This window comes from Pelecanus crispus, chromosome 5, assembly GCF_030463565.1.
Source record: "Pelecanus crispus isolate bPelCri1 chromosome 5, bPelCri1.pri, whole genome shotgun sequence".
NCBI lineage: Eukaryota > Metazoa > Chordata > Aves > Pelecaniformes > Pelecanidae > Pelecanus > Pelecanus crispus.
Window position 1 is genome coordinate 11,917,200 of NC_134647.1, and position 110,992 is coordinate 12,028,191.

The 110,992-nt window shown below is 47.8% G+C and overlaps 2 protein-coding genes across 2 annotated transcripts; both read left to right on the forward strand.

The window, feature by feature from the left end:
- The first annotated feature begins 25,461 nt into the window (after positions 1 to 25,461).
- On the forward strand, positions 25,462 to 56,343 carry HEG1 (heart development protein with EGF like domains 1). Its single transcript, XM_075710379.1, has 23 exons — positions 25,462 to 25,609; positions 26,572 to 26,847; positions 27,883 to 28,149; positions 28,487 to 28,741; positions 29,407 to 29,604; positions 30,122 to 30,430; positions 30,840 to 31,154; positions 32,192 to 32,524; positions 33,653 to 33,961; positions 34,691 to 35,014; positions 35,717 to 36,016; positions 36,554 to 36,892; positions 37,882 to 39,249; positions 41,490 to 41,609; positions 43,244 to 43,338; positions 44,629 to 44,687; positions 45,176 to 45,336; positions 47,083 to 47,217; positions 52,387 to 52,429; positions 52,541 to 52,578; positions 53,124 to 53,211; positions 54,901 to 55,075; positions 56,194 to 56,343. Exons 1-23 carry the CDS (start codon positions 25,462 to 25,464, stop codon positions 56,341 to 56,343), a joined length of 5,805 nt encoding a protein of 1,934 aa, XP_075566494.1.
- A 5,252-nt stretch (positions 56,344 to 61,595) lies between these two features.
- On the forward strand, positions 61,596 to 96,201 carry MUC13 (mucin 13, cell surface associated). Its single transcript, XM_075710380.1, has 20 exons — positions 61,596 to 61,633; positions 64,017 to 64,071; positions 64,153 to 64,276; positions 67,192 to 67,278; positions 74,919 to 74,981; positions 76,133 to 76,195; positions 77,347 to 77,409; positions 78,561 to 78,623; positions 79,775 to 79,837; positions 81,552 to 81,587; positions 82,252 to 82,374; positions 83,313 to 83,419; positions 85,025 to 85,083; positions 86,518 to 86,663; positions 87,980 to 88,105; positions 89,233 to 89,344; positions 91,387 to 91,424; positions 93,551 to 93,638; positions 94,679 to 94,886; positions 96,151 to 96,201. Exons 1-20 carry the CDS (start codon positions 61,596 to 61,598, stop codon positions 96,199 to 96,201), a joined length of 1,713 nt encoding a protein of 570 aa, XP_075566495.1.
- Positions 96,202 to 110,992: the final 14,791 nt, after the last annotated feature.

Genomic DNA, 110,992 nt, shown 5'->3' on the forward strand with positions numbered 1-110,992 from the left:
TCTGCCCCTTGTGGCTTTTCTCACATGACTTTCATGCACGTTCCCCGCACCTGCCTGAGCCTGTGCCTCCTGATACCTGGGATTTGCCCCCCTTGTGCAAAAGCAAGTGGAAGCATGGGTGTGCTCCCAGAAACGCAGCGGTCAAGGAGCGCACCTGTAACTTTATTGGATCCGAATGTTGCTCGTAAATTTTGGCAGGGGCTTGTTTTTGGATTTTAAGGGCACTGCTGTGCAGTGTTTTGCTCAGCTCCGAAATGGCCAGGTTTTTGACGCACTCCAAACCAGAGCTGGCTGAAGAAGGTCCTAAAAAAAATAAATCAGAAATTTAGAATTGATTCTTCCCAGCAAGATTCAAATGACTGATTTTTTTGTTTTTCCCCAGAAAATATGGGATTTATTTCCAGTGACAGGTTTCAAAATGCAATGTCATTTTAATTTGTTGTGCATTTTTCCGCAAGGGATGAGAAGAGTTCACAAGACCCGTATATGTCAAGTATCTGGAACAAGCAGCTTCCAAGGGAGGTACAAGGCAAGCAGTTCTTGTAAAAATAAATCAATAAAATACCACCCCCCCCCTAAAATTTCAAGAAAAATGGTCAGGTACTAAGTGCCTTTTGGATGATTGGGATCCATTAATGGATGGCTTACGGCATTGAGAGGAGATGGGAAAGGTAATTAATTACTCAGTTAGGAACTATCTGTCCACTTCGGAAACTCAGGACTTTTAATAACAAATTCCAGGAGTAGAAAAATATTCACTTTGTACCTTAATTCATCATCAGCTTAAAACTTGTCTGAGGTTTATGAGCCTCATCCAAGTTTTGGACAGATCTGGGCTTAGTTTCAAGGGAGCTGCAGGAGTTCCATGACATTGGCTGGGGCTGCGGAAGGCTCCTATAGAACTGGAGAGAAGGGACCAGTCAATGTGATCCTGACGAAGTGCTACAGAGATGCCTCTTCTGTAGAGACCCCGGGGGGGTTTGGTGATTTCAGACTGAAAAAATGTAGAACTGGGCAAATTCAGTCGTGTGTCTCCGGCTCATCGGACTGGAAAGTGGAAATCAAGGTGAAATAAAAACAAATTACAGCTTTTCTCCCCCAAAACAAGGCGATGGGTGGGATTCAATTAATCAACGTATGATATCAACCATGTTTTATATAGTTATGTTTAAAGGCTTCCTGTGTTGCTGGTTTTTTATTTGTTTGTATTTAGCTCCTTCGTGTATGGAACGTCCTGGTTGCTTTCAGATGGAAGCATTAAATGCATTTTATACATAATTTGGGGAGACGTTTGAGGTCACAGCCTCTTTCAGGGGAATGCCATGGCATTATTTTACATCAAGGTTTGCCTGGTCCGGCCAACTCCTCGGGCATGATTTCATGCATTTAAATCTCCTATTAGTTCTGTGCTCTGAAGGACGGAGGGGAGCAGCCCTCAGCCCGGAGCTGCCCCGTAACCATTATTAGCGGGATGCAGCAGCAGAGTGTGCAGTCATACCACGGGGATAAAGAACTCCAGGACCATGTGGGGAAAAGCCAAGTGCCGTGGCCTTCACTGAGCGCTCGTGCTCCACGCAGCCACCTTCATCCTGCTGCCGCGCATCCTCCTCCCGCCACCGAGGCCTCTTCCCTGGCCTCCCGCTCCCAGGATGGTGTTGGTGTCTAACATAGCACGTGGGTAGCAGGGGTGGTATCCCCACCACGCTACCCTCTGCAGCCCCAATGGATAAAAAAATATCCCCCTTTTTAATTAAAAACAAAAAAGATTTTTTTTCTCCATGTTTTCATGTGGCTGTTGGAGCTGGAGCTCAAAAATATCGGTCATAAATTGATTTCTTTGGTGCAGGGATATTCCTTATGAAGCGGTGAAGGTAGGAATAAAATAACATGGCAGAAAAACACAGTAGCTTTACATTTACAGCCACTAAACCTTGGCAGAGTAAGCACGTGGCGGGGGGAGGGATTGCATTTGGGAAGTCCAAAACTGCCTAAATATCGGCGTTTCCTTTCCAGATGTTTGTGAATAATGTGCTTCTCATGACTGGAACTGAGATGGAGAGAGGAGAGAGATTATTTTCTGATGGTAAATACTGGTGTAAAGGCACGGGTTCACACTGCGTGGCTTTTGCCCCAGCTGGGGCCGGCAACAGCAGCAGCCCCACTGCTGCCATGTGCGTCGGAGGCTGCAAGGGGCAAACCCCAGCCCCGCTGGCCGTCCCGGCGGTGTGTTTTCCCACCTATGTTAAGCTCTGCCAGGATGCGGCCAGTTCAAGGGCAGTGCAGGGCCCTTCGGCTGGTGTTTCCTGGTGCTGGCCACACATACAGGTGTACGGTCCTCGTGGTCACCCCCCTCACAGTCACAAATGCCCCGTTTGGTTCAGAAATGCAGCGTTACGGCAGCTCGGGCAGGTTTAATGGCAATTTGGGAGAGGGCATTAACTCCCTCCCTGCCCAGAGGGGGTTAATCCAGGTCTTCACCGCTCACAGCTCCATGGGTCATGCTACGGATACACCACAGGGGCACGGGGAGATTCAGCCATTCGATACAGACACCGGTTGTTCTTTTCAGCAATGTTGGTTTTGCATTTGCCTGCTTCTGCTATTGCTCTCGATGCGCCTGTTGAGTAAAACAGCAGGAAGAATTTATTGAGATTTTTTTGGAAAAGCATTTGATATTGTGCTTCCTGCTGGTTGGATTTACAGCTTGGGAGGATGCAGTAGGAGCGGGGAGCTGCTACATGGCTTAGACGTTGGGGAAGTCTCTTGGGAAAGGGATGAGAGTTCTAGGCTTGGTGTTAGGACCCTCAAGCTTGAGAGTGAGTGGACGTGAGAGCATCCATTTCATGTCAGGGCTGGGTTTAGCTTTGATTTGCCCCACACAGCCCTGATGGCATATCGTTGACCTCGGAGGGGTTTCTCTGTCCCTGCTGCCTCACCTGTACCGCACAGTTAAAGGATGTAGGAAAGTGTCAGATTTGATTGTTGGCAAGACTTTCGTTCCAGGGACTAACAAAACTTTCTGAAGAATCATAACTATTGCTGATATTATCTGAGGAATTGGTAATGTGGAGTCCTGCATTTCATGTATAAAGATATCCCCAAGTATTTGAGCTGCTGTGCCATCTCCCAAAGTATCAAAATATTTCACAGCTCCTCACCTGAGCTTTAACACAATCCCATGATGGCCCGTTACTTGGTTGCATATTGGTATCTCCATCTTGTCAATGAGGAAGCTTTTTTTTTGCACAACCTATTCCATAAAGAACGTATAAGTACATTGACAGGCTGAAGGAGCCTAAAGATGTCCTGTGTAGATCTCGCGCCTTGGTGGTAACTGCCTGTGGTTTCTGGGTCACTCAGATATCTCCCTTTGCCAGGACTGGGATGTTTACTTGAATAATTAAACTGTCGTCGTGATCTGTTTGTGCTTCGTTTCCTAACGTGTAGTACTTCCCAAACTGACGCTAGCTTGACTTCTTCCTTGAGTTTAAGCAAATTTGAAGCAAGAAGATGCCAAAAGTTGTAGGGAATAGAACAGAGGTGCCTCAAAGGGCTGCCCTTTCCAGTGGTTTCATCTATGATTATGCAAGCATCAGAGTGAAGATTTGCAAGTGTGCTTCATTGCAAAGCTGCATGGGAAGGTGTGGAAAGCACCCGCACTTCGAGAGAAAAGCATAGGAGCAGGGGAGCCCAAGTCCTGCGTCTGGGTAAACCCCAGGACGTTACCATGCTGGTGTGGGCTCATCAGTGCCACCTTTTGGGTGGAAAGAGGCTTTCAGGAGAGTTTGTGTTTATCAGCCATCGACTCCTGCTTTTGGTGAAGGGAGAAACGGGGAGTGGGGGGCTGTGGACCAGATCCGGGTTTTGTCTGAGGCTGCAGCTATCTGGATGTGGTGTGTTGCCACTTGTCACCCCCCTTTCAAAGGTCGGATTCTGCTTGGCTTGTGGAAATTAAGCCTGATACTGAAACAACTCGAGGGAAAAGCCAAGGGCCCGGGAGCGGCTGAGAGGGGAGAGGCTGCCCAGGCCGGGTTTATCTTCCCTGGGGAGGGAGAGTTCGGCAGGGTGACCGAATCCGGCGCATGGGGATGCCAGCAGCCTCGGCAAAGCCCGACCATGCTGCTCCGTGGCGTGCTCTCTCGCAGAACCAGGAGCATGAAGTTATGAAAGGGAATTTCAGAACAATAAAGGGAAATCCTTTGCCTCCCGTACAGCCCAGCCTGGGAAATTCACCCCGCAAAGAAGCTGCAGCCTCCAACGCTGCTGCTGGCATTTAAAAGAGAGCGGTTCAGCTTTATAACCAATAAAAGAGTTGAAGTTATTTGGCAAGGACTTGATCTCGATGGGAATTAAGTGTGGGGCTATCTAATGCTCGCCACGCTCATCTGGAAAGAAACTTTTCAGTCTCGCAGAGCAGCGCACAACCAGCCAGGTTTTCATCTGCTTCAGAAGCTGTATCAGTCGCAGCCAGAGACCTGATCCTGGACTCGATCGATCGATAGCTGGCTTTGTTTCCCCGTAGCACAAAAACAAGCGTGGGAGCGTAACGGAGCTGACTTTCCTCTAGCCGTGTGCGGGACCCTGGCAGGGCAGGGCGAGGCGGCGTGCGGGGCACCCTTGTTGCAGCCGGGTTGTTTTGGCCCACTCCCCTGACCTCCATTGCGCGTGGGGCCTGGAAAATGGAACAGGGTGGTGCTGCCCAACGCCTTGGTGCGGCAGCTGGTGCTGCGGGGCGATGCGGGGGGGTGGCCGTGCCGGGGGGTGGCTGTCCCAGGAGCCTCAAGGTGGCTGTCCCAGGAGCCTGGGGGTGGCCGTGCTGGGAGCTTAGGGGGGGAGGTGGCTGTCCCGGGAGCCTGGGGGTGGCTGTCCTGGGAGCCTGGGGGTGGCTGTCCCAGGAGCCTGGGGGTGGCTGTCCCAGGATCGGGGGGTGGCTGTCCTGGGAGCCTGGGGGTGGCTGTCCCGGGATCGGGGGGTGGCTGTCCCGGGAATCTTGGGGTGGCTGTCCCAGGATCGGGGGGTGGCTGTCCCGGGAATCTTGGGGTGGCTGTCCCAGGAGCCTGGGGGTGGCTGTCCCAGGATTGGGGGGTGGCTGTCCCGGGATCGGGGTGTGGCTGTCCTGGGAGCCTGGGGGTGGCTGTCCCGGGAGCCTGGGGGTGGCTGTCCCGGGATCGGGGGGTGGGTGTCCCAGGAGCCTGGGGGTGACCGTGCTGGGAGCTTGGGGGGCGGGGGGGGGGAGATGGCTGTCCCAGGAGCCTGGGGGTGGCTGTCCCGGGATCGGGGGGTGGCTGTCCCGGGAGCCTGGGGGTGGCTGTCCCGGGAATCTGGGGGTGGCTGTCCCGGGAGCCTGGGGGTGGCTGTCCCGGGATCGGGGGGTGGCTGTCCCGGGAGCCTGGGGGTGGCTGTCCCGGGAGCCTGGGGGTGGCTGTCCCGGGATCGGGGGGCGGCTGTCCCGGGAGTGCCGGGGGCTGCTGCGCGGATCGCGGAACTTGCGCGCTGTGTGCATTTAGGCGCGGTAGCGATAACCCTGCGGCAGCAGGGCAGCTCCTCAGCGGCTGGGGGTGGTGGGCAAGGGGGGGTTTCCTGCTCGCCCGGTGCAGCTGAGAGACGCATCAGGAAAAATTAAAAGTAAAAATAATTAAAGAATGACTAATGATGCTGCAGGCAGCCGGCTGAGGGAGCGGGCGGCCCGACGGCTGCGCGGGGCGGGAGGGGGCGGCCGCTGGGGGCCGGGCCGGGCCGGGGGGGGCCGTGCGGAGCCGGGCCGTGCCGAGCCGAGCCGAGCCGCGGCTGGGTGATGTCAGGCCCGAGGAGGAGCCTCCGCCGCTGCCCTTTTACTTTCGAGCGCCGGCACTTGGCCGCAGGCTGCTGCCGCTGCTGGCCGACCCCCCCCCCCCCCCCCCGCCCCTTTCACCCCCCTCCCCCGTCCTTTCGCCCCCCCCCCCCCCCCCGCTATGGGCACCCCGCACTTTTAAGACCGGGGCGGCCGCCCTCTGCGCCGCCCCCCCGGGGGGGGGGCACGGTGAATTAATTAAAAAAATCGCTATTTACGTGGTTATTCATTGCCCCGCTGCGGGCATGTGAACAACCACCCCCCCCACCACCGCTCCCCCCCCCTTCCCCCCCAAAATCCACCCCCAGCGCCATGCCGGCAGCCTGCACCCTCCTGCTGCTGCTGCTGGGGCTGCTCCCGCCGGCCGGGTCGTTGCCCCTCGCTTCCCCACGGCGTCTTCCTCCTCCTCCTCCTCCTTCTTCTTCTTCTTCTTCTCCGTCCCGAAGCTGTCTCGGCCGCCCTTGCTCGCCTCCCGCCGCGGGACACGCCGGCAGCCCGGGTGAGTGCCCCGCTCTGCTGTGGGGATGGGGATGGGGATGGGATTTGGTCCCGACAGCGGTCGCGATAGCGGCGGAGAGCGCGCGGGGTCCCACGCCGCGCGGGTCCCCGCGCGGCGTGGGACCCCGCGCGCTCTCCGCCGCTATCGCGACCGAGGGTTGCTGAGCATCCCGGCATCACCCAGAGCCGCACCGGCTGCAAACTGCAACCCCCAAACACTTTTAACCTTGCCCAGCCCACCGTGGTACAGGCCAAACTCTTCAGTGGGGGAAGGTTTGGGATGGGAACCCATGGGTGGGAAACTGTAAACACGTCGTAGCTGCGGGGACTGACTCGAAGGCGAGCGGTGGAAACTTCGCAGAGGAACTTGAAGAAGGCTCTGGTGGGTACCAGGGGCACGGCCGACATGCGTCCACCCACCAGAATTCTTCCCAGGTGGGAAATTGGTGGCTCCCGTAGGTGGTCTTTAGGGTCTGAGTTACCTACTGCTCATCTTCAGATGTGGCCTGATTTCACCACATCCAGGTGTGGGGACAGATGCCGTCAGCTCTCCATAAATACCCTCTCTGCATCACCTACAGACTGTCAGATTAGTCATGTATAAAGCTGCATTTTTCCTTGCATGCCACATCTACGGCGGCGTTACCAGGAGCAATGACTAGTTTGCTGCTTTGCAGATGATGCTGAATTTGGTTTCAGCATAAGATAAACCATATATTTTCCTAGAACAAGCAGGGCTCATTTCAAGTGTCACCCACTAAACCAGTTCACTTACTCGCCGAAGAAGGCACATAGCTCTAAGGATGACTAATTCTCGATGAGTTTGGAAAGCATTGGGTGTCTGCAGGTGGTATAAGGAAACCCAATATGTCAAAATAGTCCTCTGTAGGTTTGAAGTAGGTTTTAAGATTGATCGCCTGCCTGAGCTGGACCATCAAATTTCATCTTTTAATTCCTGATGTGAAGAGAATATCATGCTTTGGTACTCGGGGTTAAGTTTATTTTCATGGAGCTATACAATTTCAGGAAGTGTGACAAAACTACCTTTGTAACATTTAAGTTTGCTTCGCAAACCCAAAGTGTGCCTTTGTAAGATGTATCCACGCTAAACCAAATGTATAGCTGGGGAGAGCAACTTGGATGCACCCCGCAGCGGATTAGAAAGCTCCTAACTAACAGCACTTGTGTGAGAGCAGCCTGGTGACTAGGATACTGAACCGAAATGAAGGAGATTTGGGTCTGTTCCCAGCACAGCCACTTCTTTGTGCCACTCCAAGTGTCAGTTTGCCCTCCATACCGGGAGAGAAGAACACTGTCTTACCTGCTATCAACCTTGTGAAGATAAAATCTGCAACTTGCCAGCAAAGTGCTCGCCTATTATTTGACGAGAACTGCACAAATTCCTCGGTGGATAGAAAAAAAACTATTTAATTTCATCTCAGCTTTCGATCTGGCATCTTTTCCTGTGACCTTGATGACTCCTGAGAGTCAGCAGAGGAATGCGTTTCCTTTGTTAAGAGTCTGAAAAGCTCGAACTATCTGTCCGCATGCTGGAAAAGCCATTTGTCTGGCTACCAGCGTCTGGCCGCCCAGCTCAGCGGCGGAGGCTTTGCTCCATGCTGCCCGTGCTCAGCAGCTACAGGTGCTCGTGAATCACGTCAACCCCATCCAGAAGTAGCCGGGGACGCATCATGAAGGAGTGATAAATAGCCCGGCAGTAGCTCGCTCCCTAGCAAACGGCATCATGAATTACACTGGCTCCTGACAGCCGCGATTCACTCGCTGTTAGCTACAGCTCTATGCTTGTCAGTCAAGGGAATTGTTTGGTGTTACAGGAGCGGGCTGATGGGAGCTCCTGAATCGCTCTCAGGTTGAGCTGTAGGCACTTGAGAAATCCTTGTTCTCTGTCTCACCACTGCTCCTGCCCCGCTGAGATGTTTTTCACCTTTGAAAACGCTTACTTGAAGCAGGGCGGGGAGTTTTTCTTGTGAACCCATCACCCCAGCGCTACGTGGAAATGAAGATTACATCTCTGTTTGAAACGAGTCTGAGGTTAGGCGGCAAAAGCCCTTTCTCAGGCAGGGCTTAGTGAGCAGATTGTGAGGCAGTGGGTGTAGAAATGGGGCTTTTGAGTCTCTCACAAAGCGTGGGGCGAGGGAGCAGGGCAGGCTCCGGGCTGCCCTGCGGAGCCTCGCTGCCTTCCCCGGCCTGCCTGCGCCTCGGACCGCATCTGCCGCCCCTCCCTGCCAAACCCACCGTGGGCTTGTCTGGTGAAGAAATGAGGACAGATGGCTTTCGCGTGTTGTTTAAAGTACAGGCTGAATGCGGGGAGAGGAACATAGGAAAAAAATAGATGAACTAGGAAGTGAGAAAGCTGGTGACAGTAGAGTTAAAGCACAAACCCCTCTGTGAAATTCCTCCTGGCAGCTGTTTTACATGGGCGCCGGGTGAGCCGAAGGGCACTGTCTGCAGCCAGCCTGGGTCGGGCAGGGGTTTGGTTACAAGCTCTGTCCTCCTGCAAGTCTCCTTATTTCAGGTTTCCCATCTGTAAAATAGGAATAATTCCAGTGTCCATGGGGACAGCGGAGGTGGCACCGAGCCCCCAGCAAAGTCACTATGGCTGGGGTCTCCCCCTGTTGCTGCAAAGTCCCTTTTCCCTTTACATCTGGCATGGGGCCGCCAGCAATGGGCTTGCCCTGAGAAATCGATCTGCTTTTCTGCCATCTGTGTCCGTCCTTCCGTCCTTTTTCCCTCTCCCGTGCCAGCTGCCGCCTTTCTTTGCAGCTTTCCCGGTGGGAGCCCTGGAAATAAGGTGTGAAATCACCCGAGAAGGAATCAGCTTAGCTTGCAGCAGAGATTTAGGCTGGCTGCTAGAAGAAACTTTCCAACCCTCTTAGAGGGGCAGAACAGCCTGCATTTATTTATGTATTTTTTTATTTTTCTATCTCTGAAACTTTCTGTGTGTGGAAGAAGCAAATTTAGGAGCGAGGGAAGAAGGTGATGAAGATGTCTGTTTGCACAAAAGTATTGTATTGTCTCCAAACCTGCCTCAGATTTCACAGTACGTATTTTGTGGCTCCTGGGGGGCAGAAGCCTGGCTCTCCGTGCAGAGAAGTGTAAGATGCTGCTGTTTAGCTTTGATAGGAATTCAGGTGACTGTGGGTGGTACAGGAAGGCTGCTTCCTCCCCTGCACCACGGGGACAAGGAAGGGTCACCTCCTGCGCCTCCGCGTTGCTATCAAAAGACCCGTAGGCTGCAGGGTTTTCTTTTCTTGGGCATCTCCGCTGCTCCTCTCTGTGAGCTGTAAGTGGATTTTATTGGTGTGCTGCAAACATGAAGTCCCTTGAGTTGTATAGATTTAGCTCTGCTCCTTTGGGAGTACGTAATTAAAAGCAAAAAAGAGAAGGAAAAAAAAAAGTGGTTCAGAAAAGGAGGGAGATCAGAGATCAGCTTCCCTGCCCATTCCCCATCTCGAGCCCCTGAGGGTCGTGCACTACTGGCTGGGTTTGCATCAGTCTGTAAAAGCACTTCACGTAATATTTAAGTGGTAAATGAATACGGTCCAAGAGATAATTGTGTAACCCGACTGGCAGGGAGCACACAGTGATGTGTATTGATTTACACCTCCGTATGCAGTGAATGCGAGCGCTAAGCTGTGACCAGGGCACAGCGGGTACGGGGAGAGCTGTAGCTAAAGCCCGTTACTGGGCTCTCCGCAAAGTTTAATTTCCAGTAGCAAACCACCACAGCCAGCCTGCGCCCATTCAGCAGGCGTGTGCAGCGTGCTCTGCTCCAGCAGCCATCACCACTTCAGAGGGATAATTTAATTTGCTTTAATTTTCTCTCATGGCTGGGAGGATGAGGGAGACGGGCGGTTGCTGTTATGTCTGTGGGGGCTGATGCCAGGTGTGCCTTCCTCAGCGAATATTATTTTCAGTATCGAAAGTTGCAGAATCTGAGTTTAGAGGAGCGTAGCGTTTCTGGGACAACTTGCTTCCTTCACCTGCTCTTACAGATCCCAATTTTTGGGCCGGCAGTCTGAAACCCTCCGTGATTGAGCTCCCAAGGTGTTCTGCATGCTGCCTCCATCCTCCCCATCCCGTTCATCTACAGGGGGCATGTCACAGTGGCTGAGTGCGGTGCAGAGGCTAATGGCTCCATCACCATCACATCTCCAGGAGGTGGCAGAGGATTATGCTCATTTAGTGCAGGGGGTGTAGTACCAAGCTAGAAAGGCAGTTGGTCTTGGTGTGGTTGCAGTGCAAAACTCAAATGGGTGCTGCCGTGGCTGGGACAGTGCCTGTGTGTCTGAAATGTAAAGCCGCTTCTTCAAACCCACAGCGTTTCAGGCAATCCTGCAAAAGGGATTTCAGGAGGTGTCTGGGCAATAGGAGCAGGGGATTGCTCTGCCTCTGAGCTACCAAACCAGGTGCTAAGCCCTCCCGGGGGTGAAAGCAGAGACCAAAACCTGGCGACTGTAGGTGCATGCTGGCTGCCTGCGTGGGTGCTGCTGCCGGCCAGCCGGGGCTGCGGGGCCGTGCGTGGCTTCTGCGGGGGCTGCTGCTGGCCCCGCTCACTGCTCTTACGGCTGTACAGAAGTGGACTGAGGCCTTAGTAGCATCAGTCTGGTCGTGATGGTTTTATTTATGAAGCATTCATCCAAGCTAATAAAAAAAAGCACAGAATAAAGAACTATATCAGTTAACAATCATCCCTGGAAGTGTTCAAAAAACGGGTAGATGTGGCACTTCAGGACATGGTTTAGTCTAGTCTACCCTTGATTGGTTTAGAGTGGACTTGGTAGTGTAGGTTAATGGTTGGACTGGACAATCTTAAAGGTCTTTTCCAACCTAAACGATTCTATGATTCTATGATTCTATAACAAGTGAATCAAGCCAATAAAATCTGTCAGTTTAGCAATAGTGTTTCAGTGCTGTGGTGTAGAGACTAAGGCACCACCAAAGTCTGCTGCTCTTCTGGAGTCGCTGCTGGAGGGACCCATTGGCTGGTGCTGTGGGTTCCCCACCAACGGTAGCTGCGTACCATTTCCAAAATAAGGATAGGTACAGAGTGGTAGGGCTCAGCTATGGCTGAGCCTCCTGCCTTTTTGCAGCACAGAAATGCTTTTTGCCTGTATCTCTGCTGCTGCAAGGAGGCAAGAGGGAGCACGGCATGCTGCGCCCAGTCCGGCTGCCCCTGCCATGCATGGGGTGCTCAGGGCAGGGCTGCAGCCTCCTAAATACCCTGGGGAAATGATCTGGAGCTGGATGGATCATAGATAGCTAGTGTAAACCCTCTGGATTCTGGCTTTGCTTCCGCACATAGTTTCAAGAAAGCTTCTCAGGTAGGAGGGCTGAGGAGGGTCTGGGTGGGTCAGGGTGTCTTGCGGAGACTAATGGCACTGCTCGTGCTTGGGCTGATCCGCTTGGACACGCACAGAGCTCCTCGGGAAGGAGGCACGGCCAGATCCTGGCGCCTGTTATCGTGTCTTTCTGCTGTTGCAATGGTGCAAAGAAGCTTTCGTGGCAGTTTGACCAGCCCAAGGGTCAGAAGGTGCTCCAAGCGAATTAAAGGTTGGTCGTTTGTAATATTCCCCTGATAATATCCGATACAAAATCCATAGTCTGTAGCTCATGAGCAAGCTCGTCATGAGGCCTTAATACCCCAACTACAGCCCCTGTTATTTACATTCGATTGAAGATGTAGGTCATACAATACGTTTTTTCTCTTTCCTGATCAGCTGAGCATAAAAGGCAGAATCGAATTTTCAGTGGCAGTAGACCTGATTACAAATTCAAATTTTTATTTCTCTGAGCAGTTTTGCAACATTTGCATTGTAATTTGCTGTTTCCATAAATATTAGAGGTTCATTTGCTGGGATATTCATCCAGAGCAGATGCAGGAGGGCTAAAAGCACAGGCTCAGTGAAAGAATGAAGTCTGTGGATGCCTATCATGAGAAAATGGTTTTGTCACATCTGGCCACCCTTCCCTCTCCCCCTGCTCTGCATACATACAGCTGATGTGTGTACACCCATCGCTATGTATTTTTAGTGCCCAGGTGTTACACCATAATGTCCCGCTGCTTCAGCAAGGGGCACGGTTCACTTACAGCTCTTTGATTATGCAGAGAGTTCGCGTTCATCCTTTCAGGCTGAAATCATTTGCGTCCAAGGACAAGGAGAGAACTTTCCCACCCAAAAGGGAAATGATGTTGTATTACTGAGCGACCAGCCCAAGAAATAATATAATCTTAGAAAAATGCAGTTCCCTTGAGTAAAGGAAGCTCTGTAAACTTCAGCTCCTCCAAGCTGTTAGCGTAGCTGTTGCCTGCATTACAGTAACGCTGCTGTCAGACCCAGTCTACTGAAGTGCTCAGGAGAGCACCAGGGAAATAGGGAATAAGATCCAGTTCCTGCTTAAAATGAGGACCTCTTGTAGGATCTGAAAACTGTGAGGTTTATAATGCAGATTTTAGGATCTTGGGTCACATTCTGTCTTTGCTGTTAATTTTTTTTTATCTCAGCTGGGTGATGGACGTGGTGGCAGTCATCCTTGGTCCTGAAGAGCTTGGAGAAGGGGCAGGCAGAGCCAGGGTGAGCATAGGGATCAGCTGGAGGAAGGGAAGACAACTGCAATGTTTCCACTGACTGGGGTGCTGGGGTCAAAAGTCTGGTTGTGTAAAACCAGGGGAGAAAGAGGTTCATTTTTAGAGCTGTCAGTATTTGGGCAAACCCATGCAAGGGAGGCACATCTGATAAAGTTACTCTGTGAGCAGTACCCGTGGTTTGCTCTCTTCTGCTTGCCACGGGGTGGGCAGTGTTAGCGAGTGCTGTGGTTTATTTTGGGCTCTGTGGGTGCTGAGTGTGTACAGGTCCCATGGCCAGGGTGTGAACCGAAGCACAGGGACCCTCCTTGGTCTGGGTGCAGCAGCTCCCCAAGCTGGACCCTTACTGGAGTCATCTCTAGCAAAGTGCCTGTCTTCATGAGACCTGTAGGAACTTGCTGTCTTAGAATCATAGACTCATAGAATGCTTTGGGTTGGAAGGGACCTTTAGAGGTCATCTACCTCAACCCCCCTGCAGTGAGCAGGGACAGCTTTAACTTGATCAGGTTGCTCAGAGCCCCGTCCAACCTGACCTTGAATGTTTCTAGGGATGGGGCCTCCACTGCCTCTCTGGGCAACCTGTGCCAGTGCTTGACCACCCTCATTGTAAAAAATTTCTTCCTCATATCCAGTGTAAATCTACCCTCCTTTAGTTTAAAACCATTACTCTTTGTCCTGTCAAAACAGGCCTTGCTAAAAAGATTGTCCCCATCCTTCCTGTAGGCCCCCTTTAAGTACTGAAAGGCCGCACTAAGGTCTCCCCTCAGCCTTCTCTTCTCCAGGCTGAACAACCCCAACTCTCTCAGCCTGGCCTCATAGGAGAGGTGCTCCAGCCCTCGGGTCATTTTTGTGGCCCTCCTCTGAACCCACTCCAACAGGTCCATGTCCTTCTTGTGCTGAGGGCCCCAGAGCTGGATGCAGTGCTCCAGGTGAGGTCTCACCAGAGCAGAGCAGAGGGGCAGAATCCCCTCCCTCGACCTGCTGGCCACGCTGCTTTTGATGCAGCCCAGGATACGGTTGGCTTTCTGGGCTGCAAGCGCTCATTGTTGGCTCATGTCCAGCTTTTCATCCACCAGTACCCCCAAGTCCTTCTCCGCAGGGCTGCTCTCAATCCCTTCATCCCCCAGCCTGTATTGATATTGGGGGCTGCCCCGTCCCAGGTGCAGGACCTTGCACTTGGACTTGTTGAACCTCAAAAGGTTCACATAGACCCACCTCTCCAGCTTGTCCAGGAGGTCTCTGCCTTCCAAGCTAATTTGCTTCAATGTAGGAGAACAGAAAAACCTGTCTCAGGAGCTTCATCTCTTCAGAAACCAGTATCAAATGCATGAGAGATAAAAATATAATTTAAAAAGTGCTTGAAAGGCAAACCCCAACTTATTTCCTATAAGCAGGGCGCTTTAGGAAATATCCTACAAGCTGTTGCTGCTCCCATGCTGCCACCCCCAGTCCCTCCCATGGCTTCGGATGAACATATTCCCCGTTGCCTGTCCTCTACGCAGGCAGGGCTGTTGAGGAGGGTTCTATCTGCTTCTGCATCCACTGTGCCCTTGACTTGGAGTAATTTGATAAATAGTTTTGCAGTTGGTTACTTAAGCATCTCTGGAGCTGCAGTCAGCATCTCAGCTGTGGGTGAGGGAGCGCTGCTGCCAGAAGTCAGGATCTGTGTTGAGAGCCTCCTAAGATTTGGCTGTCTCTCCTTAAAACCCCAACTCCTGGAGTTTTCGTTACAGGAGAATCACTTAGAGGGGGAGAAAAAGAGCTTCTGGCTGTCGAGGTGGTAGATAAAAACCCCCTGAAAACGTGAGCTGCAAATCCAGGAGACACACAAGAAGTCCAGGTTGGCTGTATTTAAAAATACCACTAGTTCAAAGCTGATCTCCAGAGGATTTTGAGTCCAGACAGAGGGGCCGTTTCAGACACTCCTGCTTGGCAGGGCTCTGCCTGTGTGTCTGCAGGAGAAGTGCAACCATCTTAATAGTCTTGCTTTGCTAGGAAAAGAGAGAGTGTGCAAAGAAACGCAGGGCAATGCAGCAGGGAAATTGGGTGTAAACCCAGTTGTTTTCTGTCCAGCTGTCCGAATACCTGTGCAAGCGCCTTGACCTTGGCAGATTGACAGTCCTCTGGGAGAAGCAAGATCCATCTGTCTTTTCATTCTTTGCAAGGACATGAAGCTAGGATGACTTTTAAAACTACTTTCGCAGCAGCCCAACTGTGGTATGGCCAGTTTAAGCTGTTTGAGGGTGACCGTGTGACTTGCAGTGCAACCAGATGCTGCAGGTCCTTCCCTTGGCCCTTCTGCATGAGCACCCCATCTTGGGCTCCCAAGTCAGTGCTTGCAAAAAGTCCTCTGGAAATGCTGTGACCTTTGTGGTTCTTTTGCCGAGGCAAACATGGAGATGTTTGAGGGACCTTTTGCACAGTGGTTAGATGGCAACGAGGCTCTTGCAGTTGAGGTCTGGGAGAAAATACCCTTTCCTTTTTAACCCTGAGCTAATTTATCTCTGGGATGAAATCAGCTAGGAAAGGACTGAGGAGGAATTTTAAGTGGTCTGACAGAAAGGCGTGCAAACTGCATGAAGGGTTCACTTGGCAGGGCTAACGGTTGTCCCAGGGGTGCAGCCCAGGCTGCATCTCCCAGCAGACATCGTGTTGCGCACACACACACATTCAGGGCGTTTTTCTCAGCATTTTTCAGCATGCTGTGATGGCAGAGGTTTTAAAGGCCGTTACAGGAATCAGTCTGACCTCTTGCCTCTATAACGAGGCAGACATGGTTGTCATTTCTGCTACCAGAATGACACTCAGATTCCCTCAGGGATCTCCAGGCCATGGAAGAAACCTCGTGCAGGAGTTTTGGACTGATGGGCAGGCTCCTTTGGGTTGCTGGTAGCAAAGGAGAGCTCTTTTTTTCCTGAAGAGCATGCTAAAAGGCACTTCTGCATCTGGAGTGACAAGAGGAATTTGGATCTATAGACCACAATTATCCACGTCACCGCTTGTTAGGATGCTGGCGTTAACACCCTTCCTCTTGTGGAAAATCTCTTAAGCCCTGAGGACCGGCGTGAAACATCACACTCTGTTGAACTTCGCTGAAGCGGGGATGAATCACACTGTGTGGAAGATTTGCCTTCAATATATTATCGGAAAGATACCTTCAGTGATAGCCTAGCAGGAGGGTACTGCAGCTCACCCAGGGTGCAAGGACCTGTTTTGGGAGAGGACAGCACTTCTTGGAGTTGGGGAGCAGAGGTTGGAGTTTGGATATTTGAGGGGTTTTTCATTTGGTTTTGAGTGCTCTATAAAAGCAAAAGTCTCAAGGCATCTCCCCTTGCAGGATCACCCCCAAAGATGTTTATCTAACACATTTTAAAAAATTTACTCCAGAGAAGGGTTTCACAGCATCTCTGAATAGCTGTCCCACTACATCCATGCCATTATAGGTAAGAAAACACTTTCTTATCAGCGAAACTGTAGCAGCCGGTAGTTAAACCTTCTGCAAAGAAAGATATCCCATACAAGTGGTGGCCAGGTTTGACCCTGCAAAACTTGTAAGATCTCATGAACTGACAAGTTAAGGTAATTTAGCGATCTGGGGAGGTAATGCAAAAGATAAACCTGGTATTGAACTAATTTCTACCCCTGTGATGGGAATGAATTTCCAGGAGTGGAAACATCAGCAAACCAACTGCACGTGATTTGCTTTCCTTGTCAATTGGAATCAAGGCCTGTGATTGTGGAGCATAATACTGCTCTTGTAATTCAGCCTCTATCTTTGTGCAGGAGCGGGGCATAATTGTATCTGTGTCTGGAGGGACAAGGAGAGGGGTTTCAGTAGCTGGTGCTCACAAAGGCATCTTTAGAAAGCTCCTTACCCCTGGTACAAGCTTGGAAGAGCTTAAAGGAAAATAACTCTGCTTTAGGCATTTGAACAGTCATCATTGTTTGATTCGGATTCAGTTACAGGACTAACATCTAAATGTTAATTCTTTTTAGAACATTATCAGCTCTTTCAGCAAATACAGAATGGGGCTGCAGTATTAGACTGGCAGCCAACCCTGCAGATAAAAGCCCTTTGAAAGGATGTTTCTTAGGAGGGAAACTTGATCAGAGAGTGCAGAATAATCATGAAGATGGTCTTTTCTGAGGGATATGGAGAAAATATGGTGCATGAAGAAAGACAAATGAAGGCCAGGAGGCTTCTGACCTGGGGAATGGGAGTACCAGCAATTTCATGGCCTCTGAGAACAGTCTGGACTGTACAGACAGAGATCCTCATAATCCTGTCCTGCAAATTGCTGGTATGCCTGGAGATCGTACGGTGCTGGGTAAGCTGCGTCACATGCTGGGTTAAGACTGAAGTTGATGGCCACTTTATGGCAAGAACATGCCAAGGCAGTTGGTATGACATGGCTCTGTGCTGGTTAATATGGGTCAGTGTGTGGGTAGATAGGGTTTGGGCGCAGATATCTGGCCTCTTGATCCTCTGCGCTGCCTTGCTTAGCACACAGTGCCCGTGTGCATCAAGATAGGCTGTGACCTGACCCTGACTCCCTGTGTGTCCTCAGTGACAGCCCAATCCTGCCCTTTTCCATCACCTGTTTCCACTGCTGGCCACAGGGCTTGGCTGCGGGGCTGCCTGCTGCAGAGCAGAGCCCCGCGCGCAGCCAAAAGAAGGCATCTTGTTTTCAGCCTCCCTGAAACACATGCAGAAAGGCACTGGAAATGGTAAATCCCTTCCCCCCTGATTCTCAGAGAGGAAACGTGTGACCGCAGGGGCAGTGGAGAGCGGCGCGGGGGAGCGGGAGGGACGCCCGCTCCAGCCACCCTGGGGCACGCTGCTCCTCCGTGGTGGCAGTGGTGACCGGCCAGCGGGTGCCGGGGGGAAGGACCTGGCTCGTCCCCTGGCAGAAGGAGGTCTGACGCCATTCTGAGTGCTGCCACCGCCACTTCCGGCGACAGATCAGCGTGGTGTCATCTAGGAAATGCGATTTAGATCATCATCCTTTTGCAGCAGATGGGGGAAGGGAGTTGGGGGCCCTTATCTCTTCTGGGGATTAATTTCTCTGTAAGCTGCTTTACTTTTTTGCCTGTTTGCCTTTTTCTCCATCTCCTGCCAAGTCTCACCATCCCTTGCTGGAAGAGTGGGAGCCACAAGAGGATCCATGGTTCCACTGCCATGACACCATGCCCTGCATCCCACCTTCACCGGGGAGGCAAGACCTGGGTATAAGGCTTGGGCCACCATCAGTATTTCCCTTTGGATGGGTTTGGGTTTTACTAGCCCACATGGAGGGAAGAATCCAGCGAGCCTTGTATCTGTGTTTCACCAAACTGCATCCATGCCTAGGTGGCCTCATGATCCTCCTGCATCCCAGAGGGTCCGTCATCCCTCTCGTCCCCACCATGTCCTTGAGCAGTTACTCAGTTCCCAGGTTGGTCATCATCCCTGGTACGGCTGACGGCCAGCAAAGCTCTTTGGCGTGTGCTTAGCATTAAACACAGAGAATAGTTCCCCGGAGAGCTCTTAAGTGCATTGCTGGAGTGAAGCTCTTATCAAGACACCTGGACCAAAGTCCACCCTGCGGCAGTGGGCAGCATCATGCAGCTCCTGGGACCCTGTGGCAGCCCCCCCTGCTCCTGGCATGGCCTCTCAGCATGGCAGCACCGCTTTAGCTACTCCTTCCTCTGTCTTCCTGATATTTATTGTCCCCTCCTGGCTGTGGGAAGCAGCTCCTGGGCTCAGACCACTTTGGAGCAGAGACCTGTGGTTTTGCTTCTAGAGTCTGACATGAAAATACCACCTTGTTTTCTACTGGGTCTGCCAAAAGGCCAGAGTCCTCGGCTCCTGAGGTGGACGGCTCCTGCTGCACGTATGCTTCACACTGCTGGGCATCGCTTATTGACACGCCTTGAAGTTTTGTGCAGAAAAACCTGTGCTTTGGCCAGTAGTTCTGGTGCTTTTAAGCACAATCCCAAATAATCACAAATACCAATAGTTGGGTTTTCAAACCTTCAAGATCTGTTTAAGTTAAATACAAACCACTGAGCTTCTGGTGGGAGTAAATAAGCTACATGGAGTGACTTTGGTTATACATGAGGTCAGATGGAATGAGCTAATGCTCCCTTCTGGCCTTGAAATTAAACTTTTCAGAAACCAAAATTTCATCCTGCAGCTTCTAAGCTGCTAGTACCTTTCTTTACGGAGGAGCCCAAGCCCTGAGGCTGCACAGCGCTCTGCACCTTGTGAGGCTGCTCATCCCTTTATTGCTGAAATATAGCCCTGCTTGGAGGCAGTTTTCTTATATTACCCAGTTTAAATGAACGTGGGCAGCTGCTGGGTGCGTGTGATGGTGCACGAGATCTATACGATGGAGTGTGATGCCCTAGTTAACATGAAAAGGGTAATTAATTTCTCCATAGCAGCAGCAGGCTAGGTCCCCTGGAAATATTGTTCTAGCAAGTCCCATGTGAGATTTTTTACCAATTGCAAATGTTGCAGACGAATTCCAGGTTTCTGGATTTATTTGTGCGAGCACTCTGGAGAAAGGTCCATGTTAGAAATTAAAGTTGTCTGCTTACAAAAGCCAGCAGCGGCATCATCCTGCTTTCTCCAGCCCCGTTTCTTTCCACTTAACCAGCGCTGTACACACTGCCATGGCTTTTTTTCCTTTTTTTTCCCTTTCTTTTTTGCAGCCAGGATGTTTTTTCTTGCCTTTTTATTGTTCCAGTGACCTAGCAACTCCACTTTGGTGGAGCCCTGCCAGGAGACTTCCTCCCTGAGCCGTCTGACAGTCTCCAGCAGCACTGCCCTCGGATGGGAGCACAAGTTAAAATGACACCGGGCTGGGTCCCTGCACAGCTTTTGCTCTGCCCTCATGAGCAGTGGTGAGCGTACGGCTGCCTTCCCGCCGAGCAAAGCTTCCAGGGGACTTTAAAAACCCTGGAAAGAGGAAGGAGAAGCGCTGTGTGGGTGATATTTTCTGTAACATCTCTGCAAGGTGTTACAGAAAAGCCCTGAGGGTTTAGAAGTGAATTAGTTGTTGCTGGGTTTTAGCATTTGGGATCTGCGGTGCAGGCAGGGTGGTTGGAGACGTTTTGGCATCCCAGGGTGGTGGGAGAAGGGACGGAGAGGAGATGCGAATGCTTAGAGAGCCGTGCCATTTGGGAGATTTCTTCTGGCTTATTTTTATTAATGTTTACTGAAAAGTAAGAAAGAAATCCCTTTGGTAAGCGCTCCTGGGCCCCATCAGCCGGTGCTGGGGCAGAGCTGCCTTCACACCCCCTGGGGCTGCAGGGGCTTTTCTGGCCTTAGCACTGGGAGACAACACCAGAGGGGATACTTTCAAGGTAGAAAATAAATGAGCCAGCAAGCAAGCGAACACAGCTATTTCAGGCTTTTTGCTCAGGAAAGGCATGAAGGGCATGGGTCCCAAGGCCTCGCTGGGGCTGGAGGCTCGGTTCCTCTTCGCTGGCTGGCTGGCTGGCTGGATTGGGATTTTACTAGAGTCTCGGCATGGTTATGGGGTTTTTTGGGAGTATGGGTAGTCATGAGACAGCTTATCCCTGTTGGAAGTGGACTTGTATTTGAACATGTTTTCCGAAGACTTGACAAGAAAACATGATTTTTTTTTTTAAATTCAGTTGCCAAAAGCTATGTAAAAACAAACACCCATGAAAAGAGGTTTAAGGCACTGCTCTGAGTCCTGGACGGTGGTTTTCAGGCAGTGTAGGTCCACGTGGCCCCAGGGATCTGTGGATTGAACCCAAAATGCCCACAAAGATGAATAAGAAACTCAGGGTTTCATAGGTTTGAACGGGTGATCTGGGAGCCTGCACCTCCCCAGGGAGATGTTTAGGACACCAAAATTAAGAGGCTGGAAAGCACTGGATAAGCAGGACAATATCCTGTCCCTGCACTGGGCAGGTTTTATCCCTGCTTGCAGGCAGGCCGTATGCATGCATCCCACGCTTTTGGAAACAACCACAGGTTTCTGTGTGCTCTTTATTTTGGAGTACCTGTTCCTCTGCTTTAGGATACTGCTCTTAAGAGCAATAATTGGGTCCTTTTTTTTCTTATGGCATCTCTGAGCATCAGGCTCTGGGATCATGAAAAAAAGGGTAGGAAGCAAGAATGGCCTTTAGCATCCTCCGTGGTTTTACAGGTCCCGGAGGGGAGGTGGTGTGGAAGTGCAGTGTGTTTTTGTCTCATAAAGCAGCACTGCAAGCAAAGTGCCATGGCCCAGCATAGGAAAGGCTGAGGACAATGCCGATGTCCCCAGCCCCATGGGCATCCATCATCTGTAGCAGCCAGGTAGGCATTAACCACCCCTTGGCACTCAGAGCTTCCAGGGTCTGCTGCTGGCATTAAGCCCCCATCACCTTTCTCAAGCTGACATATTAAGGCTCCAGCCACCTTTTGGTGGCTGCATAAATCCTTCATATTATGGTTAAAATGATTTAACAACCTGCAAATTGCTGTCTTGCACTGTGTGGTACCCGGTGGGGAGAGGAGGAGGAGCATGAGGACCAGAGCAATGCACTGCGGGGGGATGCATCTATAGGGCACCCCATCCAAACCGAGCCCCGCAGCAGGGTGGGAGGTGCCAGCAGGGCTTTCCTGCACCTCTTCTCTTCCCTGTCCACCCTCGCTCACCACCTTTCTTCATCCAGCCTGAATAATTCCTTTTATTATATTATATTATATTGAAAGAATTAGCAAAAAAGGGTTGGCCGCATGTGGTTAAAAACCTCTCGCATTCTTCCCGTGCTTAGTGCACACGAGGGACCTTCCCCAAGCAATATTATCAACGTGTTTATGCTCAACTGACCCGTCTCAAGTATGAAATTTTTTTTTAAGCTCCATTTCAGCCCCCCCCCCCGCCTCGAACTGCTTCTTTCAGGGCAAGAACAAGGAAGGAAATTGAAAATCCCAGAGAGCCCTGGACAGTCCAGATTTAGGGCTGTAGCTTTTGTTCGCACAAACTCACTTGGCTCCTAACAGGCCTCCACCCATGATCCCGACATCCGCAGCAGCCGTTCAAAACACAGCGCAGAGCCTGGCCCCGGCCCCGGCGGGGACCAGCAGCCACCCGTGCCACCCACTGCGGGGCCAGCAGCCCCGGCTTTGCTCCCCGCTTCTCCTCCCTCACAGCCTGCCTTTCTTCCTAACCTTTTCCTACAGCCGGCAAGGAGTTTTCTAAGTTGAGATGAGGTTTGTTTCCCTCTGCGAGCCTCGGATGATGTTAAGATTATGCAACATTAACAGATGTGGGCTTTATAATTATAGCTGCCTGTCCTCGGGAGGAGCCTGCTTTAGCTTCACGCGCGCTCAGCTCAGCATGGGCTGCTTCCAGGGTGGCCATAGCCCTGGCAAAACAGCCACCGCATGGGCGGCCGTACCGGGAATGGTCCCCAGGGAATCACCACCCTCCCGAGGAGGGACAGCTCTGGGGTGATGGGCTGCTCTGGGCAGCCAAGCAACCACTCTTGGTTTTCCTCGTGTGCAAACACAGATTAAATTTGCGTTCCCCAGTCAAGGGAGTATTTTTCTGCCCTTTGAGGAGAAAAATCCCGTCTGCAAGAAAGCAGCGGGGCTGGGATAGCTCGTGGTATGCCTTGACCGGCTGTGATGTTCCTGCCAAATGCTGTCTGCGGGGATCCTGCTCCCCTAGCATTAGCAGGATACATCCCTCCTCACTCCCTGCCCTAAAATGTCCGTGAGAGATCGCAACCACTGCTGAAAACTTACAGGATTGTGCTTTTTGGTGTTATGCTATCCCATGGTTGAGCCTTGAGCATCACCATGAAGTTGACCCGGCTGCAGCCACCTCCTAGCCAGGGCAATGCCTGTGCTGCACCCAGGGATGCAGACAGAAAATCACTAGTCCAAAAGGGATTTTTCAGGAGTCTCACAAGGTAGACATCCAGCCGGGCTGCCAGGGGCAAACCCAAAGCCTCGAGAAATCAGCTGGAACTTGATCTGTTTGTCCTGGCCACGTTCTAACTCAGCTCCCAGCAAGCCACGGAGTTGTTATGCTTGCGAAGAAAAAGTAACTCCGAGCCTCGACCTGTCTGGTGAGCATCACTGCGAGTTTTAACTGGGAAGGAAAACACTGGTCTGGCGGGTGGCAGGAGGGTTTTGTGCTGGAAGTCAAATAATTCTCTTGGTGGCTGTGGCTGTGTGGACTTAAAACACAGAAAGCAGTTGGCAGCTTAGGACGTGATGAAATTGCTAGTGACAAATTGGTACCTGAGCTAAAGGGCTGCTCTGCTTTAAGCCTTTTATGCATCAGGGGAGGCCAGATGGTCCTGCGCTTATTTTTTTGGAAGAAGTTTGCATCTGGTCCATCCACTCCCACGGAGGGTCATCTTTGGAGGCTAATTTCTGCAGGCAAGTCAAAGAGGAGATTGCAGTTGTCTTGCACTCCTGGCAGGCTTGATGACTTTGTGATGAGTTGAGACTTCATGTCTATTTTATTGAGCAGCCTGATTTTTTCAGGTTTCCTTACTACATGCTGTGGGATTTTCCAGCACGGCTTATGCTCTGCACCCACCAAACCAGGGAGCGGAGCCCGTGCTGGCACAAGGTTTTCTTCCCTGCACCGGCGCCTGGCATACCTTGCAGGGCAGAGTTAAAAATGCCAGATGACTCTAAAAAGCCTGTGTAAATAATACCTTCTTATTCAGCCCATCCACTCCCTGGCTGCACTCAAAGCCAGGTTTGCTGGCGCCCATGATAAGGGGAAGGGTTTTGCTTCATTTTGTTCCCAGCAGCTCTGCAGAGCCAGAAGAGGATAGAGAAAACTCCGGGGTGGATTTGCAGGGTGAACAGCAACCAGACAAGCAACCAGCAGCATTTTACTTTCAAACCAGTTGCTGTTCAATCAAGGGTCATAGCTGAAGGTACTGCTTGCTGGCATTTCCAGGGTTATTTTTAAGAAGTGGCAATTAAATGCTTGCTGCAGTGCCCCGCTATATATTTTAGTGTGCCTGGCTGGAGTGCTTGTTGACAAATGACTTGGCAACCTGAGAAAGCAAATTTCCCTCTGTCTATTCTCATCCCCTAAGGGTTTCTTTAAGTAAATGCTGCTTTGCCTTTTTTCTGTGCAGCAAAGCCGGCTGCTGGGGCACCGTAAGCATGGGTTGCACAGCTGAAAGCTTTTAGCGAGAGGGGAACAGAGGGAAATTCAGTGTGCCCGCCCTCCAGCACACCCAAATTTTTCAGCATCAGGGCTGCTATAAATGGACTTGCGGGCTACAATTACAGGCTGGGTATTGGCTTGCAAATGAGCGTAGTGAGCAACCCCTGTGACTTCGCCATCCCTTCATCCAAGGGGCGATAACAAGCAGCTTGTTACATGGGACAGGAGTTGCCTCATGGGGCAGGGCAGGATGCAAACGCCAGCAGCTGCTCGGCAAGGTGGGCATCGCAGCCATGGCTAGGGCTGTCATTAAAGGCACCCGAGGGGCTCTGTTCCACTGCAGCTCTTGTCTCCTTGGGCCTCGTGGTGCGCAGACTCCTGGGATGAAATGCAGACTGTCCTACTTACAGATCTCTTTTTTCTTGCTGAGTTCCCACTGAAGCTATTGCAGAAAGAGGGAGGAGACTGCTCCCAAAATTTCTACCGCTGGCATGGCAAGTACAGCAACCCCAAAGGAGACACACAAGACAAGGAGGAGTAGGTGTCCCATGGGGGTTTCTCCGAGGCACAGATTTCTTACAGAAAGTGCTTGGAGGCCAAGGACAGATGTACAAGGCTTAACCTTGAACATCAGAGCTTTTGGGCAGAGACTGAGCGGTGCCTTTAGCCGCTGCCTGTGTATCATCCACAGCCCTGATTTGAGATGGTATTTGCGTGCCAGGCAGGTTATGTCCTGTAGCCTGGTGGATCTTCGAGCTGCAAAGTGGGAAGAGTTCCTCTTCCTATATGACTTTTTTCAGTTTCTTGAGAGGCTTCAGACCCTGCCACCCTAAATTGCAGTTTCTCTAGCCAGGCTTCTACTCTTCCTGTTCAATGAGTGGAGAATGATATGGGCTATTCCAGCCCAGAGATTTTGATTTGGTTATCAGGAAGATGGGCAAAACTGGGATCTTGCCATTTCAGATGATGCAGCCATGATTTGGAGTCATTTTGACTTGCTGTGGACTTTGAAGAGCATCTGAGGCGGCAGTGCCAGACGAACCTCGGGGATGTAATGTAGGGGAGGGACAGTCGCTGCTGGTTTTCATGTGGCCAGCGTGCAGGGAAATCCTTGCGCAGCCCTGGCTGGTACCGTGGGCTGTAAACCCCAATTCCCCTGGCAAATCTCGCTGGAACAGCTCATGGCAGCTGTCAGTAGATGTTCTGCTCCAGGCGGTATCAGGCTGGATGGCAGACCCAAGACTGAAGTTACAGCTACTGCACCAAGTCCTGCTGCTGCTGCTGGCGGTCAGCGCTGATGATTGAGCCGAGAAGTTGGCTACTGAGTAACACCTTCAGTCCTCGCTTAGGGCCCGATTTGGGAACATGTTTATATTCTAGAGATGCACACAGATCCCATAAAGCACGTGAAGCCTGTTGACCTCCCTGGGAGAAGTCATTTTTGGGTCCATGAGATACAGCAGATGGTAGAAATGCAGAAGAAACTTGGGCAAAGAGGGGATGAGATTGGTGCTGTTACACATCAGCATGGTGAGGAGCAAGCAGAGGGAGGGGAAGAGCTAGCTAAGCTAAAGGATAATGCTAGCTTGGGAACTAACATTTGTTCCATTAGTGTGTTTGTTCATTTTCTAATGAAAGGAGAAAATGATTCTGGATGATTGGAGAGGTGGGAGTTTGGAGCAGCCTTCTAGCAAGAGCAAGAGAGCACACCCAAATGCTTTTAGGATGGAGCAGGGGCTCCAGCCATGTTTGCTCACAGAAAATGGACCTGCAAATGCACAAACTTGTTCTCCATCTTGTTTCTCATGTTCTGGTAGATATTAACGTCAGATATGCCAAAATGTCCATCACCTTGGGGTGCTTCAGCACCTGGATGGCCCGTGTAGTCCACACCATATGTTGATCTCTTCTGTCTTGGTGCCTCGTGGTGGCTGGATGGGTTATGCCAACACTCCTGTTTGCCCTGCAGATAGCTTCATGCTGGCTCTCTGGAGGCAGTGGGATTTGAGGTCAAGCATCCAGCAAGCACTGGCTGGGTGGAGAGAGGGGAAGAGCTGCGGGGCCCCCCCTGCTCCCATCACGCCCTTGGGATGGGGCACATGGGCTGTGCTGGGCTCCAGCTGGCCATCAACTCTGGAGACCTACACACTCCTCCCATGGACTCCATGCTGCACATATCTCCAACAGTTATTTATTTAAGGCTTTTCTTTTTTTTTTCCTCCTTTAAAGATTTATTTCTCCTAATACACAAAAAAAGCGTGGGGGTGCTGAACTGAATGCACACAAAGGTGTGCTTCAGCGTTTGGCCCCACGGACCAATGTAATTTCCACTGGTGTGAATCCAAAAACAAATTTCATGTCTGTGTTTTGATTATGCAAAATTTTCTCTAGTGTAAATGAGATCAGAGCTTGGCCTCGGTGTTACTGCAACGAGCCGAGCCTGCACGTCCAGCACTGATGGGTTTTTAATTTTTTCTTGTTTTTCCTTTCAGTCATCGAAAGCAGCCATCAGGCGAGAAGTTTGGACACGGAGATAAGGACTTCTGGTGCTCTTGTGGACAGCATGGAGCTGGTGACGATGCTGGCCAGGAGCGGGGAGCGGGCATCGCTGCCTGCCAGGCACGGTGCGGTGCCAGCGGCAAGTGAGGTCACGGGGCACATCAGTCCCCGCACCGATGGTGGGGATTTCACCTCACTGGGAACAGGGTCCCCGGACAGCCCGTCTGCTGGGACGGCGACCCACCTGCCCACCCACAGCCATCCTCCTGGTGAGTTTTATCAATGCGAGAATCTCCATTTGCCTTACCCAGCCCACAGGCCAAGTGGAGCTGGTGGGTTAGGAAGGAGTCCTGCTGCTAGAAATTCAGATTTTTGGAAGAAATCCAATCCCAGGAAAGCTGATTTTTTTAAAAAAATATTACAGTGAAGGTGCCTTTTGGGAGCTGCTGCTGTCATTATTCACCACCCAGCAGCACCCCAGAGAGTCTTGCCCACCCATGGACCTCAAAGCAGAGTGGAGACCCCCCTGCATCTCCATGCCTCCTCCCGGGAGGAGCTGAACCCCACTGCGAACTCAACCTAGATTAAGGGTTCCCAAGTTAAAAATATCTGACCAGCTGCATCATGATTTGTAGCTGAGGTCCTCACATGGAGATTGTGCAAGTAAACACTTACCTTTGGGCTTGTTCATAGTCTTCACCACTTTTGGTGGGACTGTGGTCACGAGTAAATTAATGTACTTTCTTAAGCATGCACTAAATCAAAGCTTGTTTCCCACACCAGAAGGACAGGGCTGTGCTGATTGTCCCATCCCCATTTCAGGTTTTTTCTTAATATCCCCAGATGAAATAAATGTCTTGCTGAGATATGAGCATAGAGGTTGTCTTTAATTTTTTAATTCCTCATTTTTTAATTCCTCATTTTTTTTCCTGCTTAGGGACTAAAGTGTGGAGCTGGCATGCCCAGGCTACCAGCTGCTGGCTGTCCTGGCATAAGCTATTTACTGCCTTGTGCATTTTTAATGTTTTTTTAAAAAAAAAAAAATCTGTGTTTCTCTTGCCATGCACAAATAAAGACAAATTTTGAAATACCAATATTTCTTGGTGACAGAAACCCTCTGTTCCCAGCAGTCCCTCTTGCAGCGTGCTCTATGTTAAGTAGAGGAAACACGGGGGATTCTGCCGTGACCCTGTCTATTGCATACGGTAGGGCTGGGTACTACTGCGGGTGATGCTGCTGCCACCCCAGCCGAGTCACGTTAACTTGTCCAGGGGGAACACGACTCTCTCCACGTTGCTTTCCAGCCACTGGAAGCCATCACCATGCTGTGAGCAGCTGGGAGAGAGGCAAGAGGGCTCTGGCTTCTCCCGCCACCCCTGCAGCTGCTGAGAGGACACCACAGGTTTTGGCAGCCATCAGCACCGATTTGGCCGAGGGGACGCTGGGCGGGCGCCGCAGCACCTGGGATGTGGCAGGGTTTGACAATGCGACGAGGACGGTGCTGCTGCCTCCCTCTGCGGAGACTCATCCCCCAGGTGAGCCATCCCAGTTCAGCCTGGGAACGGGGTGGATGCTGTTCCCCAGAGAAACTGGGCATCAGTTAAGCCTGGCTTCCCTGCATTGCTAGAGCTTTGTGCGCTGGATCCGGCCCTCCGTCCTCACCATGTGCTCAGGGCAGTTTTCTAGCTTGCTTCATGCACGAGGGTGAAGAGGAGGATCCACGTGGCTTCTCCTGGCCTCGAACATTAGGAATTACTCAGTGCGGCTCCCAAACACGATGTTGCTGTAGGCAGAGTACAAGCAAGGGGACTGCAGGCTGCGGGGGGAGGCGGGGGGTGACAGCGGAGGGTGCTGGGTGAGCGGCTCAGCCTGTCTCTGTGCTCTCATTTGCTTTCCACCATTGCCTCGCAGGCACCGAGAGCCCCTCTCGACCGGTGGGCACCATGGCCGCTGCACTCAGCCCCTCGGGGAGCAGCAGGGGGACACTGAGGCCCCTCCCCAGCACCCCCCTCCCTGGCTCTCCGGGACAGCCCCAGTCCTCCCCTCGAGCTTCCAGTACCCAGACTGGTGCAAACCACGTGGGACTACACCTCAGGGATGTCACAGAGAACTCCACAAGCCCTTTCCTCACACCATTGCCTGCCACGGACAGCGCTTTTGGAGGTGAGCTTTGCTGGCACACGGGTTTGTTTTAGAGCTTTAAAAAGCCTTTATATAGCTTTTGCTTTCTTGAAACAGAGAAGATGTTGTGTTTTGCACACACTCTGTTATTATTTGGGTGGTTAGCTGAAATTCCCTGCTGAAAGTAGGAAAAAGCAATGGAAAAAATAATTTGGTCAAAACCCCCCAATGTTTTCCACTTAAAAAAAAAGGTCTTTGGACCTTATCACTGTGTTTTCTGCAGGGTGGGCGACTGCAGCTGCAAAATGTCTCGGCTGGTTCAGTGCCAGCCATAGAGCAAAGCTGGGGTCCCAGCCCCACCTGAGCTGTGTGTCCCACCCGAGGGGTGCTGTAGCAGGGTGTGAGGTCGGTAACCCATGCTCACAGCCACGCCGGGTGGGTTTGTTCTCGGCTAGACAGGGTGAGATGCCTGTGCTCCAACAACCTGTGCAGGACCACAAACCCGAGGTCCCTGAGCTCCACATCTTCCCCTCATTTGCTTCACAAGCAGCTATTTCTAGAGCTCTCAAAAGCAGACTTTGCCCCACTCCACAGGAACTTATTGAAAACCTCGGCATTGCCAAGTCCTTATCCTGTGCCCAGGGTTTGTCAGGAGCAAACGCATCCCCAGGGCTCTCACATTAACACATCCCTTCCCTCTTCTGCAGCTGCTCGGAGCAGCAGCACGGCTGCAGAAAACCTGAGGTCCGGTATCCAAGCAGCAGCACCCGGCTCCGCAGCTCAGCCCCCAGCCTCGGCACCCTCCTCGGTGGCCCCGGCGCAGGGACGTTTCCCCGGGCCCTCCACAGAGCACCAGCTCGCCCCTTCTCGCCCAGCTTCGGAAAGCACGGCCATGGGTGAACTTGGTTAGTCTACAAGTTGTTGTTTTACTCTATTTTGTGCTGGATTTTGTACTTCCTTAAGCATTTTTCCCTGTGTCCTGTTAAACCCTGGGTTGTATAGTGAGCTGCAGGCTCATGGGAATGTGGCCATGCTCAGGTTTCCCTTCTTTGCTGTTTGATGCCATATTCAAGCTCAAAAAAAAAAAAAAAAACTAAGAGAGCCTGGGCTGATTTCCACCAGTCTTAGAGTGAAGGTAGGGTTTAAAGGCAAGTCCCCACGGTTCTTGTCCCGTGGGGTTTCCCGCTGGCTGAGCCGCTCCAGCTCTTGTAAAGCTGCACTGCCCTGGCGGCAAGCCCCGGGTTTTGTGCAAGGTCTTCCTGTGGCGAGGGGATTCATGCCTTTCCAAAAGAGCACTTTGTCCAGATTGAAAACTTCCTGTGCTTAATATCCGTATGTGCGCTGTAAGCATCTGGGAAGAAAAATGGATCAATCTGTTTATAATTTCATACATATAAAGCAGGTTTTTTTATTGTACTGTAGCCATTGGAAGCAGCTACCAGCCGTCCAATGTCTCAGCCACGGAGAGAAGAGTTTCGGATTTCCCCACCACCAATACCTCCGTTTCCACAACAGTCACCAAGGGTGGAGGGAGGACGTTAAGGTCTCTGCTAGCCAGCACCAGACTGGCCCAAACAACAGAGATTTCCACCACTGGTACCGAAATCACCAGCTCTTCAGATCGGACCTTGTCTCCTAGGATGTCTTTGGGAGCCCAGGGTGGTGGTGGCAGAGGTGCCACAGACCCGCTGCTCACGGGCTCGCTGTCTGCTTCGGAAAGCGCATCCACGAGTGAGTTTTGATAGCTAGCTGTATAACACAGAACATTATTTAAAGACTCTTTATAAACAAAATACATCCTTTTTATTTTAAAGAAAGGAGGAATAATATTGTATTTGGCACATTCTGTAGGTTTAAAAACATTTCACAGAAATGAAAGTATGGATAAATATTATTCTTGTTGGAAGAGGAGGATAGATTTTCCTTGAAAACTTTCAGATGAATTTTGCAAGCAATAACTTCAGGAGTTCCTATATAAAGATCATTTTTTTCCCTGTCTTAATGATTTCCCAGTATTAAATATTTCCGTATTGAATATTCACACATACATTGTCTACATCTACTGATAGCGGAATGAAACCTACCCAGCTGTTTTCATTTACGTGTATGCAGTTTTATATTTCTGTTTTCCTTTTTGTAGCCTTTAGCAGCAATTACGAACCCAAGAGCATCCCAGCTACGGAAGAGGTGACGCCGCACTTGGATGCCGGTGGTGCTGACATGCTAAGCGTGGCAGCGGGGGCACCAGGGTCCCCCCCAGATGGCCGCACAGCCAGGGTGACAAGGGGCTCTGCCACCAGCACCAACCCCACCAGCTCTTTGGGGGGGACACTATCCTCCTCGGGGGCTGGGATGCACCGTCCTAATGGCTCATGGGAAGCCACTGACCTCCCAGCGCCTCCCGGGGAGCCTTTGCTCACAAGCTCCCTCTCTGCCTCCGAAAGTAATTCCAGAGGTAAATTTGTTGGTCTGAAATTTGGCTGCTTTGGGGTTGGATGGGATTTCACATCCCTGCTCTGTTTTTCTTTAGATATGGCCATCAGTCACTGTTGGGTATATGGGTATTTTTATTACTGGGCAGGCAGTGGGGCTGGGGGGAAGGGTGGGAGTGGATCTCAGCTTTTGGGTGAAAAAATGAAAAACATCAGTATCCTCGTTGCTAATGAAACTCCTGTGCTGGGAAAAGCAGCCATCGTTTAGAAATATGTGCATGCACTTTTTCCTTGCTGGAGACACTTTTGCTGGCGATTTGCAGCCGTTGCCTGGTGCTGTGTCTGCCGTGCAGGCTAGTCTGCGAAAGAGGCAGCATTTTGGCAGTCCCCAGCAGCCACAACAGTGCTGACTTGCCCCGTGCCCTTGGAGTGCTCCCAAGTGAGCTCTGCCCCGCCATTCACCATTAATTCACAATTAAGCCCATCACTTTGCTAGTTGTAGTGCAGCGCCTGCTCCCGGTGAGCTGGTGAAATATCGGCATCCCCAGCACTGCTGTTTGGGAGAGCCCTGGGGCAGCGTGCCTGCTAAACATGGAGTAAATCGGGCTGGGTCGAATGCCAGGCTGGGGCGATGGGCTGTTTCTGAGCATCTTATGGGTGAGGCTGTGTCTGGCCCTGTGTGGTCCTGGGTACCTGGTGCTGCGGGGGGCTCGGTGAGCCTGAACCAGGCCTTTTTTAGCTCATCCTCTAGAGCTGCTTTGAAGTTAAAGCTATAGACTCCTGATTTAAACAGGCTCAAAGGCACCTTCAATACATAAATCAGGTATTGCACACAGCCTGCAGTTAAAAAACATGTGTTTAAGTTGTGATTTTCATGGCTTTTTGTAAGCCACATGTGCCTGAACATAGGGGATTCGCCTCTTCCCAGAGTAGCACCTTTTTGCAGGTTGAGAACTTGGTCTATTCAATATCTCAACAAACAGGATACAAACATAGGCTGTACTGACAGTCCCTCAAATGTATATATGCATAAATCAAACCTGGTTTTATTGTATCTTAGGTGTCAGAAGCAGCCACCAACCAGTTAACAGCTCAACGACAGAGAAAAACTCCCTTGCTTCCTCTCCCACCAGCGCTTTAATTTCAGCCACGGCCACTGGCAGCAGTGGGAGGCCCCCGAGGTCTGCCACAGGCAGCCGCCGATGGGCAGCAGAAGTCTTCACATCCAGTAGTGGCATGTACAGGACCTTAGGCGCAATCAGATCCTTGTCCACGTCTTCTGTGGGAGAGACCAATGGAGTTCGTGGGTCCAGAGAAACCACGGATTTTACAGAGCAGGTGGCAGATCCTTTGCTAACACGTTCTCACTCTCCTTCAGAAGGTCCTTCCTCAGGTGAGCTCAAGTTAGAAGTGAAATACCGTTCTTCTTGTAAGTAGAAGGAGGACGGTTATTGTATCTTACACTTGCTTGACTCTCTTCTGCTGTCAAAAGACGTGACAGCTATGCAGAATATATTGTTTGGAAGGATGCAGTGTAATTTTTGTGATGAAATATTTCAGCTCTTGCTTGACCAAAAAATGTGGTTTGGGTTTTTTACAGAGAGGGCATATGTGTGGAAAGTTTCATTATGCCAAGAAAAACAATTAACTTTCAAATCACAGTTCTTTTTTTACTATCTCCAGTTGCTATCTCCATTTTATAGGCAAGAGAACTAAGCAAGGGAGGATTAGATCATGTCCCTGCAGTCCCAGGGACCGGACTTCAGTTCCTGCCCTCTGTCCTACCCCTTAGACCATGTTGCTTCCCAGAAATTGAACCAGTTCAACAGATTTAAGGCAACTTTGAATGTGGTGTCTGAGGTTCTTCATGCCACTGTTTGGTCCTAGACCGTGCTGTGGTGCTGAAGGAGTCTGATCCCCTGACCCCATTTCTTCAGACTTTAAGACCTTCACACTGCTCAGCGTTGTGCCTTGTCTGAACGGATTTCCAGGCTTTTCTGGGTTGTTAACGGTATTTGTTTGTTCTAGCAGTATGGAATGCACTCAGGCACATAATGGTGAAATCAAGTGCACAGCGTTAGTAGTTCAACAGATTTGCAAGCAATAACTTCAGGAATTCCTATATAAAGACCATTTTTTTCCCTGTCTTAATGATTTCCCAGTATTAAATATTTCCGTATTGAATATTCACACATACATTGTCTACATCTACTGATAGCGGGATGAAACCTACCCAGCTGTTTTCATTTACTTGTATGCAGTTTTATATTTATGTTTTCCTTTTTGTAGCCTTTAGCAGTATAGCACTTTTCTTGGTATCAAACCACGTTTTTTAGAAGAAAAATTTCTGTCAGAAGGATTCACGTCTTTGGAAATTTCCTTTTTTCTCTGGATGACATCTTATATTTTCTACTTGTGCATGTACTTGCTGCCTCTGGGTGTTACTGGAAGAAAACTCTCGGCTGTATGTTTATAGTTTCACATGTGTAAAAATGTAAATTGTTTCTTTATCACGTCTTAGCTACTGGAAGCAGCCATGTGTCATTCAGCATCCTGTCAACAGAGAGAAGAACTGATTTCCCCGCCACCAGTACCTCCATTTCTGCAACAGCCACCAAGGGTGGAGGGAGGACATTAAGGTCTCTGCCAGCCAGCACCAGACTGGCCCAAACAACAGAGATTTCCACCACTGGTACTGAAATCACCAGCTCTCCAGACCATACCCAGTCCTCTTTGGGAGCCCAGGGTGGTGGTGGCAGAGGTGCCACCATGTCGTCCACGGCCCCATTGCTCACAGGCTCACAGTCTGCTTTGGAAAGCACTTCACCAGGTGAGCTCTGACCATCCCCATGGGGCTTCTTCCTGTAGACACCAAACATCCGCTCTGTGTGGAGGAGTGAGGGCGTGCTAGAAGGGGCTGGACAATGGCATTGGGCATTACGCAGGAAAATTTCAACTTCCAGAGAAAAGCGCATTAGCTGGTTTTTGCATTTAGTCACCAGAAAAACCCAGCCTTGCTGCACGAGCAGTCTGGCCCGGAGATTTGGTGTGTTTTCTGAGAGCGCCCAATTTCAAGACTGCCCCACTGGCTGTGTTTATACAAGCAGGAGGCAACACCAGTCACTCCTGACTCCTGCCCTGGGATGCAAATGCAGCATTTACTGACCCCGTACAGTCCTGCCGAGCTTTGTTTTGAGTATCAGGGAGTCAGGGGCCGCTGTAACCCCATCTTGCTCACTGCGGGCGCTGCGGTGGTGGTGCAGGCGCCAGGTGCCCGAGGCTGGAGTGCAGCACCAGGAGCAGCGCCCAAGGGAAGCAAACCCAACAGCGCTCTCAGGACTTGTTCCTAGTGCCCTCTTCAGGGTGTCCTCCTGTGAGCAACACCTCCTTGCACAGGAAAGGGTGGTGTCTTCACAGTTAGTGTTTTCTCCAGGTTTGGGTCTTCCTCCATGTTATATCTGTGCTGTCAGCCTAAGGGTGGTGATGGAAGAGAGCATGCCCGCCTGTTTATAGCATAGGGTGTATAAATCCATTTTGCTTTGTTCTTTCTCAACAGAAGGGACCTCGGCTACAGGAGGACGCCTGCTTGCTGCTCCTCTCACCAGTACACCCAGCTCAGTGATAGCCACCAGCAGTGGGGAGAGGAGCACAGTGCCCATGTCAGACACCCGCCCAGCATCCAGCGCAGCAGGGAGCTCCGCTCCTGCTCCACCGCGCTCCAGCTCCTTGGATGTGGTCCTTCTGCCGTCCTCATCGGCAACAGAGCCTGGGAGGCAGAGCGATGTTTCGCAGAGTGGTGCAGGACTTGGTGAGCTTCCAACGAAGCCGCTACCTGCATTTTCTCCCAGCATTTCAGTGCCTTTGCCTTCACCAAGTGCTTCAGGTGGGACTTGTGGTTTCATGGTTTGCTGTGGAGGACATCTCTCCTCCTTGACCCCCTCCTGAGCTCCCATCGTCCCTTTTCTAGCTTTAAACTAGATTTGCCTTTTTAGTAAACTTTATAGTGAAGGGCATCTGAGCACTGCATGGTTGGTGAGTTATTTGCCTCACAGCACTTGGGGCAGCGCTTCTTGTGTTGGGAACTAGATGGCGAGGCAGCTCTTCTGGGCCACATGCGGAGGCTGCCATGGAGCCTTGACCTCAGTCATCAAACCTGGGGAGTCTGGCACGAGATGTGGCAAAGGGTTTGTAGACTTTTCTCTGTTCCTTATATCCCAGTTATCATGTGTTTCAGCCTCAGCTCTGCTGCCAGGGTCCCACCAGAGATGGTCTGAAACCCACTGGTCTGCCTGAGGGAATTTTCTGCAGGACATTCAAGACCAAGTCCTACCTCCTTGCCACCATTCTCCTTCAGAAATGCTATGCACCCCAATCTGTTTTATTTTCCTGGTGTAAACGGGAAAAGTACAGATTGCCTGGGAACCCCACTTAGCAAAAAAATGATGTTGGTCACCAAGGGCAATCTCTGCTGTGGGGATTGAAATATTCAGATTTTAGTCCCTGTGGAGGCCTCAAAGGTATTATTAATATACAAAATGTATATATTTTATATATATCTATGTATATCTCTGCTTTGCAATTCCAGAGAGAGGAAGAAGAATTTCTGGTGCTCCTACTGAGACCATGTATGTCTCGACCACACTCTCCAGCCACAGGGAGGGGACATCTCAGGCTACAGCTGACCGCAGCATGTGGAGCACAGCAACGGAAAGCCCCATGTCTCACCCGGACACGACTGAGGAGCCCCGCACCGGCCCCCTCCTATCCTCCACGGCATGGCCTGGAATGGGACATGTCTCATCTGGCCGAGCAGGGTACCCAGAGCCCAAGGTCACCCTTTCATCCAGGGTCTCCACCTACTTCTCAGCTGCCGGTGAACATTCCAGTGAGTTTTTCTGAACTCTGGAATGGCATTTGAATTAGGAAAACACCCACTGCCTCTCCCTTCCCTCTTCCGTGGGGTTGATATGACCACCACCAAGTGTCAGCGCTGTTGCGGGTGTTGTGAGCAGGATTTATAAGCGGTGGTGATTCTGCTCCTTGGTGTTGTATATCTGCAGCTGTTGATGCTTAACAAAAAAGTCTCAGGAATGAGACGCATAGCTTCTTGCTGTAGGACACATCTACTACCTGCCTGGGTTGGGGTGATAATTATAAATAACAGAAATATGCCAGTATGACTCTAGTGGTATCAGTTGTCCCTCTGTATTTGGACAGTCCTGTTTCTTTGGAGTAGGCTTTTTTGTGTTAAGCCCACATTTAAGGTGATAGATATGTGAGATCTACTTAATCTGTATTTAATCTGTGTTCATCTGTGCAATTTTATTCATCTGCATTTCCAAACAGAAATATTGTAGTACTCACAAGTGCTCTCTGCTCTGAGATGATAAAATCAGATGCCTGCTTTTCGATCCTATTCCAGCCATGGGCAGCAGCCATCACTCCCTAGGCAGGTCGAGTGCTGAGGAAAGGATGTCCAGCCCCATCACTGATCCTGCATACGGTTCCTCCATGTCTGCTGTCAGTGGAGAGAGGATGCTGCACTCGGTGACAGACAGCGCACTGGCTGGTAGCACAGAGAGCTCCGCTTCCTACGCCGAAACCACCAGCTCTCCAGGGACAGATCAGCCAGCGTCGGTGGAGCAGAGCAGGATGGCCAACACCTCCACCAGCAGTGGGGGCTTCACGGCCTTTGCAACGGAGACACTCTTCGCACGTTCTTCCAAGATACCCACTTCTTTTTTCCAAAATGATCTCACAAGTAAGTTAGTGTCTCCTGGTGTACATTTTTGAGGAGGAAGTTCACATTGTCCTGCATTTATCTATGTTGCATACAAAGTTCTCGTTCATTAGTACATGCAATGCCACCTGTGGATTCACTCAGGGGGATGTTTTCATCAAAGGACTCAAAGCCAGACCCCACCTGGATGGGGAATCATTCCAGAAGTGAAGCCATGAACCTGAGCAGGGAAACTCTCCTGTTTTAATGGCCGCATTTATTTTTTTGCAGCCTAACTGGTTTCTTTTGGGTGATGCTTTCAGAAGTGTTTCATGACCTACGTCAATTGTGGAATTAAACCAAATATTCAATAGCCTATTTTTAGAGATTGCTGAATTTAGCTGTACATCCTGAAATTCATATTGTAAGATTGACTGCACCTTTTATGCTAAATAATCTGAATTTTTTGCAGACTGATGTGCTACTCATTTAGGATTTTCTGACTGCCAAGTTTTCAATCAATGAGTTCATGATAAGCTGCAAATTAACATAATGTAATAATTTCATCCTGCAGAGGCAAGAAGTTCACTGTGTCTAAAAACAAACCGACTGAAGAAGGTGGATATTCTTGAGTTGGGAATGGAGGATAAGAGGGAGATGATATGAATTTATAAATTATGAGTGATAAAGAGAACAGATGGGTTTTCCTGCTTAGCTTGCCACAAAATATCACAGAATGCTAAGTGCTCGATCCCATTAGAAAAACAATACTGGAAGAATAGTGTTTTAGAACCCTACACGTTTCATGGGAGCCTTGTGTCTGTCTGAGGTCACCATTTTAGAATGAATTAAGAAGTGCAGAAGACTCCTAATTCAATAGGCTTGCTTGCATGGTGCTCTAAATTGTTAGAAGAGCATAGGCCAGTTCACAGACAAGAACATTTTATGTATTTAGCAAGTGATTTTAATAAGACATCAAAATATTTTCATATTGCTCTGTCTTTCTAATATATTTTGTCCTTTTACTCCAGGCTTTTCAAGTAGCCATCAGCCAGTCAGTAGCATTGATGCTGAGAAACGGACCTCAGTTTCTCATACAGATGGCACGTACATTTCAACCACATATACCAGAGGAGGAGAAAGGACCCTCCTGTCTATCTCGAATAGCAGCACCTCTGCTGACTCCTCGGAAAGTTCCACCTTTTTTTCTGAAATTTCCAACCCTTCTGATTCATTCAAGTCTTCTGTGGCACAGGACAGGAGTAGCAACGTCTCCAGCAATGACAGTTTTGTTGAACCATCTACAGAGCCGTTGCTGGTACACTCTTCCAAACCATTGACTTCTGCTTCTCCAGGCAGCATACAAAATACAACTCTCTTCAACACTGACTCTGAGTTGTTGACCACTGGCAGATCATCTCTATCTTCATCAGCATTTCCAGCCTCTTCCTCAGTGTCATCGCTGCATCACTCGCTGTCATCAACGCCACCACCAACCTATTTGTTTACATCATCAGAGTCATCTGAACCACTCTCATCCTCTGTGATGGCATCTTCACCCCCTCTGCAAGCTTTGTCATCCTCCTTGCCCACTTCCTCATTGCTTTCCCCATCTTATTCATTAGCATCTTTATTGCCTCTGTTTTCGTCACCATCATCCATCTTGCAGTCCAATGATAGTGGTCAAGCAAGCACCTCTGTAGCTACGACTGTGGTGAGGCGGGTGCCCTCCGCAGCCACCGTGGCCGGGAGCTCCCCCAGAGGGACCAACAAGCACAATGTCACGCACCAGCCCCAACACAGCACCACCTTCACCTCCACTGGGTCTCGTCCTCTCCCCACAGTGACCATGGAGCAGCTTGGTGGACACATCGTGTCCGTGTCTGCTCCCGTGACAGTAACGGAGATCACCTCGCCAAAAGCCACCACCACCCAGGGAGGCAGCTCTGGGAAGACAACATCACTATTCACCACGGTCAGTGATGCCCTATGGGCTGGGCCAACGGATGCACCCCTTAGTCCCTCACCAAGTGCAACAAACCACAGTGTCATTGTCCCTGCTGTGGCACTGACCACGGTGAAACCTCCTGTGCTGACAACACCAGCCAGTCACAGGCCAACCCCAGGTGATGCTAGCACCACGAAAGCCCACAGAGCTCAAACGCCTACTGCCACTAAGCATGTGTATACCACTGGTGAAAGCACAGAAGCTGTGGATCCCACCACTGCAAGGCCTGGTAAAGTCACTGAGGAAAACATCCCTGTTACGAGTCCTTCTGAAGTCCCTCCAACCAGTAAGACCACTGTGAGCATTGCAACTACGTTGGCTGCTACCAAACCAACCACTGTTCCTCCATCGAGTAGCACGACCGGGCTGAGGACATCGTCTCCGGCAACAGGTAACGTGTCTAATGGCACTCATCAGTGGTGGGCGAGGGGGCCCGAAAACACCTGGGTCCCATTTTAAGGGTCTTTGAAGGGTTATGTATGTATGTATGACAAGTCTGTTTTCAGCCGGGTTTGAGGATAAGAAGTCGGTCTCCATGTTGGTATTTTTAAGCTAAGGGTTAAGCAATAAAGCTGAACTGCTGCAGAAGGGTGAGCATTTTGGTGAACATTTCTGATAGAAATGTTAAGCTGAAATTTGAGAATTTTAAGAAAATAATGCTGACTGGTCTTCCAGGTAACTGTAGGATGCATTTTATATTTGTCGATTGGTCGACAATATCAATCGATATCAATAAATATCTATCTTATTCATGAGAAAGGGCAATTGGCCAGCACTTGGTATTGGTGTTGGAGCTTCTTCTGTTATTACCAACCTATGGTCATTTTCTCCCACCTCACTGAATAATGTCCTGCTCAAGGGCCTGTTGCTTCTCTGGGTGGGGTATGTACCGTAGTCTTGCTGAGTGTGGTGTAAAACATCATTTATTACCGCTGCCAGGCTCCTTATCTTCTCATGTAAATACCTTGACTGAAGTTTTATATGAATGGAAATCGATTGTGTGTTTAAAGTTCAGGAGCCTGGCCCTCATGCCACTGTAGGATGTTGTGTGTGCTAACTGCATTAATCTCAGTGAAATACTGGCAATAGTATATATTCCATCCGATAATTAAGTATTTAAAGGTTATTTCTCAGGCTGATTGGTTTTAATTATAGCTAGGGCTTCATGCAAAAAAATTCAGTGTAGGAGAATGGATTTTTTTATCAAAAAATTAAGGTAATATATCCTTTTTACCAACTGATTCACACTTGTGCCAAGTTAGTCTTTCCTTTAAATACCAAGTTTTGCCATTTACCAGAATGCAAAAGATCCTTCTGCTGCCTTGGACATGGTGCTTTGTACGTGGGCACTCACTGCCATAAGAGAAGTTGCCCTGGCCCCCGCTGTACAAAGTGCAAACTGAAGGACGGCAAAGTGAAAGCCAACGTTTTAAAATACACCCACTCATTTCTGGCTGCTTAGATCAGAGACACCAAATCTCCTTCTTGCTGATGCTGAGGTAGCCATGCCAGGCTAGTCAAGACACAGAGATTACGTCAAATGGTGTTGCCCAACACGGAGGTCGGCTTGCGACTGTCTGGTCTGCAGGGCCTGTGTGATGACATGGGGTATTGTGGCACTGTCAGAAACACACACAGAGGTTTGGCTCTTGTGCTTTGTGCTTTAACCACAAAGCCCATCCTTCCTGCCTCTGCTGCCATGCTCAGCAGTAGCCACAAAATAGGTATGAGTGGTGTGTAAACTGTCTTGCTCATCTTGTAGCGCAAGCAAGTCCACAGTCCTGCCTGCAGTCTGCCCTTGCACACGTATGTGATGTGCATTTGTGCTCATGTGAGTCATACGCACAGCAAGAGGAACATTTTTGAGTAGAACATGTCTTTTTTCAAAGGGAAGTATTGGATATCTTCTCCAGAATTTGAAGTTTGAGTTGGCTAATCTATGAAGCATCTGAGACTACAGTCATTAATCCCCTGATACTCCATATTTCACAGCTGGTGTCTGCTCCCCAAGCCCTTGCTCACCCAGAAGGAAGTGCATTAGGAGCAGTGGCACAGGCAGGTATTGCTGCTGTGAACATCCCCAGCCTGGCATGGAGGAGGCTGCAACCCTGGTGAAAGAGGTGACAGTAGCCAGGGATGCCTCCACCATTACTGGGTAATCTACAGACTGCATCAGTGTTCAGGCACTAGCTTTGGATCATGGAAATGGCTTGGATGAAAAGGGCTGGACTTTGGTGAAGGAGCCCATGCTCCCGTCTCTAGCTCTGCCTGTTGAGGTCCCTTCTTCAGTCTCTCCATCCATAACTGTAGGGTTGTTTGTCTTTGAAAGCACCTTGAGATCTGCAGATGAGCAGTGCTGTAGACAAGCTGGGTGTTCATGTTAACATGGATCAACACTGGATCCCGAGGGCTTTTGAATGAATATTCAAGAGAAAGTGGTTTGTGTTTATTCTTGCAGCTCCAACAGAATAATTAAGAACAGGATAAACAGTAAGTGCAAATGATGCAATGAAACCTCTGATAATGCTCAGGGGGTCACACAAGAGGAGCCAAGTTGATCTTTTTTAGCCCAACAGTTGATCATTTGTGTGATTGTATAACTATAGCCTGGGTTTTTTTCTGCTTTTGTAGATGTGGATAAGTGTCTTTCCAACCCTTGTCCTGCGCTGGCTACCTGCAACAACACCCGTGGCTCCTATATCTGTCAGTGTCCTCTTGGATATGAGCTGGAAAAAGGAAAGTGCAATTTAGGTAAGAAAACAACAGTAAAAAACCAGGGGAGAAAAAGATAGAAATAATTATCTGTAATCTTCTAAAATAAATTAACCTAGGCTCAGACTAGTTCAGGAGCTTAATGTTCCTCCTAAACACCACTTCTAACAAGAGCCTTTTGCTGTTTATACAAGTGCAGTGTCTAATGCCTGTTGTGTTGAGGTGCCCCAGAGAGCAGGCGCAGTGATAGCTGAGAGTTTCTTAAAAACACAGCAACAGAGCGGTGGGCTCAGGCTTGTTAGTAAAGACAGATGTGCCCCTTCTGTTCCTAATGTGTTTTACAACCCCCAAAAAGCATTCAGCAGCTTATCATAGCTCCCAGCCCTGCAATCCTGGGCGACGGCGCTTGGCTTGGGAGAAGTGAGTGGGGCTATTGTGTAACCTGGCTTCAGTGGGATCAGCCATGTGCAGAAAATTAAGCAGCCATGAAAGTCTTTGTAAGATCAAGGTCTTGTTTCGTACCTTTAGCATTTTTCATGCAGCACAGTTATTTGTTGGAACTCAGGTTCTGACCCCCTCCTTTCTATTAGAGGACTCTCAGTCTCAAGGACTTACAATGTCCCATTGTAAAGGGGAATTTGTTTTGCTAGAGTTTCTTCTGACCCTTAATCAGCAAGGATTAGAGGCATGGAAATTTTGCTAAGGAAACATGGGTGAGGTGTCCCTGAAGGGTGTTTTGAAACTTTTCTTCGAGTTGGAATGTGTCAGCTTCTAATTTAGAGAGTTGTTTTGATTATGCCTTGAACTGGGATACGGGCAGATTATATAAATACTGTGAAGGTGATTCTCATCTTATTTTTACCCAGAGTTGTTACATTAGAGCTGTCTGATATAAAATTTGTGGTGAAGATAAGCTCTGTGGATGCGAAAAAATGGGAAAGAATTGGAGGCTTTATAATGTTATCTGCAACTGTATTTGTTTTTCTGGTGGAACATAAAACTGGAGCTCTGAGTTCTCATTTCCACTGAGTATCTCATGACACTTAATACAAGATTTAGGGATATTATCTCTCCGAGTCTGGACAACTTGGATTATTGCATTCGGCTGCCATGAATCAAATATGAATCTAAGCATGGAAAAATGCATCTTTTGGACCTCTTTTCAAATGTCATTGTTCATTCTGTCTGACAATTTGAAAAATGAAAATGTCCTTTCTACAGTGCTTTACTTTGACTTGCTGATTTGCTTTCCTTCCATTGCTGGGAGGGGTAAGGGATTTGACACGTTTACCCCAAATTATTATAAATAGGTTTGGTACCTGAAACTGTCTTGTTACTAAATTTACCCAACTCTCTCTGTGTTCAGGGGTCCTTTTAAATTAGTCTGTGTTTCTATATGAAATGTATGAACGCTGCGGTGAAATGGTGGCTGTTAAGCAGCATTGAGCTCTGGAATTTGACTGGGGCTGTGGGATCATCGCAGTAACCCTTGGGAAAAATCCCAAGGCTGGGACTTTGCTTTATTGGGGCAGTGACTCTCAGATGTGAGTTTTCTGTCTGCTGCGTGAAGGGGTTTTCCATGCAGACAGCCTCTCATGTAAGGCGGAAGAAACCGCAGCTACAACATGGCACAGAGACGTGTTCTGACTAACTTGTCTTATTCTCCTTTTTAGTAAGAGTATTTATCGGCCAGGTCCCCCTGAAACTTAATACTACCCATGGGAAGTACACAGAGCTCCTCCACGTCAAGAGTGAAATCCTGGCGATGGTGAGTGTCATTGCTGGGACTCTGGCAATTGCTGACAGGACAGGTCTCCTTTGCTCCTCTTAGGGTTGTCATGGGAAGCCACGAGACTCTGTAGCATGGATTTAGCCTTTTTAATCATTAAACCATCCTGGTCTGGTGTAAGTAGGACTGGTGATGTGTGCACTTTTAAATCCTAGCACGCTTCTCTCCCCTGCCCTGCCCAGGCTGTTAAGACAGCAGTGAAGAGATCTGGCTCCTATGGGGCTTAAGACAGCATATCTGCCCAGAAAATCCTGAAGCCCTTACCATGAAGTGATGTGGGTGGGTTCATGTTTCTGTAGCCTCCATTCTTTCCTAGTGTCTTCTGGCTGCATTGCCTTTTCCAGATCTCAAAAGGGCATTAGTGCTCCTCCAAGGTCAAACATTAAAAGAGTCACTCCGGGCTTCATTGTTCATCAGTAAATCTCTCAGGTGCTGGGGTGGGTTGGACTGCAGCTGGTGCCACCTTGCTCTTAGCCAACCCCCATGCACAGCAAAAGCACCCACCCGAACATACCTTCCTCTTGGTGGAGTTTCCCAGCCGTGCTATCGCAACCATGTGGCCCTGGGTCAGTTGAGAGCAAGCGCTGGGTGAGCTGGTGGCTTCCCCATACTCTGTGCCATCAGTGGCTCCAAAAAGACCCCTGGGCTGGGGATAGGTACATCTCTGTCTGTTTTTTAGCCAGATCACTGCATGCATGAGTTCGTTCTGTTAGCAATTCCTGGGCTAGCTGCAGTAGTCTTTTTGGAATAGGTGATTTGGAGATGCTGCCAAAGAAGGGGGGAGCTGGGGTGAGTCTCCTTCGTGCTGCCTGCATGGCTTGTGCTGGGGAGTGAACACAACCACCCACATGGATCCAGGGAGAGGAAGGCTCCTTGGAAGACGTATAGTCTCTGAGGGTGCCGCTTTGAGCTTGGCCTCATGCGGGGCTCTCTCCCTGCTGGCTTCTGGCTCCTCCTTGGCCTTTGCGGTCATTGCACAGTGGGGCCCCAGGCAGATGCTCATGTCAAAATCCCCAGGTCTTTATTCCTGTCCAAGGCTGCATGATGGTGACTTTAGCCGTCCCTTGCTGGCAACAGGACAGCACATCTTTCTTATCGAGCAGATGAACTGCTGGGAGACTCAGAGCCCCTCAGCCTCAGCAGGCAGCTCTGGTGAATGCAGGGGATGGTGTCAGTGATCCAGGAGGGCCGTCCTGTGCTGCGTCCTACTGGGCTGTCTCACTCCATCATCCCCCGGGGCACTAACAGCTGCTTTCTCCTTCCTTGCAGCTTGATGCATCGCTGTCGGGCTTGCCGGGGTACCACCACTCCACAGTTAAGGTGACCAGGTAAGGCTAAGGCTACCAGGGGAAGAATGAGAAACTTGAATGTTTGGGATGTTCAACCTGAGATCCATGTTCTCCATTTTGAGTTGGTGCTGGGCTTGATGAAATCTGGCCCATGGTAGTGCAGGGCATGGGGAATGCCTGACCAGCTTGCCCGGCTCTCCCAGTACCCTCCTCCTGGCCTGAGCGGCTGGGGATGGGCTTATGAGGTGCCCAGGAGGGATTTGTGGCTGGTTTCAAAGTGAGCTACCAGCACCCCTTCCAGCTTCAAATTTACCCCTCTGTGTGTAATTTTGTCCTGTTTTTAAGGTCTGTTACAATGCATAGCTGTTTCGGTATGTATGCAGTATTGTGTCTGTGATAAGCATCGCTTGTGTTAATAAGAGTCCTATTTATAATGTACGTTAATAAGAGTCCTATGTATAAGGTGCTAATGATGACATCAGACTGACCCATGGTACTCAGGGCTGTTTTGTTTTGTTTTCTGTTAGGGAGGCAAATTTTGTGCATGTTTCAGTGCAATCCACGTTCTCTTTAGCATCCAACGTGACTTTCTACGACGTTGTCAGCAGCGTGAAAAGCTACATTCGAGGCTGCAAATCCCCCACTGAAGCCTGCCAGTTCATCTCCAGCCTGAAACCGCTCCACAGAGGTAAATAGCATCTGGAGGGACTGTGACAGGAGGGGAAAGGGATATTTTACTTGGCTTCTTTTATAACAGGGCGAGAAAGATTTTGGTGTTTGGAAAAACCCCTCTGAATCTTTTTTATCTTATTTAAATGGGAGTCATCTTAAGAGCCTCACAGCACAAAAGGCATGCAGATATCGAGCCTTATCTTCGCCACATGTGTGAGAAATCTGCCTCTCTGTGAAAACATCACACAGCCCAGGATTAGAGGCATTGTAGGGCAGCTTTTCATCTCCAGGATGTGACACCGGGCCCTGGTTAGATCAAAAAAACATGAAAAATGGCATGAAAGCCAAGAGACAAAACCCCCCAGTGAAGCTGATTAGAGCCGCTGCAGGCTATGTGGGGAACTGCGCTCTCCTGCCTGCCCAATTTCAGTGTTGCAGGGTGTGAAAACGGTTCACAATTAAGAGGTTTTGATTTCTGTACTAAATCCTCTACCTGCCAAACGGGAACGTGGGTGCAGCACAGAGAGGCCTGGAGAAGCACAACAGTGTGGTGCAGGACCTTCTCCAGGTGGACCCCACTGGTGGTGGTGGTGGCCCTGTGCCCTGCACCTCCCCATCCTCCATGTCTGAGGGAGCAACAGAGGAGATTTAGCCGTGAGAGTTACTGGCAGGATGCAGGGAGTGAGCACCCTTGAAAGACGGGCTCCTGCAAGGAAACTTCTGCACATGGAGCTCTGTGACTTCAGGGTTCGAGGCTTCAAGGTTTGGCTTTGAGGATGAAGGGTGGCAGTGTTTAGCCTGGGTGTAGTGGGAAACCTCTTGGGTCATTTTGGCAAAGTAAACATGAAGATGAGAAATTTAGCATGTGCTTTTATTTTAACGTGCCATATTTTAAAGTCACACTCCACCATGGATTGATTTACATTATTTTGGTAGACCTGCTCAGATTATATCTAGCTGTTACCTCTGATACAATGCTTCTGGTAAAGTCTACTTCTAACTTGAAATAAGCAGCATAAGAAACAAATTATGTTCTTGTGTAAGTACTTAAAAGAAAAGATGTCAGATCAAAAAAAAAAAAAAGATGATGGATCTATCAGGGAGAGGTTTATAAAAGGCAAGTGCCAAATGAGTGACATGTTTTCCATAAAATCCTATTTCTCTTGAATATTTTTTTCATTTGTTCATTCCATTTAGTCTGACCTCCCAGTAAAAAATGTAAATTCAGTGACACAATTTCCATCATTTACCCACAGTTTTGCTGAATGCTCATTGTAACAAATCTGACTTTCTAAAGTAAAACACTGCTTCAAAGGAATGTAAATGAAAGGACAAATTCTTTGTTTGAAAAATGAAAAAATCCAGTGCTTAGCATTGAAATGGAAAAAAATCGGTTTGGGCTGAGCAAAATGTTTTGCTTGATATAAACATAAAAATTGATTTGTTGAACGATCTCAGGGGGTGATTGTGTTTCAGCTTGAGCCAAACCAAATTTTTCTTTTTCATTTCCCCTTCTGCCTCTGAGCTGAAACATTTATTATTCATCCCCTCTATTTGCCTATACAAATGACAGTAGATATGCAAGAAATGGTGACATAGTGTAATGTTGACTGTCTCCTAATGGAACAAATATTATTAAAAAAAAAAAAAGAAAAGAGATTAAAGCAGCACATGAGCTGAATGCAATGCCTGGGGAAAGCAAATGTGTGTAATGGTGGGTTCAGATAGAACCACGCTGATGTTGGCCACCTCTACCTGACAGTTGGCAGCTTGTGCAAGCAGAAAGACCCCGAATGTGACAAGGAAACTTCTGAATGCACCGACTTTGATGGAGTCGCGCTCTGCCAGTGCAAAAGTGGGTACTTCAAATACAACAAGATGGACCACTCCTGCAGAGGTATTGCTCTTTATGTGGCATATTTTGCCTGAATTGTCTTAAACTTTTTGTTCCAGTGGAAATAAGTGTGTGTGTGTATCACTGTGCGTGCAAGAAGCTCAGTATTACGAACAAATATTAGCAGCTCAAGTTTCTTTTATTTTGTTAGGGTACTTTTCAGCAGACGCCGAAGATACAGTCTCTTTCTAGGAATAATATTATCTCTTTCTGGAGCACGCTGTGAGTCACAGTGATTGAGAAGAGGCAGAAAGGGGCCTGACTGCTTTGGGCTCCAGTTCAGTGGCGCAGAGCAGAGATGACGTGCAGCTCTGCCTGTTTTGATTTTGTCTGAACTCTCAGCGAACTTAGGAGAAGTGCTTTAAACTCACAAGTTTATATTAATAGCTCATCAATATTTTTAAAGTAAGTATCTGAAAAAGATTATGAATTTATTTTTCAGCTGGGTTCCTAATAGAAATTTTAAGCTTAAGGGTTATATTATTTTTTACCTACTCCTCAGATCATGAAATCTGGTTTTGCTACATTTTAAACAAGGTCTTTGTCTGCGTCAAAGTTACTTCTGTAGGATCAGGGTGTCCATTCCCTAGTTCCAGTGGTTGTTGTAGGGCTCCTTAAGAAATGCAGTTTTCTGATGACTTATCAATGAGAATTGCAGTAGTTGTTATATATTGCTTCTGGCAGTGTCTGCTGGGTTGGTGTTGAAATAGGAGGAAATGCTTTGTTGATTCCAAATCTGATCAGAGAGTGGGAAAAATGTGCCTGGAAATTACTGATGTGCTGCAGGCTCTAAGATGGGCATCTCAGAGATGGGCATCTCTGGGTCCCAGGTCACGGTCCTGCCTCTCCTCTGCTCTGCAGCTCCAGGCAAAACCTTTCTCCTTTGTGTTTTCCCTCCCTCCCTTCATCTTGTATGTTGGGGGAAGGATTTCTATTAGGAAATACTGACAATCTCTACTGACCCTTGAGTCAGAGAAGGGCTTATGTAGTAGAGTGGGGAGCGGAGCTGAAATCTAGGAGGCTTTTGCCCAGTTCTTGCTCCATCATTGACAGTGGAGACCCCGGGTGAGTTACACCATTTTTCTTGTCTGTGTCTCTTGCCAAACAGTGTTGGGAAGATAAATACCTGAAAGGTTGTGAGGCACTGAGATGCGATGGTTGCAGAGGGCTAAGAGATCTAACATCTTGTACACGTGTTTACTCCCTACTTATGGGTCTTGTTTGCTGTGCAAAATATAAAAAACCCTACCTGCACACAGTGAGGCCTCAATTCCACCTTCAGCTCGCTGCTGTCAGTAGGAAACAGCTTATTGACCAGCTTGAGAGTGTCTGAGGGACAGGGTTGATGCAGGATTTCGGCTGCAGTGCAGTGGCATGAGGGTAGCACCGACTGCATGGTGCCACGCTCTGGCAAGATACCAGATTTTCAGCATCACTTTGTTCCCATCTGGGTAAGCCAGGTGGTTGGGATTTTTAAAGGCTTTTTCAAAAGCCAAGCTATGGCCCTCATTTGATATTTAGGGCTATTTTCTGTTAAATATAGCACACAATATGCCAGCCTCTTTGAAAATCTCTGCTCTCTTATTGACTAAACAGGAACCGAGGTCTCCTGAGCATCCGACCCTCATTGTGGGTCATGAAAATGTGGCGCGGTAACTCCAATTATAGTATTTGCAAAGAGGGAAATGGCTATTGTGCTGCCCTGTCCGGTCTCCCGCGTGGGAAGGCGGGTGCAGCTGGGAGAGCTGCTGGGGCACAGGCGATCGGCTGCCCTGACCCCCAGGGATTGTTTTGTCCTGCCTTGTGGTGTCTGTCCCCTGGGGCATGCTCAAAAAAGCATCCCCTGGACCAAGGAAGGGTTGGGTCTCTGAGCCACAGCAGTTTCAACATGTTGGCCGTGGTACCTCTTGGTGTGCAGTTCAGTCGTCTCTGGGTCATTGCTGGTTTTCAGCCTTCCCAGTATCTTCAGGGCTGTTTCAGAAACAGGGCGACAAACCCAATGTGCCAGCTTTTCAAGGACATGCTATTTTTAATAGTACAGAGTGTTTCTGGAGCGAAGCAAGGAGCAGCAAAGCAAGTTTCCAAAGAGACCCCTGAGTCTCTTTTGGGAAGGCAAAGGCAAAGGAATCCTGAGTAGAAAAGCACAACTCGATAGCTTTGCTTGGCCCCTGACACTTAAGCCTTTCCTCTATTCCCTGCTCATGTTTGAAAGCCTGCCGAGTGAGTGTGACAGAGCGAGCTCTCCTGGGAGCGTGTTCAAAGGAGCAGGAAAGATGCCAGAGGAGAGAGCAAAGTGGCAGGAAAAGGCAGGGTGAGGAGAGGAAAAGACATAAGCACCGAGTGTTTAAGTAAGACAGAGATGCATGTTCAGGATCTTGCTTTTCCTCTTTACTGCCCCTGTAGCCTCCTGGCCTGAGAGCTGTGTGCCAGTGGGTCCCAGGGCTGCTCCTGCCTAAGGCACAGCTCCAGCTTGGAGGCCACTCAAGGTGTATGTGCCCTACACACGTTACTGGGCTAGGGCTGAGGGGGTGAGGTTAGGCTGGGCTCCAGCATCTGCCTGCAGGCTCCTCCAAGCCTTCCCAAAACGCAAGCGGCACTCTGGGGCTGGGGCTGGGGTACACGGGGCTGCTGCGCTCATTAGAGAAAGCAACTACAGAGAGCTGTCAAGGTGATACCTCCCTCCCCTTCACTGCAGATTTTGTTATTGCCTGATCTTGTGGCTCACTTTGGTAGAACATTTGCTCCATGATGTTTCTGGTCTGTGAAGGTGAAAGGAGTGAAAGGGGCAAGCCATCCAGTCTCATTTTGCTAATACCTCTATGTTATGAATGAGTCAGGCAAGGGTCCTTTGGGATTTACTACCCTTGCCCTGGCTGTTTGTTGACTGAGGATCTTAACTCTTGTCCAGTTACCTCTGGTCTCTTCCTTGACTTCAAAGAAACCATCTTAGAGAGAGAAAAATAAATCCAGTGCAAAAAGCCAGGCATCCAAGAGCAAAGTGCCAGGCACACTGTGGGTTGCGTCTCCTGGAAAGCAGAGGCTTGGGCAGAGCTGCAAAGGCGGCCTGGTGGGTAAAGAAGGGGTCCCCAGCTCTGGCTTGTAAGGCTAATATGGTCCCTGGGTACATTTAGGGGGCACGGGCAGGCAGAAGAGGGGAAGTTTTGTAATCCCTGGGCTTGCAACATCTATTTCTGGGAAACAGAAATCAAAAGGGTGAAAGAGAACCTGTGAGCTTTCAGAGAAAAGCTGCAATAACCAGGAAGACTCAAAGATCTCAGTGCACTTGGCTTTATTAAAGGCAAAGGAGTGATTTGATGGTGAGGAGGAGAAATGCGATCATATAACCTTTTCCAATCTAGCAAGTAAACATCCAAAGGCTGGAATTTGACACTGGGATAATTCAGACCAGAAAGAAGGTGAATGTTTTTAGTGGCTGGGGAAATTAACTTTATGAGCATCTGACTCAGGGTTGTGGTTGGTTGTCCATCACTGAAAATATTAAAATCAATCTTGGATGGTTCTCTAGAATGTAGATCCAGTTCAACTATTTGATTTGAAACTGGAATTAAATTTAGGGAAGTTCTGTGACCTGTATTACAATGGGGAGGTCACAGTCACATTACTCCCTGGTGGCATCAATATTGCTTGTTATTGGTGCCAGAAGAGCCATAAACTTCTGAATCCAGTCAGAAAACTGGTGCTCTCTCTTGGTTTACTATGATATTGCCATCCCATCCTAATGGTTTGTCCTTCTTTTCTTCCTTCCTCCCCTCCTGTGCTAAGTGTTTCTGAAAATACAGTTGCCAGCTGTGCCAGAGTGGAAAAGGCATCTGGCTTGCTGGAGCAGCAGAGGAGGAGGAGGAGAGGAGGCAAGGGCTTTGCTGCGGCTTTGCTGGGACCTCTACTGGGCAGCCCCTCCTCTCCCCGCAGATTTCCCTGTGCTTGCTGGTTAGAGAGCGCAGAGCTTTTGGCTGCAGGTTATCCCTACGGTTAGAGACCAAGGCAGAGGGAAGAGGGCTTGAGGGCTGCTGCCTCACCATTTTTAAGCGTATGGTGTTTGAGGGGGAAAAAAAATCCATGAGCGTTTTGGTTTTCACTTAACAGTCTAGTTTTATTCCCTGTGGCATGTGCTGCAGGGTTTTCCCAGACCCCTGGGTGATGTCTTGCAGACCCTCAAGGGCTGCTGCATGTGCTGGCCCTGGCTTGTTCCTCTGCCCAAAGCGACTCCATCCGTGTCACTCCTACTCAGGTCTTTGAGCGACTGCCGTCACTGCCTCTGCGAAAGCCAGCAGATCTGCAGGAGCTCTGGTGGGACTATTGCTGAGAAAAGTGGTGATCTTAGCAGTAATTTGAAGCTTATAATTGTATGTCCAGTGTGTCATCTCCTTTGCTGTTCATCAGAAGGGTAGTACAATTTTCTCAGGTAATTCAGGTGATGAGCTGGCTGTCCTTTAAGCACAGCAGTTATTTTGAAGTGATGCCTTCAGTTTTTTACCAACATTTTGTACATAGCAGTTTTCTGGGTTATTTAGGGCTAGTAAAAAAATTACTTTCTATTCTATGGTAAAATATGATATTTTAAAATTTGATTTAGCTCCAAATTTGAAATAAATAAAAAAAAAGTGACATTTTTCATGAGGCAGAACGTAACATATCACTTTGGGTTAACCATGACACTGTTTGCGTAACGTTTTGTTGTAATACTAACATTTAAAAGTAATGAATAACATGCATCAATGCTAAAGTAGCACTGTTCAAATGAGGTTTCAAAACAAAAACTGGAGACACTTGCAGATTTTTTACTCTGCTATTTTGTGGGAAGCAATACAAGTGTGCCGTGAGTTTCCATTTGGGCAAGAAGAGGTTCTGCTGGGAATTACATTACCAGCTGCTCACCCTGTGCCAGGCTTTGGGCTAGCTCTGCTGGGAAGCCCTGAAATGGTCCTGTCAAAGCCAGTGGGAGGTGAATTTAAGTGCACGGTGTTTTGCCTGAACCAGAGGAGATATTGCATCACACCAGAGTGCATCGTGTTCCTGCTGTGCCAGCAGCGCAGGCCGGCTTGTGGGTCCCCAGCGTTGTTTGGGGTGAGGCTGCCGTGGGAAGCGGCGATGGGAAATGCCTCCCCTGCACCACTACGCGGTGCTCATGGCCCTTCTATCCTGTCTTTTTAGCCTGCGAAGATGGATATAAGCTGGAAAATGAGACCTGTGTGAGGTACGGTGACTGTTCTGCCCTCCTCCTACCCCACCATCCTTCTTAATATTGCTTTGGTGACCTGTCGGCACAACTAAGCCTCTGAAACTCCCTGTTGTTTTCTGTTACCAGCTGCCCATTTGGCTTGGGTGGATTCAACTGTGGAAACCGTAAGTACTGAGTTTTGTTTCTTTTAATTTCCATGGTGTCAGAAACGGGAAATTTGAAACAAGTAATTGCAAATGACTATGTCTAAACGCAGTAGGTACATACTACTCTTGTCAGTGTTTTTTGTTTCTTCATCTTCTGTTGAAAATTACTTTGTTGCCCTTCTTTGTCAAAAGTTGACTTAATGTTTATCTCCTAAGCAAAGGAGACGTCTTTTCTCTGGATACTCTGTCATGATAGCACATATAGAGGGCACTCTTGAGGCAAGATATTCGGAGGTGAATCCATGAAATATCTTTTGAATTATTCTGATCTATCAGTGAAGACAATCCATCCCCTAGGGAAACAAGAGCTTGTTCTTCCTTCAGCAGGAGATCCCCAGCTCCATCCATTTCACTTGAAAATTTAAGGGAACATTGCTTACAGAGTGAGGGAAAGTAGGAAATAAACAGTTAATGCCTTTGCATGAGGATTGCGGATGTGTTTACTGTAGTATTTACAACCACATTGCTGTTTTTAAGTGAGTCTCTGTCTTTCCCATCTGTAGCATATCAGCTCATCACTGTGGTGATCGCGGCTGCAGGAGGGGGACTTCTGCTTATCATGGGCATAGCACTGATTGTCACTTGCTGTCGGTAGGTACCAGCGCCAGCCCCGGCTCGCATGGCATCCTCTCAGTGGGTTACACCACACTTAGTGCTCCACATGTGAACCCTGAAGGACAAAAACACCAGTGAACACATAGGATAGCTAAGCAAGTGGGGTAATCAGAGGTACTGAAGTATTACATTGTGCTTTCTTTTGGGACAGATTTTTTTTTCCAGCAACCAGGCTAAAAATTTCAACTCAGTGTCTCTCAAGGATGCACCTGGCAGTCATGTCCTCTAAGGATGGCAAAGGAGTCCTTCCCACTCAGGGCTGTAAGGCAGCCAGGGAGCAGTCTCCAAAAATGCAAGCTAAGTAGAAAGGAGAAGTTTAGGCAACAGGAGGAGTTACTGGCCGTTGCTCAGGTGGTGTTTGAATGTATTTAAGGCTATTTTCATTTTCCTTTATGGACAAGTTCTGCATGTGCTCTCACTCCGTGTGTCTCTCCCTTCCAGCCACACACATGCATGTACACACATAGTTCCTGTACCAGCAGGTAGGTTCAGACTAGAGTCAAGATGTGCTTGCCAAGGAAGCTCTGCTTCATGATTTATACATCATGAAAAGGGCTGCCTTGCATTAATACCCTCTCCGCGCCATTCCAGCCCCCAAATCTAGGATTTCAAAGCGCACTGATTAAGGTCAGCAGATGGATTTATCAGTAGCATAGATGAGGCAGTGTTTTGGTTGGCACAGTGGTGTACACTTGTTCCGATGTTTTTTGAGTCAGGGGGATGCCAGGAAGCCCCAGCCAGGAGGTGTGATGGCCAGTACACCTCCTGGCCCCAGAGTGCAGATCTCTGCAGGGATGGACTGATCTTCTCATGAGTCCTGGCCTTTGGCAGATTATGTGACTTCCTGGAGGGTGCTCTGCTTTGAACTGGAGGTGGCACCAAAGTCTGCTCAAACAACGTGGTACTCATGTAGGGGCATATGGTGTCATTCAGACTGGCAGCTTGCAGGCCTTCCTTCTCAGGAATTAACATAGTGCCTACAAGTGCTATAGTTAAGCACTTGGAGACTTGAATAACATGGGGGCTCCCATATGTTTTTCTTTCTTCCTGGATTTCCATGACTTTTTCACTGACTCAGGTGAACACACACATTTTTGAGAGGTAATGGGCATAAGTTGGAACAGGAGAGGTTCGAACTGAATGTAGGGAAAAACTCTTTCACCAAGAGGATGCTAAGGCAGTGGAACAGGTTGCTCAGAGCGGTTACACCATCTCCTTCCCTGGAGATTTCAAATACCTCTAGGTAATATCCTGAGCAGCTTAATCTGACCTTGTACCTGTTTTTGCGTCAGAGCAGAAGATTGGACTATAGCCCTTCTGAGGTGATATTTGTTTCTAGTCAAGGTTCATAGCATGAAGTAAATCTCCTGAGATCACGTCAGAAATGCATACAAGATAGCAGGATAAATTGTATGTTTTCACCTCCCTTCATTCTTTTATAAACAGGAAGAATAAAAATGACATAATATCCTGAGCAGCTTAATCTGACCTTGTACCTGTTTTTGCGTCAGAGCAGAAGATTGGACTATAGCCCTTCTGAGGTGATATTTGTTTCTAGTCAAGGTTCATAGCATGAAGTAAATCTCCTGAGATCACGTCAGAAATGCATACAAGATAGCAGGATAAATTGTATGTTTTCACCTCCCTTCATTCTTTTATAAACAGGAAGAATAAAAATGACATAAGCAAACTCATTTTCAAGAGTGGAGATTTCCAGATGTCACCATATGCTGAATATCCGAAGAACCCCCGGACACAGGAGTGGGGCAGAGAGACCATCGAGATGCAAGAGAACGGAAGCACCAAGAACCTGTTGCAGATGACAGATGTGTATTATTCGGTATCTATCCATAGCTTAGCTATTAACCCCTTGTGCCTGATACAGCAAAGACACGTTCCCTTATGTTTGGAAGGAGAGATCCCTTTCCTGCAAAATAAAAAAGCAAATAATTGGCTTCCGTAGACAGCAAGGCATTGGTAGTCCTGTGGACTCCAGCTTTTACACGTGGTGAATATCACAAAGAGATGTCATTAGGAAGAGTGCTAGAGTGTCTGCCAAAATGTCATTTTGGTAGATGCCTAAAAAGCCCAATCCTAGAGTAGACAAGGAGAGTTAAAGATTTTGGACAGGCTGCTGGGAGTTCCTGTGGGTAGTTTTCTCCCTTCCACCCTCACTGATGATGCTGGAAAGTTGAGACCTCTGCCTGGGGAACTTCACCCCAAGATGGGAAGACGGTGGTCACTGAGGACCCCTCTGTTCTTCCACTCCTCATGCTCTCCAGGGTACAGGACCCTTCCTGCAGCAGGAAGGGTGCATAAGGAGCATCCCTCCAGCTCTGGGGGAACAAGTGGTAGGGAGGAAGTGGGTGAAAGGATTGTATGGTCTTGGTCTTAGACATTAAACTTACTCAACCAAGTGTCCCCAGGCATTTTTCTTAGGTAAGAGAAGGGAAGCGAAAGGAAGGTGAGATCACTTTGCATTTGACATATAATTCAAGTGCCTGTGTTGGGAGAGTAGGTACCTATGGTTAATGGGGAGAGAAGTGCTCCCAGGTAATACTCAAAGGAGGAGACTAACTTTGATTTTTCTAAAAGCATTTCCTTTAAGGATGGCTCTGGGACAACATCCTTTTCATGAGAGTTGTTTCAATGCCTGAGCTCATCAGCACAATTCTCCTGGATTAAAAATTAACTGTGTGCTTAGACTGCACTTGATGGAGTCAGGTAAACTTCAAGTCTGCTAATTGGCAAGATGTCAAAACTAGATTGCATCAGAATATTCCCTTCAGGCAATAATTCCCATAGTAAGAATCATTCTAGGTTATAGAGATCATTAGCGATCACGTTATTCCTTCTAGCTACCGAAATAACTGCTGGGAAGGGTGGTAAGTCTGTGCCTGAAGGAGGATTTGAGTGTGCGAATAAGACCCTTTTTATTTAATTTTTTTGCTAATACAGCCAACTGGACTGAGAAATCCTGAACTGGAAAGAAACGGACTTTATCCTCCCTACACTGGTTTGCCTGGATCTCGACATTCATGCATCTACCCTGGACAATACAATCCATCCTTCATTAGTGACGAAACCAGAAGAAGAGACTATTTTTAGCGGCGAGTGGAGAGGGAGTGGAAGATTGACACAGTTTTGTGACCCTTGATCCCCAGGTACAATCTGTCCCCTGGGCAGTTCAGCCCACATCAATCTTACTCTTCCCATTTAACAGGAAGGACTTTGAACTCCATGCTGAGCGTTGCTGCCCTGAGGAATGGTTACACTTGCTGAGCAGCAGACAGAAGGAGGAGGATGAGGGAATGGCTCAAGGTGCACATCACTAAAAGACCCAGATGGAAGTTAACATATGTATTCTGGATGTGTTCTGTGCTGCTTCTTCACTCTTTACGCTACATGGCAAGCACAGATCAGTATGGGCAGATGAACTGTGCCCAGCACTCTGTGTTGAATACCACTAGGGAATGTTTTGTTTACAGATCCCGCTCACTGTTGACTGTGCTTGTCTTCTTAGCCAACCTTCATGCAAAGACTCACTGGCAACTCCTTTTGGTAGGGCAAGTTTGTCTACTCCCTTTTCCGTTGCTGCATCGCTTTCTGCTTCATACACAACAGGGAAGCTGGCTGGTCCTCTGGCCCTCACATTCTTACTGGTAGAAGTTCTCCAGATGGCTGGGTCCTTGCTGAAGCCTGGTGCCTGGCAATGTTGGCTGAATTCATAGGCTGATGATCTCCAAGGAGTATGGGAAAGTTAGTCATACCACTGCAATTCTAACTGAAAAAAAGACACAGTTGATCCTATGTGCCGCTTTGAAAACTTCCTGTATATAGTGAAGAGTCCTAGTATGTGGTTTTGTCAACCAGCATTGTTCAGAAGTGATGCCACTACATGTCATCGTAGTGCTTCCGTATAGGATCTTATGGGGCTCTGTTTCCCTGCAGGGACTGGAATGCCTGTAGAAACAGCAATATAATGTTAAATAGTTGCTCACAGGGAAGAGAAACATGAGCTGGGAATTCAGCATGCTCCTTACAAGGAAGCTGGGAAGGAGCAATAATGCTATTGTCCTGGTTGGGCAGGTGGAACATGAATTCTGGGCACTGCAGGTGGGACATAGTTTTCAAGCCTTCACAGCCCACCTTGACTTCAGTAGGAGCTGTGGACGCTTTCAGTACATTGGAAAATAAGGCTCACTGCAGTCAGATGCATTTAAGGGAGAGAAAACCGTGAGACTTTCAGCCCTAGCGGAAGAAAGATCATTTGTGTTGAGGTGTTTTGCTTTCTTCCATCCAAGTTTTGAGTGATTCATACCAGGCAGGCTTGCTCACGTAGGTGTGTATTCATATTAATCAATTCGGCAAAAGCTGAAGAATATGTTATTACATTTCTTGCCAAAGACCAGACTGAAAGCTCGTGGACTGTATTCTGACCTCAGCTGGGTGTTGAAAGAGATCATATTAATGAAGTATATTTACTGCTTATCTTTACTGCAGTGTTAACCTGAGTCATCCAAACCTTGTCCAGATACAGGGTCCAGATATGGATGCTTCACCTGAATGTGACTGTGCTTTTAATTAAAGGTGGCTGCTTGTATGAGGATGACAAATAGCACAATTCCTTAGCCATTAATGCACCATCTGTGTAATGCATACATAAGCTAGTTTCACTGAAGGGCATATACCCTCTGATATTTCCTTCTCCCCTGCAGTGCTTGAAAATACACAGTGCCTACAAGAAAGTTCATAAGGTAGCTCAGTTCACTGAAGCACTAAGGACCATGGGATGTGTCCCCCAAAGTGCCTAACCCCAAGTGAGATCAGCAGTTCAGGTGCTGACGTGTTGTGTAGTTGCTCACCGGGGGCAAACCTAAGATGATGAGGAGCCCTCCATCAGGGAGCAGGTAGTAGTGCTTGCCTCCTAAAGATGCTGTGAGTCCCCAGATCCTCTCCCAGCACTTCAAAGGCTGTTGTATTCCCTATCAAAAGTGAGCAACAGCTACCCAGAGGAAGGGCAGCTAGAGCTAGGCAGTCATCAGCTGCGTGGGCTAAGAGGTTTCTGGTCCCTGCTCATGTTTACTTCTATTTTCTCAAAACTGCAAGGTGGGAAAGGCACCACAAATGTGCTTGAGAACACCTGGTTTGGTGCACCAGCTATAGCACACAAACACAGTGTCTTTTTATGCCTCACCCCTTATCTACTATGTAGAAACAGCAGTGTGGGCTTGCAGAAAAAACAGAACTTTATGGATGCCTAGGACAGTATGCTTTGCCCTTACATGATCTTATGGTGATGATGCATGCAACTTCATGTCTGTCTGCTCCATAATCAACCTTGCAAGTGGCAGTACACAGTTTATCTCAACTGTAGGGAGGAAATGAATGGATGGTCATGGGAATTACAGCTGCCTAAGGAGCTATATTTAAGGAAGACTCTAGTTACAGTATCCTGTTCCCTGCCATGCTGATCAGTGTTTCCAGCCCATGAATGATGTTCTTCTCCCTTTCATTAGCAGCCAAAATCTTAATTACACAGGATCCATTGGATGATGTGAACTAAGAGCTTGATTCTGGTGTACTGTGGGATCCCAGAAAGCGAACCGTATCTTGGGCTGCATCAAAAGAAGCATGGCCAGCAGGTCGAGGGAGGTGATTCTGCCTCTCTACTCTCTTCTGGTAAGACCTCATCTGGAGTACTGCGTCCAGCTCTGGAGCCCTCACCACAAGAAGGACATGGACCTGTTGGAGCGGGTCCAGAAGAGGGCCACCAAAATGATCCGAGGGCTGGAGCACCTCTCCTGTGAGGCCAGGCTGAGAGAGTTGGGATTGTTCAGCCTAGAGAAGAGAAGGCTGTGAGGAGACCTTATTGCGACCTTCCAGTACTTAAAGGGGGCCTACAGGAAAGATGGGGAGAATCTTTTTAACAAGGCCTGTTGTGACAGGACAAAGAATAATGGATTTAAACTAAAGAAGAATAGATTTAGACTAGACATAAGGAAGAAATTTTTTACAATGAGGGTGGTCAAGCACTGGCACAGGTTGCCCAGAGAGGTGGTAGAGGCCCCATCCCTGGCAACATTCAAGGTCAGGTTGGACGGGGCTCTGAGCAACCTGGTCGAGTTAAAGCTGTCCCTGCTCACTGCAGGGGGGTTGGGCTAGATGACCTCTAAAGGTCCCTTCCAACCCAAAGCATTCTATGATTCTATGATTCTATGATCCTTCAAAGAGGACATTGGCAGGATCGTTTCTGTATGTGTGAGTTGCCTCTGGTTTTGAGAGTGCCTAGGACAGAAAGGACTGCCTTTCCCATGGTATGGAGAAGGGTTTTGTATGTGTTACAAAAGAAAGGGGGAAGCTGAGATTCATCCTAAATCTAAATCCAAGGCATGTAGACGAGCACTGGGCTCTGCCCCTGTTTACTACAGCAGCTTAGCAAAAAGGAAGTGTCCCCCAGGATTTAACCACATGCCAGTATTTCATTAGATAGGGAAGAGTTTAGGCACATGCTTATAGGCAAACATACTTAATTGCTTTGTTAGTTCAAAGACTGGGAAATGTTCCTGTGTGTGCAAAGTACAAAGAACAAAGTAGGAAATAATCAACTTGCAATTGCAGATCAATCCTTCTATATAAAGAGTAACATGGACTGTATGAACAAAACTCCTGGTCTGTATCTCACAGCAAATTACAAATTGCAAGAGATTTGAATGGAAATGAGATAGGACTGTTCATAGTTGAGATCACACAAAAGTTTACAAGTAATTAATTCTCATTTCTTAATGATCTTCAAATTCTTCTTAATGCTGTACCTGTAGTGAAAGGGTGTCAGTAAACCCAGCAGGATTTTCTGAGTGAGGACTGCAAAACTTGGCCTTTTACAAAAGAGAGAACTTTATTGCACTGAAATTTTCTCTCTGCCAGAGCAAGTAAAGATTGGGAAATTTCTTATGAGAATGTATCCATTGCAGCCTGACCTTCCTTTTAGCTTTGAGGGAGTCATGGATCTAATGCATAGTGCACAGGAGGAGGAAGAGGGTCTCTCCTGACTTGTAGCACCTTCTCTGGGCGTCCTAGGAGGCCTCGCCCAGCAGGCAGGAGAAGATTTAGGCAGGTCTCAGCACTGGGGTGTGTGCAGGTGCTTTTCCACGCAGTGATCCAGGAAGTCTTTGTGGAGCCAGCAGATGCAGCCCGGGGTGAATCAGCCTCTGGGTCTCCACCAGCCCAGCCACTCCCCGTGCTGCGATGCTTCCGTCTTCACCCCAGCCCCACCAGCTCCCAGCTCCACTAGGGCAGAAGGAGTGGGTGCAGTGTGGTGTGTTCTGCCACAATTTATGACAGTTATTTTACTGCAATTACTTACTATCCCATACCAGTAGCAATGGACTTGCCCAGCCATGGCAGGGATGTCGCCTGTTTCAGCTTGCCTCTGTTAAAGCTGCCACCGGGATCCTCTCTGTCTGCTTCCATCTCTGCCATAACCTAAGCACCCTCTGGCAGTGGAGTGGGGTTTGTCGCTCCTCTCAGATGTAAGAGGGGTCTTCACATGCCCTAAAGCCCACTTTCAAATGCGGATGCCTCTCTGTTCAGTACCTAACTCCCTGTAGGAGTCTAAATAAATGCAGCTTATTTCTCAGACTATTTAGATTACCCCAAATTGCAAATTTTGAGCATACTGGATGTTTTTGCCCAGGGGAATTGCTCTTTACTGTCCAAGAGGATAAGATAGAAGTGGCATGTTTCTTGTAAGGAGGATGCAAGTGGTTCAGCCAGATGTGGGGAAAGGAAGAGAAACTACACCAACACTGCACAGAAATCTGCTCTTGCTCGTGGCTACTGTGAAAAGCTAGGGGAGCAGTCAGCAAGGGTCCACGGGCAGTTGTGTGGGTGTATTTTTGATTAACTTTGGAAAAAATGCTAATTCTGTTGCTTGACAGGAAAAGATGTGGGAGGTGCATATTTGCTGCTAAGGTGCTCTGCCAGGTGTGCTGACAAAAGCACCTCACCCACAGAAATACCCCCGGCAGCCAGCCTAGGAGAGGCAGCCCCAGTGAACAGAGCAGCAAAATGCAGATTTGAGGAATCATTCAAAAGGGAGGCTCATACGTGCAGCCTTCCTGTGTCCCTGCTGTGCACCGCTGCTTGGCCTGGCCAGCCCTCCCAGCTTCACTGGAAAAATCAGAGGCCTTTTGCATACTGGTGAAACCTCGCAGCACTGAATTGGGCTATATGAGCAAAAAACAGGACAGGGATGTTTTGATTCCCTTTGCCCTGCACATTTAAAGCAGTAGGTAACCGAGCAGCAATGAATCTCATTGCTGTTGCAGCATTTTTGGTTAAGTCCCACTGTCACGGTCATGTACCGAGTCACCCCTTGTGACCACCCTTCTAAAAGGTATTTGCCTTCACACTGAGCAGTAGTAAAAGACTTTAAAAAACAGCAATAAATTGCAGTTAGAGAGAGGTGTTTGTCATTGTGAAGTTCTTGTGCCAACACTTGTAAATGTTGTTTGCCGGGACATGAGTGAGCAGCAAAGCGGGTTTGGACATTGCTGCAGACATGCTAAGTGCTTCCCCAGGACTTGTCTCTAATGCTGGTCAATGGCCATATCCGTTCCAAATCCAGCTGGACTTCTCATTCCCTCATAGTGATGTTTAATCTTTAGTTTTCTTCCTTAAATTAACAAGAACGGATGCATTTTACTTAAATGCTCTTCCTATGCTGACTAATGTTTTTTCCTTTTTACACACAAAGGACCTAATCCAGCATCTATTATAGTGACTGGGGTAACTCTCCCATGGGCTGTAATGAAGTTTTTTTTAGGCCTGAATTATTCCACCACCAGGGTCACCTGTGTGTAGTACATAGTTTCCTGTGGCTCTGTGTTCTGCCTATTTCTGTGATACTGTTGCTGCCTTTCCATGTTGTATTTATTTTTTAAAAGTATACTTATTACTGTAGCAGGACCTGTATTATGTGAGATTGAACAAACCAGGTTAAAGATCTGAAACACCTACCTGAGAGTAGAATGAATGTGAATTTTGTGAAGTTGTTTTACTGATCAGCTGACCTGTTTCTCATCATGTAAGATCTTCTAGGGACGTCGAGGTGCTTTCTGCAGTCACAGATAAGAACTACTCGTCAGTTCACTCTTACTTGTTCCTTCAGAAATGAAGAAAGATCTCCCAGTTTTGAAAGGGGTATGCACTGTGTGCTTGTAGGATTTTGGGAGCTTTGCAATGTGTATTTAATTCTTTGTTCCCTTGAGCTGCTGAAATTGAAAAGCAGGACAGAAATCCATGAAGGGGTAAGAAATAAAAAAAAAGAAGAAAGGAATATGCTTACTTGTTTTGTAGTAGTAAACATCTAAAGCGAGTGTGGCTTCTGTACTGTAAGGTCGTATGTGGGATGACAACTCTTCTCTGTCTAGTTTGTGTTGCATGAGTGTATTATCCTTGTTGAGGGAAAACCTAGAGAGGGTGCCTGATGTTCTTCAAAAGTGGAATGTAAATGCTAAGTTCCCTGGTCTTTATTCTGGTAAAATGCTAGAAGGGATGGAAGTCTTGCTTGGGTTAATGACTGCAGCAGGCAGCCCCCAGATCTGCAAAATCCTATATGGAAAAGTCCTGTGGAATACAGCAAAAACTGATCACTTCTCTTGAACAATGCCATAGAATTTGCCTGACATAAAAGGTCTCCAATAAAATCTGCTAGGATGAGTTTACTTGAAAGAAAAAAAAAAAAAAAAACCAACAGAATAAATATTTAATAGTTTCCTTTTTTTAAAGAAAATTCAGTTAAAATCAGTCATTTGTTTTAAGCCCTGTTAAATTCTTCAGGACTTTCTCGTAACAGAAGGTCAAACTTGGTGTGTAAAATCATAATGGTTTATTTGACCAGCTTTCAGAATTGCAGTAGTAAAGCTCACCTCTTGTGAGCTCTATTTCAAAAGGTAAATTTTCAGCATTTGTTTGTGCTTCTTTTATCAGCCTGAATGTAAACCTGCTTTATGTTCTTGACATTGCCCTGTTTTCTTCCCTGTATCTCTGAATGTTTGCTTCCAAGTTGCTGGGGTTCTGAGGACATTTTCCAAACCAGTATTATTTAAAGTTGTATCATATTTTCAGCCTCCACTAATTATACAGTACTGTAGTAGCAAAATATAATTTTTAAGGATTGGATTATTTTTATACCTGCATCCAATACTATTAAATCTGGCGTTCTAGTCAGTATTATAAAAGAATACAATAAAACTATGAATATTACTGTGTCTCAGCTTTTTTATTTTCTTTAGCTCTCCCTGTAGAGAGATGCATATGCAATTTTAGATTGTTTTAATAGTAATTAGAAATCTAATCTATAGAATAAGAAATTTTATAGTTCTTTTGTTCTTCTGGTGGTGCTTGGTGATTGAATAACTAAAATGAAAAGCAAACAAAATGTGTATGTTCTGTTAGTTGTGCTAAACGAACTTCTGCTCAGCTGAAATACAACTTCTGTTCTGATGTTTATTTCAGTAGTATTAAGCAGCTCAAAGTTTAATTTTAAAGTTTTCCTCAATTTCATTTTTCATCCTGCTGGAGATGGAAGATAATTGGTGAAGTTGTGTGCTCGTGTGTGTGAGTGCATGTTGGAGGGGAGAAAACCTCAGGAGTGGTTGATGCAGCAGGGCTGTTTGCAAGGGCAAGGGACTGGACCTGACCACAGTGAGATCGGTCCTACCTCAGTAAGTGCCACTGGGGACTGTGAAGAATACACAGCTGAGTGTCTCTCAGAGGAAGAAGGAGGGCACCTTGAAAACAGATGAACACAATGTCCAGCCCAGGCCACTGGTAAGAGGTGTGATGTGGAAGAGCATCTGGAGTAATGGCAGGTATGTTTTTCTGTGACAATCTTTTTCTATATCGCTCCAGAGGAGTACAACACTCAAGTGTGATAGCAATCAGATGGGACTAAAGGTGGGATTCATCTGCTCTTACCAGAAGTTAGGTGGCCAGTTTGAACCCACCATCATCTGCAGGGATAGCTCACCCCATGGTAAGATATCCCTCACCCTTGCCAGCAGTGTCACAAGACCCCACAGTAGACAGCTGCCCTACATGAAGTGAGTGCCACTCGCAGACAAACGGTGAGTCTAGAGCACACTTCTTGCTACATCCTGAAACTTTGGTCTACTTTCTACGGTGATATAGTACAGAATTGTGTTATATGCCTGCTCCTTCTCTAGTAAGACTCCGGTGGGAAAATGAAGGAGAGAGTAACCCAGTTAAATCCCGAGGTTCTGTTCATTTGCAAGAGAAGGACTGTTACAGTGCCTCAGGTTTATTACCAATGCTATTGCAATACCAATACCATCCCATTTTCTGTGTGACGCTGGTATCTTTTAAGGAAATTGGCAGTGCAAAAGGACTAGTCACAACATTGCCATAACACTAGGTAAAAGACCTTTGCAGTTATGGACAAGCACGTGATTTAACAGTCTTGCCCACTTCAGATTTGCATACCAGTGCCTCTGAGATTATCAAATGCATCTGTAGTGTGTGCCCTCAACTGTCTTGGAAACCACCTGAAAAGAAGTCAAAGTGCATCTGCTTCCCTTGATTATGGGTGAATCTGTATGTATAGCACTTTGATTTAGACTTTCTGGAGGTTTTTTTTAACTTTTCACTAATTAAAACATATATTTCTACTTGTGTATGTAATATACAGTGGATGAACCAAATTTACATGAGATAGCAGAATGTATAGGAATCTAGTAAGGAATAGGATTGAAAAAATACACAGGAAGAAGGTATCCATCTGATGCGTGTGAAGAGCTATAAAAGACACTTGCTCCTACTTTAATATGCATCTTCTAGCAGCATGATTGCCCCTTGATTACATGCAGCTTACAGTTAAATAATGAGGCTGCGCAGGACTATGCATCCTCTAATAGATAAACAAGGCCTTTTACCTTTGATACTTCTTTCTCCTGCCATAAACAAAGATCAAGACAAGAGAATAACTACTGCGTTTGTTACTAGATATAGCACACTTTTTGTTCCATAATAATAATTTGTCAGTGTTTACTGCGTTTGTTACTAGATATAGCACACTTTTTGTTCCATAATAATAATTTGTCAGTGTTCTTGATTGCTGTACCTGAGCTTTGACGCACAACAGTTTGGTTTTACAGCTTCTGGAAAGTTACTTAGTTATTTCTGTAAAGAGTGTTTTCTCCTAATTCCTTAAAAGACATCACAACTGCTGTGGCTGTGCGAGTCTGTCTGGACTAATGTCAGCTATCTATTGTCTAAATACTTGCTTACTAACTTCATTAATAATTGCATTTGATCTCCCAATGTTTCACTGACATCAGTTCTCCTGTTTTGGTAATTCTCTGTGTCTGTTCTCCTAAACCATCAAATGTCTATTACTAATTCCCCCACAAACTGGCAAGCAATGGGGCACACACAGCCTGTCACCCCCCTTCTTTCTGGGAAGAGCCTGCTGTGACCACCGGTGTGTCACAAAATGGACAGGGGAGGGCAAGCAGAGACAAAAAGATCTGGTACGTGGATCATAGAATCATTTAGGTTGGAAAAGACCTTTAAGATCATCCAGTCCAACCATTAACCTACACTACCAAGTCTACTCTAAACCAAACAAGGGTAGACTAGACTAAACCATGTCCCAAAGTGCCACATCTACCCATTTTTTGAACACTTCCAGGGATGGTGACTCCACCACCTCTCTGGGCAGCCTGTTCCAATGCTTGACCACCCTTTCCGTAAAGAAATTTTTCCTAATTTCCAACCTAAACCTCCCCTGGCGCAACTTAAGCCCATTTCCTCTCCTCCTATCGCTAACTACATGGGAGAAGAGACCAACACCCACCTCACGACAACCTCCTTTCAGGTATCTGTAGAGAGCGATAAGGTCTCCCCTCAACCTCCTCTTCTCTAGGCTAAACAACCCCAGTTCCCTCAGCCACTCCTCATAAGGCCTGTGCTCCAGACCCTTCACCAGCTTCGTTGCCCTTCTCTGGACACACTCCAGCACCTCAATGTCTTTCTTGTATTGAGGGGCCCAAAACTGGACACAGTATTCCAGGTGCGGCCTCACCAGTGCCGAGTACAGGGGAACAATCACCTCCCTGCTCCTGCTGGCCACACTATTCCTGATACAAGCCAGGATGCTGTTGGCCTTCTTGGCCACCTGGGCACATTGCTGGCTCATGTTCAGCCAGCTGTCGACCAACACCCCCAGGTCCTTTTCCACCAGACAGCTTTCCAGCCACTCCTCCCCAAGCCTGTAGCGCTGCATGGGGTTGTTGCGACCGAAGTGTAGGACCCGACACTTGGCCTTGTTAAACCTCATCCAGTTGGCCTCGGCCCATCGATCCAGCCTGTCCAGGTCCCTCTGCAGGGCCATCCTACCCTCCAGCAGATTGACACTCCCACCCAGTTTGGTGTCATCTGCAAACCTGCTGAGGGTGCACTCAATCCCCTCATCCAGATCATCAATAAAGATATTAAACAAGGCTGGCCCCAAAACTGAGCCCTGGGAACACCGCTCGTGACCAGCCACCAACTGAACTTAACTCCATTTACAACTACTCTCTGGGCTCGGCCACCCAACCAGTTTTTTACCCAGCAAAGAGTACGCCCGTCCAAGCCATGAGCTGCCAGCTTCCCAAGGGGAATATTGTGGGAGACGGTGTCAAAAGCTTTGCTAAAGTCCAGGTAAATGACATCCACAGCCTTTCCATCATCTACCAGGTGGGTCACCAGGTCATAGAATGAGATCAGGTTGGTCAAGCAGGACCTGCCTTTCATGAACCCATGCTGGCTGGGCCCGATCCCCTGGTTGACCTGCACATGCCTGTTGAGTTCACTCAAGATGAGCCGCTCCATATTCTTTCCCGGCACCGAGGTCAGGCTGACAGGCCTGTGAGGTGTATGTCTGTTCAGCGCATTACTTCCTGGATGAACTGGTGCCTTTTGTATTGCAAATGATTCACACCTCAAACTGCGATCATGATAAACAGGAACAAACAGGTAAGAATGGAAGTGAACCCTAAAAATATAGGTAATATGCCAGCTCCTGATGTGCATTCACTGTAGAGAACAGTTTTAATGTGCAGGACTACACACTCAACCAGTAGATACCAGTGTAGCCAGAAAAGCTGCACCATTTATACCTGCTGAAGACCTGACCTGCATTTTCAATAGTGCTCTGGGAAGTTCTCTTGGTCCTACACACTCGCTTCACAGCCAACGGGGAAATTTTAAGGCCTGGATCAGTCTAGTTGCACCTTGAGGCAGCACTGGAAAATCAGGATGCCTTGTGATGACTGAAGAGTCTAGATACGGCAGATGGACGTGGCCAGAGGACTGATGGTATACAGCTCTGCCAAACACCCTCCACAGCCAGGTTTGTCCCCCTCTGCACACTGATTTCCAGCTGAAGCACATGCTGTGGCTCCCCAAATGGCTGGTGTCTGGGGTTGTTGGGTGTCCCTGGGGGCCTATAGCACAGTCTGCTCAGGACTGCTTTATTCTAATGAGACTTTTGGGTTAGTTTTTGGGTGCCCCCTGAGGTGAAGCTGGGAGGGTGGCTGTGGCCTGGGGTGGAGGTCGGATGCTGCCCGAGCAGGAAGTGCTCTGGTGCCAAACACTTCCCAGGCATTCCCTTCCCTATTCCTGTCAGCTCCCCGGGGAGTTTTAAGGAGGGGCCTGGAGGAACCGAATGGGCTGAGCTGGGCAACTGGCATAGGAGCAAGCAGCAGCAGCAGGGGCAGGAGCTGGGTGCAGCATGGCCTGGAGGGGCGGCCGGAGGGAGAGCGGGGCTGCAGCGACCTTGAGCATGGCCCAGGCCTCCCCGGGGCTGGCTCTGACGCTGGCTGCCCCTCGCAGGCCGGCCCCGCTCCCTTGCTGGCAGTGGTGGGACGGGCCCTGGCTGCTCCTGGTCCCCCACGGCCCTCGGCCCCGCAGCTCCCTGTCAGCGAGCGTGGGCTACCTCGAGCCCAGGGCCCCCCACCCAGCACTGGCTCCTGAGGGAACCCCTAGCCTGGCCTGATCCCCCGCGGCGCTGCCGCTGCCCTGGGCAGCCCCACCACCTTGGGCAAGGCTGGGGGCAGCCCCTGCGACCGGGCCCTGGGCCTGGCGCTGAACCCCCTGGTGTGGGGGGGATGCACTGAGCCCCCAAAACCAGCCTTCCCTCACAGCTTGGGGTTCCCCCCACCCCACATAACCTCCCTGGTCACCACGCAGGGTGTCCACCACGGGGCTCCCTCAGGAGCTGTGGGCCCGTCCCAGGCTGTCATGGGGCAAGGCAGGTGCTGCCAGGGGGTCACTGTGGGGACTGGGGGTAGGTGTGGGGACCGGGCTGCACTGGAGGGGCTTTGGGGCCGCGGGGGGCAAAGGAAGATGCAGACAAAACACCCCACAGTTCAGGCTCAGTGCCCTGAGCAGGTCTGCATGGCAGGGTGCAGAGGGACAAGGCTGCTTGTTCCCCGTGCTGGCAGAGACATGCCACACATTTTTGCTGTCTGTAAGCCACCAGTGTTTCCTGGTTTGGTGCAAGTTAAAAGTTTAGGACAACCCTAAGTTTAGGAATGACCTGAGTAATACTTGTGGTCTCTCCCACCCTCTTACATACCAGGAGAGCCACCCTCTGAATATATGAGATTATTACACGAGACTGCATTTCTTGTTCTTAAAACAGCAGACCAAACAAAAGCACATGAAGGAAGAGGAGAGGTGTTTGACACACAGAGTTGTTATTTCGCATTCCGAAATGTGTTCATAACCTGCCAGTGTTGCTGGCAGTGGAGTCTGCCAGAGGAGAACAGCTCCACAGCCATTAGAGGTGGCCTTGTGGGGGATACACTGATGGGTTGCTCATCCTTCTTGTCCATGTCTGATAATGACAGGATAGCCTGTGTTTATTTCACAGAAAGACTTTACCAGCAGTTGTGGCAGGATCCAGGGTCACCCAGACCTTCAAAGTGAGAGAAATGGCACCTTTGCCTGAAAAGGAGGAACTGGAAACTGCCATGGGCAATCAGATTTCTAATGGTCTCAAGCAGTGTGTTTTACTGCAGCACAAAGCAGAACAAACACACTGTTCAGCTAAAGAACTTGGGCAGGTGAGGCAGCTAAACTAAACTAAACTAAAGAAGAATAGATTTAGACTGGATATAAGGAAGAAATTTTTTACAATGAGGGTGGTCAAGCACTGGCACAGGTTGCCCAGAGAGGCAGTGGAGGCCCCATCCTTAGAAACATTCAAGGTCAGGTTGGACGGGGCTCTGAGCAACCTGATCTGGTTAAAGCTGTCCCTGCTCACTGCAGGGGGGTTGGGCTAGATGACCTCTAAAGGTCCCTTCCAACCTAAAGCATTCTATGAGTCTATGATTCTAAAAATAAGAGGGTTTTGGAAAACCAGATCCCGCCCACAGAGACTTTTTTTCCCATCTTGGTCTCTATCAAGCAATTTTGAGATGCTTCCTGGAATGCAATGTCAGAAAGTCTCTGTCTCCCACCAATTTTCCCTGCATCACAGCTGTGTTACCTGCTCCATGGCCTTCTGGGCTATTTCTCATTTCTGGATCTGCTGCGGGCACACTGCTCCAGCCTGACTATCCCTGCTTCCAGATGTCTCCCTAGCACAAACATGTTTCCTCTCAAGAAAGGATGGCTGCACCCAGATAAAGTCAAACACCTGCTGGCTGTCCTGCCTGCTCCCCTTCTCTTGCCACACCACTTCAGTGAGCCCATAACACACATAAGATGGCAGCAAGGCAAATAAAGCAGCCATAATTGCTGCCAGAAGGGCCAAGGCCAGTCCTGTTTCTTTGATGTCAAAGATGCAGGTGTTGTCTGTTGCTTTTTACCCTGTTGAGCAGTAAGAAGTGCTTTGGCATAAAATTTTGCTTTTAAGGAAGGAACAATTGGAGTCTGAGGCATACAGCTTGTCTGTACTGGTAATTTATTGCAAGGGAAGTGATCATGTGGATCCCAGGTACTCTGCTCCAAGTGCATAATTAGCATGCCTTGGGATGGCATAGCTTCTTCCACTTTAAGAACAGATTATACAGCACTCTCCATTTAATTTGCACTGGGGTGTCAGCATGGAGGGCTGGCAGGGGATCGCTGATGTGCTGTCAGTTCTCATGTCAGTTTATTTAGGAGTAACTTCCTTGTGTCAACAGGTCTCAGGCATTTATGACTTCAAAGAAGAACACTGCAGGTCCAGAAATCTCCTCCCAGCCTGGGGAGTAAGAAAAACACAGCTTGGATCTATCATTTGCCAGTTGCCACCATGACGTCAGCTTGGGGCTGAACTCTCTACCTGTGGCTGGGACCTTAAATGAGCTGACGCCAGAAGAGAAAAGCACTTTCTCTTAGGTTTAGCAGCAAGTAGCAGCAGCAACAGAAGCGGCAATGAGACGCCGTGTATTCTTCACTGTGTTACTCAGCCTGGTGTTGAGCCCTTTGCAAGGTAAGAAACACTATCTTCTGGTTTGGGATTTATCAGGGCAGCTATGCTGTGGCAGTGAATGGATTGCTTAGTACTTTCAGCGGCTGCTGAGAGGCTGGAGGTCAGTGGCAATACACAATTCAGCATTTTGATTTTGATTTTTTAGATTTTGATTAATTAACGACCAAAAATGTCACTGCAAGCCAACAGTTTTCGTTGTTCACAGAACAATGCAAAATCACTGGTGCTTGTGATTAACCTAATTTAGCCTATTCCAAGAGCAGTTTTCAGGACCTGCACACTAAACCCAGGTAATTTAAGCTCTGTTACAGTTATAACAAAAGGTGCGACTGTTCCACCCCAGTACCCAGGGAAAGAAGTGCTGCCACTGGCCTTCTGGCCAGATGCTCCTTAAACAATCAATGTGGAAAGCAGAGTCTGGAAAGCGGCTCCACCTGAGCTGGCTCACAAAGCATTCATTCCCTCCTGTTGAAATTAATTAATGGGAACCTCACCACCAACTTGGGCAGCAGAGGGTTGCACCGTGGTCTATTCAAGCTGAAGGGCAGGTGTCATTCCATAAGCCACTTACTACTTTTTCTGGCATTGTGACAAACTTGGTAGTTGTGGGCCAGAGCCTCTGCCCAAAATTGCCTGTCCCTGATATATTCAGTGACGGATATGAGAGCGAAGGTATTAGCAGAAGTAGAGTTAAAGCAACTATGTGAAGAGTTTTGTGGCAACTTGAAGCTGTGAGAGGACAGGAACTCCCAGCTATTATGGAGATAAAGTTACAGAGCTATGAGCCACATTAAGACCTTCACTGATGCTGTTAAGCTTGCAACTGGTGACAGATGGTTGTGGGTCTCTGTTGACTACTGTGAATGAACATACATATTTCCAGCAACATCTACAACATCGTACAGAGAAATTTTTAGCTAGAAGTTACAAGCATAGAAGTCTTCAAGATTGTCAGTTGCTTGGTTTTCTGTTTGGAAGCTTGTGGGTAACAGCAAGATGTGAAAAATCTTGACCCAGGAGCTACTGAAAGCAATGTGGGTCTTTCAGTTACTTGAACAGACTTTGCATCAGGAGGGGCCTGCCCAGAAACCTTTTTCATTCTAACCAAACATTGTAAAAGCTTTGCAGGCTGTGTCTGTTCAAATAGCACTGGCAAATGCCCTGCCCTGCTTGGAAGCCAGATGTCTCTGTTATTCTATAACCTCGGTTGTAACACGCATTTCTTTATCTCTGTAGTAAACACCAAAGTCTTTTAATACATCCTGATTTCTTACACAGAAGGTTGGGTCTAGGCAGACAGAGCCATAAAATTGCCACCTTTGCTCAGGTTACCTTGGACAAACCCATCAGCAAGGTTCACCTGCAGCTCGTGTGCTCTGCTGTCACCACGGACATGATTCTTCCCAAGTCCAAAGGCTACTCCCGGACAACTGTTAGCCAGAGCCTCTACAAGGCTAACAGTTGTTGTAGACTAAGGACTAGCTCTGTAAGAGGGTACTGCCCCAACATCCATTTTAAGAAGGCAGTATAAACCTGTATCAGAATAGTGTGGCCAGCAGGGAAGTGATTGTCCCCCTGTACTCGGCGCTGGTGAGGCCGCACCTGGAATACTGTGTCCAGTTTTGGGCCCCTCAATACAAGAAAGACATTGAGGTGCTGGAGTGTGTCCAGAGAAGGGCAACGAAGCTGGTGAATGGTCTGGAGCACAGGCCTTATGAGGAGCGGCTGAGGGAACTGGGGTTGTTTAGCCTAGAGAAGAGGAGGCTGAGGGGAGACCTTATCGCTCTCTACAGCTACCTGAAAGGAGGTTGTAGCGAGGTGGATGTTGGTCTCTTCTCCCACGTAGTTAGTGATGGGATGAGAGGAAATGGCCTCATGTTGTACCAGGGGCAGTGCAGAGTGGATATTAGGAAAAATTTCTTCACTGAAGGGGTTATCAAACATTGGAACAGGCTGCCCAAGGAAGTGGCGGAGTCCCCATTTAAAAGGGTTATTTAAAAGACGTGCAGATGTGGCACTTAGGGACATGGTTTAGTGGTGGATTTGGCAGTGTTAGGTTTATGGTTGGACTCGATGATCTTAAAGGTCCTTTCCAACCTAAATGATTCTATGATTATAATACTCCATGGCCTGTGGCCAACATGGATAACAAGTGACAGGACAAGAGGAAACAGTCTCAAGTTGCACCAGGGGAGGTTTAGATTGGGTATTAGGAAAAATTTCTTCACCAAAAGGGTTGTCAAGCATTGGAACAGGCTGCCCAGGGAAGTGGTGGAGTCACCATCCCTGGAGGTATTTAAAAGGCATGTAGATGTGGCACTTAGGGATGTGGTTTAGTGGTGGACTTGGTAGTGTTAGGTTAACGGTTGGACTTGATGATCTTAAAGGTCTTTTCCAACCTAAACCATTCTATGATTCTATGATTCTAGATTCATATTATCATGGTTATAGGAAAAATTTCTTCACATTGATGGGAACAAATAATGCTGCCTATAGGACTCAATGACCAGTGGAGACAGAAGCCTTGGCAGAAAACTGGCACAATTGCTCGTTTCCTCTTCACCTGGAGGAGACTAATGGATTATTTCAGGTGTTGTCTTTTTGATATGCCTTTTATACATCTGATTTATTGAGCAGAAGAAAAATGTTTATTTTTGTAAAATTTTCCTCACTTTGGATTTTCAAAGCCCTACAAAGCTCTTGAAAAGTGGGGTCTATTTTTCAAGTGTCTGTTGAGATTTGCAATATATTTTTTTAATATACCAGCTATAAGAGTGTGTTAGTGCCAAGGATTTTAGCCACAAATACATTAGTCTTCCAGCTGCATTCTGTTAATGATTTAGATTAAATTATGATTGCAGCAGCAGTAACTCAGAGTAAATATATTTATTCCTAACTCATATATTAACTAATTCAGATTAAATAATAAAGTTAGATCATATGATCCAAAGTGGCCATTTGTCAGTATCACACATTTATCAGCAAGGCTGTTTTGTTATTTGCTCCCCTTCTATTAAAAAAAAAAAAACAAACCCCAAAACATTCCTTATATCAAGAGTTAAGAGTGACACAGTTTAAATATAAACATCATAAAAATAAATAGGTAAAATGCTTCAGAAGAGTAAACAGAGCAACAGGTAATGCTGAAGCCAAAACGTGAGGAAAATTTTCTTCAACTATTGTCTGTTATCAGCCACGTTTCTCTTTATTCAGAAAGAACTATAATAAGGAAGGAAAAAAGTGACAAAAAAAAAGATGTATACTGTCATAACTGCATGGAAGTGTAGTCCTGGAAAGAGGGTCTTGATACCACTGATGATAATTTAGCATAATATACATTCTTTGAATAAAGATACTATACTTTCACTGTCCACTTGAATTTGTTACAGCATAGGAGAAGGTGTTAACAAAGCCAGTCATTCCTCCACCTCTGCTCAGAAAGAGTTCATATAGAGTTTTAATGATGCTTCTCCTGACAGCATCTTCCATGGTTGCAAAATATCTATATACGTATATCTTGCAGCACATGTGTTTTTTGTGGATTTAGCTGAGATCTAGAGCAGAATCTGAAGAGTCACTGTGAACGTATTAACTGTGGAGTGCAATGTCATGTAAATCTAATTAAAAACTGTGCAACTACTGGAGATGCATGATGGTAGAAAAACCACTGCTTCTTTAAGGGATGAGAAAACAAACTGACATAGCAAGAGAAGGTGGCAATGCTGGCATTAGGTCAGACCAGAGACCTACTAGCTCTCAGGCAGGAGCATATGCTCAACCTAATGGGGTGTCCTTGACCCTGCTCTGGCAGCCAGAACTGGCTGTGTGGGGCTGCCTTGGGAAAGAGGAGGCAGCTTTCCTGCAGGGAGACACGCGTGTGACAGCAGCTAAGCATGCCACAATCGCCTAGAGGAGGAAGGCACGAGGAGTACAAAAACTGCTATTGGTGGGAAGGAGACAAATGCCAGGGTGTGGGAGCAGGGCTACGAAGGAAAACATGACACAATTAGGCATCGGTGTCGGAGAAAGCCCAAAGGCAGGGCCAGGCTGCCCAGGGCTGTGGCTGCTCAGCCCCACGCAGGTCCCCCACTTACCTGCCCAGAGGTTTTCCTGCTCTCACAGAGTTCCCCAGGACTTTGCCTCCACACAACACGAAGCACTGCTCTTATCTCTCTTCTTTTCCCTTCATCAGGAAATGACGCAGCAACATCTATTGCCACAGAAGTTGCAATGACCTCAACCCAAACAACTACAGGTAAGGAGCAAAAAGACCTCAGGCAGCCCCTTGTGAGGACAGATTGGAGTAGCTCATTCCCAGGGAGCTCTGCAGCCCCCACACGCAGGGAGGGATGTGTTCCCCTCCTTGTGTTTCCCCAAGTTCCTCTTCCAGAGGAGACAAAGGTCCCCAGGCGAAGGCTGTGAATCCTCTCCACTCTTCCCTCTTTTTCTGCTGGCCTTTGCTGCAAGGGGAAAGTGTTGGGGAAGATTTGAAGAGGCTGCTCTTTTCCTGCTTGGTTCCTTTTCCTCCTGCGCCAGTCCCGGGTGTGTGCGGATGCCTGCAGACCCAGTGCCCAGGGCAAGTCGGTGTCAGGGCTGTGCAGGGAGTTGTTCCTGTGGCTTCTTGGAGCACAGGCAGGGAGGGAGCCAGGGCACACACCAGCATGAGGCTGAGTGCCACGGGCCATGGCCGGGATTCCGGGGAGCGGACGCTGGCGGGTATCCTGCATGCCCCTGCAAGCCCTGTCCCAGTGGGATGCTGGGGAGCCACATCCAGGTGGGTCACAGCTCCTTCTGGGGTCACCCTGAGGAGGGTAAGCCACCCCCTCAGCTCTTCCTCCATCGTGGGCTTGGATGAGCACATCCTTCCTGCCCGCAAACCATGTTGCCATCACGCCTGCCCACCACCTGGAAAGACTGGCTGCCTCAGGCTTTCTCCCGCATGATGCTGAGGAGAAGGCCACCATGGGGGAGCGTAGGGTGTGCAGGCTGTGTGCAGGCTGATGTCACCCCTCGACCTGCTCTGGCAGCCGGTGCTGGCCGTGTGCTGCTGCCTTGGGCAGGCGCAGGGAGCTTTCCCGCAGGGAGGAACGTGTGTGCCGGTGGCTGAGCTGGCTGTGGCCAGCAAATGCAGCTGAGCTGGAAACAATACACTGCCCGTGTGGGGCACGTGCTCAAGCCCTGGGACCTGGGGGAGAACAGGCCATGGACATGTCAGACTGCAGAGGCATCGTGGCCAGGGGGAGCCCAAAGGCAGGGCCAGGCTGCCCAGGGCTGTGGCTGCTCAGCCCCACGCAGGTCCCCCACTTACCTGCCCAGAGGTTTTCCTGCTCTCACAGAGTTCCCCAGGACTTTGCCTCCACACAACACGAAGCACTGCTCTCATCTCTCTTCTTTTCCCTTCATCAGGAAATGATGCAGCAATAGCTGAACACCCACAGGCCACAATGGCCCCAACAGATACAACTACAGGTAAGGAGGAAAGGTGCCTCAGGCAGCCCCTTATGAGGACAGATTGGAGTAGCTCATTCCCAGGGAGCTCTGCAGCCCCCACACGCAGGGAGGGAAGTGTTCCCCTCCTTGTGTTTCCCCAAGTTCCTGTTCCAGAGGAGACAAAGGTCCCCAGGCGAAGGCTGTGAATCCTCTCCACTCTTCCCTCTTTTTCTGCTGGCCTTTGCTGCAAGGGGAAAGTGTTGGGGAAGATTTGAAGAGGCTGCTCTTTTCCTGCTTGGTTCCTTTTCCTCCTGCGCCAGTCCCGGGTGTGTGCGGATGCCTGCAGACCCGGTGCCCAGGGCAAGTCGGTGTCAGGGCTGTGCAGGGAGTTGTTCCTGTGGCTTCTTGGAGCACAGGCAGGGAGGGAGCCAGGGCACACACCAGCATGAGGCTGAGTGCCACGGGCCATGGCCGGGATTCCGGGGAGCGGACGCTGGCGGGTATCCTGCATGCCCCTGCAAGCCCTGTCCCAGTGGGATGCTGGGGAGCCACATCCAGGTGGGTCACAGCTCCTTCTGGGGTCACCCTGAGGAGGGTAAGCCACCCCCTCAGCTCTTCCTCCATCGTGGGCTTGGATGAGCACATCCTTCCTGCCCGCAAACCATGTTGCCATCACGCCTGCCCACCACCTGGAAAGACTGGCTGCCTCAGGCTTTCTCCCGCATGATGCTGAGGAGAAGGCCACCATGGGGGAGCGTAGGGTGTGCAGGCTGTGTGCAGGCGGATGTCACCCCTCGACCTGCTCTGGCAGCCGGTGCTGGCCGTGTGCTGCTGCCTTGGGCAGGCGCAGGGAGCTTTCCCGCAGGGAGGAACGTGTGTGCCGGTGGCTGAGCTGGCTGTGGCCAGCAAATGCAGCTGAGCTGGGAACAATACACTGCCCGTGTGGGGCACGTGCTCAAGCCCTGGGACCTGGGGGAGAACAGGCCATGGACATGTCAGACTGCAGAGGCATCGTGGCCAGGGGGAGCCCAAAGGCAGGGCCAGGCTGCCCAGGGCTGTGGCTGCTCAGCCCCACGCAGGTCCCCCACTTACCTGCCCAGAGGTTTTCCTGCTCTCACAGAGTTCCCCAGGACTTTGCCTCCACACAACACGAAGCACTGCTCTCATCTCTCTTCTTTTCCCTTCATCAGGAAATGACGCAGCAATAACTGAACACCCACAGGCCACAACGGCCCCAACAGATACAACTACAGGTAAGGAGGAAAGATGCCTCAGGCAGCCCCTTATGAGGACAGATTGGAGTAGCTCATTCCCAGGGAGCTCTGCAGCCCCCACACGCAGGGAGGGATGTGTTCCCCTCCTTGTGTTTCCCCAAGTTCCTCTTCCAGAGGAGACAAAGGTCCCCAGGCGAAGGCTGTGAATCCTCTCCACTCTTCCCTCTTTTTCTGCTGGCCTTTGCTGCAAGGGGAAAGTGTTGGGGAAGATTTGAAGAGGCTGCTCTTTTCCTGCTTGGTTCCTTTTCCTCCTGCGCCAGTCCCGGGTGTGTGCGGATGCCTGCAGACCCAGTGCCCAGGGCAAGCCGGTGTCAGGGCTGTGCAGGGAGTTGTTCCTGTGGCTTCTTGGAGCACAGGCAGGGAGGGAGCCAGGGCACACACCAGCATGAGGCTGAGTGCCACGGGCCATGGCCGGGATTCCGGGGAGCGGACGCTGGCGGGTATCCTGCATGCCCCTGCAAGCCCTGTCCCAGAGGGATGCTGGGGAGCCACATCCAGGTGGGTCACAGCTCCTTCTGGGGTCACCCTGAGGAGGGTAAGCCACCCCCTCAGCTCTTCCTCCATCGTGGGCTTGGATGAGCACATCCTTCCTGCCCGCAAACCATGTTGCCATCACGCCTGCCCACCACCTGGAAAGACTGGCTGCCTCAGGCTTTCTCCCGCATGATGCTGAGGAGAAGGCCACCATGGGGGAGCGTAGGGTGTGCAGGCTGTGTGCAGGCGGATGTCACCCCTCGACCTGCTCTGGCAGCCGGTGCTGGCCGTGTGCCTCTGCCTTGGGCAGGCGCAGGGAGCTTTCCCGCAGGGAGGAACGTGTGTGCCGGTGGCTGAGCTGGCTGTGGCCAGCAAATGCAGCTGAGCTGGGAACAATACACTGCCCGTGTGGGGCACGTGCTCAAGCCCTGGGACCTGGGGGAGAACAGGCCATGGACATGTCAGACTGCAGAGGCATCGTGGCCAGGGGGAGCCCAAAGGCAGGGCCAGGCTGCCCAGGGCTGTGGCTGCTCAGCCCCACGCAGGTCCCCCCCTTACCTGCCCAGAGGTTTTCCTGCTCTCACAGAGTTCCCCAGGACTTTGCCTCCACACAACACGAAGCACTGCTCTCATCTCTCTTCTTTTCCCTTCATCAGGAAATGACGCAGCAATAACTGAACACCCACAGGCCACAACGGCCCCAACAGATACAACTACAGGTAAGGAGGAAAGGTGCCTCAGGCAGCCCCTTGTGAGGACAGATTGGAGTAGCTCATACCCAGGGAGCTCTGCAGCCCCCACACGCAGGGAAGGATGTGTTCCCCTCCTTGTGTTTTCCCAAGTTCCTCTTCCAGAGGAGACAAAGGTCCCCATGCGAAGGCTGTGAATCCTCTCCACTCTTCCCTCTTTCTCTGCTGGCCTTTGCTGCAAGGGGAAAGTGTTGGGGAAGATTTGAAGAGGCTGCTCTTTTCCTGCTTGGTTCCTTTTCCTCCTGCGCCAGTCCCGGGTGTGTACGGATGCCTGCAGACATGGTGCCCAGGGCAAGCCGGTGTCAGGGCTGTGCAGGGAGTTGTTCCTGTGGCTTCTTGGAGCACAGGCAGGGAGGGAGCCAGGGCACACACCAGCATGAGGCTGAGTGCCATGGGCCATGGCCGGGATTCCGGGGAGCGGACGCTGGCGGGTATCCTGCATGCCCCTGCAAGCCCTGTCCCAGTGGGATGCTGGGGAGCCACATCCAGGTGGGTCACAGCTCCTTCTGGGGTCACCCTGAGGAGGGTAAGCCACCCCCTCAGCTCTTCCTCCATCGTGGGCTTGGATGAGCACATCCTTCCTGCCCGCAAACCATGTTGCCATCACGCCTGCCCACCACCTGGAAAGACTGGCTGCCTCAGGCTTTCTCCCGCATGATGCTGAGGAGAAGGCCACCATGGGGGAGCGTAGGGTGTGCAGGCTGTGTGCAGGCGGATGTCACCCCTCGACCTGCTCTGGCAGCCGGTGCTGGCCGTGTGCTGCTGCCTTGGGCAGGCGCAGGGAGCTTTCCCGCAGGGAGGAACGTGTGTGCCGGTGGCTGAGCTGGCTGTGGCCAGCAAATGTAGCTGAGCTGGGAACAATACACTGCCCGTGTGGGGCATGTGCTCAAGCCCTGGGACCTGGGGGAGAACAGGCCATGGACATGTCAGACTGCAGAGGCATCGTGGCCAGGGAGAGCCCAAAGGCAGGGCCAGGCTGCCCAGGGCTGTGGCTGCTCAGCCCCACGCAGGTCCCCCACTTACCTGCCCAGAGGTTTTCCTGCTCTCACAGAGTTCCCCAGGACTTTGCCTCCACACAACACGAAGCACTGCTCTCATCTCTCTTCTTTTCCCTTCATCAGGAAATGACACAGCAATAACTGAACACCCACAGGCCACAACGGCCCCAACAGATACAACTACAGGTAAGGAGGAAAGGTGCCTCAGGCAGCCCCTTGTGAGGACAGATTGGAGTAGCTCATTCCCAGGGAGCTCTGCAGCCCCCACACGCAGGGAGGGATGTGTTCCCCTCCTTGTGTTTCCCCAAGTTCCTTTCCTGGTTTAGTCGCAGAATCCCACGTGAGATCTACGTCTTCTCTCCTGCATTACTTCTTTGGCCATGCAGGTCTTTGCTGTAAGGGGAAAATGTTGGTGGATGTTTCAGCAACCCTGTCCCCTCCTGCTTGGTGCCTTTGACAGGAACGCTCCATGCCTCTGCAAGCCCTATCCCAGCAGGGTGATGGGGAGCCCCATCCCAGTGGGTTGAAGCTCCTTCTGGGGCCACCCTGAGGGGGGTAATCCCATGACTGGGCTGTGCAGAGAGCTGTTCCTGTGGCTCGTTGGAACACGGGCAGGGAGGGAGCCAGGGCACACACCTGCATGGGGCTGAGTGCCAGGGTCTGTTGCCAGGAATCCTCCATGCCCTGCCAAGCCCCCATCCCAGTGGGACATTCCAGGTGAGGCAAAGAGCCCCTAGTCAATGCTCTGTGATCCCTCCACTCTTCCCTGATGGCTTTTGCTGCAATGGCAAAGCATTTGGGATATTTTCACAGACTTTGTTGCTTTCTACTTGGGGTCTTTTCCTCTAGAGGGTGAATTTGGCTTCAGCAGGAATTCTGGAAACGCAATATCTGGAGAAGAGCTGTCTAGCCAATTAAACTTCATTAAGTGTTTTCCTTTCCGCTGTGGGGGCATGAAAGAGAGTTACTGTATTTTTCCCCCTTGCACAGAAAATCTCTACCTCATCTGTGAGAACGTACCTATGGAATTAAGTGAAAGAAACCAGGCAGGGTGAAAAGCAGAATTTGGTGACTTGGAGCAGAACTGTAATTACCATCCTATATATAATATATATTGAAATATAACTTTTAATTACTTAGAAATTAATAAATTATGTATGGATTTTAAATACATACTTTAAAATCCTTACAGAATATATAATTACTCAGAGAAAGTATAACTGTGACCATTTTAGGCAAAGAGTGTACCCTATAAAAATTAAATTTAGGAGATAGTTGAGATTATTCTGATGTCCTATTGCTCCCTAAATTTCTTTGTTCTGGTGGATTTGCTATCACATCTTTCTAAGAGTCTTCTCCTTCTTATGGTGCTGCATGTTTCCAGGCTAGCCGCTCACAGGATGATTTTCAAGGAAGGATTAGCTGGAAGTTTTCCTGTAGCGCTATTAGTCTTCCAGGTGTTTAAACATGTTGGAGTTGAAGAGGACCTGGGTTGGGATAGAGGCATAAGCCACAAGATGCTCCAGATACACTGAAGATGCTATGAGGGCAGAAACAAGAACCTTGCCCTGGCCTTGGGGTAGCAATGACAAGCTCGGCATTGGGGGAGAGGAGGAGATGTGAGGAGCCTGCAGAGCTTTTGGACAGAGAAAATTTGCAGGGAGAGAGCAAATTAAGTGGAGAGAGAGGTTGCCAGAGAAGAGATATCACAGGCAGGCATGCAGGGTAAACCACACTGAGCAACAGGATGCAGGAAACAAGGGCAAGGCACTGGCTAGAGTACAGGGCAAGGTAGAAGCAGGAATGGCAAAGGGTTTGAGGCATCATATCATGCTGCCTTTGATGGCCTCAGCATAACCAAGGTACTAACAGCGCTGAAAAATTGTTTTCCCTTTTCCAGGAATGAACACAACATCATCTTCAACAAGTCCAACAAGTAAGTAGAAGGCAGCAGTCAGCACAAATCCACGAGGTTTTGCTGTTGTAGAAGTATGGTATAGTGGCCAGTTAATACAGTTAGTCATATTATGGTGACAGCTGTAAGCCCTGCAACAAATTCTTTAACAGCATACTCTGATATCTACTGAGGTATGTACACTATGATGATTAACTTGGGAGCCTTCATTTTACTAATGTGTCTGCAATAAAGGACCCTACCATGACACTGTATTATAATAAGGCAAGTACATAGCAGTGCAGTATTAAAGATGCACAGCCTATTGTAGTCTGCCTTTTTCTAATTTAGTCACTGATTTTGGCAACCCTCAATATACTTTTTTTGTTGGTTTTGGTTTTAGTTGTATTAAGTATAGTTAGATTGTGAATGCTCAGTATGACAGATAATGAATTTCAGCCTTGCTCTGTGTCCTCACTGTGATATCCTGCTGGGTTGTGTAGGGAAAACAGTTACTATACAGACATTAAGCAAGCAAGAGATAGCCATGTGCTCTTTAATTGCATCTATACTCTATAAAACATACCTGCTAGTTTCCTTTAGTAGAAGTATATGTGAACTATTTAATATATAAACTACTTTATATATGAACTGGCTACTGCAATTTCATAGAAACCCTGATGTCAATTATCTTTCATCTTTGTAGCAGGGGACTTTTGCAACTCAGACACTTGTGGAACAAATTTGGCTAAATGTGTTGCTTTACATAGCACTTCTATCTGCCTGTGCCAATATGGATTCTACTACGACAACAAGGATTGTCACAAAGGTGAGTTGCAGAAGGGCCATCTATATATTTAGGTACCTCACAGATTACTGCTCAGGTGGATTTTTCTTCCCATATCCCTTGTTCTCATGTTATAACTGAAAACATAATCAAGTCTGGGAAAGTGACTGCTGAACAATGCCTTGCTTTGCAGACAGCCACTGCTACAATGACCTAGACTGTTATCTCACAAAACAGTAACAGCCAAAGGGGTTAATGTGCTAGGAAAAAAGGTGAGTTCTCTGTCAGGGGTGCTGGAGATTAAAGTGAGTGAAAAGCAGGCAAAAATGCAAGTGTAAGCCTGATGTCAATATTAATGGCCAGGATTTAAAAAGGCCCAAACCCATGAAGACCTCTGAACAACTGGCTTGATTTTCCCTGTTGCTAAACACTCATCACAGTCCTGTTGAAGCGCGTCTCTGAGATGCTGCTAACAGTGAAGTGTGTGAGCAAATGGGGCTTCTTATGTAAGTGCCAGCAGGCAGAATTCTCAAATTTACTTGTGAGCTGAAAGAAGCAGGTAGATACTGAATCACTTCCTCAGGTATGGTGAACCACATTAGCTGCTTAGTGGCTGCAACTGCAGATTTGAAGTCCTTAATATAGGTATTTTCTCACTAAATGCTGTAACACGTCAGATGGAGTCTTTTGGTAGCTTCAGGCCATGCTTACACTTTAATGTTATTCAGTTTCATGGTCTGGCCAGTTTGGTTGAGCCCAGTATCCTGCCTGCTTCCCGGGTAGCTAGACTATGTCCCCCATTGTGGCTGAATTGATTGAGTAAACATTTGTCCCCTCCTGATTCCTCCAGTATATGAAAAATAGCACTGATTGATTTCTGCATTGTATTTCCCCATCTCTGAAGGCTGGAGGACTCTAAGGTGATACCTGACTGACTTGAATACTTTCTAATTAATTAATGTTCTCTGTTCTCATTCCAGGGAAAATATTCCCAGGGGTCATTACGGTGAAGGAATCATACACTGATAGTGTTCAAACTGTAAATTCTGTGCCGTATGAAAAGTTGTTCCAAAATGTAACAAAGTTTGTAAGTGACAATTTTTTAAATGTTTTGTGTATATTTAATGCTTTCCTGAATGTCATGCAGACAGAGGGTATACATGCTGCCTTTCATGTGGAGCCTAGGCTGGTTTCACTTGAGAAATCTACTTCTTTCAAAGAACACTTCACACTAGTTTAGACTTAAATTTTGCCCTCAGATGAGTACGTGCATGGCTCTTGCTGAAGCGAAGGGATGAAATAAGTAATATCTGCATTTTTAGTGCCACTTCTATTCAGGGAAGTTATCACAGAAATTGCTCTGTATCTTTCACCATTCCCTTTCCAGAAACCGTGGAGCTGAGTGAGTTTTCCTATCCATTTATTTTCTGATCGCCGCTGTTTGCTGAGCATTCAGTAATGCTCAGCGGTATGAGCAAAAATGAACTTTTTTTTTTTTTTAAAGAAAGCTATCATGTGCACACAGCACAAACTTTTCAGAATGGCTTTCTGGCTGTGTCTAAATACCTAAATAATAAGCCTCTTCCATAAGCATACCAGTATTAGTATTTTAATGCTATTAGTGGAATGGATATTACACATTTTGAGCATTCTAGGATTATACATAAAATCTTGTAATGGATTTCCTGGAGAAATAAGTTGAATGGTTTAATTTATACTGCTATTTTGAAGCAAGTGGATTTGTTTATGTCACTTTCTGGAAGGAAGAAGAGGTATGCAACTCTACGAGACAGCTGATCAAAAAATATTCACCAAATATTAATCAGAATTAATGAAAACTTGTTATCAAATTCTTCATGTTATTATATTGCTTCCTATGAATGTTTTATCGGAAAGTAACCAAAAATTGTCCCTCCAGAATGTTAAAAAATATTTTCCTCAATTCTTTTGTCCAACATTTTTTCATAACATGGCTACAGAAGTGCATGATATGCAGCACTAGAATAAATATGTAATAGTACGCCAAAGTGAAAATAGCATAGAAAATAATTTTTATTTTATTACAAGGAAGGGTAGTTTATCTTTCATTTCATAAGACTTAGACATCTTATCCTTTTCTAATGGTGCCCGCTGCTTGTGTGGCAGTTGGAGGCAGCTGCCTCCACCAGTTGTTCCCTGCTTCGCATGGGATGAGGGAGAGCAGTGACTTTTCTACGGACCCCATCCAACCCCCAGTGCTTTCATCAGAGCTGTGCTTCTCCCCACAAGATCAGCCCCTGACGATCCCACTTCACTGCACCTTAGGGACACATGCCATCTGTAAGGATGCCTACTTCTCTCTCTTTCCTCTACTTGTACGTAGGTTGGTACCGCGGAGATGCCTAAGCGATGAGTCTGCAAGGGAATAGCTGTAGCTGTCCAGCCAGTCAACCCTAATGCACTGCCCGACATTAATTCAACTCGTGTCTCTCTACCCCTCCACTGCTCTCCTGTATTCCCTGTTTTACAGCACCACACCACCGCTCCTCTTCTGCAATACCTTGCACAGTGGATGTGACAGATCAGCTTGCTTTATTTGTGCCTATAATAGCATGTTCTGGATTAAAACTTTACAGCTGAAGCCTCAGTGCTTCATGTGATTTTGGTCTATGTTTCTGCTTGCCTTTAACTCCAATTCATTTCTCTTTTACAGTTTGAGGAAGCCTTCAGCAATTTAACAGGCTTTGCAGAGACTGTCATTGTGGAAATTCAGTAAGTTTGCCAGTTTGGTTTTTGTACTGTGCGTGCTTCCCACACACCCCATTTTAATCTGTTCCCCATGGAGTACTCAGTTCAAAAAAGAATATGGGATGAGCTCAGTTCAGTAAGCTTCCTGTTAAATGAAGCAATTCTTTCTGTATTTTTAAAGTTTCTGGGATGCTGGTCCCATTCTTACACCATGGATTTCCAGTATGTCTGTGAAGTGGGCTGGCTGAGACAGCTCCACAGCGGATCTCCCACTTTTAGCACCATGTAGGAAATAGTACTATATTATAACTAGCAGTCTCTGTGATATCTGACATGCCTCTGAAATTGTAACACTTAACTCTGAGGTTCCTATGAACAGGTCCAACTTGGAGTCCCAGTTTAATTTAAGAAACACCCTCATTGCAGAAGCTCACTGCATCTCATTGTGCATTTGCTGGTCTCTCCTGATGGCAGGCTGGGCAAAGATGTTATTGAATGGGCTGTGGTGACTGTAGCTGTGGGCATAGGTCCTTTGCTGATCTAGGCGGACACTGTAAGATGTCCCTCTCTTCCCATCCCCATCTGTTACAGTTTACTGCCCCCAGAGCTCTGCCAGCTTCTCTGTGAGTGCTCCCTAACCCACATCAAGCAAAACCTGCCATGCTAGCACACACAGCAGTGTAAACCCTTTCAGCAAACCCCATGGATTAAGCAGTTAAGCAGACTGTTGTTTTATCAGAGTTGTGAGGGCAGTAACTTCCAGCAGAGTGGTTGTGACAAATACATGGTGCACAGTAACAACTTAGGGCACCACAGCAATCTACCACTTAAAGATATTTGTGTGCATATCCCAGAAGCACGAAGTTCAGCTGAAGAACAGCATCGTCACTGCTGTTCTCTACCTCACCCCAGGGAGACAGCTGTCCAGCAGAACCCAACCCAGCTAGCATGCAGTTAGCATAGATACCTCTACATTGCAAAGAGACCCTTCTGAATTCATTGCGGTCATACCCTGAATTATCCTCACCACACTCCAAGATGGGTTCTCCAAGTCATCATGCCTGCATGACACCACAGACTGATGCGAGCATGTAAAAGTTAGAGTCTAACAGATGAGGTCCTCCACTCTGCAGCTGGCTTGAGGTTAGCCTGGTAAAAAAAAATATCAGTTGTGTGCCAACAGCACATAGAGGAGTGATGTTGTTAGCATTAAATCCAACAGCCTTTGCTTACCAGCTACCTATTTATATCTGGATCTACTGGAAAGATGGCCATTAATGTATTCCTAAGCAAGACTTGAACTCATTTTCATGTGTCTTAGCAACTACCTACATTGTGGAATGAAAGAAGCTAGGGGAGAGGGGAGGTTTGGTAGAAATCTTATCTTGTCTTTGCATCTAGCTTGCTATCCATATGAATTATATGAGACTTTAAAATGATGTTATCTGTACTTTTCAGACCTCAAAGCCAAGGCAGAGCTTCTCCTCTGATGAGTGTAACGGTGACAAACCTGTTTATGGAGAATTCAACTGAAAACAATGAGACAGTTAGTTCTGCAATAAGGAATGCAATAAATGGTTCGTTCTATGTCTCTCAGTACAGAGGTATGTAATTCCTTACTGTGGAAATAAATGATCAGCAGAAACAGAGGTTCCTATCTTCAAAGCTGGTTAGAACATTTCTGTGTGCAACAAAGCCCATCAGAGCATAAACTTTGTTGACTTTAAGGAGCTGAATGTTCAATCTTCGGTATAACTTTGAAGACTCAACCATTCAGTGCTGGGCTTTTTTGTCTTATTAAGGCTTTCTATTTCCTGTGTAAAGAAGAGAAGGAAAATACTTATTCCCAAGTAAGCAATGGCATATTGATTTTAATCTGCTGGGTGTTAAGTGGCTGGAAAAATCAGGACAAAATATGTACAGACATATATTGTGCTTCTGAGAATAAGCCAGTATTTTACTGGCAAAATAGGATGAAACTCTCTTTAGACTTCTTCTTCCATAATTAACCATGGTAATTGAAATGAGACCTCACTGATTAGCTACTAAGTGATTCATTGGTCTAAACCAGTAAAGTCTGCGTTACTAGAAGTGTAATACTTGGAGAATGTTTTTTGTAAGTAACGTAAGGATTTTTTTCCTCTCTTTTTTTTAATATACTCCTATTTTGAAATCAGCTTTCACAAAAGGCATAGCCAATAATTAAAGGAGTCCATTTCATGGTTTATAGCCTGAGTTTGGTCTCTGAAGGTGACTGTATCCACCTCAACCATGACATTTCCTGTGTGCTAGTCCTAAATGTGAGGGGGAAATAGAAAAAACCTGAGGGCTCACAAAACACCAGTGCAATCACATCCCTCCACTGCATGCCACCCACTGAGGTTTGTAAACCATTCCCACCACTGGGACATGGATCTAACGAGCAACGTGCTGGGCAAACAGCATACTAATATTGCTCATGAAATGAGCTGCATGCCCATAAACATTTATATCTATGTAGAACTGTATGGGATCTGTGCCCCAAAGTTCAGTTGTAGAAAAACCGAAGGGAATAGTGCTGGGGTTTTTCTATAGTTTTTTTAAGGTGAGTCAGAGAGTCAGTGTTCAGAATATGAACTTATGGGTAGGATTTCCCTCTTCATGGACTGGGGGGCAGGAAGGTTTGCAGGCAGTTGCTGGGAGGTGGAGAAACAGAAGGTCAGAAGATGGGATGGAAACAAGACCTTAACTGGGAAAGAGCAAGGGAAAAGAAAGGGCTGGTCCAAAAGTCTGCAGTATCGATGTCCCCAAAAAAAGGACTTACAAGTTTTCTTCAGAATTGCTAAATAATTGGTTTATGATTTCCTGAGCAAGTGCACTGCTTTCTATGAAATAATTTTATTAGTCCTCAGTTTGCTTCCTGACTGTTTCTCTTTTAAAGGTGCAACCTACTGTGCTGTGTATAACTGTGATGCCCGTACCACAGTCTGCGAAGAAAGTATGTTTCCAAAATGCATATGCAGAAGTGGTTTCACAAAGACAGAATGGGATGATCGTTCTTGTTCGGGTAAGAACCTTGCTATTTTATCTATACCTGAAAGATTGACCTGATTATTCCCTGTCTTAGTCCCTTTTTGAAAAGGGCGCTCTGCAAATGTGTCAACCTCTAAAAATCAGGGAATGTGTCTTATTAAGAATGCCATAGAAACACATTCTTACATTTCACTTTAAACACATCCCTAATTCTATTCCAGTAGAATAAACTACTAAAGCCTGAGAAAATTATCACTGAAAACAGTGAGAGGGCAACTCTTTAAATACTCTTGATAAGAATTGAAACCTAAATAGGTAAAGGATGGAACAAGTTGAATCCTATATTCAGAGCCTTTTCTGCTAGGATATAGTCTGGGAATAAATTCTACATGCTATGTGGGGACAGCTATGGGGATGCTGACAGAACTGGAAGTCTCATGATGCACTACAATGATCTGTTAAATGTGTCCCTTGTTGGTAGTTCTACAATTGCATTACCTGTATTTAGACAGGTTTTTGTGGAAAGAATGATTTATATGATTTTTAGGAACTGTTAGTTGTTGGGGTTTTATTTGCTTGGTGGTTTTAAATCTTTTAATGAGTACTCTGTTTGTATTTTTAGCTATCCTCCACAGCCCTGAGATGTACCTTATTTTCTGCTTATGAAAACTAAAATTTTCACACTACAGAAAAAAAGCCTAAGAAATGAGATTTTAAGGAAAACAACAAATATTGCAAACACTCATGATATAATCATGAAAGCTGGCTACAATAAAGGCCAGTGAGATGTGATCCAGTGTTGGACTTTGAGGCCCGTAATCTGTCTAAATCTGATCCAGCTTTAGATAAGCTGCAATACAAATCATCTGCTCTGAGATCAAACTGCAGGTCATTGCTTGCCTATGTTAGATGCACCCTAGCCACATTTCCATTCTGATGAAGCTGGATGGTTTAAACAAAGACCATTTACTTTTAAATTTGTGCTTTTGTATTTCAGTTTCTGTTCTACATAGGCCATTCTGGTGCTCTGAAACACAACAAAGTTGTGTGTGTTTACAGTACAATAAAAAAAAAAAAAAGAGGGGGTGGAATTTTCTCCAGTGTGGATTTTTTTGGGGCTATCTTCAATTCACTCTGTACTTTTTCCTGCTGAAAATACAGATTGCAGTAAAGACTGTTCTGAAAAAGAAAACAAGTACTGTGTAAACGAAAATGGGCTTCCAGTATGCAAATGCATGCCTAACTTTGAAGAGAAGAAAGAAAAATGTGTATCGTAAGTACTCAGCTTTTTCTTGTGTTCCTGTGTTCTAGGCAAAGGTAGGGGAGAAGAACAACTAACATGGGCTCACCTTCAATCTAGAAGAACAACCTGCAGCTATGTGAATCAGAGAGGTGCTTAAGGTGGCTAGCAGGTGGACAAATTCACATGGTGTCACAAGTTATGGCATTTTAACTGCTTAGCATTAGCCATTGGTGTGCACTCATAATACCTCAGAGGAAAGTCATGCAGATCCAAGATCATCTGTGAGTCAGTAAAGAGGATAAACTACTTCACGCTTGTTTTGTGGGTTGCCCACATAAACATAAACTATTCCCTCAGAGTAACTGAGCCATGGCAACTGGCATGCAGAAGCATTTAGTAAGCAACAGGCATTGGAGCAAGACTTGCCTCAAATCCCTGGAAAGTTTCCACTGATATCACTGGGGACTTTGTTTCCTGATAATTTTCAGACCTATGTTATTTCATCTTGGTTTTCCCTCTGTGGGTATTTCTGTCAGCTCAGGATCGGAACAGAGCAGTGTTGTTTGCAGGTGAAGCTGAGCAGGTGACTGTGCTCTGCTTCCATGGATAAGCAGAGGGACCTTACTCCCCCCATTTGTTAATTCAGCTCTTTTTGTGGTTATTGCTGCTATATGCTTGTCCTGGTTTTGGCCGGGATAGAGTTAATTTTCTTCCTAGTAGCTGGCATAGTGCTGTGTTTTGGATTTAGTATGAGAATAATGTTGACAACACACTGATGGTTTAGTTGTTGCTAAGTAGTGCTGACACTAGTCAAGGACTTTTCAGCTTCCCATGCTCTACCAGGTGCACAAGAAGCTGGGAGGGGGCACAGCCAAAATAGTTGATCCAAATGGGCAAAGGGACATTCCATAGAATCATAGACTCATAGAATGCTTTGGGTTGGCAGGGACCTTTAGAGATTATCCATCCCACCCGCCCTGCAGTGAGCAGGGACAGCTTTAACCAGATCAGGTTGCTCAGAGCCCCCTCCAACCTGACCCTGAATGTTTCTAGGGATGGGGCCTCCACTACCTCTCTGGACCACCTGTGCCAGTGCTTCACCACCCTCATTGTAAAAAATGTCTTTCTTATGTCTAGTCTAAATCTACTCTTCTTTAGTATAAATCCATTATTCCTTGTCCTGTCACAACAGGCCTTGCTAAAAAGATTGCCCCCATCTTTTCTGTAGGCCCCCTTTAAGTACTGAAAGACAGCAATAAGGTCTCCTCGCAGCATTCTCTGCTCCAGGCTGAACACCCCCAACTCTCTCAGCCTGTCCTTGTAGGAGAGGACAAACCATATGATGTCATGCTCAGTATAGAAACTGGGGGGAGTCGGCTGGGGGGCAGCAATAGCTGCCTGGGGACTGGCTGGGTGTCAGTCAGCAAGTGGTTGCATCACTCATTTTTCTGGGTTTTGTTCCTCTTTTTGTTGTTTTCCTTTTCACCATTTTTTTTGGTAAATTTTATTTCAATTATTAAACTGTTCTTCTCTCGACCCATGAGTTTTCTTGCTTTTGCTCTTCCGATTCTCTCTCCCATCCCACCGGGGGGAGCGGCTGCATGGTGCTTAGTTGCCAGCTGGGGTTAAACCACAACACTGAACACATCTTACCATAAAGTCAATATATTTTAAATATAAGAAACTAGTATGGGAGGAAAATAAAGAGCTGCCAGTAATTATAGACCTTATATTGAGGCTTTTGATAAAGACAGTGGGTAGCAATTCCAAGTGGCTCAGAGGTGTAGGGCTTAGCTCTTTGGACAAATTAGGCCCTTTTAACATTTTTCAAACTGAGAACCTGAATCTTTGAGTGCCCAGCTCACCAATCATTCTGAAAATCTCAGATTGTTTTACTCTAACAATGAAATTAAACAATTCAATATTAAGATAGCATTAAAGAGGAAACCTGTAATGAACGCACCTTGCAGAGAAATTGCTGATAAAAAGGGGAAATATACTATCATTTTGTGATCATCTGCTTAATGACATTATCTTTCTTTTCTTTCTTTCCCCTTTTTTATCTCATGTAGTTGTCCAGTGGGCTACTCTGGAGAGAACTGCAAGAACAGTAAGTACAAGAATTTCTAATTTTTAATTGCAGCATGGAAAAATACCCAGTAATGTTTAATCTGACTGAGATAACAAAAACAACAAGTAGTAGCCTTTAGGGGTGCCACCATCCTGTATTGATAGCAGGAAAACGTTAGAAAAAAATGAGAGAAATTCCACTGTTGCTTGGAAGGAAAAATCCTTCTTGAAACACATGTTCAGACAGACAGTAGCATTTCCTCTAATGACCTCTGCATTAAGCCCAGTAGTTTTTAGTGAAACACAGGTTATTTGATAGAAAGCATTTAGTCCCTATTTAAAGACATGCAATGCTGAACTCAGTGCCACTAATGGATTAGTTTCTCCTGTAATTGATCACTCCCTCTATTAAAATATCAGTGGATTATTCTCATTTTAAATGTTTCTGTTTTAATATCTAACCACTGGTTCTTGTTTGTGCTTTACCTTGCAAGCAAGCACTGCATAGTATCTAGTATTCTATACTGGTGAAGAGATGATGGCCCTGACTGTGTTATCCCATAATTGTAATCATCTGGACAAGCTAACCAGACTGGCCTTCCAAAGCTTTTTCCCTTTTCTGAGTCAGTTTCGCAGCTATTCACTGCACCTTCTCCAATGTCCACCATTGTATAGATTAGGAGAGGACATTCTTCATGCCTTCTATTGTTTGCACGTGCCTAAACTCAGAACATCTAATACAGTCAAAGACAGGCTGAAAAATGCACAGTTATGGTTCTCCACTCCTCAGAACTCCTTTGGCTTTATTTGAGCAAAAGGTATATCCTCACGTGGCCCTTTGGAGTCTCACACTGCTGCATTCTTAAACGTATACATGTTTAACATACCTGTGTCTGCAGCTGTGAGATCTTCAAGGGTTTTCTTCTGGTTTTGCCTGTAAGTTTTGGAGATTGGCTAATAGTAGTTGTAGTGCAGCACAGAGAATATTACCAGGTGTAAATGTTTGGCAGGAAGGGTATTTTTTATCACATGGAACATATTTTTCTAGAGAAAATTTTGGGAATTTTAAGGCCTTTTTCACAAAACAAATGAAAATGCTAAATCAGCACAAAATCAATGCATTGCAAATTTAAACATGAATTTGGGACCTGCTAATAATAAATGCCATTAATAGCCTCATCTTCACCATATGACACTTGGTGGGTATTGATGTAAAAAGTTTGCTGAGCAGTAACCAAGGATCCTTTCCACATGTGTTTGGCATAATGCTCTTTTGAGAAACCGTAATCCCTGTTGTCTCACTGTGTACTCCTATGATTAAATGTGCTGGATTGTTCTGGTGGTAAGGGCACGGTTGGTGGTTTCATGTTGTGTATCTCCAGTATAGCCATTCAGTATACTAAATTGCAGACTCATAAATCCAGACTGGGATCTTCACGTAGGTCCCACCAGTAAGGTTGGGTAGCTCAAGAGACTGTCTTACTCTTCATACCCTTATCTTGAAATTATGCCCTGCAGGACACAATTCTCTCTTTTTTTTTTTTTTTTTTTCCTTACCATGGCTATACAGAGCTAAGACTAGATTTTAGTAGCAATTCCATTCACAGTTGAAGGAATATATGCAGAATCCAGGCCTTCTTCCCTTAGTCATTCTGGTTCTGCAGCAAGATCAGTGAAAATGAATTTTTCTTGACAAACATTTATTCAGATACGGGATATTTATGCAGTGTTCATAGTGCTACATAACAGACATCTCAAATCAGTGTGTCTTATGTGCCTAGAGCATGCGAAGAGCATATTTGATACCTAGCTACATATTTTAGCAGCAATACTAGTTCAGGCAACCCTTATTTCCTCCCAGTTTTCCCTGTCCCTCAGCTATACTGCAACAACTATGTGTGAAGCCATTCAGTGCATGGGATTAGGAAACTGAGCTGGGATCAAAAGAGCCATCCAGAAGAGATGGTCTTTAATGCAGATCAGTTCCTTCCTTTACATCTTTCTGTGTCCACTGACAGTTGTACTGTGAGACAGGAGCCTGGGGATGAATAATATCTATCTTTCTGTCTGTCTGCCTTACAAGAGACAGGACTTGGTTTGCAATATTTACCATGAATTTTCAATATCTGTTTCTGTTTGTTTTGTTTTGTTTTGTTTTTTTTCCAGATAGTGAACTCATCCTTATAATAGTGGGTACAGTGTTTGGAGCAATTATCCTGAGTTTAGTGATAGCAGTCTCTGTTGTTTCAGTAAGGTAAGATTATTTATGACAACTGAATAGAAGCTGCATTGCTACATTTTCCTAGAGAACTAAGCAGAAATTTGGAGAGGGGCAGGGCTGTGAATATGGTTGCATGCCTAGTTGGGCAGACAAGTTCATTTAAGTCATGTAGCCATTAGAATTTGGTTTTGCCTGTGTGCTCTCCCCAGAAGTATTTATTCTTTTGCTATGAATCTGACCATGAAACCTTCAGACAATTCTTTGAAAATACACACCTGACCCATTAATCCTAATCCTGGATGAGGCATCTGGAGGAGACTGAAGAACAGTGCTGATATCAGAAGACTGTGTGGCCCAAACTCAGATCCTCTGCAGCTTTCCCTTCTAGCACATCAGCTCAAGGCTTGGTATGCCCCTTTCAGCTCAATACAGGTGGCATTTCCAGCCAAGCACCTCTTTAAAGCTTGCTATTCCTGGTGTACTGGTGAATTCCCAATCGCAGTTGCACCTCCTCACTTCTCTCCACACAATAAATATAGAAACACTCAAGCAGCTCCTCTGCTTTTGCTCTCAGCGCTGGCCAAGTAAAGACCACCCGTAGCAGGCATAGCTCTCCAGCAGGTGCACAAGCTTGTGCCGAGTGTGTGCATGATGTACAGGCAATTCAAATGCATCATTTGAGTGTCCAGCTTTGGCTGCAGGCATGAGGGCAACTTTTCTTAACTGGGCCTAATGAATGTCTCCTTTCTTCCTCTGAACAGTCAGTTAGAGCTAGCCGTAGTCAAGGAAACTCCTTCACTCTAGGAACTAGTTGAAAGAGGTCAAAGTGCCCCTCTGTCCCTCCTAGCAGCTTAGCTCCATCTATGGTAAGAGATGCCAAACTTTGCACTCTGTCATTGATAACAAGGGTTTTGCAATAGGTATGCTAGAAAAATCTGTTGCATGTTTCAGAACAGGACTGAGCATTCAAAATAAGGTGGGAGTGGACAACTCAATAAGTTGGACTTACTCAATAAGTCACTTACACTAAAAGGTCTTTTAAAACCTCCTTTATTCTTTCATTTCCTCTGAAGAGCCAAACACAGACAAGATCCAGAGAAGAAGAGACTGATAAAGTCAGGATATTCCAACCCAAATGGCCTTGATGATAGACAGACCACGATATTCCCCAGAGTCCAGACCACTTCTGGCCATGCGAACCCAGGATATCAGCCAAACAACCCGTATGAGATGCATTCCTCAAATAGAGGTCGTCCTCTGGAGAGGGACTATGATGATTTGGTAAGTGTTTCACATAGGTCTGTGGGAATTGCATTCCTGAACTGTAGCATTGTGGACTACAGACACTGCTGGAACCTAAACTCCATGCTGTCCATCCTCCTTTGATCTAGAAGGCCAAAGTGGTACAAAGGCAACCAAACAAATGTAGCTGCAGCTGAAAAAATTTCCCTAATACAGCACTCATCTTATGAAGACCTTTCTAAAGACCCAGTAATCATCCTTGAGTCACCGGAGGGATATGTGAAAAGCAAGGGTCAAAGCAACAGTTTGGCTGCCCAGTGGTCTGCTGTGTCATAGGACATTTGTCTGCATTGACCGAACACATCCTTCAGCACAAGCATGCATGCAAGCCTCACAGGCTTACAGGTTACAACCTGCGCTTCTTTTAAGCCAGCTGTAGTGTCAATAGGTGCTGCAGTGGCATTTCCCATTTGCAGCCTCATGCAAGATTCACAGTCAGCTTAAGCTGGCACAGCTGCCCAGAGGGTCAGTGTCCTCCCACCCGCTCTGCCACTGCCTCATTCACAGCAAAAGCCTGTGCAGTTGCTGCAGCTTTGCAAAGGGGTAAAGTGTAAAGTGCCATGAAAAAGCTAGCACAGCTTTTGCATTGATAGAGCCCAGAGGAGCCTGTTCAGCAGAAGCGTGTCATTAGCTGGAAGATCTGTTCTGAAAAAAAGGCCTGTTTTATCCTTGAACTCTGCAAGGGACCTGCAGAGGGGGCAGAGGCTTGAGAAGTGCTATGCTGTGATGTGATGTGATTGATTTGCTGGGTTCTGCATGCATCCCGTAAATGGGAAGCACATTGTCCATTCAAAACTAATTTTAGCTCCACCTCTGTGGTGCAAGAAACTACCCCTGTTTAGTGAAGAAAATCTGTTTAATTGTAATACACTTATGTGTTTTGCAGAATTGAGGCCTAAACCATGATAGAAGCAACACAGAAACCTGACATTTACAAAAAAAAAAAAAAAAAAACCAAACCCAAACCCAAACCCCCCCACTTTTAAAAAGCTGCCAATTAAGAAAAGGAAAAGGTCTGTTTAGTTAGTTTATTGATCAGATTCACATAAATTTTGCCATTTCTCGCTTTCCAAAGATGTCAACTTTTCACTGATTAATATCTGCCTGTAAAATACATTTGGTGTTCCTTGAGGGCTAGTGTGTCACTTAGAGAAAGGTCTACCATGTGCTGAACTGTTCTGAGAAAGGAGCTTTCTGACACAGAGCTACTCTTTGTTTCTTTTCTTGTCCAAATTCTCTGTAGTACGAAACGTCACGGGGGCCTGAGGGCTTTAGGATGCAGAGCAGATACTAAATGACCAGAGCAGTAGAAGGATGGACGACCACTGCAACAATGAGTCAGACCAAAGAGTTTCACAGCCTCTCATCAATGCAGTTACTTCGGCAGAAGAGACAACAAAGTCCATGACCCCAGAGTCTCTGAAGATTTTCTGAAGGAAGACACCTGCTTGAAAGAGATCATGGACAACTCTCTGAAAAAAGGGAAAAATGAAGCAGAGGGTAGGGAGAAGAAGAGGACTTTTTAGAGAACTAATGGGCTCCAATAAACATTAGATTTCTTTCAGAAGACCAGTACATTGGCAAGAGAGTCAGTGTAGACATGATACCAAGATTTTAACCCTGCTGTTTCTCAGTTCTTCTGGAAGATGGCCCAGGCAATATGTGTGATGCTGAAAAATGTCAGCACCCAGAGCTTTGCCTGTATTTGTGCTCACTCCATGTCAGCTACAGGCAGCCTGCATGGCTTTAGGCAGATCAAAGCAAGATCAAAACTGTTCTTCATGAGAACCTGACCTGTTTCTCTCTGCTGTGTCAGATACAGTCTTTTTCCCCTCCTCAACCCCCCAATATTTCCTATCTGAAAGTATTCAGTTCAGATCTCTGCTGACCTGTGTTGTGTGAGACAATGGTACTTGTCTGACTTTTTATGCAGCCTTCCTTCCCAATACAGTGATAAGAAACAATATCTTCAACCAACCACTGTTGTTCTACATCTTGGACAATATGTTGATTTTACATTCTTAGCTCCTGTGGAAAGTGTTAGCGGCTTTTTTTTTTCCTCTTGCACTCTTTATATTTTGATTGAATCTTCTTAAGTCTTTTTATTTTTCATTTCTTACATATACTCAATAAATCTGTCTGTAAGAGAATCCACATTTTACTGTATTTTATTGAGTGTGCGTTATCTATTGACTAGCATTAACATTTCCTTATATATAAAATATATGTATGCACAGATATGTACATATATTTATAGATTAAGTTAATTTAAAGCATCATTTAATTCCATGTTATATTTTGTGTTTTGGTTTTTATATATGCAGATTAACTTTTCCTATTAAACTTTGTTGTTTCTCAGTACCAAGGTTTTCTTCTGTTGCTGCTCAGTGGTGTAAGTGGTTTTTTTACAATTTTGTTAAAATTTGTGCAGAGTTTAGATGCAAGTGTGCACAGACTGGTTGTATCAGCACCCAGCTTTCACTCGGAGGTTCCAATCAGAAATATTATTAATTCTTAGTGAATCTGAAATGTTTATTCTTGTAGGGTTGGCACCAATTTTCCGTGATCGCTTTTGATGGGAATTGTGTAGTTAGTGCAGGTGGGTCTCCTTTGAAAATGCCAGACAAGTTTCTCTCTGTGATAGCAGCTTTGTGCGTATCGGTCTGTTAATATCACACATCTAAAAAAAAGAAGCATCTTCCAACTTAAATGACAAGTTCAGGGGCCAGTGGCAGAGACCACTGTATGGGGCTGAGGAGGTCACGAGGATGTGCATGCAGTGCTTTTAGTGATTAAAACCAGCTCCCACTCACCAGTTACACAGTTGAAAACTGGAAACTAAACAGTCCTGATCTTTCTCATGTGGCTTCTCTAGCAAAAGAAGATAGACCCTGCTTTCTCTGAACTGCCTGCAATGAACAGTTCAGAGAAGTAGCCTGATAAGAAAAGGTGCAAGTTTCTCTCTGTTGTTTTCCTGGGTTTTCACTGTTAACTGGCAGAATTTCTTTCTTCCAGATGACTCCTGTCCCCTTTGCTGCTGTCACCTGGCTGCAGAGCGCCTGCCATTGGCCGCAGTCCGTAGGAGGCCAGGAGCTGGTGGCCTCAGCCACCCTCTACCGCCTGTGCGCATCTCGACATGCACAAGGCAAACTTTACTGCATGCGAGCAAGGCTAGTCAGATTTAGCTGTTCATGATACCTTATATAAAGGATGGTAGCCATTTGGTCTTGCTTTCTTGACTTTTCCTCTGAGAGTACTCACCCGAGAGGAGTGAAGCAAGGCACGGTGGCTACCTTAGCACAAGAGGCAGAGAGGCCCCATCCTTCCTCCAGCTCGGAAAGGGGGACCAGCTCCCTTCCTCAACAGTTTCATTAATGTATGGCCCCCCATGCCTGCTGTCCCCTTCTTTTTCTTTGAGCCCTGTGTGTCCCCACCATTCCCTGGGTGAAGAAGATGTTCCCTGCTTCTTAATCCTTTGCTAAGCCCTTTCCTTTTCCCCTTTTCCTGATTTTTCAGCAGCAGGAAAAGGGTCTGCTGCCAGCAGAACACTCCAGGGAGTTTGCACAGGGTGAGGCACTGAAAAATGGGTGGGATACAGGCAGAAAAAATGGCAAAAAGTCATGAAGCTCAGTGTAGACTTAGAATCCTAGAATCATAGAATTGTTTAGGTTGGAAAAGACCTTTAAGATCATCCAGTCCAACCATTAACCTAACATTACCAAGTTCACCACTAAACCAATTAAGGGTAGAGTAGCAATTTCATGTTTCCTGGTTTGGTGGCTGGATTATTTTTAGTTAAAGTAAAAACTAGGAATCATTAAGATTGGAAAGGACCTCTAAGATCATCAGTCCAATCATCAACCCAACACCACCATGCCTACTAAACCATGTCCCGAAGTGCCATGTCTACCCGTGTTTTGAACACTTCCAGGGATGGTGACTCCACCACCTCTCTGGGCAGCCTGTTCCAATGCTTGACTACCATTTCTGTGAAAAAATATTTCCTAATATCCAATCTAAACCTCCCCTGACAGAGCTTGAGCCCATTTCCTCTCCTCCTATCGCTAACTACATGGGAGAAGAGACCAACACCCACCTCACGACAACCTCCTTTCAGGTAGCTGTAGAGAGCGATAAGGTCTCCCCTCAGCCTCCTCTTCTCTAGGCTAAACAACCCCAGTTCCCTCAGCCACTCCTCATAAGGCCTGTGCTCCAGACCCTTCACCAGCTTCGTTGCCCTTCTCTGGACGCGCTCCAGCACCTCAATGTCTTTCTTGTATTGAGGGGCCCAAAACTGGACACAGGTGCGGCCTCACCAGTGCCGAGTACAGGGGGACAATCACCTCCCTGCTCCTGCTGGCCACACTATTCCTGATACAAGCCAGGATGCTGTTGGCCTTCTTGGCCACCTGGGCACACTGCTGGCTCATATTCAGCCAGCTGTCAATCAACACCCCCAGGTCCTTTTCCACCAGGCAGCTTTCCAGCCACTCTTCCCCAAGCCTGTAGCGCTGCATGGGGTTGTTGCGACCGAAGTGTAGGACCCGACACTTGGCCTTGTTAAACCTCATCCAGTTGGCCTCGGCCCATCGATCCAGCCTGTCCAGGTCCCTCTGCAGGGCCATCCTACCCTCCAGCAGATTGACACTCCCACCCAGTTTGGTGTCATCTGCAAACCTGCTGAGGGTGCACTCAATCCCCTCATCCAGATCATCAATAAAGATATTAAACAAGGCTGGCCCCAAAACTGAGCCCTGGGGAACACCGCTCGTGACCAGCTGCCAACTGAACTTAACTCCATTTACAACTACTCTCTGGGCTCGGCCACCCAACCAGTTTTTTACCCAGCAAAGAGTACGCCCATCCAAGCCATGAGCTGCCAGCTTCCCAAGGAGAATGCTGTGGGAGACTGTGTCAAAAGCTTTGCTAAAGTCCAGGTAAATGACATCCACAGCCTTTCCATCATCTACCAGGTGGGTCACCAGGTCATAGAATGAGATCAGGTTGGTCAAGCAGGACCTGCCTTTCATGAACCCATGCTGGCTGGGCCCGATCCCCTGGTTGACCTGCACATGCCTGTTGAGCACACTCAATATGAGCCGCTCCATATTCTTTCCCGGCACCGAGGTCAGGCTAACAGGCCTGTAGGTCCCAGGACTTCTACTTCATTCAGCCGTCTGCTTTTGTTTGGATATCCCCTCCTCCCCTTCTTTGTATGGCAGACTGAAACTTGGGGTTACGTGGAGTCTAATAAAAAGATTTTTCTATATCAAGAGTAACAGCCCATGCATCATGGTCTTTCACTGGGGTAAATTGCCTGGTTCCATCAGCTTACTGCCGAGGATCCTTAAAATACATGTTAAAGGAGCCTGCTATGGAGGCACACAAAAAGGCTTTTAAGTGTTATCTCGTATTCTTTCTCAAAGCAATAGGGGCTGAAAATACAGCTGAAAGCTCAATGATAAATGAAACTTTAATGCAGTAAAACTTTATTGAGGGTGTGATATCTGGACTTTGCTGTCACTGATAATAAAAGCAGCAAAAACCGTCAGGTGTTTGTGTCATTTAACCTCAGAGGAATTTCCATTGCTCTAGTTCAAAGCTAATTTCTGCACCTGGGGAGGGGCTATCAGATACTACTATAAGCCTGCTACTCTTTAGCATTTCAAAGGCTGCTACAGCTATTTTATCTGGTCTGGAATTCTGTACCGAAAGGGCAAACTCTCAGATATTTCACTTCTGTTTGGCTACTAGCAACATGTGATTCTGGTGGGTAATGTGATCATGGAAAAAAATAGCTGTTTGTGGTGTTTTATGACTGCTGCTCCTTGGCTTATGCTTTGTTTCAGCCACCTGTCCTTCAAAATCCAACTGGGCATAGCAAAAAGAGCTGAGTGCAACCCTCACCCTTCAGTGTGAGAGAGGAGGTGCCTGCAGGCAGGCTTCAGAGAACAGCCACAACTTGTTTCATGCCCTGGGATCTCCCATCCATCTGCTCCCCTGAGATACAGGGCGTCCTGCTGGCACATGACCCGCAGAGGAGGTTGGAAGATGGTGTCAGTCAAGTCTGCCACCTATTTTTGTCCTCACCAAAAATTCCACTAGAGCGATTGCTTGGCACATCTGCGCAGGGTGCACTAAAAAATGCTAAATGAGTCGGGGACAGAGCTTTGCATGGTTATAACACATACTTGTATGGGGGTATTGGGATCACTTAAGTCACATGCCATTATTCATTTATCTGGGTACCCCTGAGCATATTCAAGCAATGTGAGGTGGTAGGGGAGGGGTATGGTGCCATGGATGGCTGTGGGGTAAGAGCCTGGGTCTGGGCAGCTGCCTTAGAGGAGCTGTCACACAGTAATGTGATGGGACAGTGGGGTAAGGATGGGCTTAATCAGGCCTGCTGGATCTTGTGCTGTTTGCACTTCTTATGCCTGAAACCAGCCTCGAAAATGAGACGTAAAACCCTGCATCCAAACACTGCCCAGCAAAGCCCAGCATCTAAACTTGCATGTGAAAGGCAGCACCTTTCAGGCCTGGAAGCAGGAAGTGTTTTCCATTTTTCTGGTTACCTGCTGGTGACAACCACTCCTTGTTTCCTTTATGAGGCTGTTTTTACATAGAACCTGCATGTGACCTGCCAGGCTGGAGGCATAAACAAGTAAGAGCGAGCAATCAAGATAACACACCATTGCAGACCCAAGAGCTTGACTTCTCACTTCTTGTGTACTTCCTTTGACTTTGATGGCTTGTTGTTTTCAAGGTGAACGATAGCACTCCTTCCAACAGGAGGAACAGGGGTAAGGGAAGAGGAGCCTTTTCTCTAGCAAGAAGTGCTCCCCTGCTTGCTAGTATTGGCTTCCCCAACAGAAACCCCTGGTACAGAGAGGTTTTAGGGAAACTCAGGTGAGGGCTGAAGGGATTCAAGGAGATGCCCCGGTGAACACCACTGTCCCTAGCTGGTTTTGGGGACACCACTGCAGCTTCATCCCAGGCTCAGGAGGGTGACTGGACCCTGGCACCACCCAGGGACAGAGGATTCGGCCAGGGCCACAAAGCACAGAAAGGCAAGCAAGGCAAGCTTAGCACTGCCTCATTCATCTGCCACTCCCGTGAGAGGAGGACCATCATTTGTCAAGTTTCGCAGCTGCAAGGTCATCAATTGCTATCTTTTAACAATTTCCCACCCTTCATCTTTTTTTTTTTTTTTAGCTCAGTAATGCTCCCTTGTGTCTGGTGTTTGCAGATGGAGCAGCTTTGCTTATTAAGGGTTTCCAGAAGGATTAAATTGACTTCTCCCAGGTTTTGGGGTGTGAGCTGAAGATACTGATTTTTTGCAGCAACTAGTCAAAAAAAATCCCCAAACCCAACCCTAAAAGCCAAAGTGGTCTAAGAACAGGGAAACCCATAAAAAATGTCAGGTCACAATTAAACAGGAATAAATAGGGGTAAAAATAAGAAACCATATATTGCCTTGCAAAGGATGCTCTAACCGCTAATAAAAGGTTCTTTAAATATGTCAACGCCACAAAGACAGCTAGGAAATCAGTGGGAATGCTGATGACAAGGGTATGAAAGGGGCAGATGGGAATAATGAAGATGTAGCAGAGAAGCTCAGTGATTTCTCTGTGTCTGTTTTTACAGCTGAAGCTGTTGGGGAGCTTCCCACATCTGTCACACTCTCCAGTGGATCAGCCAGAGGAGCCAGAGCAATTGGAAGTAAAAAGGTAACATGGAGTAAAGAGGTAGCAGGAGTAAAGGTAAGTAAGTGACATAACTAGGTAACATGAGGTATAAGGTCAAATAGATAGAGTGGTTGTTCGTAAGTGACCAGGACCAGGTGGTGCTGATCCTGGGACCCAAAGGAGTGGCGCAGCCCAGCAGTACGGGGGGCTGTGGTACCCAGCTGTGTTCCAGGCACAGCCAGCCCATCGCACCCCATAGACTCACTGGGAGGCGCTGAGCCATCATTGATGGGTCTCCAAAGCCATTGACTCAGGATGGCAGCCAAACACCCACTAGAATTTGAGGATACCATCGTGGTTTAGCCCCAGGCAGCAACTAAGCACCACGCAGCCGCTCACTCACTCCCCCTGCCCTGGTGGGATGGGGGAGAGAGTCAAAAGAGCAAGAGTGAGAAACACTCCTGCGTTGAGATAAGAACAGTTTAATAATTGAAATAAAATAAAGTAAAATAGTAGTAGTAATAATAACAATATTATAATAACAGTAATATTAATATACAAAGCAATTGATGCACAATGCAATTGCTCACCACCTGCCAACCGATACCCGGACAGTTCCTGAGCAGCAATTGCTGCCCCCTGGCCAGCCCCCTCCCCCCCAGTTTCTATACTGAGCATGACGTCATATGGTATGGAATAGCCCTTTGGCCATTTGGATCAACTATTCTGGCTGTGGCCCCTCCCAGTTTCTTGTGCACCTGGCAGAGCATGGGAAGCTGAAAAGTCCTTGACTAGGATAAGCAGTACTTAGCAACAACTAAAACATCAGTGTATTATCAGCATTATTCTCATCCTAAATCCAAAACACAGCACTATGCCAGCTACTAGGAAGAAAATTAACTCTATTCCAGACGAAACCAGGACAGATCCGCAAAGCTAAAGGAGGTCAGCGTAAAGCAGACAGAAAAAAAAACCACTTTACAGGTGCAGGTGGTGAACATGCGGCCACAGGGGGTTATGGATGCTGTATCTGCAGGTTCAAAAACAGATTGGGCAAATTCAAGGATGCAAATGCATGACAGAGATGTACCCTCTAACAACAGGATGAGAAAGTGGGGGTGCTGAAGGAAGGGGCTGTAAAAGGAGCCAGGCTCCCAAGATAACTCCTCCCGTTGCAACCCCTGGAGAAGAGTCTGAGGCTGGATGGACAGCCTGGGCCAGGGGGACATTTCTCACCTTCTGAACTCATTGACCTGCTTTATTCAATGGCAGCATGGGCTGAAAAGTGATGCCTGGGATGTGTGTACATAGCATGTCTTGTATACCCTAATTATGCCCAGGCTGTTCATAAGGAGGCAGGGTAAGGTGCTGTACACCAGGCTTTTTACTGTTTATGTAAAACCAGCTGCATAAAAAAAAAAGGGAAAACTTTTGCAAGCCAAAAATGCAAAAAAATGCCAAATGCTTTCTGCTTTCAAGCCCTAAAGGTGCTGCCTTTCACATGCAAGCTCCAAAGAGCAACCTTTAGAGAGCAAAGTTTATTCCTCTCCTCTCGATGAAAAGCAAACCAAGACCAACAGCTCCCACCCTTGTCTCCTCATGGAAGCAAACCAGCTTGTGAAGGAGCTATGCCTCATCTGCTTCTCTCTGTCCCCAAACCCCGAGCAGTGTCCCCCACGGCACCCACCAAGGTGGGCGACATCAAGGGGAGAGGAAAGAAATATCTGCCCAGCTGCTCACCCAAACACGGCAGAGATTTCCCCAGTGGAGCTGGGAGACTTGCAGGGCCAGATAAGGTGGAAAAAGGAAAATAGGACACTGGGAGGAATAAAACATTTTGCCCAGGACTCCAGAGAGGGCTGTGGAGAGACCAACATTGATTTTGGTGGGCATCTATGGCAACTGAACATTTTCTTCCTTCTTTTGCCTGTTCTGAAACACTAATACCTCTGGTAGCACCCTGAGGGACATTTGTCCCAGCTGGTTTCCTAGTTTGGTCATTGCTTTGGCAGTCAGTTTTCTAAAGTGACATTAACAGCTTCCCAGAGTAATGCCATCACGCCTCAGTGGGGTGGGGAGGGCGAGGAAACATCTCAGCCCCCCTGAGATGGCTCCGCTAGACCCTCGCCGGTGTCATTGCTGCCTGCCCCGTGCCTGCTGACATGAGCCTGGTTAAACGTTAGCGAATATCTGCCTCCACTTTAGTCATGTGTAGCTGGGTGTAGCTGGGGAAAGAAAGTCTGCCGCGTAAGTGAGACTTTGGAAAAAAAGGCTTTCTCTGAAGTCCTTTATGCACAGAGATACTTTTATGCAGTACATGAGCCAAAAATTAAAAAAAAATGTTTCATATCTGGGACTGTCAACAAATTCAAGAGGTTGTTATAGTGCTAAGGTACCTAATTCCCTCTCAAGCAGAGGAATGTTTAAACTGGTGGGAATCAGGGGTCAAGTCCAGGCAGGTATTTTGGTGCCTAACTTGTACCGACATTAATGGGAATAAGGGTCCCTGGGGAGGAATTGTGGACCAGGGCCTGTATATCATTCCTATAAACGAAACAGGGCTTGTGTTGCACATGTGTAACAGTACATTATTATTCTTTTCAAAGCAAGGTCCTTGTAGACTTTTCATCAATTCTCAACTGTTTTGTCCTTCCAAGGTTGGTGTGAACAGATTCTGCAGCAAGCTCACGCTGGGCAGAAACCGTTTGCCAGAAAAATAAGCAAAAAGCAGAGTCCAATGATTTATTTCAGTGATTAAATAGCCAATTGTCAACTGAGATTTGAAAAAGCTGCATGGGGCATCAGGATGCCCAAACCACAGAGATCCAGGGTGAATTTCTTGGAAAGCCGTTTGTACGTCCAGAGCACTCTGCTTGCCCGGGCGCTTGGGACCTGGGCTTTTACTCCATTCAGTGGGAATTTTGCCAGAGATTTGAGTGGAGCCAAGCCTAGCTGGCTCTACCTGCTGACATATTAAATCATATTTAATGATGCTTCCCTCACATGCACGCATAAAAAGGGAATCTCTTTGGGCTTTCCATTTATAAGAAATCCTCTGCTATGGTTATGGAGTACTAAGCAAAATGGGTCCAGTTTATTTGAGGCAGGATGTGCAGGAAGAGAGAACAGTTCTTAATACACCATGCAAGGCAGTAGGGACAGACCTTTAGGCTATCAAACCCTCCTCCCACTCCCTCCTCTCTCCGACTTTGCAGAGTCCCTGGCCACAAGATGGAGCTGGCTCTTTGCAGTTGCAGGAAAAGCCACACGAAAGGCAAAACCTTTTAATGAGCACATTTTAATTGGGGCTAACCATTAACAGAGACCACAGGCAGGTTTCCAGTGCGCTGCTAATTTTTAACCCTCTCCCGTGTCACAGCCTTGTGCATCCCCATGCCTGTCCCTTTGATGGCATGCTCCTTAACTCAAGGGATCAGGGCATATTTTTCAGGGTGGCCTATGGCTGGAGACATCTGTCACCCATTTCAGTTCAGCACGTCAGTAAGCCCCTCCTGAAAATAGCCGCTCAGGCAGCCAAGTGCCCCCCATCCTGTTCCGGGAACTGCATGACCACAAAATCTTGCCAGGTTTGGCCTGGGTCCATGGCCACTATTTGAAGGACTCATGTTTATGTACCTTAGGGCTGGAGGAAAATCTCCCCTGTGTACCTCCCTTGCTTTCCAGCCCAGCAGCTCCAGGCATGGACTTGCACAGAGATTTATTCTGAACCCTGCCTTTTTTCGTTCAGGAGAGGGACAAAACTTGGCAAGGCAACTTTAGGTGCTGTCCTCTGCTTCCCAGCATTACTGCAATGCTTCTCCTCAGCAGGTTGGGAGCGGTAGTGTTGCTCTTGAGTAGCTGAGGACAGGGGTTGATCCTCAGATGGTAAAAATAGATATTTTTATAACTTTTTACAGCAGGCAGCAGCAACTTGAGCAGCATCTTTAGCTGGAGGATAGCACATACTGTTCAAGAAAGGATGAAATCCATGATTGTCATTTTTTGGCATGCGATTGTTGCCTGTTACTGACAAGGGGTTTGTATGAATTGGAAATTTTTGGTAGCTTCCGCGGAAAAAGCAGGAGACAAACATTTTCCATGGTTGTGAAAGCCCCAGCAGCAAGGTCTGGGAGCTGGCCTGGGGTGGGGGGGCAGCGTGGGGACAGCAAAGCCACTTGGTGCCCATGGCTTGTGCCTCTGCGCTCCCACTTCCCATCGCAGTGTGGCCAGAAGGACCTGGCAAACAGAACAGTGAGGAACTGGAAAGGAAGAGAAAGTATTTTCCTAATACAAGAATTGTTTGTAACACGGTGGAAGTCCCCAAGGTTCAAACAAGTGCTTTTTATTTCTTATCCCTGATCCTACCCCCCAGCTTGACCCCAGCTCTCCCCAAAGCTCCTTTTTATTAAAACCATACATAAGCCCAGCTTGATCATCATCTAGGTTCCCATTTTGCCCGTCTTTTGTTGTATGAAGAGCTGCTTGGACCAAGGGACATTCAGGACGTTCAGGACCTGCTGCGTGCTGGTGGTGCCCGAGGCCAGGCTGCATCTGGATTCCCCTTCCAGCTGTCACAGGTTTCATTGGGACTTCTGGAAATGGATATTCTCAGCTGTCTATCTGGCACACGAGAAAGCTGTGCTTGAGATCCTGTGGCTTCTGAACTGACTGCAGATACAGTGGTGGAATGAGTTATATCCAGTAATGAGGTTATAATGAGTTATATCCAGTCAGAAGATGTCTCTTCCAGCTGGAGCTGCTAGTTAGTAGCAACCCTAAACTTATGCCAGAGAGTCTAGAAATGGGAGAAAGTTAGAGATGTCCTGGGATTTTACTACAGGATCAAGGTGATAGTTTGTGAAACATTATGGCAGAGGTGGAGTGTCACCCTGAAACAGGCTGTGGCCGTGGGCTGGGGCTCTGGGGCCAGCATTTTTCTCGGACTTGTGCAGAAAGAGGAGTTGTCATTGAAAATCTAGAACCTCTTCAGTGCCATGGCAGACATCTAGACATGACTCAGATGCTTTTACCCACCCTTCCTGCCACAAGGAAGATATGACAATTAAAACCTATCTTCAAAACACCCAAAGTATCTCTGATAAAGAACTGTATTTGTTTTGACTGATAATAGAACAGCCAAAGAACTAACTTACAATTGCATCACTTGCAAATGCATGCCTAGGTCAGATACACTGGGTTTATAACCTGCTTTGACCATAGCTTTAAAATGCAAGTGATAAGAAAGCAAGCACAAAGATCAGGCCTTTCCAACCTGGGGGTTTTCCTCTCTCTGTTTCATCAGAAGTGTGCAATGATACTCAAAACCCAAGTTCAAGGGCCTCTGTGGCACCTAAATACTTGAAAGAACATGAGGGATCTCAGTCCCATGGACTAAGTGATCCTCAAGAATGGCACTTTGTAGACAGGAGACATGATGGTCAAGAGAGAAAAGACACGGGCAGTGGTGATGGCTGTTCCTGGAGATCAAAAGTGACTTTGTTGTGGGTCATCCTTTCACAATCCCCAGGAGATAGAGCCCTTCTTTGGGTTCCCATCCCAAAATCGTGGTGCTGCCTCAAACTCATCTTCTACTGGTTTGTATGATCGCTTTGTCCTTAATAATCTTGCTAACATGTGGGCAGTTAAAGTTCTTTTTCTCAGTCCCTTATTCAGCACAGTGGAATTCCAGGAGGAAGATGAAGGGCTTATCCGGTTTCATACATGGAGGCAATCTTTTTTCGGGCATCTGCTGTCACCCCTTTGCTGAATCTGGAAAAGCAGCCAGCACGCATTGGCCTAGCACCCTCATCATGGGTAAGCAGGAAGGATTAATACAAACACCCCCTCTGGGGACCTCATCTCAGGCCACACATTGCCTCTGCTGATGCTTCATTTCTTGGTCTGCCAACGACCTCAGGGATGCAAGGCTGCCTGCTCGCTCCAGAGCTGAGCTGCCTGCCCTGGGTGGGTGCATTCCCCACATCCAACCATGTTCAGCCACTGCAAGTCCCCCTCTTGAGGTTACAGCTGCTCACTTGCTCTTTAGTGCAATTACATCCCCTTTTTTGCTGTGTGCAGATGCAGGAGAACAGCAGTAGTTTCGGAGAAGGATATGAACGTCATTCTCATCGGGGAAGCCGTGGCACTTCCTCCCCTGCAGTGCTGTGGGGTCTTTCCCTGGAGAGCACTGGGCCCACATCGTGGTCTGTGGGTCAGCAGTGGTCTACTGGGATGAGATATGCAGCTTGTGAATCTGTGGGACCTTCTCAGGGGTTTGGCTTGAAAAATATGATGATAAGGGTACATGACTGATAGCAGATGTTGAGCACTGACAACAGCCCGTGGCTCAAAAAATGTGTAGTAGCAACTCCTGATATTCTCCCTTCTCTCAGGGGTTTCTCGTGGGGGCTGCATGGTGAGCTCAGACTGGGCATGGCAGGCACCGGGTGCTTGTGGTGATGCCGCAGGCGCCCACGGGAAGCGAGGGCAGGCGCTCGACCTCGCCTGAGCCCAGCTAAATATAACCGATGACTGATGAGCTCCTACGCCTCGCCTGGCTCTGGTCCCGTGGCAATACGTTCCTTCTGAAAGTTGTCCCCCTCTTTCTGAAATCCTCTTCTCTGCCACTTGAGATGCCACAGTGGAGCCTCACAAGGTGGTTTTCTTCCCTCTGAGTTGTTTCCTCATCCCACGACCCTGCTTTTCTTTTCTCCCTCTTGCTCATTCACCACTTGCCCCTGTGCATCTGCTCCGTCCATCCAGTGCTCCCCGGGCAGTGTGGCAGGACACAGGGACAAGGGAAGAGGGATGCGAGATGAGGGGCAAGGGATGAGGGTCTCCCTGCTCCTATGACTAAGGTGATTAAAGCTCTCACACGCAAGAGTATCTATGTATGTTTGTACATGTGGTTGTGTCTCGGGGTACTTGGGCATGGCCAAAAGATCTGAGAAGGGACTTATAGGTCTACACAAGACTTCTCTGGGCACTGAGGCTCACATCAGGCATTTTATCTCATGCAAACATAGGATCTGCAATTAATTTTCTTCCTCTTCACAGAAATACCAAAAATACGCCACAGAGGAACAACCTGCTTTGAAGTCCCCGCACACCACGTCTTGCATTTCCAGATCAGTCACAACGTAGTCAGTATTACTTTTATTATTAATAAAGGGTGACGGGATCCACCTTATCGGGCTCTTGGGGATAAGAGGGGTCTCTGATGCTGCCCCTTGCCCACGCACAGCCAACGGCTCGAGAGCAGCCTGTAGGTCACAGCCTGGCCCACACGTCACGGTCCTGCCGCAGCAGATGTTTTGGTGAGGCATTCAGTGATGCTTTTGCGCTGGTTACAAGCGACCCTTGTGATGCTCCTACAGCCGCACCAGGAGTCCCTCTGATTTAGCAGCACCAGGATAGTTAAAATGTTACAACTTTTGTAGGCGGGTATTTCTTAAGACAACAAATAGTCACTTTAAACCCAAACCTTCTGTCTCCCAGGGGTATGGAGAGGCTGAAGAAATCAGCGAGGTTTGTGAAAGCAGCGTTGGAAATCAGTGCAAATAAGGGGGAATTTTGGCAGGTGGCGTTACAGCTAATCACTGCTTTCTGAGAACAGCAATGCAACGTATTGAATCGAGGGCGTGTGTTTTAAGCAACATCTAATGGTGAGATCTAGCAGACACCGTGCAAGTGACATGAAGGTCTGCAGGCCACGCGTAGTTAACTGTTATGATAAATTGCCCTTAAAATCAGTGATCAGCTCTACAGTTGATTTATGATTTATTTTAAAAACCAGAAGAAAACAGAAAGCTCCCCAGCAACCCAAACGCAATCATAACTCCGCATTTTCCTTTAGGTCTGAAGTGTCGATGTCCCATGGTGCCAGGGACAGGCGGTGGGTGTGTGGACAGTGCCAAAAAGCCGTCAGGCAGGCCAGCGCTGCCCCGGTGCCCTTGCCTCGGAAGCCCTTTAGCAGCTGGATGCAGTTTGTTTGCACAGAGAAAATCCCCGAAGCAGCAAAATGCCGCATGAGAGCGGCCACTGACCCGTGGGGACACCAGCACAACCCCTGCCGTGAGCCAGGAGAGGAGGGCGCGCGTTATTCGTGTGCCTGTGGGTACACATACGCGTGCGTGTCTGCGTGTGCCCGCCGTGCACGCCTGCCTGTAGGGACGCGTCTGGGTGTGCCTGCGTGGATGCATCTCCGCGTGTGGCGCGCAAGTGACGTACGCGTGTGCACGCATCCGCGCGCAGGTACACGCGTGCATGTATGCACAGGCAGGTGGGTGTATGCACGCGCGGGTATGAAGCGTGCGCGCGCGTACACACGCGATGTGGACATGCACACGCGGGCACGCACGCACGCACGCACGCGCGCTGTGTGTGTACGACTGCGTA

Coding starts and splice junctions, on each gene's coding strand:
- MUC13 (XM_075710380.1), top strand. CDS start 61,596: ATGTACCGAGTCACCCCTTGTGACCACCCTTCTAAAAG. Junction 64,072..64,152: donor ATGTCCAGCCCAGGCCACTG/GTAAGAGGTGTG, acceptor ATATCGCTCCAG/AGGAGTACAACACTCAAGTG. Junction 67,279..74,918: donor TGATAAACAGGAACAAACAG/GTAAGAATGGAA, acceptor TCCCTTCATCAG/GAAATGACGCAGCAACATCT.
- HEG1 (XM_075710379.1), top strand. CDS start 25,462: ATGCACACAGATCCCATAAAGCACGTGAAGCCTGTTGACCTCCCTGGG. Junction 35,015..35,716: donor GCCTTCACCAAGTGCTTCAG/GTGGGACTTGTG, acceptor TTGCAATTCCAG/AGAGAGGAAGAAGAATTTCT. Junction 36,017..36,553: donor AGCTGCCGGTGAACATTCCA/GTGAGTTTTTCT, acceptor ATCCTATTCCAG/CCATGGGCAGCAGCCATCAC.